The 144,179-nt window shown below is 39.6% G+C and overlaps 1 protein-coding gene across 1 annotated transcript; it reads right to left on the bottom strand.

The window, feature by feature from the left end:
- Positions 1 to 27,983: 27,983 nt before the first annotated feature.
- LOC126095693 (uncharacterized) lies at positions 27,984 to 125,647 on the bottom strand. The gene is made up of 4 exons (XM_049910446.1): positions 125,566 to 125,647; positions 98,433 to 98,674; positions 78,185 to 78,292; positions 27,984 to 28,653 (listed from the first exon to the last, which is right to left on the bottom strand). Exons 1-4 carry the CDS (start codon positions 125,645 to 125,647, stop codon positions 28,369 to 28,371), a joined length of 717 nt encoding a protein of 238 aa, XP_049766403.1. The 3' UTR covers positions 27,984 to 28,368.
- Positions 125,648 to 144,179: the final 18,532 nt, after the last annotated feature.

Raw genomic sequence — 144,179 nt, 5'->3', positions numbered from 1 at the left:
CCGTAATAAAAATGCAATGTGTCAAATACTGATGTAATCTCAGGTACCATATAATTCACTTGAAAAGCGTATCGCTTACTCCTATATGAACTAGGTGTAGGATATTTTATTTTGTAGCTTTTGCAACATGGCTGTTACTTTTCAAGGTGCATGGGACATAAATGCAATGTGGGTATCTGTGATGGTGAGCTTGCGATGACATGGAGGGGTGTATTTGGAGGGGAGACAGATAAAGGGATGCTGTGAGGAAGAAAGTGTGGGTGCAGGATGAGTGAAGTTAAGGTACTGGGTAAGGATCGAGGCAGGTGTGTGGCAGGGGTCTACTGGAGAGTGAGGCCAAGAGGATTATGAGATCGCAAAATGTGTTGCAAGAACAACTCCCATCTGCATAATTTAGAGAACCTGTTGTGAAGTAGCCATTTAAATCTAGCATGGTGAGATCAGCAAGTGTTCTGCCACTGGGTGGTCAACTTTGCTCTTGGCCACAATTTGGTGGTGGCAATTCAGTTTGGTGCACAGCTGGTTGGAACGATGCCCACATATATTGTTGTGTAGAAATTGCAGGAGACATGAAATATGACTTGACTGCTTTCACAGGTGATGCTGCCTCTGATAGGATAGGATAAGGCTGTAGTGGGATTAGGAAGATGCACTGAATGGGTGTATTGGACAGTTTTTGCTTCTGTACCTTCCCTGGGGTATGATCCATATGGCAAGAGGTTGGGTGTGGATGTGGCATATGGATGGTGTAGGGTACTGCCTAGGTTGGGTGGGCAGCACATACCACTTTGGGACGGATGGGAAGGATTCTTGAAAGGATATCCGTTTTTTACAGGCACAATGATAAACAACTGAAGTCCTGGCAATGTGTGAATATCTGCATAGCTAATTTCTCAATCCCATTTATGTGTCTTTCAAAGACTCGGTGCCTGTACTATTTGATCAGTTGTAACCATTACTCCTTTACTTATTTACATTCTACCAATAGTTTCAGTTGCCGTATTCAGAAGATCATCTTTCTAATTAATGTGCAGCTAGAGCAAGTGAAAGGACTGGGTTGAACTGTGAATGGTATGGTACCCATAAAATTTTTACTCAACAAATTCTCAAAATTAATTCTACAACAGATTTTCAGCAAATTTATGTGGCACAGTTCAAATCTGCTTTACATCATTTAAGGTTTTTAACAGTTCAACACTAAGGAGAGCCACTATGAAATTTCACAAAGAACATCATAATTAAAACAAAACTAATAATACTGCCCTGATATCCCAAAATAATCTTAAAACACAAAAAAATTAGTAAACCTCTTTGAAATACAGATAAAGTGCAATCATGCAAGGAGCATAGTGCAGCACACAACAAGATTTAACAATAATGATCATTACTCTGACATGGATCTTATTTCAAAAATTGTACACATCATCTGACCACTAAAAAAACTTGAATCAACCAACCATGTGATCAAATGCACCAGATATCACAACTGGTCAAGAAATTTTAAAACTGCTTACATAACCCAAAATTTATATTTGAAGCAGGCTCATTGAAATGCATTACAGAAGAAGGAAAAAAAAATCCCGTCTTGCCATACAGTCAAGTGAGAAGGAACTTGATCAAGACAAGCAAACTATGAAACAAGTATATGATTACTATGGGCATATTACAACTACATGTGTGTACATGCGAAGATATGAAGTACAAAAGATCTGTAGTGCACCGAACACTATTGCACTGACTGACCAAAATATCTTGTGTAGAGGCAACATAATTTAATAACCAATTTGTGGAACACACAGTAACTACAATTCAACCTGGTAATGACAAGAAATGTTGCAACAACAAATCACTCTACTGTCTCCGATTGAACACATAGCTGATTACATCACAGAGAGAGCTTATCACCACTTGTCACAGAAAGTTAGAATAGACCTGTCTGATCACACACACACATACACACACACACACACACACACACACACACACACACACACACACACACACACACACACAGCGTAAGTTACTGTCTCCAATGTTGTCATGCAGAAACAGGCCAGACAGGTAGCTCTAAAGCAAACTGCGCCTGATGTGCTGTAGCACAACCGTTCGACCAGCCCATTCTTCTTAATGGCAGCCAATTACACCATGGCTGCCCAGGTGTGCAGTTAATCCACTGTAACTATATCTATTCTGGAGCTGTATCGTTTGGATAAGTTAACCCTGTAAAAGGCCTAAGTGATTTATTGGCCAGGCTGGAGGCATCTGTAAATTATCTGTGCAAGTAGCTCCTTAGCAGAAGCATTCAGATGCAATCCAAGCCATGTACAATGTGACCAATTATTGGGAAATGTAGCAGTCATAACCATGTGTGAATGCCCTTCACCCCTGGGCATGTTTCCAAGCAATGCATTAACACATTCTACAGAACATGTCATCTTTGGCTTATCATATCTCTCAGAGTGACACCAAATTCATGCTATTGTGAGGAGCATTCTCAGCAGTATGCTTGATGACATCCTGAACTGTATAATTAAAGATCTGATCCAAACTGTTGCCTGCTTCTCAGCTATAATTACATGATCTTTTTTGTCAAAAATATTCAGTTATTTTCCTGTGTTTTCAACTACTGTCTGGGAGAATTCATAGAATTGAGTGGCCAGTTATCTGATTTTAACACTATATGTCTCAGAATTACTTCATTAGTGAGCTGAAAATGTGCCTTGCCAATTTTATTTGTGTCATACCTATTAATGCACCAAATTGCCTCTGCTCTCATTCACGATATCCTCCTGATCTGGAGTCAGGGCCAAAACACCCTATCCTCATTCCTCCACATCCTCAACACATTCTCTCCCATCCACTTCACTTGGTCCTCCTAAGCCCACTCAACCCAACATGACACCTTCCTGGATGTAGAACTTCTCCTCTCTGATGGCTCAATCCACATCTCTGTCCACATTAAACCCATCAACCACCAACAGCACCTGCAGTTTGACAGCTGGCATAGCTTTCACACCAAAATATCCCTCCCATACAATCTATCTGCAGTGATGGGAGCTCCATTGCCCAGTATGGTGAAGGTCTCACAGAGGCCTTCACAGACAAGTGCTATCTCGCAGATCTAGTCTGCAAACATATCTCCTGTGCCATATCCCTACACACACCCCAATCCTCCAAACATCCCCAAGAACCAGCTACAAATGAGTGCTCCCTTCATCACCCAATACTACCCTGGACCCGAACAATAGAACCACAGCCTTCACCAGGTCTTTGATTATCTATTATCATGCCATGAAATAAGGGACATCATCCCTGAGATACTTCCTACCCTTCCTAAAGTGGGGTTCCATTGTCCACCCAACCTACACACCATCCTAGTCCACCACTGTGGCAGTCCCAATCCCAAACCTTTGCCACAAGGATCATATCCCAGTGAACTGCATAGCACTTCACATTCCAGTCTTGTCATAGGCTTATCCTACACCATCAGAGACTGTGAAACAGCCATATCATACATTAGCTCTGCTGCAAACATTGCTCAGCTTTATATATTGGTATGAGTACCAGCCAGTTGTCCACCACTAAACTGTGGCCATAATCAAAGTGGACCACCCTGTGGCACAACATGCTGCTGAACACAACATGCTTGATTTCAATGGGTGCTTCACAATCAAGGCGATATGGGTCCTCCCATCTACAATCAGCTTGTCTGATCTGCACAGATGGTAATTATCCTTACAACTCATTCTTATCTCTCAAAATAATCCAGGCCTCAACCTATGGCAACCTACTATCACCAAATCTTCCACTCTGCTCTGTTACCTCCTCATAATTTGCCTCTCCTCACCCTCTTTGTGGGCTGCTCTCTGCCAGTGCAACCACTAGTCTCTTCCTCTTCTCTGCTCTTTTCCTTTCCACTCCATCATTCCCCCTCCCCCCTAACCCAAATCTCCTTCCCCAACTGCCTCCTGATGCTGCAACTGCAAGTCTGTCCAGCCACCTCTAGTTCTTGCATGCTCCACCAGACATTGCTGATTCCTATTGCTCCACCTGTACACAATTATCCCTCCCCCTTTATTGTCCCATTCCGTATTGTTGCTCCTATTTGACACATTTGAGTTTCATTCCAGCTGGAGCAGCCATAGATGTGTGTGTGCATGTGTGTGTGTGTGTGTGTGTGTGTGTGTGTGTGTATGAGGTGTGCTTGCTCATGTGAATATGTGTGTGTGTGTGTGTGTGTGTGTGTGTGTGTGTGTGTGTGTGAGGTGTGCCTTCTCATGTGAATGTTGTTTGTGTGTTTCTCTTTTCTGAAGCCATATCATACAAACACAGGCGAAACAAAGACTGTGCTTTGTTGGCAGAACACTTAGACGATGCGACAAACCCACTAAAGAGACAGCCTACATTACACTTGTCCATCCACTGATGGAATACTGCTGTGTGGTGTGGGATCCTTACCAGATAGGATTGATGGATGACATTGAAAAAGTGCAAAGAAGGGCAGCTCCTTTTGTGTTATCGTGCAATAGGGGTGAGAGTATCACTGATATGATACGTGAGTTGGGGTGACAGTCACTGAAACAAAGGCAGTTTTCTTTGCGGCGAGATCTATTTACAAAATTTCAATCACCAACTTTTTCTTCCAAATGGGAAAATATTTTGTTGACACCCACCTACCTAGGGAGAAATGATCATCATTATAAAATAAGAGAAATCAGAGCTCGAACGGAAAGATTTAGGTGTTCCTTTAAACCACATGCCATTCAAGAGTGTAATGGTGGAGAATAGTATGAAAAGGGTTTGATGAACCCTCTGCCAGGCACTTAAGTGTGAATTGCAGAGTAACCATGTAGATGTAGATGTAGAAGAAGGCTTTGGCAGAAAACTTATAACTAACAGTTTTTTCATCATGCCTGTGTGCAACTCACCATGTCATCTTTATGCTGAGTAGTAATCACATCTTTTCATAATACTGGATATAACTACATTACATAGTTTAAGAAGTGAAACACATGAAACACTACTTATCAAGTGTGAATACATCGTGAGTCAGCATCATAACTTCAAATGTTCCATGTTGCGTGCCAGTGAACTATGCAAAGAATTTTTCAGTTGTCATTGTTTATTAGTTTTTATGTGCCTTTATATGTGCAGGAATCCACTGTCAAAATAGCTGTGAAGCTGTTTTGTATCTGCAAACTCTGTCACTGGTGCTCTTTTTCTGTGCTAGCTGAAATGTCATCTACAAAAAACTAATATCCATGAAATAACAACATTTCCTCTTTTTAAAAATGGGTATATTGTATCTCCTATTTATAACCTGGAATACTTTGCCGTGTTTACTATAATTATGTGTAGCATTGATATCTTCTGTTGAATGATGTCAAGCAAGTATAAATATGTGTTGTAGTATGTACTATATATTTTATGAACTGTTGTCTCAAAAATACTATTTTGTTATTTGTGTCATGTTCCACATTGAAGTTCAAACAAGTTGTTCTAGTGCAAGCTGACGATGTGGCAGTGAGTATACAGGGCACTATTGGAGTCCAACGAATGGCCACAGATGGCCATTGACCTGGACGACATTGCCGTGACCCATATATATATAAAATATTAAAATGGCGTAATTTTTACCACTCTTGTATCTCATTCCAAGTAGTTAACATTGAACTTTGTGTCTGTCATATCTGTGTATAATGGTGATTCTTTGTAGTAAAGGAATAGTGTGAAGAATTAGTAAGGTAGCTCAGAGGTGACTGATAGTTTAATGGAGAGTTAGATAAATTTTTGGGACTTGTATACAAATGATAATTAATTACCAACTTCAATGAGATTCTTAGAGGGCAGATGAGGTCTGTGAAAGTCTTAATTGAATTTTAATGATGATAAATATTCTTACATATCGAGTATGATCAGAAATGATAGTAGTGTCTATGTGAATATTGAATGGACTTGGATGATTGATTGGCACATTAGGGTTAAATCATTTAATGAACTTTAACTGAAGTATACCGAACTGTCTAAACTCAATTAAATGCTATTAATAGTCTTATGATAGTCAAAGGGTACCAATAAGAATTAATACAAAAAAATTAAATTCATTTCTCATGAATTTGGTACAAGCAATCTGTAACTGATGTATTAACAGCATTTAATGCAGGTAAGGAGTTTATATGGTTTATATGGTTTATATTGAAGTGAAATTTGAGTAAGCATAATTATGATTCTTGGTGGGCATATTATCTCTAATAGTGTTTCATATTTAGTTTGCTGATTGACCCACATTAATGACGTTTGCAGTGTGAAAATTCAATGGAAACAGTTGCTTAAAAGCCTCTGTACTGTTAAACGGCCCATTTGAAGAAAGTGCCATTATAAATGTGGATAAAAAGAGACATTGCAACAGCAGTTAACAAACTGTTTGAACAATGATTTACTGAGACTTCATTTGTACCACAAAATTGTGAACTTTTACTCAGGACTGGACTTAGGCATTATGCATCCAAAATATTTTTGGTACTTTTTTTTGCTATCAGAAAGGATCTTAACAGAAAAAGAATCAGTTACATGAAGATTAATAAGGATTCACGTTGTTCCAGGTTAGATGATATCACCGATACAAGAAATAAAACATCGTTATCCAATAAAGAATTTCATCACAGGAAGCCTGTAGTTGACACCTGGAGTGAGTCATTGTGTCAACGAAGATGCCAGGACTTGCTCAGAAAGCAGACTGGGAAGATTTGAACTATTCTTTGGTCAACACAAGAAGACTGAGAACTAAAGATGTTAGTGGATGGCGAAAAGCAGCTCAAATCCACAAAGATTTAGCTTACTACAGGTGCAGATTGGTAGTAGTTGCAGCTGGGTTTTCAGTATCTGGGTGCAGACTGCAAACTTCTGGGGGCACAGATGATGGAGATGCTCCCATGGGTGCGGCTGACGAAGATCTGCTCGAGATCATCACACCACTGCTATCTGACAGCAGCCTATGAGCAGGTGCTAGCTGTGCTGTCAACTGAGTGCAGCTGCCATGAGTGCAGGTTTTACAATATTTCCTTTCTACAGTTATGAGACTACAAGAAAATTAGTTTATTAACAGTGAGTCATTTTCATAATGGCAGCAACTCTGAGTGTTTTAAGTGTTTATGTGTCATGATAGGATTGGCAGTGGAATGTAGAAGATACTTAACTGTTTAGCTGAGCTGTTCGGAGTTGTGTGCAGTAAGTAGTTCCTTATCACTGTATAGGATTTAACACAATCAGTTAAAAATGGATGGTGAATGATCCAAATGTTAAAAGATTTAAAGGAGCACCAGAACAAGACTAGCAGAGAATTAGAGAAAGATAATAGGGAACTTAAAACTGATAATAAGTTGTTAAGGCAAGATGTAAATGAAATCAAGAATGATAACCAGGTACTTAAAGGATAATCAGGTGTTAAGGTGGAAGTTAACATCACATTCTTGAATCTCAGGTTGAAATGGACTAGTTACATCTGGCAGAAGAAGAAGAAGGAGAAGACTGAGGATGTATGAAATCTAAAGGTCACATTCAAAGTCTAAAGTAAATGTAAGGAATCTAGGAGGATATATATATGACAACATACTTACCCACTTGATATTATTTTTATTTCATCATGAAGGCAACCAAACTTCTAATAAAACTGTGGTTTGTAGGCCATACCTCTTACTCACCCTACATTGCATTTGAGTCAAAGTGGTAAGAAGTTAGATTTACTACTCCACCTAAGTCAAGCCAAACGCCCCAATGAAACTCCTATAAACTTGATCAAGCAGCTTAATATGTTCCAGAAAGAGTACAAAGCCCATGGTCCAAAAACTTAACAAACAAGCCTTCTACTTCTTATTTGAAAAGCATACAAAACTACGTGAAGGCATATTCACATACTTTGCCTCCACGAGCCACTCGAGAAAACTGGGTTACATATCGTTATTAAACTCTATTTTTCTCAGATCATCTGTGGGATACAATACAGTATGGAAAGATGGGAATGTAGTACCTTTTTTGTTACGGCCTGTCATCATGCCAAAGGAGTCATAGTTCGAAGAATTATTAACGTTTTACTGCCTTGCATACTATAATTCTTTACTTATTTCTCAGCCTCAACCTGCAGTAACCTACTGTTCCACACCCACCACCCAACAGTTTCCAACCCCCCTGTCCTGTCACTTCCTCCCTATTCTTGTCTCACGCCCTCTGTATGTGCTGCCCTCTGTCAACCACCTACCCATCTCTCCCCTTTCCCACTCCGCTCATTTTTCACTCCCTGTTCATTCCCCCTCCCCCCTTCCTCATTTTTCTGCCCCGCAGCCTCTGACACGGTGCCTGTTGGCAGCCTAGTACCTGCACACTCTGCCAGACAGTGCTCTTCTCTCTCCGCATCTGTACCCTGCTAGCCCTTCCCTGTCCCCTCCAGATTGCTGCTTCCATTCTGTGCGACAGCTGCATTCTGGTCTGAGCTGCCAGGGATGACTGTCTTGTGTGTGCTTGTGTGAATGAATGTGTGTGTGTGTTTCCTTTTCTGCTGAAGGCTTTGGCCAAATGCTAATGGGTAAGTGTCTCTTCACTGCATCTGTGTGCAACTTAACATCTCATATTCATGGCAAATATAGTTTTAAAGAAGACAGTAAAAGAGCAACAAACTGTTAAACAAAATCTAAATAACTAGCAATCGCTCTGTTTAGTCCATACAGAACATAGACTCCCCTGATACTCTAACTTCGGGCGAGGCATCTCGACATTATGTAATCCTTTTTCCTGACTGTTGGGTGGGTCCGCAAGAAATACTGCCTTTGGATGAGTAATGTCTACTATTTTATATGGACCATCATAGTGATTAAAGAATGTACTAAGCTCCTTCTTTAAGTTTGAACTCAGGTGGTAGGCCTATACTAATACAGGGTGTATACGTGGACAAGGAAAAAAAATTCCCAGACATTTATGTCTGCTTGTGTCTATATATGTGCGGATGGATATTTGTGTGTGTGCGAGTGTATACCTGTCCTTTTTCCCCCTAAGGTAAGTCTTTCCGCTCTCAGGATTGGAATGACTCCTTACTCTCTCCCTTCAAACCCACATCCTTTCTCCCTTAAAACCCACATCCTTTCGTCTTTCCCTCACCTTCCCTCTTTCCTGATGAAGCAACCGTGGGTTGCGAAAGCTTGAATTTTATGTGTGTGTTTGTGTGTCTATCAACATACCAATGCTTTCATTTGTTTTTAGATATATTTTTCCCATGTGGAATGTTTCCCTCTATTATATTCATAAAATTAAGTATATGATACATAAAGCCAGTAAAGAGAAGAGACAAGAAAGACAGTAAACATTTCTTCAATCCTTAGCGCCTAGAATTTTTTTCTCTCTAATCTTGCTACAGCTTTGCATGACGTGCTTTCCTTTCTGCGAAAGGATCTGTTACCTCATCAAACTTCGTCACACGTTTTGCTACATGAAAATTCGAAATGTCGTTGTCTAATACTGAAAAAGCTGTAATTACAAATAGGCCCAAGACTGGTGTGGTTTCTCGACCTGATTACCTATATTTTGTCAATGTCTGTGAGATAAAATTAAATAGGCCTTTATAATACTGCAGCAATGGTAACACACATGAAATAAACGAAACTGTTTTGGCAGAAATGGTCATTTTTATAACACGACAGAATAAATATAATTCACAAAGTACCAATATCAAATACCTAATAGGCCTGCCACAAGCAAAAAGCTTTATGTTAGGAAATAGTTTTACACTTCATTCATATGCTCCAGTTTCTCAAGTATGAGATTGAAAAGTAGTAGTGTGAAATTTTTATATAAATTTGGAGTAGTCTTATTCTTCCATAATTTATGTGATGTCCCCATTTCTTCTCCTTCCTCGTTATAACAAACAATTTTGTCATCACTAATTCTGTATCTATTCCTGTCAATGTCAAAGCTTATTCATCAGTTAACTTCACTAACTCTGCCAGAATCACCAGTTTAGTTATCCTGTGATTTTTCTCCAGTTAGGCATTGTTACGTGTTCGTACAACACGTTTTCCACCCTACTTCCAGAACAGACCTTAAAGAGGCTACTAGCCAGAGACTGTACATCTGGCCCTTGCTAGTATAGCGATCTGGCCAAAAATTTTCTGTCAAAATTTCATTTTCTTGGATACACTGAGAAGATAATACGTAATCTTTCTTACCTGTTATTCCTGTTAGTCGTTTATTCGCACTCTGGTAGTCTGAATCTATGGATTTTGTTGGTAATTGTAACAACGCTCACCATTCGCAAACCCAATCAACCACATAATCAGACAGTGGTTGGCTTTCTTTCGTTCGGCTATACTCTGCTCAGTTCGTATAGCCCCTTTTGTCTGCACGAAGGTTTATTTCTAGATGTGACGAGGATTCACCTGACAGAGACATCATGTACACTATGCACGCATTCACAAATCAACTTATGATTAATTCAGAAATCAACTTAGAATGAGTTCAACAATGTTCAAAAACCGACAGGGACACATTTCAAAGTCATATGAATAATCGATAGACCAACGTGCGCTGGATGCTAGATGCTTTGTGAAACAAGTTTTATATGAATTTGCCCCCCCCCCCCCCCTCCTACTCCTAGACCCAGGGCTGCTGCACAATCTGACAGCTTGGGCGCGCCAGTAAAATTTTTCCTGGTAGCACCTAGCTGCCTTTTTTTTTTTTTTTTTTTTTCTTTTTTCTTTTGCTGTGACTGCTTACACAGCCAACAGCCACGTTTCTGTAGCCAGAAGCAGAAGAAGATACTACTCAACTGCACATGTGCATGATCCCACTCGTAACTGCTAAAACAAATCTAATGTTAATAGTTGTGACGTCATAGTCATCGGAGGCAATTTGTTGTTAAGAAGCGTTGCATAGTCTTCCTAAAGCCTTTGACACATTTTGCTGTTGGAAGATGCTTGTATGAGCACTATGTTTTATTGCATTATATGACGCATTTCCTTTGCAATTTAAGTTTTATTTTAGTTTTTTCTCTCGTTCATGTTTTATTGCTGCAGTATTATTCTGCAGTTGCAGGATACAGTAATATCCTTTGTTAGAGTATTGGTTCTTACCAGTCAAAATTACAAAAATTTAAATGAGAACAAAAACAATGAAAAATTCCCGGAATTCAAAAAAATTCCCGTGTTTTTCCCGGTTTTCTCCAGAACGAAATAATTCACGGGTTTTTCCCGGATCTCCCAGTTGTCCTGGGTCATAGACACCCTGTAATACCAGCTCATATAGATCGAAAAGAGGTGACTCTGCTTTTTGATTGGATTCCCACAACCTGTATTTGACTTGATTCTTCAGTTATTATCCCACATACTTGTGTATGCCATCAGTGTTTACCTTTTCCCTGCCTGGCCAAATAAAATATTTCAGTAAGGCGTCCCCAATGGATTTTTTGTTCATTACCTCTACAGGCGAAAGTCACATAGATGAATGTGGTAACTCATTGAGAATAATTTCAAATTCTGGAATCATTTGGGTCCAGGCAGTACATATAGAAGAGCAATATGTTCAACACAATCGGTGAATTTCTTTCAGTATACACTCGGATCAGTTAGATTGTGGATGATATTTAGAAACCATGTCATGTTACGCCCTTTCCACGATAAAAACCCTTTAAAGCTGTTATTCGTAAATTACAATGCATTATCACTGATTAAGCAGTTGGGATTTCCCACATCTTCAAAGCACTCTCTTAAACAGTTAATCGCCATAGTTGAATCAATTAATTTTACTGGGTATACTTTCATATATTTGGACCAGCATTTGACTAATACAAAAAAGTGGACATTACCTTACCTATTCCTTGGTAAAGCTCTGTCTGAATCTGCAGCATTTAAATCATGCAGTGCTTTTGGTGCTGAAGCATAAATCTTATAACTTTCATGACTATTGTCGTCCTTCACTTTTTGACACAGCTTGCAAGTTCTTAATATACTCTTTAATTCCCTATGTAGATTTTTAAAATAACTGAACTTAACAAAATGTTTCATGCATTTTCTTATTCCAAAATGTCCATAATAGTTATATAGGAACTAAATTAGATTCTCTGCCAGTATTTGAGGAACACATGATTTCCAGTGCTTCAAGTTGTCCAAATAACACACTCTTGTGTATGAGTCAACAATTCTTTTCTTTCTTATGTAACTTTCTTTGTGGTCATGATAACACCTTGTTATTGAAATACTCATCCAGCCTCAATTCTTCTCTTATCTTCCTTGCCAAAACTCTTATTTCTTTACTGGTATAACTTATGGGCATAAAGTTAATTGTAAAATCAATACCCAGCCCCTCTGTCCTACTCATCAAGTTCACATCTACGGGTAATCAATACAGTGTGTCTGGATTGTATTAGGTGATACTTGACGCAATTTATTCCAGTTTGAAATTCTTGCAGAAATAGTGTCCACCTCATTAACTGTCTATACAGTAATCTGCTTTCCATTTTTAAAAAAGAAAAAATAGTGTATGGTGCTATATATGATTACTGTAGATTCCCAAATTAGAGCCGGCCGGAGTGGCTGAGCGGTTCTAGGCACTACAGTCTGGAACCACGCGACCGCTACAGTCGCAGGTTTGAATCCTGCCTCGGGCATGGATGTGTGCAATGTCCTTAGGTTAGTTAGGTTTAAGTAGTTCCAAGTTCTAGGGGACTGATGATCTCAGAAGTTAAGTCCCATAGTGCTCACAGCCATTATGAACCAAATTAGAGTTGAAACTTCTGTAAACTCCAAATGATTGATAACAGTTCTTTATTGGTTGCTGTGTAATTTAACTCATATTTGAAGACTCATGCTGACAGAAGCTGTTGTACTGCATGCCCCTTGCTGAAGATCCATCCCACTCTCCTTTAAACATTCCACATCCCACTCCATGCTCCAAAGCATCGATGGCTAATTTAAATGGTTGATGCATCTTTGTGTGACAAAAAATTTTAGCACCAAACAGACACAGTGTAATATTATTAAATGTACCAGCAACACTATCACACCTTATCCACCTCAGTCATTGTTTAAGCAAGGACAGAAGTTATGGACCATTCACTGATTGTCTCCTTATAAACCTTTGGTAAAATCAGCCAATCCTAAAAATGAACATAATTGTTCCACACTGTATGGTTCAGGGCACTCTTTTATCAACCAAATCCTTTCTGGCTCAGGTTGTATTCCTTTTACACCCACTGTATGTCCTAAAATTTTTAGCTAATCCACACCAAAATGAGACTCAGCCAGTTTTATTGTGAGTCCCTTTTCAGCAGTCTGCTTAATAATACACAATGTTCCCCCATGTCTTTCATACTAGTTGTAATTTATCTATTTACATATTTAGGTCTTTCACCAAATCATTACCAAAGGCCTTATCTGATGCTCATATAAAAATTATTACATGTATATTTAATCCAAATGAAAGAATCTAAAATTGGGAAGATTTGCCCTCAAATAGAAATGCCATATAAGGTCTGGAATCTTCATGCAAAGGCACCTGCCAGAGCCCCCAGTTAACTGTGTGAAACTAGAGAACAGAGACTGCTCAAACTTGACAATAATTCTTCTATGTCTACTGGTCTTTCCTTTTCAGTTGCTATATGCTTATTTAATGTTCAGATGTGTAACACAAAGAGTACACCCCTAGCAGGTTTTCTCACATCCAGCAGTGGATTCTTATACACATTTTAACTGTGCTCAATAATGCCATTTTCAACCCCCTTTTATGTGTCTTCATGTATGGAAGTATGTAGACCCATTGGAATGGAATAAGGTTTGCTGAAGAACTTCCTGTCATCTTTCATCTTAAACTTAATACACACCCACTAATCTTGTCTGGTTTGCAGAAAAAAAAGTTTTTGTACTTACGTTAGATATCATACAATTTCCTTTTCTGCTCTTCAGTTAATATACTTGATTCTTGAGACTGGAGCTGTGTGTGTTTTATTAGTTCTTCTGTTTCTCTAATAGTATTTTCTGTTGTTGTTGTGGTTTTCAGTCTGAAGATTGGTTTGATACAGCTCTCCATGCTACTCTGTCTTGTGCGAGCCTCTTCATCTCCAAATAACTACTGCAACCTACAATTTTCTGCAACTGTAGACACACTTGGGCTACTACTTTGGAGTCTTGCTCAAATAAAATTGCATTATTAAGTGGTATGGTGCAATACCACCTCCATGAACCATGGACCTTGCCGTTGGTGGGGAGGCTTGCGTGCCTCAGCGATACAGGTGGCCGTACCGTAGGTGCAACCACAACGGAGGGGTATCTGTTGAAAGGGCAGACAAACGTATGGTTCCTGAAGAGGGGCAGCAGCCTTTTCAGTAGTTGCAGGGGCAACAGTCTGGATGATTGACTGATCTGGCCTTGTAACAATAACCAAAACGGCCTTGCTGTGCTGGTACTGCGAATGGCTGAAAGCAAGGGGAAACTACAGCCGTAATTTTTCCCGAGGGCATGCAGCTTTACTGTATGGTTAAACGATGATGGCGTCCTCTTGGGTAAAATATTCCAAAGGTAAAATAGTCCCCCATTCAGATCTCAGGGCGGGGACTACTCAAGAGGACGTTGTTATCAGGAGAAAGAAAACTGGCGTTCTACGGATCGGAGCGTGGAATGTCAGATCCCTTAATCGAGCAGGTAGGTTAGAAAATTTAAAAAGGGAAATGGATAGGTTAAAGATAGATATAGTGGGAATTAGCGAAGCTCGTTGGCAGGAGGAGCAAGACTTTTGGTCAGGTGAATACAGGGTTATAAATACAAAATCAAATAGAGGTAATGCAGGAGTAGGTATAATATCGAATAAAAAAATAGGCGTGCGGGTAAGCTACTACAAACAACATAGTGAACGCATTATTGTGGCCAAGACAGACACGAAGCCTACTACAGTAGTACAAGTTTATATGCCAACTAGCTCTGCAGATGATGAAGAAATTGATGAAATGTATGATGAGATAAAAGAAATTATTCAGATAGTGAAGGGAGACGAAAATTTAATAGTCATGGGTGACTGGAATTCGAGTGTAGAAAAAGGGAGAGAAGGAAACATAGTAGGTGAATATGGATTGGGGCTAAGAAATGAAAGAAAAAGCCGTCTGGTAGAATTTTGCACAGAGCGTAACTTAATCATAGCTAACACTTGGTTCAAGAATCATAAAAGAAGGTTGTATACATGGAAGAATCCCGGAGATACTAAAAGGCATCAGATAGATTATATAATGGTAAGACAGAGATTTAGGAACCAGGTTTTAAATTGTAAGACATTTCCAGGGGCAGATGTGGAGTCTGACCACAATCTATTGGTTATGAACTGCAGATTAAAATTGAAGAACCTGCAAATAGGTGAGAATTTAAGGAGATGGGACCTGGATAAGCTGACGAAACCAGAGGTTGTACAGAGTTTCAGGGAGAGCATAAGGGAACAATTGACAGCAGCAGGGGAGAGAAGTACAGTAGAAGAAGAATGGTTAGCTCTGAGGGATGAAGTAGTGAAGGTAGCAGAGGATCAAGTAGGTAAAAAGACGAGGTCTAGTAGAAATCCCTGTGTAACAGAAGAAATATTGAATTTAATTGATGAAAGGAGAAAATATAAAAATGCAGTAAATGAAGCAGGCAAAAAGGAATACAAACGTCTCAAAAATGAGATCGACAGGAAGTGCAAAATGGCTAAGCAGGGATGGCTAGAGGACAAATGTAAGGATGTAGAGGCTTATCTCACTAGGGGTAAGATAGATACTGCCTACAGGAAAATTAAAGAGACCTTTGGAGAAAAGAGAACCACTTGTATGAATATCAAGAGCTCAGATGGAAACCCAGTTCTAACCAAAGAAGGGAAAGCAGAAAGATGGAAGGAGTATATAGAGGGTCTATACAAGGGTGATGTACTTGAGGACAATATTATAGAAATGGAAGATAATGTAGATGAAGATGAAATGGGAGATGTGATACTGCATGAAGAGTTTGACAGAGCACTGAAAGACATGAGTCGCAAAAATTTGGAGTAGGTATTAAAATCCATGGAGAAGAAATAAAAACTTTGAGGTTCGCCGATGACATTGTAATTCTGTCAGAGACAGCAAAGGACTTGGAAGAGCAGTTGAACGAAATGGACATTGTCTTGAAAGGAGGATATATGATGAACATCAACAAAAGCAAAACGAGGATAATGGAATGTAGTCGAATTAAGTCGGGTGATGCTGAGGGAATTAGGTTAGGAAATGAGACACTTAAAGTAGTAAAGGAGATTTGCTATTTGGGGAGCAAAATAACTGATGATTGTCAAAGTAGAGAGGATATAAAATGTAGACTGGCAATGGCAAGGAAAGCGTTTCTGAAGAAGAAAAATGTGTTAACATCGAGTATAGATTTAAGTGTCAGGAAGTCGTCTCTGAAAGTATTTGTATGGAGTGTAGCCATGTATGGAAGTGAAACATGGACGATAAATAGTATGGACAGGAAGAGAATAGAAGCTTTCGAAATGTGGTGCTACAGAAGAATGCTGGAGATTAGATGGGTAGATCACATAACTAATGAGGAGGTATTAAATAGAAATGGGGAGAAGAGGAGTTTGTGGCACAACTTGATGAGAAGAAGGGACCGGTTGGTAGGACATGTTCTGCAGCCTCAAGGGATCACAAATTTAGCATTGGAGGGCAGCGTGGATGGTCAAAATCGTAGAGGGAGACCAAGAGATGAATACACTAAGCAGATTCAGAAGGATGTAGGTTGCAGTAGGTACTGGGAGATGATGAAACTTGCACAGGATAGGGTAGCATGGAGAGCTGCATCAAACCAGTCTCAGGACTGAAGACCACAACATGGTGCAATAGCCAATCTAATCCTAGTAATATAACCAAATTTAAATTCACTATAACCAATAGATCATGATGAAAAGTAAAATTATTAATTACTGGGGATACTCTTCTCTGTTCTTTTATGGGCTTCCACCTACTGCCGGTAATGCCTACCACATAAACACCAGCTCTGGTAGTAACTGGTGTATTGGTTATACACATCTATTTCAAATTGTGGACATTAGATCCTGTGTTGTCTGTTCACAATATCAAATTTCTTTCCTTACATGGTAAGGTAATCTTTGCACTATCACTTTAACTAAATGGCTCTCTTCTATGGGATTGCCTAAATATTATGACTTTGTGAGATGCCACTCAGCATATTTCTTGTAACTACCCCATTTACTATTATAATATCTAGGATCAAGTAGTTCTAGTGTTATCTTTTCTTGAGTATCCAGTGATCAATATTTCCTATTAAATTTTTCCTAAAAATCATTTCAGGAAGAGAAATCTTCTGTTTGAGCTATCCCCCACTCAGCTGCATCCCTTTCCATATCAACTGCATTCCTTTCCATATCAACAAGAGTGAAATCTTTTCTTTTGGAATCAAAGGAAAGACTTGGAAAAAATCCTTAAAAATATGTACGATGAACATCCCCATCTGGCATGAATTTTGGAAATTATTTGTATAAATTTATCCCTGTTCCCAGATGCAATTCCTTAGTCAGCTCCACTGACGACCTGCTTTAACCCCTCCTTGATTTTTGCAGGTTCCTTCCACATATTCTGAAATTCGCTCTCAGTTCTATACCTACCAGTCAGGGAAAAAGGTGTTCTGACAGATGATTCAATCTTTTCCTGCACCTTTGATTAATCAAGTCACTTACATGCTCCTCCAAATTAGCAAAAGTAATCACTGGAATCTTGAGTTACCTCAGAATCTTAGTCTTGCTTTAACTCATTTAACTTTACTTGTATGTCTCAGATTTGCTCATGTACTGTCTTAAACTTCAGTTCTGTTAAGTCTCTAATCTGCTTTAAGTCATTATACTGTTCTAAACTGCTCACTAACTTTATTTATTAATGGGTCATATTACTTCAGAATGTAACTCCTCCATTAATGTAGACTATGTAGTTTTCAATCTCAAAATCTTATTATTTATCTCTATTTCTTTCTGAGATAAGTCACTGATGTGTTTCTCAAGGTTGAAATTAGTAGTTTGCATTTCAGTAAGAATTTGCTCGACTTTAGTTCCCTGGGCTTTAATACTAGAAGTTCACTCTGTCATCCATCAGCAACATTTGTATCAAGCTTAGTACTTAAATCAGCATCTGAGGTACCTGTTTTAGCACATAGCTCAGCACCACGAACTTTAATACTCCCATTAGCACCCTTTAGTTCATCACTTTGACCTTTAATGTTTGCACTAATAGTAAGTAAAAAATCTCCTCATCAAGCAGTGGCAGGAGAACACATGCACAGAAAGTTTAACTTTTAGGAGCTTTCGGAGCCAGTGCCTCCTTCTTCTGGCAGAAGTGTTAAAGGGGGAGGAAAAGGGATAAAGGAAAAGAACTGGAGAGGTTAAGGAAAAGATGTACAAAAAAAAAAAAAAAAAAAAAAATGGCTCTGAGCACTATGGGACTTAACAGCTATGGTTATCAGTCCCCTAGAACTTAGAACTACTTAAACCTAACTAACCTAAGGACATCACACAACACCCAGGCAGCACGAGGCAGAGAAAATCCATGACCCCACCGGGAATCGAACCCGGGAACCCAGGCGTGGGAAGCGAGAACGCTACCGCACGACCACGAGCTGCGGCCGAAAAGATGTACAGATAAGTCACCCAAAACCCCACATCAGGGGAGACTTAACAGACAAGATAAGAATCAATGACTGATTTTTGGGGATTGTAGTGGATGAGATTTGGAAACCTGAGAGCTTAAAAGTGGAAGACAGGGTAATATGCAAGACAGAGATTACTACTAAAACATTTTACACAAGTTAATAAGAATGAAACGCTAAGTGCATTGTATGTAACAGAGATGGAAAGCGGACAGTGAAAAATAGATGGTCAAAAAGTGGAAGATGTAGAAAACTAAACGTTAGTGAAGAAAGGGATAGTTACTGTGATGAAATGGTGAGACAGAAGAAATTAACATAAATGGAGGCCAGGTGGGTGGCAAGAACCAAGGATATCTTGTAGAACTAGTTCCCACCTGCAGAGCTCTGAGGAACTGGTGTTTATTTATTTATTTATATACTTGTTCCATAGATCTGTACATGTGAGCAAGTCACTCAGATGTGGAACGTGTCAATGTACATAATAAAATACATAGAATAAAGACATTGTTATAGTATTAATAACAGTGCACAAAAGTCATACTTATTAGCTTAAAAACTAGTCAACATAAATGTGAAGATAGCAGTTTCATATTTAGGGCATTATTGCATCTATTTTAACCTTGAACAGTAATCAAAACTTCCCACTTTGGGTTTAAAAGTGACCCAAAAATGGAAATGAGAAAAACAGGAATTTTTACATTATGGCATTGTTACATTAGTTTAACAGTAAACAGTGTCAAAAAATTTAAAAACATCTTTCCAATCTGGGTTTTACTTATTTCTCTGAAAGAATTCCTCTAGTGAATAAAGTGGGGTCTCAAGTAAATAATTTTTCAAGCTACGTTTAAATACTGATGTCCTACTCCTTATACTTTTGATGCTGTTGGGTAGGGAATTGAAAATTTTCGTTCCAGCGTACTTTACCCCTTTCTGAATAAGTGTCAAGTTCTTTAACTCACAGTGGAAATCCTCTTTTCTTCTGGTGTTATGTTCATGATGTAGGCAATTTGTTTCATACAGAGTGGGGTTATTTATTATGAAGCACATCAGTGAATATATGTACTGAGATGTTGCTGTCAGTATTTCAAGTCGTTTAAAAAGATTTCGACATGAGGTTCGTGGGGGTACACCACAAATGATTCTTATTGCTGTTTTTTGTGCTGTGAGGATTTTCTTTGCAGCAGGTGTATTGCCCCAGAAGATGATGCCATAACACATGACTGAATGAAAATAGCCAAAGTAAGCTGACTTTGAGATGGTAATGTCATTGAAGCGTGACAAAATTCGTAAAGCAAATGTTGCCGACGTCAGCCGTTTTAGTGTTTGTAGAACGCGATGTTCCCAGTTCAGCCTACTGTCCACGTATACGCCTAGGAATTTTGATAAGTACACTTGCTTTATCATCTGATCATTCTGTGTGATAACTATTTCTTTTGAGTTTTTGTGGGTTGTCTGGAACTGGATAAAATTGGTTTTTTTCAGGTTTATTGAAAGGGAGTTAATGCTAAACCAACCCAGAACTTCTTTAAGGATATCATTGACCTCGGATTCTAAGTCAGTAGTTGACGCATTATCCACCACAATGCTCGTATCATCAGCGAACATTGTAAATTTACACTGCTTATTGATGGATAAAGGCAGGTCATTAACATATATGAGGAACAGCAAGGGCCCAAGCACTGATCCCTGTGGCACTCCCTGCTGCACAATTTCCCACTCAGAGTCCACTATATATTGTGATACACTATCTGAAACATCTAGAATAATTTTCTGCTTCCTATTTTCGAGGTACGATTTTAACCAGTTCCCTACAGGTCCTGTAATTCCATAATGACAGTCCTTCTTGAGGAGTATCTGGTGATCTACACAGTTGAACGTCTTTGATAGGTCGCATAAGACACCAATTGGCAGCCTCTTTCTGTTTATAGACTCTAGAACATCATTTGTGAATGAGAAAATTGCGTTATCTATTGAAACTCCCTTTTGAAAACCAAACTGCTGACTGTTAATGATGTTCAGGTCACCAAGGTGTGCCACAATCCTGTTGTACAGAGCTTTTTCTAGGACTTTTGAAAATGTTGTTAATAGAGAGATAGGGCGATAGTTTGACACATTTGTAGCATCCCCTGCCTTGTACAGGGGCCTGACAACAGCGTATTTCATTCTGTCTGGAAACACTCCTTGTTGCATGGATGTGTTGCAGATGTGAGCCAAAACTTCGGTCACTTCACTACAGCAAGCCTTCAACAGCTTGCTTGAAATATCGTCGATACCAGCAGAATGTTTATTTTTCAAAGACTGTATGATTTTTTTGATTTCATTGGCAGTAATGGGAGGCACACTTATTTGACTGAAAGGTCTGGAAAATTATTTTTCATTGTACAGGCAGCTTTATCTACAGAACCATGGCAACCTATCTGTGTTGGGACAGTTAAAAAATGGTGGTTAAGGATATGTTAGTTCTTGATATTGCTGTATGTTTATGCAATTTGACTGATATTTGATATTTGTGTAATTTTAGCTTGTGTAACTTTCTCACACCGCGCTTGTTGAGACATCATTTAAAATGCAAGCCACTAACCAGCACTAAATCTGTCTTGCAACAATTAACAGTTTGTTTTAATTTTTTTAATCTTTATTTATTTATTTATGTGTCTGGGGGAAGAATTCCAGGTGCTGGGTGTGGTGAAGCAGGCACCGACGTCATGACTGTCATGTTGTAGAGCATGCTCAGCAATGGGATATTGTGTGTGTTGCTGGTATACACCCTCTGTTTCTGCCCATTCATCTGATAGATAGTTGAATGGTGATCATGCTGATGTAAAAGGCCGAACACTGTTCAAATAATGACATGTGTCATTTCACAGGTGGCTCTCCCTCTGATACTATATGATTAGTACTTAGATCGACACTTAATTGTGTATTAATAATATCTGGCTGAGTATTTGTATGGGCACTTAACTGTGCACTCAGACTTTTTAAACAACTCCTGCTCACCTCCTTGTCTCTTGTGACTACTAGCGTACAACAACAACAACAACAACAACAAGAATATAGTTAGTCTATACTTAACCACAGTCAACCACTAACTGTACTAATAGGCATGCATCTTTGTCAAACAAAACCAGTATTTTGAGTTTTGAAACCACTCATTGTCGCCCCAAAAGACACCAACACAACCATCTACTAAGAATACCCAGTTTGAACTAACTACCTCTCACCAAATCACCTGCATATATCTCGGCATCGTGGTGGTGACGCTTAGCTGAAGCAGTGTAAAGTGTGAACTGTGGTGTGTAAAAAGTGAACTGCGGCACTGGGGGTGGGTGCAAGGCTCCAGCTGCAGATGCTGTAGACTGAGGACTCTGAGACAGAATTGCTGTCAGCCCCAAGTAGCCAAAGTACAGCTGATATAATTGAAGCCCTTGATCACTGGAGTCAATGATCTTCTGACTTGTGGACTTTTAAAACTCTTATTTGACATAATAATTGTTTAGGAATTTAATAATGGGTCTTTAACAGATTAATTTTTCATAAGTTCTTAGCTGCCATATGTGTAATGGCTTGTGCAATGCCGTAATTGTGACTGTTGACCTAGTTACTAAGAACAAACACAATGTTCTCATGACTTTCTTCTTAATCCCAATTAATTGCAGTTATATCATTCAAATATCATTGTTTTATATTCAAAAAGAAAGATGATGAGACTTACCAAACAAAAGCGCTGGCAGGTCGACAGACACACAAACAAACACAAACACACACACAAAATTCCAGCTCTCGCAACCAACGGCTGCCCCGTCAGGAAAGAGGGAAGGAGAAGGAAAGACAAAAGGATATGGGTTTCAAGGGAGAGGGCAAGGAGCCACTCCAATCCCGGGAGCGGAAAGACCCACCTTAGGGGGAAAAAAGGACAGGTATACACTCGCACACACACACATATCCATCCACATATACACAGACACAAGCAGACATTTCCCTCTATTATATAAATATCATTGTTTTGTTAGAATAGGCTTATCATGGGTCCTGTTACAAACAGCACCAGAATGAAATGTTCTGTGTTGTGTGCCAATGAGCTAAGCAAAGACCGTAGATATTGTATCTCGTATTTAAATTAGAAACATTTCAGTTGCAGATCATTTACTGATTTATATGGAAAACGCTTATCTGTACAAATTTATCAATCCTCTTTCAATTTTAGTTAATGAATGCTTACTTCAATTATTGTGACATCATCAGTATTGTCACGATCTTCTAGATTCCATGGCCCTCAGCATATTTCTGAGTCAGTACAGTGCTGACAAGGAGTAATTGCTCAACTAGCAGGCTTCACAAAGCACAGAAAGACTGTCTATCTAAACTCAGGCAAATGCACAAAAGAAAGAAAGTCCTGCACACAATATGCAGTTCGAAATTAACTACTTAACTAACACAAAATCACTGGTCAGAGTCATGGCCATCATTCATCAATTAGAGAGACATCACTTTCCAAAAAATGATATGTTACACAACAAACTTTTTCCAACTATTTCCAAAAAATTGTTTACCATATAACAGCTTTGCTCTAAAAGAGATCTTTTTGATTTGTATTGCACTTTTTTAAAAATTTAATTTGGTAAGTTATTATTACTGCTATTATTATTATTATTATTATTATTATTCATTTATAGTACCTGCCCAGATTTCCATGCCTGTCACAGTGCCACCTCCAGGATGGTGAAGTGTGCCAACCCTATATTAAACCTGCCAGGTGGATTGATGACGGGCATAGGTGTGCCAACCAGTGTGGATGTCGTTTTTAGGTGGTTTCCCACATCATACTTGGTGGATACTAGGATGGTAACCAAGTTCTGCCTCAATTACACAATTCACAAACATTTAGAAAACCTTTCAGTCATCTTCACATACATAACACTACATTCAGACAGTTGGGTACACATATTCCATCCGTGGGGTAATGGGTAGTGACAGGAAGGGCATCCGGCCACCCATTAGGTTAACCATGACAAATTTGTCAATAATCATGCTGACCATATGCAGGACAAAGGCACAAGAAAAGGAAAAAGATTTTTATTATATATCTATATTCCAACATCATAAATGTTCGATACATTGTGTGAATACTGAGATATACCCAGTGTATAGAGGAAAAGTAACTTTGCAACCTGGCCCAGAGAACCATACGATGCAGACTGGCTGCCATGACATAATCTGTCAAATGGTCTAATTTGGATGTGGTATGGAGGGGCATGGAGTCAGTACATGGCTCTCCATGATGTTTTCAGCTTTTCAGGCTTTAGAGTGGCTATTTCTCATTGATATAGTTCCTCAATTGGCCTCACAAGACTTCTAGTTCAATTAAAATACTTTATGATTGACAGAGTGCGGTGGCAGGAAGCAGTGTTGCCAGCAAGCAGCCAGCCAGTCACACTTCAGAAGGTGTGCACATAACCTGCAATGCAGGCAATACAGTGAGCATGTGGTGCTTGAGAATGAATTACAGTTGGCTGATGACTGACCCCTACCACTCATCTCATGGAAACGTCTTCACAAAGTAATTTTAACTGGTATATAGTGCTCCCCATTCCAGTCCTCTCATAAAAAAGAAGTCCTTGGGAGTTATGGGGATTGAATCTAGGACCTTTACATGCTGACCCCTCAGCTGTGGAGGCGGACTTCTCCTTATGTATACACTGTTTAGTTTACCAGATTGCAGCCAGGTAGAAATGTCCAAATCAGCTGATATTTTGATGGGTAACTTTCCACAGTTCTCAAGGCACTAAACGCAATGCCCAACTTCTGCTTTGTATAACAACCACTTGTAACACACTACACAAATCCTCAACAGTTATCCATCCTATCAACTTCTGAAAATCTGTTTATATTTGTTCCCAGCAGGCACCTTCAGCATCACCATTAATACCATGTTTTTTACACCACTGTCCCTCATTTGAAGGTATGTTCTTTATTGAGCTCTTTTAATCAATTATATTGTGATTAATCATAATTCTGCCTTTAAGGATTAGTCTTATGTGTAGGTTATGAGTGCAGTCATGAGAATTAGAATGTTTTCTTCTTACTTTTGATAAAAGAATTACAATGCTCTCTTCTTATTTTTGATAAAATAACGTTTTTGCATTCTAAGAATGCTGAGTGTGAAAATATTATGTTTTATGGAGAAGTTTTTCTGATAAGGTCATTACATCTGACTCAGTGAATGAGCATATCTTTTTCCAAGTCCCAATTAATTTTTCTCTGTGTTCATGTATGCATCTATAAAGGTCGTCCTGATGCTTGTGCTCATGTAATACCTACCAATAAGCAGCAATACTGTCATGTCACAGGTATTTTGATTTGTTTCTTCCAACCATCTTCTAACTGATCATTTATGGAATCATGTTCATTGTTAATAATAGAAAGAGTAAAGGTTACAAGTCACCATATACTTGTCCACCCTGATAGCTGAGTGGTCAACGTGACAGATTGCCATCCTATGAGCCCAGGTTTGATTCCCGGCTGGGTCAGGGATTTTCTCCACTCAGGGACTGGGTGTTGTGTCGTTCTCCTCTCAGGGACTGGGTGTTGTGTTGTCTTCATCATCATTTCATCCCCATCAAGCGCCAGGTCGCCCAATGTGGCGTCAAATGTAATAAGACCTGCACCAAGATGGCCGGACCTGCCCCGTAAGGAGCCTCCCAACCCTCATTTCCATACCATATAGTTGAGGTGTTGGAACAGTTGAAGAGTTGAAGAGCATGTAAAGAAGACTGAAAACACTATTAGGGATGAGATACATCAAACAATCAACTATTCCCACATCTCCTAAACTGTTATTCAGCCACATACTGTAATGGAACTCATTAGTGGCTCATCTTTCACTGCATACAGAACTTCTCAATTCACAGAAAGAATCAGATTATTTGACATACATATAATCAGGGCATCTGATACACAAACATTTTTCTGATATTACATAAATTTTGACTTTTGAGTAAACAAGTAGTAAAGTGATACTTTATTAACATTCAGATATAAAAAATATACTTTCAAATGAAAGGTCTAATACAAGTAATGATAGTTTAATTATTTTTCAAATAACATAATTATTTTTCATATTTTCGGTTTATTTCAAAATTGTAATTACATTTGAAGTTACTGATGTTGTAACTATTAATTACAAACTCTCAAAATAACACTGGATAAGAATGGCAATATGCAAGCTCTTTGTTAAGTTAAAAAGTTACTTTGATGTGTAATGTATTTACTCTTCTTGGCAAGTCAGCTGCAAGTTTAAGTTGTAAGTTGACAGAAAATGATTGTACTGTACTATGTGTGTCACATATTTTGTAAAGTCCAGATATGTATCAATACTGAGATTGTGCAGTGTAAAAAGGATGAATATTAAATATTGTGTATGGAAGATAATGTATGTGCAACTAATTGTTTCAACGTATATATTTTAAACCAAAATCTAACCTCCTGCAACTAAAAGAATACTCTTAGATACTGACCAACAATAAAGACATTGAAATACAATGGATAGAGCCAGTTCTTTAAGTAATGAAAATTATTAAGTTAGTTTTTATAACAATCATCATTTTATGAATAATTCAACCTCTGATCAAAATGTGTTTTCTGTTGGAGAACTAATTACACAAACATATGCTAAATATCTACTTGCAAGGGTTGTAATAAAAACTATGTGTTGTAGATTTAAATAGAAAAGTTTGACTATCCAAACTATGAAATACACTGGTCCACCCTTATGCTGAACCTACTCTCAACCCCTTCCCACATATCTGCAAGTTCTGTCCAATGTACTTATCCAACAAATCGTTCTTTCATACAGAACCTGTTTAACTAGGCTCCCAAACATTTCAAACCTCATGAACTACCTGAATACACCACACTTAATAGGAAAACATCATTAAGATTTTTCTCTATGGCATTCTCATCATCAACAGTCTTAGTGGAGCCAAAGAATTTACCTAGTTAATTGATCTCATAGAAAACAAACAAACAAAGCAGATAGGATATTTTCATCAGAACCAACAGTTCCTCTCACAGTCACTTAACTTGTAAATTTGGTAATGGAAAGTCCTTGGTGTAATATAAATGATGGAAGCAAGAAACATCACAACTCACTATATAACTGAGGCATTGAGTGATCAATATGCACTTATACAAGACTGTAACTTGCAAAGCTTTCAAACAATGTCCTTCTTCAGGGCTAACTGTTAAATAATAAATATGCACATGCATACACCTGTGCAGCTACTTTGTCCCAGCTGACTATACTGCTCCAGTCTGCAGCTGACCTAGGATGACAGCTGTATCAGGTGCCGTGAACTTTGGGAGAAAGGAAACAGGGAGGGGTCAGGGGCCATTAGAGAAAAAGATCTTGGTCCATTCTTATACCATTCATATTCTCAAACTCTTGTCACATGGGTGAAACCTCTGTGGATGACCCCAGTGTAAGACCTGTCTTACGCACCCACCCAGTTCACCATGTTTCAGACCATCATAGTCATATTCTAACCCAATGGGGCAGAGACACCTAGGAAAACAGTATAGGCCTGTAACTTTTACACAGTATTTAATGTGTGCATGGCGACCAATCAACTGTCCAAACAAATGTATGAGCAAATCCAAATACATAACAGAAATCTATCAGGTTGTTTTTATGTTGGAAGAGTACAATAGTCCACGCTTAACTCTCTATTTATACAAAGACAAATTATGAACACAAAACGTTATGTGCATTTCTAGGTTCAGCAAAAAATATTTGGTAGAATGACACAGCTGTATATGCTGTGAAAATTTGGTTTTGAAATGAGCATATTTCTTACATTTCTTAACATGAATACAACAAAATAAAGTTTTCAAACATGTTTAGTTTTGAATATGATCAGCAGTTCAAAACTTGAGCCATTTGGGTTGTTATTTATGAGTTCGTTATTCAAATTCTGCTCATTGATTTTTATTTTTTTCTTTACATGAATTTCACTTTTGCCAATGCTGATGGGACAAAAAGTCGATCCTGATTGTATTTCATGTTCAGAAATAAAACATTAATTGTCCACTTCCACCATAACAATACTTAATAAGAAAAAAATATATGTTTTAGTATATAGTCACAATTTTTATTACTACTGTGCATAGTGGCTACTGGTTTTGGTCCACAATACCATCCTCAGGCCACACAGTCTTCATGCTCATTTTCCAAGAAGGTGTGTTATTTGTCAGTATTTGACACACCTACTAGGGAAGCGAGTGAAATGACTTTGTGCCACGTGAGGTACTGTGTACCTAGTAGGCAAATTAAAAATAAAACTCGGTGACTATAGAATAAAACATATATTTTTTTCTCATTGTGTTGGTTGCTGTTCCAGGCAACAGTATGTTAGGAATATGTAAGACTTAGTAAATTACTGAGTTGTTCAACATAATACAACAGTAACTTTAATGACTGCTTTGTTGCACTCCAACAAGTTTAAACAATGCAAATCCAGGATGGAATGATGACAATATTACAAAAAGGATAGATTGCTACTCACCACTTGTTGTGCCTATCTGCGACTCAACAGCTCCATTGTGGTGAGTAGCAATCTATCCATTTCATAATATTGTCATTACTCCATCAAGTTTAGTTTATAAAATGTGTTTTCTTTCCAGTATCTATTAAATATTAATACACACATCCTGGGTACTGCAAAACACATTTATCTGCGATGTCTTCCATTTCTTTTTCCTCAGGGAGACTGCTGAAGAAAATATTTATCCCTGTCATGGAGTAAAAGTCTGCTTCTGATAGAAGGGGAATCACAGACCTCTGCATGCCACGAATGAATGGCATGAGTCTACAAATAAGCAGCTGAGGGCATGTCAGATTGGCGTACTGTGAAATGTGACCATTTACAGCATCCATAACACGATCAGCCAGGGACTGATCCTTTACAGATGGCACAAACTTCTGAAAATAATGGAAATACAAGTGTCTCAGTAGTGTTAGTCTAATTCCATCAACAAGAATAATCATATAATATTTACTATTTACAATCTGGAATTTATTTTATTTTTTTATTTATAAAATTTTCTCAGCGAAAGTCAAATACGAGGGCTATGCACAAAGTACATTATGTTTTGGAATTGAAAATAAATAAAGTATTGGAATTTTTTTAATTATATACAGATGAAAGCCACACTTCAATACTACTTTACTACATAGTTGCCATTTAAATTAAGGCACTTATCGTAGCGAAGGACAAGCTTGGAAATTCCTTTGCCGTAAAATTCGGCTGCCTGCGCCTTCAACCACGTGGTTACCTCTTCTTGAAGCTGTGCGTCGTCATTAAAATGCTGCATAGCCAACCACTTCTTCATTGCTGGGAATAAGTGGAAGTTGCTTGGTGCCAGGTCGGGACTGTACGGCGGATGAGGAAACAACTCCCACTTAAAAGATTGAGAACTTCACGAGTGGCATTTGCCGTGTGGGCCTGGGCGTTGTCGTGAATCAGCAAGATCTTTGAGCCCAACTTTCCACTGTGCTTGTTTCGTATTGCTTTTCTGAGGTTGTGCAGAGTTTGGTAATACCTTTGAGAGTTTATTGTAGTGCCTCTTTCCAGGAAATCCACAAAAACCGCATTTCTACCGGGTTACTGATTAACCACGTGGTTGAAGGTGCAGGCGGCCGAATTTTACAACGAAGGAATTTCCAAGCTCATCCATCGCTACGATAAGTGCCTTAATTTAAATGGCAACTATGTAGAAAAGTAGTATTTAAGTGTGGCTTTCATCTGTATATAATAAAAAGTTTTTCCAATACTTTATTTATTTTTAATTCCAAAACGTAATGTACTTTGTGGATAGCCCTCGTATAAGAATGTAAAATTATTGCAAAGAATAAAGATCTCAGCACTCACCTCCACGACAGACAGCTGTGAGTACAGCATAGAGGGGAGTGTGGCTTAGGTTTCAAAAACACAATTTTTATGTAACACACAAATAGAAGAAGAAGTCAGAAAATGAATGAAATGGAAATAAATTGCTCACAGTCCAAGATAAGTTGAAACTGTGATGCACATGGAGTAAGGTATTTCAGAAACATTAAAATTGTCTCTGTAACATCCTAAATGAGTAACAAGAGGTGGCTTAAGTAATATGGAAAGACCTACTGCTGTTTTCTGACACTGAAACATACCAAGTTGGAATTACTACATCTGTTGTGATTTCAACAAATGATAACAACCAAATTTGTTGTCCTTTCTGATCTCTACCATATAGTTTACAAGCAGAAGTGGAGTAGAGTCAGTCAGGCTCTGAGAAATTCAAAATTCAGGCATGCCCTTACATTGACCTACAACAGAAATAGACAAGCTGTCCTATGGAAAAACCTGTGTGTTCTTGGCATAGGCAAAGTAAAAGCTGCAGCTGATCCCATTGTCCCAGCTGAAGAACTGAACTGTTACTTCATATACCTACAACTGCAATTGAACCACAAACAAAACAGAGACTTATTGATAACTTCATGGGGATAAATGACTGTAACCATGAAAATTTATATCTAAAGCATGTTACTTGCAATACCATCAGAGAGGCCATCACACACATCAGATCGGCATCTATTGGACAAGATGCTATCACAGTCCAAATGATGAAGCTTGTTGTGAGCCACTACTACTCACTGTAGCAGGCACCTTCGACCACTCTTTACCTACAAGAGCTTTTTCTGCAGTCTGTAAACTGGGACAGGTTAAGTCCCTACCTAAAAAGATGTCACAGCACTGTCTGATTAACAACCTATTTGCATTCTTCCTGCACTGTCCAAGGCTTTAGAGTATATAGTTCTTGGCCAATTGACGATCTACCAAACTACAAACAACTACTACATGAATATCAATCATGTTTCCATAAATGCTGCACAATAACGTCCACCTTAATAAAGGTAACAGATGACCTGAAGCTTGCCATAGATGCACAAGTGGCAACTATCATGTGCTTCTTTGACTTCAGCAAAGCCTTTGACACTGTTGAATTAGACATATTACTTGCAAAACTTAGCAGCCTAAATTTCTTGCAAAGTGAAGTGCAATGGTTTCGCTCATACCTAACTTCTCACAGCAATGCATCCTGTCCAGCATTATGAGGCCACAGAGGAGGCAGGTAGTATCAGGTGTCCCTCAGGGTTTGGTATTAGGTCTTGTACTCTCTTTATTGTATTGTGTCATCAGTTTTGTCCTACTGCAAGTACCACTTGTACACTGATGACTTCCAGCTGTAAATATTTTATGGATGTGGTGTTGTAGAGCTTTAATGAATGTTAAGAACTTCATTATGCAATACACAACTGTATCAGTATATTTTATTAGACACTATCACTTTTAGTCTAGGATCAGACTATCATCAGGTCCATAAACCATCTCAGCTATGCATTTGTGTAATTGATAACAGTTATCATATGTACATTGTTCCATCATTGATATGTATATGTATAACATATCCATTTAACCTCACAAACATTTTGTGGGACAAAATGACTGTTAAGAACTGTCTTATGCAATACACAGCAATGATCAATTTCAGTCTAGGGTCAGACCAATGTTAGGTCCAAAAGACATCTCAGCTGTGCATTTACATAACTGAAATAACAGTTATGGCTCTGAGCACTGTGGGACTTAAAATCTGAGGTCATTGGTCCTCTAGAACTTAGAACTACTTAAACCTAACTAACCTAAGGACATAACACACATCCATGCCCGAGGCAGGATTCGAACCTACGACTGTAGCGGTCGCGCGGTTCCAGACTGAAGTGCCTAGAACCGCTCGGCCACAACGGCCGGCAAATAACAGTTATCAGGTGTATGTTGTTGCATCACTGATGGTAGCATTATGTCCATTTAACCTCACAGGCATTTTTGTAAGGCACAAAAATGTCTATGGGGTTAAATGTACATAATTTTATATATAGTTAATCTAAATGATAAATGGAAAATCTCATATAAAGATGTGATACAAATATTAACAAAGAGATAGAGGGGCTGGCTAGTACTTACCTCAGCTCAGTACAGCTGACAGATACACAAAACAGAACAGAAATTTACGTATCCTAGCTTTCGGAACTTTGTTCCTTCGTCAGGGAGGAGAGAGGGGAAAAAAGGGGAAGACGGGAAAGCGGATTCAGTTACTCACAACCCAGGTTATGAAGCAACAGGGGAAAGGTAAACAGGGAGGGTAGCAAAGATGGAGGCATGGGTGTCAGAGGGAAGTCAAAGATATTCTACTGTAAGTACTGTGCCAGCTTCAAACCAAAGAGGATGCATACAGAAGTAAAGAGGTATATAGTATAAAGATAAACACAACTATGTAGGGTGAAAAGATGTGTCAATGGCTAAAGAGGAAAGGGAAAGAGGAGAAGACTCAAGAGTAAATGGGAGTGGGGTTGGGTAATGTAGGCTCAGTCCAGGGGGATGGCAGGATGAAAGGATGTGTTGGAGTGCAAGTTCCCATCTCCGCAGTTCTGAGGGACTGGTGTTGGGTGGGATAAGCCAAATGGCATGTATGGTGTAGCAGGTTCCTAGAATTATGCTGGAGGCTGAATCCACTTTCCCTTCTTCCCCTTTTTTCCCCTCTCTCCTCCCTGACGAAGGAACAAAGTTCCAAAAGCTAGGATATGTAATCTTTCTGTTCTGTTTTGTGTATCTATCGGCTGTACTGAGCTGAGGTAAGTATTTATATATAGTTAGTTAGTTAATTAAATGTTCCTTAGATCATTTTGCATGATAGATCATACTGATGTGGAACTAATCATTTTAGATTCGCATTTACAAAACGAAAAAAAAGATATACAGATGTGAGTTAGTAATTCCTACCCACCACCTTTTACACTTTACAGTAACAGATATTCTTCTACAGAATAGAAGGAGTCGTCAAGGTGAAACTTTCTCAGTTCATGATAAAATTTTACTTTGTTGTCAGTCAGACATTTTATATCACTGGTTAAGTGATCAAAAATTTTGATTGCAGTATTGTGAACCCCTTTTTGTCCTAAAGACAGCCCTGATGTTGATTAACGAATGCCATTTTTCCTTCTGGTATTATGTACACATTGTTACTTTTGAACTGTAGTGGATTACTTACAACAGACTTCACGAGGGAATAAATATACTGTGAAGCAGTAGTCAGAATGCCCAACTCATTAAACAACAAAGTAGGAAAAAATAGATTGCTACTTACCATAGAGAAGACATGTTAACTTGCAGACAGACACAATTAAAAGACACTTACATAAAGCTTTCGGTCAAAGCGAAAGAGAAACACACACCACTCATACACACAAGCAAGCACACCTCATGTACACATGATTGCCAACTCTGGCAGCTCATTTGTGGCTGGATCTTGGGGGTGTTAGGACATCGGGGGTGTGAGGGGAAATGGCACAGGAGATCTGTTGGCGGACTAGGTCTGGCAGATAGTGGTTGTCTGTGAAGGCCTTGGTGAGACCATCAGCATACTGAGCAAGGAAGTTCTTGCCACTGCAGATCTGCCATCCCCAGGTGGCCAGGCTGTATGGGACAGATTTTTTGGTGTGAAAGGGATGACAGCTGTCAACATGCAGGTACTGTTGGTGGTTGGTGTGTTTAATGCAGACAGAGGAGCCATCAGTGAGGAATAGGTCAACATCTAGGAAGACGACATGCTGGGTTGAGGAGGACCAGGTGAAGTGGATGTGAGAGAAGTTTTTGATGTTGTGAAGGAATGAAGATAGGGTAGCTTGGCTCTGTGTCCAGATCATGAAGATAACATCAATGAACCTGAACCAGACTAATGATTTTGTGTTTTGGAAGATTAGGAAGGTCTCCTCTAGATGTTCCATAAACAGATTGGCAAAGGAGGGTGCCATGCAGATGCCTCACAGCTGAGCTGTGGCTTTGTTTGTATACTTTCCCATTAAAGGAGAAGTAGTTGTGGGTTAGGATAAAGTTAGTGAGGTATGTGAGGAATGAGGTAGTGTGTCTGGAGTCTGAAGGGCAGTAGGGAAGGTAGTGTTCAATAGCAGTAAGACCATGGGCATGAGGGATGTTAGTGTATAGGGAGATGGTTTCAACAGTGACAAGTAGGGATCCAGAAGGTAAAGGGGTGGGGATGGTGGAGAGTTGGTGAAGGAAATGGTTGGTGTCTCTGATGTGGGGGGCTAAACAACAGAGGGGGCACAATAAGCAGCCACAAAGGGGCATCCACGATTGTTGGGTTTGTGGATTTTGGGGAGCATGTAGAATGTGGATTTTGGGGGTGTCACATGGGTAATGAAGGAGATGGGTTCAGGGGGGAGGTTCTGGGAAGGGCCTAAGGTTTTAGGAATGGACTGGAGGTTGTGTTGGACTCCTGGGATGGGATCACTCAGGCAGAGTTTATAGGTGGAGGAGTCAGATAACTGGTGGAGGCCTTCTGCCAGAGAGTCACTGCCATTCATAACAACAGGTCAGAATTTGTTTTTAAGTCATGTATGGCTACAGTTTCTTCTACTGAAAGACTGCTGTTTTGAGGAAGGATAGCGAGGCTAAGTTGGAGTTAAGGAATTCCTGGAAGGTGACAAGCAGGTGGTTAGGTGGAAGGGAGTGAGGATCACTGTTGGATGGTAGTATGAACTGGAAGAGGCTGGTTTTGGTTGGAGGGATTGGCGTGAGGAAGTGCCCTCATTGCAGGGATCAGGAAAAGGAGAGTGGGCCTTTGAAGAGTCCAACATGTTTAAATTTGGGTGTAGGGCTAAAGGTGAGGTCTTGAGATAGGACTGAAACTTCTTTGGAGCTGAGGGTTTTGCTGGAGAGATTAACAACTCTGTTGGCTCTGCATTTGGTGGAAAGTTGGTAGGGAGTCTTGGGGGATGTGCAAGTTGATAAGGGCAACTAGGCAGAGTTTAGTTGCTGTGAGGGAAGGTCAAGGAGGATTGCTGTGGGATTGGGTTTTAGCCAAGGAAAGGGATACTGGTGCAAAAATCAGGGGTGAATTGTGGTGGGAATAGTGTAAAGGAAATGGGAATGACACAGAAACAGGCAAAATAGGTGTATATATGGTTCTTGGGCGAGACGTCGGATGTCATAGTGAAAACTCCACAATATTTTATCAGTGCAACTGGTCAACATCTGCTAAGGCAGTGTGCTCATCGCACCTGAAGATGTCGGCCAGTTGCGCTGATGAAATATTGTGGAGTTTTCACTATGACATCCGACGTCTCGCCCGAGAACCATATATACAACATGTCCATCGGGAAAGCCTCAAGCAACACAGGCAAAATAGATGTTTAGGGTTGTGGGAGGAGCTAGATAAGAGAAACGGCGTGTGACAGATACGAAAAAAACCATGCAAATATGTAAAGATACACAAAAATGCATGAAGATACATAAAAATATGCACAAATACATTAAAAACATACAGGAACATGAGACAAAAAGAATGATGAGAAATGTGTGTGTGTGCTGTCATGAAGCCTGTGTTGTGTGTGGACGATCTTTTGCACAGTGTGGCTCAGAAATAGATGTAGTTTGGAAGGTGATGAACACACAGCAAAGAAGAGAAAGAATGGGCACTGAGAAGAGTAATGCTATAGAGAAGAGTAACAAAGGAAAACATCACAGGATTGTAGGTTGGAAGAAAAGCCATCCAGCAAAATCAAACAGTGAGCAGTCTGATAGGAATATCAATGATGTACAAAAAGAATCGTTGCTACTTACTGTACAAAAGACATGTTAAGTTGCAGACAAGCACAATTAAAAGACCCTTACATAAAGCTTTTGGCCACAGTCTTCATCAGAAAAAGAGAAACACACACCATTCATACACACATGCAAGCACATCTCATGCACACATGACTGCCAACTCTGGCAGTTCGGACCAGATTGCAACTATCATTTGGGATGCAAGCAGCAGTCTGGATTGGGCAGGGAGAGGGAAGGTATAGAAGTGCATGGGCAGGGGGAGAGACAAATGCCATCTGGTGGAGTGCGCAGAGACTAGAATGTCAACATGCACAGTGTCAGGAGGTTGTGGGGCAGGGAAGTGGAAAAAGGAGCAAAAAGGGAGAGGAGCGGGAAAAGGTGGGTGGGTGCATTGGCAGAGGGTGGCAAATAAAGAGGGTGGGAGACAAAAATGGGGAGGAGATAATAGGACAGAGGCAGTGGAAATTGTTGGGTGGATGGTGTGGGGACTGTATGTTACCATGGACTGAAGCCAGGATAATTACAGGAGTGGAGAATTTGTTGTAAGGATAACTTCCATCTGCTCAGTTCAGAAAGACTGGTGGCAGAGGGGAGGATCCAGATGGCCAGGGTAGTGAAGCAGTCATCGAAATCAAGCATGTTACGTTCAGTTATATGCTGTGCCACAGGGTGGTCTACTTTGCTTTTGGCAATGGTTTGGTTAAACAGTTGTCTACAAGATGATAATGGGTGAGCACCACACATTGTTCTTACAGCATGTTTTTGTGCAATGAAGACTTCTTTCCTATGACATTACTGAACGAAAATATGGAAAATATGTCAATTCCTGATTTGTCTCTCCCCAAGGTTTGCAATGAATCTAAGAACAATTGTGGCGGAACTATATTATTTTAGGAGTTCCAAAATATGTTTTTCCAATTTAAATTCTCACCAATATGGACCCCTAAGAAAACTGAGGGTGAGACAACTCACAGAAAATCAGTCAATGATACTTTTAAGAACTTTGTTTACCATTTTTTCTGTTTCTGCACATAAGCTTGGATTGATTACAATATTAGTGCCATATGCAAAAAGAATCAATTCTGCTTGTTGTATACCAGATGGAAGATCATTTATAAATATGAGGAAAAATACAGGGCCTAAAATTGACCTTAAGGACCCCACATGTGCTTTCTCCTCAGTCAGATTTGTGTCTCTGGACTATGTTGCTTGAATTACTAAGTACAACTTTTTGTATTCTTTTGGTTCGATATGACATTCACCATTGGTTGGCTATACCATTGATATCATAAAACATCAGTTTATCTTGGGGAATACTGTGATTCACACAGTTCACTGCCTTAGGGAGGTTGAAGAAAATACCAGCCAGCGCTACTTTATTATTTAAAGCTTGTAAAGTGTAAATGGCATTCCTGGTAGAACAACCATTTTGGTTATTGCTAACGCGAGACAGTATTCTAGAATACATCATCTTCTCAAACATTTTGGGGAATGATGTCAGCATTGAAACAGGTCAATAGTTATTGACACCTCCTTATCACCTTTCTTAGAGAGGTGTTTAACAATGGCATACTTCAGTCTCACTGAAAAAATGTCTTGAGTTAGCAATGCATTAAGTATGAGCTTAATACCGTACATGGGAACAAATCTTTACTATTCTATTGGAAATGCTATCAAAACGAGATGAGCATCAATTTTAGAGAGAATGTTTAATTTTCTTAATTTCAGATGGAGGAGTTGGTGATCACTCATAAGACTGAATTTTATGGAAGTTACTGCTATGAATTTGCTCTTGAACTGTTTGTCCCTATGCTTTCTACTATATTTAAGAAATGATTATTAAATGCATTTGCTACCTGTGACTCATCATTTACAGCCCTTCCATTCAGTTCAGTAGTGATGCTGTCTCTTTCTGTGGCTGGTTGTCCTGTTTTATATACCATATAGTCATAAGTCTGTTGTATGACACACTTATTTCTATTATGTACAGGTACCTTCATCTTTTAATAACCTTTCTATGAAATTTTGAGTAGTTTTTGTAGTGTGCAATCACTGCAGGGTTCCTACCTGTTCTTGCCAAAAGATATGTTTTCCTTTTCCTTTCTTAAGAGAATTTAGTCCCTGTAATAATCTGTAGTTTTCTATGTGGCTGTGTAGTGTCCTTTCTGATTAGCTTATGTGGAAAGCTACTTTCAAATAATGATGTGAATTTGCTATGAAATAGATTAAATTTTGTGTTAGCATTTGGCTCATTGCAAATTACATCCCATTTCATCTCCTGCAAACTATTCTTAAAAACATTTGTCCTGGAGTCATTAATTATTAAACTGATTTCTACTGAGGAGTATCCACACAGTAAGGTGATATGTTATTTATCCAACTAACTGTGAACCATGATCAGAGAGAGCATTTGTTACTGGGAAAATAGTTATTTTCTTGCTTTGAGCTTTTTCACATAAAACATTATCAATCAGGGTTCTACTTTCTTTGTCCACCCATGTTAGAGAGTTAATTACTGATATGAAACTGTAGGATCCAGTCACCACAGACTATTAACTGCTTGCTGCTGTCTGACAGATAGCACAGCAAGGAATCCAGATTCCTCATAAATAGTTCAAAATTTCCAATTCAAAGTGAGCTATTTTTCAGAATTAATTCACAAACACAGACTTCTTTGCGATGAACACTACAAAACCTACTTCTCTCAGTGTTTTTCAACTTGTCTTTTGTTTTAATGTGTATAATAATTCCTCTTTTTCCCATGCTATTTCTGCTTGAGTAAACTGCAATAGTGTAATCTTTTATATGTAACTTATCTAACCTTGTTGTTATGTGGTGCTCAGAGAGCCTTCTAAATACAAGGGCTATCCACAAAGTACACTACGTTTTGGAATTAAAAATAAATAAAGTATTGGAAATTTTTTTATTATATACAGATGAAAGCCACACTTAAATACTAGTTTTCTACATAGCTGCCATTTAAATTAAGGCACTTATCGTAGCGATAGACAAGCTTGGAAATTCCTTCGTCGTAAAATTCGGCCGCCTGCGCCTTCAACCACGTGGTTACCTCTTCTTGAAGCTGTGCATCGTCATCAGAACGCTGCATAGCCAACCACTTCTTCATTACTGGGAATAAGTGGAAGTCGCTTGTTGCCAGGTCGGGACTGTACGGTGGATGAGGAAACAACTCCCACTTAAAAGATTCGACAACTTCATGAGTGGCATTTGCTGTGTGGGCCCGGGCGTTGTCGTGAATCGGCAAGATCTTTGAGCCCAACTTTCCCCTGCGCTTGTTTTGTATTGCTCTTCTGAGGTTGTGCAGAGTTTGGCAATACCTTTGAGAGTTTATTGTAGTGCCTCTTTCCAGGAAATCCACAAAAATCACACCTTTTCTGTCCCAAAAGACAGTCGCCATCACCTTCCTTGCCGACATTGTCAGCATGCATTTCTTGGGTTTTTGGGGGGAATTTGTGTGCCCCCACTGCATTGACTGCAATTTTGTCTCGCAGTTCACATGCTTAACTCATGTTTCATCACCAGTAAGAATGCGATCAAGTAATAAGTCGCCATCTTTCTTGTAAGCATCCAAAAACGTTAACGCTGCAGCCATTCGCTGATTTTTGTGAATCTCTGTCAAGATTTTTGGTATCCATCTTGCACAAAAGGCTCAGACATGGTAATTGGATGTCTCTATAGGCCCCCTGGCTCAGCAGCTGTTGTGGCTGAGCACCTGAAGGATAATTTGGAAAATATTTTGAGTAGATTTCCCCACCATGTTATAGTTCTGGGTGGAGATTTTAATTTGCTGGATATAGACTGGGAGACTCAGACGTTCATAACGGGTGGCAGGGACAAAGAATCCAGTGAAATTTTTTTAAGTGCTTTATCTGAAAACTACCTTGAGCAGTTAAACAGAGAACCGACTCGTGGCGATAACATATTAGACCTTCTGGTGACAAACAGACCTGAACTATTTGAAAAAGTTAACGCAGAACAGGGAATCAGCGATCATAAAGCGGTTACGGCATCGATGATTTCAGCCGTAAATAGGAATATTAAAAAGGGTAGGAAGATTTTTCTGTTTAGAAAAAGTGACAAAAAGCAGATTTCAGAGTACCTGTTGGCTCAACACAAAAGTTTTGTCTCAAGTACTGATAGTGTTGAGGATCAGTGGACAAAGTTCAAAACCATCGTACAATATGCGTTAGATGAGTATGTGCCAAGCAAGATCGTAAGAGATGGAAAAGAGCCACCGTGGTTCAACAACCGAGTTAGAAAACTGCTGCGGAAGCAAAGGGAACTTCACAGCAAACATAAACATAGCCAAAGCCTTGCAGACAAACAAAAATTACGCGAAGCGAAATGTAGTGTGAAGAGAGCTATGCGAGAGGCGTTCAATGAATTCGAAAGTAAAGTTCTATGTACTGACTTGGCAGAAAATCCTAAGAAATTTTGGTCTTATGTCAAAGCGGTAGGTGGATCAAAACAAAATGTCCAGACACTCTGTGACCAAAATGGTACTGAAACAGAGGATGACAGACTAAAGGCCGAAATACTAAATGTCTTTTTCCAAAGTTGTTTCACAGAGGATGATTGCACTGTAGTTCCTTCTCTAGATTGTCGCACATATGACAAAATGGTAGATATCGAAATAGACGACAGAGGGATAGAGAAACAATTAAAATCGCTCAAAAGAGGAAAGGCCTCTGGACCTGATGGGATACCAGTTCAATTTTACACAGAGTACGCGAAGGAACTTGCCCCCCTTCTTGCAGCGGTGTACCGTAGGTCTCTAGAAGAGCGTAGCGTTCCAAAGGATTGGAAAAGGGCACAGGTCATCCCCGTTTTCAAGAAGGGACGTCGAACAGATGTGCAGAACTATAGACCTATATCTCTAACGTCGATCAGTTGTAGAATTTTGGAACACGTATTGTGTTCGAGTATAATGACTTTTCTGGAGACTAGAAATCTACTCTGTAGGAATCAGCATGGGTTTCGAAAAAGACGGTCATGTGAAACCCAGCTTGCGCTATTCGTCCACGAGACTCAGAGGGCCATAGACACGGGTTCACAGGTAGATGCCGTGTTTTTTGACTTCCGCAAGGCGTTCGATACAGTTCCCCACAGTCGTTTATTGAACAAAGTAAGAGGATATGGACTATCAGACCAATTGTGTGATTGGATTGAGAAGTTCCTAGATAACAGGACGCAGCATGTTATTCTCAATGGAGAGAAGTCTTCCGAAGTAAGAGTAATTTCAGGTGTGCCGCAGGGGAGTGTCATAGGACCGTTGCTATTCACAATATACATAAATGACCTGGTGGATGACATCGGAAGTTCACTGAGGCTTTTTGCAGATGATGCTGTGGTGTATCGAGAGGTTGTAACAATGGAAAATTGTACTGAAATGCAGGAGGATCTGCAGCGAATTGACGCATGGTGCAGGGAATGGCAACTGAATCTCAATGTAGACAAGTGTAATGTTCTGCGAATACACAGAAAGATAGATCCTTTATCATTTAGCTACAAAATAGCAGGTCAGCAACTGGAAGCAGTTAATACCATAAATTATCTGGGAGTACGCATTAGGAGTGATTTAAAATGGAATGATCATACAATGTTGATTGTCGGTAAAGCAGATGCCAGACTGAGATTCATTGGAAGAATCCTAAGGAAATGCAATCCGAAAACAAAAGAAGTAGGTTACAGTACGCTTGTTCGCCCACTGCTTGAATACTGCTCAGCAGTGTGGGATCCGTACCAGATAGGGTTGATACAAGACATAGAGAAGATCCAACGGAGAGCAGCGCGCTTCGTTACAGGATCATTTAGTAATCGCGAAAGCGTTACGGAGATGATAGATAAACTCCAGTGGAAGACTCTGCAGGAGAGACGCTCAGTAGCTCGGTACGGGCTTTTGTCAAAGTTTCGAGAACGTACCTTCACCGAAGAGTCAAGCAGTATATTGCTCCTTCCTACGTATATCTCGCGAAGAGACCATGAGGATAAAATCAGAGAGATTAGAGCCCACACAGAGGCATACCGACAATCCTTCTTTCCACGAACAATACGAGACTGGAATAGAAGGGAGAACCGATAGAGGTACTGAAGGTACCCTCCGCCACACACCGTCAGGTGGCTTGCGGAGTATGGATGTAGATGTAGATGTAGATGTAGAAAACTTGTGGTAACCAAGCTTTTCGGTAATGATTTCGTGCATCAAACTTCGTGAAATTTGTGGAAAACTCATAGAGAGTTCCGTTATTGTGAAATTACGGTTTATACTGACCACGGCATCGACTTTTTCGACAAGTTCGGCAGTCACTATGCTGGGTCTTTCACTTCGCTTTTCATCGTGAACGTTAGTTTGGCCATTTTTAAATTTTGTGACCCATTGACGCACTCCACCTTCAGTGATTATGTTGTCCCCATACACTTCACAAAGCTGCCGATAGATTTCTATCGGTGTACAGTTTTTTGCAGTCAGAAACCTTATTACAGCACGCACTTCACACTTCGCAGCATTTTCAATTAACGCTGACATTTCAAACTGTCACAGTAACTCAACGGAGTACAGCACGAACCTCTCACTAGCACGGCAGGATGCCGACTGAGCGGCGGAATGCCATGACACCGAGATGGCCGCGCTAGCCCTGCCCCTAACGGACACAAACGAAAACATAATGTACTTTGTGGATAGCCCTCGTATTTCAGCAAAGAAGCTCTTCTACCTTATTACTCAATCATCTAATAGTTTTAACAAAAAACTTAACCTTATTTTTCTTTGCAGTATTAAACGATGGGGCTCTTTGTTATTTTCACTTCTTACAAAACAGACAGCCTGAATCCTGATTCTAACCTAAAAAAGGTGCCCCTCTGACATCAGTAACCATAGGGATCTTGCTTTGTGTGTAGATGCTGCCCCCCCCTCCCCCCCCCCCCCCCCAATATATTATCTGCAAGGAGCTCAGTCGACCTATCTTTCTCTCTTCTTTTCAGGTGTAGGCCATGACTTGCACATTCCAATCTCCAATTGTAGCAATTAGCATTGCACTCATATGACATTTCATTTCGGTCAGCAGTAGCCTCAGTGCTAACATAGCTAACAGCAGTGTTTACCCAGGACTGGTCATGGCTCTGCAAGACCTCCACAAAACTCACATTTGTGCATGTAGTTACAGCTACTATCAATGACGTAACATTGCACATCTGATAACTGTTGCTCTAATTATGCAAATGTGTAGTTGAGATGGTTTTTGGACCCTGTGATGGACTGATCCTATACCAAAACTGATTGTCTCTAGTAAAATACACCATTACAACTGTGTATTGCAAAATGCAGTTCTTAACCACCAGTTGTATGTACAGATATCTGTATGCATAGGAACTGTTGTTTGAGCATTTTTGACACAGCTTTTGCATTTTTGGAAAATGTATGTGCTGTAACTGTCATTTGCGCATTTTGTCATGGTTTTTGCATTTTCAGAAATATTATTTTGACTATATTATGATGATCTGAAAGTGGGTCCAGGCCTGAAACTAGTCATCAAGTGAATAAAAAAGTGAAATTTGAAACTTTCGACTGTTTTTTTTGTTGAATTTATTAACAGAATTTGCTGACCCACAGCTATTCCAGCATGCTTGAAATACATACAAGGTAAAGGGTTAAAGGTCAAACCATCCAAAGCCAAAGTGGTACTGGCTGGTAATTCTAGACTCATTAGCTCAAAATATTGGGAATCCCCACCATCTTTAACCACAAATTGGACAAATATCAATTTATCTCCTTTATCAAAGTCTATGAGTAATAACAAACAAAATGTAAATTGGTCTGAGCACATAACTGCAATGTGCAACAAGGTGACATCATCTCTCCATGCCCTTCAAAAATAAAAAAAACTTCTTTCTTCTTGATCTAAAAAAGAAACTTGTACAAACACTTACACCTCCAATTTTTTATTATAATGATAGTTCTATCTCAGGGAAGCTCACGACACCTGCAACTGGATATGAATGCATGTGTATTTTATATCTGTGATGTTTCATTCTTTGATTACTTTTCATAATCATTATATGCACTGGCTGTGTGCACACCTTTGCAGGTATTTCCATTCTCTCTGTCTTCTCTGCTGTCTTATCAATGTACACTGTCCCTCACATCTTTCCTCAACCTTAATGTTCTTGTCTGAACAACATGCCAGGAACACCCACTCCCATCAGAGAGGAACTCCCACTCCCATCAGAGCAAAATCCATTCTGCCCATTCCATTGTTCACCCACCTTCTTGATGTCCTTCTCAGGAACAGGAACCCAACTCCTAAATAACCTCCAGCATTATGTTAAGAACTAGTTAACATCTCCAGCTATAGAAAACAGTTAATGATGTATCTACTAAAGCAACACTAATAATTACCACTGTCCCTGTACATGCTCGTCACCCTTGTACATCCTTCTTTCCAACCAGATCTTCCTCATTTCCCAGCATTCTTAGCTGGTGCAGTCTCCTTAAATTTCCTTTCCCTGAACTTTCTATTCCAGAAAACATCTACTTTGTACACCCAAAAATTCTTTTTATGCCTGGCATTATCATTATTGTTATTATTCTCATTATTATTATTATCATTATTAGTGGCAGCAGCCGCAGTAGTAGTTGGGAGCTCCAATGTTAGGTGTGTTGTGGGGCCCCTTAGGGACGCGGCTTCTAAGGAGGGGAATAAAGTCAGTGTACACACTGTGTGTTTAGTGGGTGGAGTGATTCCAGACTTGGAAAGGGTCCTTCTGGATGCCATGAAGAGCACAGAGTGCAGTCAACTGCAGGTGGTGGCTCACATTGGTACCAATGATCTGTGCTGTTTTGGATCAGACAAGATTCTCTCTGGTTTCAAGTGGCTATTGCAAGTGTCAACGGCTACCAGTCTTGCTTGTGAATTGATTGGCAACAGCTGCCAGTCTTGCTTGTGAGTTGATACAGACCTCATTATTTGCAACATAGTTAACAGGATCTACTGTGGACCTCTGGTACAAAGTCAATTGGAGGGTTAGAACCAGAGGCTCGGATGCTTCTGCTAACATGTGGGCTGAAGATTCCTCAATTTGTGCCATAGCGTGGCGGTGTTTTGGGTTCTGATAAACACATCAGGAGACAATTACATCCAAGAGGTGGCTACACAGGTAGCTGACACTGTGTGGCATGGACTAGCCAGTTTTTTTAAGGTTAGAGAGTCTTGGGGAAACACAAAAAGGGCTTCAGTCTCAAAGGGTGCAGATTGAACACTGGAAGAATGTAGATCTAGTTACCATCAGTATAACAGTTGTAAATTGTCACAGCTGTGTTGGGAGTGTAGCAGAGCCCCAACCACTAATAGAAAGCACAGACGCTCAAACTGTTATAGGCACTGAAAGTTGGCTATAGTCCAAGATAAGTTCAGCCAAAATTTTTTGAAGGACCTAACAGAGTTTAAAAAGGATAGACTAATAGCAGTTGGTGGCGGTGTGCTTCTGCTGTTAGAAGTAGTTTATCTCAAAGTGAAATTGAAGTAGATAGTCCCTGTGATGTAGTATGGATGCAGGTCATTCTTGGCAATTGGGATAACATAATAATCGAATCCTTTTACTGACCTCCCAACTCAGATGATACAATTGCAGTAAGGTTCAAAGAAAACTTGATCTAATTTCAAACACATACCCAACTCATACAATTTACTCTCGATATGTTGGCAAAAATACATGTTTAAAATCCAGAGGAACATGAAAACATCATCCGAAATTGTGTTAAAAGCATTCTCGGAAAATTATATCAAGTAGTTAATTCATGAGGCCAGTCGAATAGTAAATGGTTCTGCTAACAGACTTGACCTCTTGGCAACAAATAATCCTGAGCTAATAACAAGGATCAAAATGGATACAGGGATTAGTAAATGCAGGATTGGGTAGGGAGACTGAATACCATAACTCCCAAATCTTCCAAAAATAAATGAAAAATATACCTATTTGAAAAAGCAGATAAAAATCTGCTTGATGCATTTCTGAGAGACAATCTCCATTCCTTCCAAATTAACAATGTAAATTAGACCACATGAAGCTTCAATTCAAAGAAATAGTATTGATAGCAATTGAGATATTTATATCAAATAAATCAGCAGAAGATGGAGCTGATCCCACATGGTGCACAAAACAGGTCAGAACATTCTTGTAGAAAAAATGAAAAAAGCATGCCAAATATAAATGAATCCAAAATCCTCAAGATTGGTGATCTTTTACAGAGGCTTGAAATTTAGCAAGAAGTTGAATGTGATATGCTTATAATAGTTTCCACAATGAAGCCTTGACTCAAAACCTGACAGAAAAATCTAAAGAGGTTCTGATCATATGTAAAGCATGCTAAAGGCAAGACACAATCAGCACCATGTCTTTATGATAACAAGGGAAATACTATCAGTGATGGTGCTGCTAAAACGGAGTTGTTAAACACAGCCTTCCAAAATTCCTTCGCCAAAGAACATGAAGTAAATACTCCAGAATTCGAATCAAGAATAGCTGCCAAGGTGAGTAACTTAGAAGTAGATATCCTCAGAGTATTGAAGCAATGTAAATCAGTTAATAGAAGTAAGTATTCCAGTCCAGAATGTACATCAATTACATTCCTTTCAGAGTATGCTGATGCAATGTCTCCATACTTAACAATCATATACAACTGCTTGCTCAATGAAAGACCTGTACCCAAAGACTGGAAAGTTGCACAGTTCACACCAATATTCAAGAAAGGCAACAGGAGTAATCCACTAAATTACAGGTCCAAATCATTAACGTCGATATGCAGTAGTAATTTGGAACATTTATTGGGTTTGAACATTATGAATCACTTTGAGGAGAATAGTCTATTGAGACACAGTCACCACAGATTTAGAAAACATTGTTCTTGTGAAACACAACAAGCTCTTTACTCACATTAAGGGCTGAGTGCTATTGACAAGGGATTTCAAATGTATCTAGATTGTCTTTCAAAACTGTACCTCACAAGCAGCTTGTAATCAGACTGCATGCTTACGGAATATTGTTTCAGTTATGTGACCGGATTCGTTATTTCCTATTAGACAGTTCACAGTTCATAGTAACTGATGGAAAGTCATTGAGTAAAACACAAGTGATTTCTGGCATTCCCCAAGGTAGTATTATAGGCCTTCTGCTGTTCCTTATCTATATAAATGATTTAGGAGACAATTTGAACAGCATTCTTATGCTGTTTGCAGATGATGCAGTCATTTATTACCTAGTAGAGTCATCATCAGAAGATCGAAACAAATTGCAAAATGATTTACAAAAGATCTCTGTATGGAGTGAAAATTGGCAATTGACCCTGAGTAATGTAAAATGGGAGGTCATCCACATGACTGCTAAAAGGAATCCGTTAAACTTCTGTTACAGTGCATGCAGAACACTGTGGTCGGTAGATGCGCAGATGGCAGGGCATATGTGGGGAGAGCAGTAGTGGTGGGAGCTGTGGGCAAGCACTTGTAATGGGATATCCTCCTCTAACATTACCTTTTTTTTATAGAAATAACTGATACCATTTATACTAACAATTGTTGTACAGGTGAACATTATTTCAGTTGTTTAACTAAATGAATTTCATATGATTTTGTATTCGATGTGTTATATTTCAGACTAAAATGCATAAAAGGACATTAATTTATTACAATTAATACAGCTAAAATTACTCTCCTTTTGGAAATAATTGTAACTATGAAATGTCTGGCATACTTAAAATTCACATTGTTAATAGCACAATCTGATGCAAATTATGAAATTTATTTCTGGATTCATTTATAAAAATAATGTTATTTCTTGGTGATGATTCTTCTTTCATCAAGAAAGTTTGTAAACTCTTTTGGTTTAAAACTCTTTGGAATATTTGAGTACCGCAGAATGTGAGTAGTAGTGGGAATGCCTCTGATGGAGACAGACTTATTTATATGATTGACACTGATAATGTAATTTGGAATATTATGAGGAAATTGTAAAAACAATGTGATATTGAAAAATGTTGACAAAGAATCAAATTCAATTTTAGTACAGGCAAGTCTTCATCAGTTATTGAGTCATCAGGAACCCAGAACGTTAAATCAATATTTCAGTCATGAGAATGTACCCCTAGATGCAAAAACTGGAGTGAACAACAACAGAAAATGAAGATAAGTAAAAAGTTTTTCTTTTTTATATCTTACTCATCTTGAAGCTTTCAAAGTATGTGCAAAGACAGAGAATTTTAATAGTGATGTGTGGAAGGGCGAGATTACAAGTGTGGGCATTGGCCGTGATCTGTTGACTGATGACAAAGTTTTATATGTTGCAGAAGAAGAATGGATTTTGGATTTGTGTCAGTTACAGTTTATATAAAAATGAAATTACAATGACTCGACAAAGGCAGACCTGAGAACTGCCCAACTAAGTCGTATCAACAGTGACGAAATTATATTAACAATGATGGACCAGTTCAATTGAAAGAGGACATCACAACTATGATGAAGGACATCAAAAAAGAAAGTACAAACAATTTGTGAAATTAATTTTTTTTTACTTGTGTGATTGCTAGGAAAATGAATAGAGTTTAGGGTAGTGGTGATGCAGTGAAAACTGTAGAATCCAGCTAGACATGTTTGAACCAAGTGAAAATGTACTTGGCAAAGAAAGAGTTAAAACTGATGTTATGCAGTTGATTTTGGCAAAACTGAATGCAGTTAATGAACAGTTAACAGAAATAAAAGCAGATAACAATAGCAAATTTAGTGCAGTCAATGATCAGTTAATGGAAATACGAACTGAAAACAATAAAATAGACAGGGTACAATACCAAAAATAGACCAACTTAGTAATCAGGTTTCGGAACTGAAAAATGGGTTGTCAGAGCGATTAAAAATTGTGAATGAAAAGTTGATGCCTTAGAAAATAAATTTATTGTTTTGGAAAATGAGTTAGTTGCACAATCTGCAAATCAGGAGAAGACTGTTAATTATGTCAGAGTTCAACAGAAGGCCATACAGGAAAAAATGGAACACAACTTTAGTAATTTAGATGAAAAAATTTTAAATGTTGAAAACAGTATTCTAGCTAATTTAAATATCTTAGATCAAAAAATTTCAGTAGTTCAGGAAAATTGCATTCACAACAATCTGTATTCAAATAATGGTATTTTGTGTCAGGCATGAGTGATGACCAAAAGATTAAATGGCTCAAAGGAGAAGCTCTGTCTTGGGTAAATCTAAATTTAAGTCAGTGGGAAACATAACAAAACTTCGAATTTCTGAATGGTCCAAACTATTGGAATAAGGGCGATACCCTGAAAGAGTTTTGTAAGAATCAACTTAGGAAATTAACACACCTTGACAAACCATTTGACGAAATGCCATTGGTTGATGCACTAAAAAGGAGATTACCAGAGAGATTGCAGTGGGATTTAGTACATGGACCTGATGATTGCCTTGAACAATTTTTATGGTATGTTGACATCCTGGATAGGGCAGTAGAAAGAAGCATGTACCACAGTAATTGTAATGACAGAGATCTCAATGGTAATAACTACAGAAACAAAGATAATGGTAAATTTTATCCGGGTCAAAATTGTAATAGAGACATAAATTTTGAATATCAGCAGAATACGAATGAACAATGGGGATAACTGTGGGCAATTTAACAGGAAAAACAATCATAGTGGTAACTATTCGGGAAACGGTGGTCCGCCTCAATGACGGTCCGCAGTTTTGGGGCAAGGAAATGCAATAAGTACAGGGCACCCAATTTACACTTACAATTAGACAATAATAACAGTATTAATAATGTGACACAGGTGTCTCAAGTTGAACAGAAGGAATATCAGATTTCTCTTTTATGTTTTGATCAAAAGTTATGGAATACTATGTTTAATTATAATGATGTAGGTACTAATCACAAACCAGAATGTGAGAGCGATGAAAATTTTGATGTAGTGTATACTAATGATTTCTTCTCTTGGTCAGAAAACAGTGTTATTGATGCATGCAAAAAAGGTGATGACTGTAATGGATCTGAATTAGGTGGTATTTTTGGTGTAGATGTGAATGAGAGCCCTGAAATGACACAGGCTGGTAAGTCTGAGACTGGTAGCTTATTGCAAATGAATGCACATGAGGTGAGTGACTTTGATGGTGATGAGACTTGTGCTGTTAACGATGTTATTGATGAAGTAATTTTGGAAGAATGTGATGATAATGATGAGTATCAGGTATTTGCAAAGTTAAAGAATGATGAAGTTTCAGAGTTATTTGGAAATACAGATAAGGTAAGTGATCTTTGTGATGATGTAAGTGAAAGTCATGGAATACCAGTTGTGAGATAATGGGCGAATTGTGGTGCCCTGAAAATATTCTAAGTTGGCATGGCTGCACGGGCTGCTCGGCCAGCTGGGGCCCGGCAGCAAACACGTGGTTGGGGCGAACGTTAGCCGGACGAGAGGGGTAGCCCCAGCGCATGGTCCAGCCACGTGGCTGGGAATTCCGCTGTGACAAGGACGGTGCTTTGTGTCGATGAAGGAGATGTCTATGCTGAGAGTGCCAAAGATGGCGGACTTTGTGAAACCATCATGGCAGACATTTCATAGTTCGTATAGAAATTTATAGTAGCCAGATGAATCATGATACCTCAAAAAGAAACATGTAGATTACCATTATTTGCATGATGATTCTGATGGTGTAATCAGGTTTTCAATATCTTTATTAGTTTAAAATTTAGTATCTGACTGTAAATTATACAAGTAACACTCAGCAGAGAATTTCCAAAATATAAACGCTTTATCCAATTTTGTTGATCGCTGTGTCTTTAGAAAGCTATTAGTGTAAACCTAAATTGGTATGAATTACAGGCATGTAACTTGAATAGTACATGAGTTATTGGAGCTCAAAGTGGCCGATGCTATGGATTGTGTCAGGCCATAAGTACTCCACAGTTACACAAAAAAATGGTAGCAGCATGCTTATAAATATATTTATTCATCTATGCCTTTGTTTATATCTGATATATACTATTCATGAAGAAATTGGTTAAATATTTACTGTGTTTTAGAAAGTGCACAGACAATAGGCTACTGGCCAACCTTTTGTTCTGTTCCTTTGATATATGTTTATTTAATTTGTTTATGTATCTAATATGTGTGTTAGAGCATGTTTATGGTCCAGCCATAGGAATATTTATTTAATTTAAAGTTATTTAAATGTAACTCCAGTATTTCGAATATGTTTCATTACGTTTGTGAGTGTACGTCGGCATGGAGACATGGAGGGAAGTGAATATCTCATGAGTGATGTTGTTGTTCATAACTAATTATGTGCAGTAGGAATCTATTGTTTCCGTGTTATTCAATCACAGCATTTGTTACTAAGAGAGACGTATGGAAGTTGGGGAAGAGCATCATTTCTGGAGAGGACACAGGGGAGTGCAGCAGTGCTGGAGAGTACAGCACAGGACAGAAGGTGCTGGACGTGATGGTGAGGCAGAAGCACGCTCATGGGGGAGAGACTTGGAGTGTGGAGCGGTTTACGTGTGGTCATGGCAGATAGAAAAACTTTGGAGTGCCGACTTGTGCACTTGTGAGATTTCCGTGGCTTCTACAGTGAAGACATAGTGTGCCTTTAGAAGTGAATATCTTGCGAGCTATGTTGTTGTTCATAACTAATTACGTGCAGTAGGGATCTATTTTTTCCCTGTTATTCAACTTATATTTTTATTTAATTGCTGGACCATCAACACCAATAAGTATTTTGCAGAAATATAACGCATTTTCAAAAGTACTTCAACTATTGTACTCATCATTTAAAGTCGTTAAGATAGTACCTGCAGATTTTACTTAATTGCAATCTTTCATTTATAAATTTATATGTTACTTTCATAATTCGCAATTGCCAAGTGATCGACACCTTCAACCATTTGATTCATATGTCTGTTCCTATCATATACTGTAGACTCAGCATCCCAGACCCTAGACAATGAAACCAGCCAAAACTTTTAATATTTCAGCATTGAGTCGGAGGGTGCATAGTCGTTTTGAAAGCCTGCAATTGGGGACTCGTCTGGGATTTGTGCCCTGCTAAGTGGTAATTCCTTTGCTCTCTATTATTCAGCACACTATGTGATGTGTAAAACCTTTTCAAAACCAGCAGAGATTTCTGTAGACTGAACCTCTCACAAAATACAGTGTGAGATCGGGTTTTTTTTCTCAAGTTGGTTTCTGAAAATAGTGAAATCACATAGTAATTTTCACAACTAACACATGCTATCGATAGAGGTCCTAATCCATCACATTAAAGGCAATTTGCATGGTGGCTTGGAGTTTAAATAAGTTGAGTGCAGGGAACACTAGCGGTCAGCGCGTTTAACTGACAGCAGTATCGGAGATGGGTAGAACACGCGGTCATCGTCAGCAGCTACAGTTACATCAGGCGATTTTCTCCGAGGGGGATGCAGCTCAACAGCAGTGCCACGGCAGCTTCTTTGAGTACTCCAGGGCAGTCTTCAATGTCGACTTCCACTACAACCGACGGCATCACCATGGCAGAGGGAGCCATTTCAGATCAGATAAGTGCCTGTGCAAGTAATGAAACAGTGTTTAACTCTGAATTTCAAGGTACACGTATAGATCTCGTGAATATAAAACAGTCACCTAGTATGTGTAATTCTGAAAACGGAAGTTAGCCAGTTAGTTTGAAATCAGAGCATGAAAGTGTAACTTGTAGGAATTCAGGCAAGGGGAATGAATGTGGGGGAAATATGATGTCACAGCTAATGCAAATGATCCAGGGAATGGCAAATAATATCAGTGCAGTTTGAACAGATATGGATACATCGGGGACAGGTATGGGCACACTGCAAACAGTTACGGATACAATTCAAACTAATATGGGTACAATGCGAACTGAAATAGGTTCCGCAGTGAAAGAGGAATTTGAAACAAATTATGGGTAACCTTGAAAAAGCAATTGATGATAAATTAAAATGTGTTCGAGTGGATATGGGGAAAACTACAGATGAAGTTGTAATAGTAAAATCTAAAATTGAATCAGTGGAAATCGATCTTGGGGAAAAAATGGATAAGATACAGACAGAACTTGGGGCAAGGTAAGCGGCTGTATAAAAGCGCAAGATGCTCATAAAAGTGATGTAAATTTAGCAATTAGTGACATTGCCAATTGTGTAGGTGAAGGGAAGAAATAAGTGAGCAAAATTAAACATAAAATAGAATCGTGTATCACTAGTGAAAAGTGATTTAAATTTGTTAACCTCCCAACAAGCCACGGCAGTTATAAATATCCCTTGGGCAAATACCAGATTTGTGAAATGTTATGCACATGATGGAAGATATCACCCAGTAAATTTCTTGACTGTGTGTAGGCACGCTTTTGTTCACAGCATGTCAGACAAAGTGAAAATAAAATACTTTAAACAGCATTTGGAGGGAGACCCACAGTCTCGGGCAAATGTTAAATGTAGTTTGTGTGAATTGTACAAAGAGTTTGAAAAGTGTTTTTTGAATAAATTTTGGAGTGAGGCAAAGCAGACACGGATCCAAAATGAATTCTTAAACAGGCCAAATTACAGGTACAGCAATGGGATGATGAGAGATTTTTGCAAGCACAAACTTGGCAAACTTATGCATGTGAAAAATCCTTTGGGGGTTTTAATGGAAATCACCATGTTAAAAAGGCGATTACCCAAAGATTTGCAGTGGGATCTTGTCCATAGTCCATATGATTCCGTGGATCAATTTCTAGAATTTGTAGAAAAATTAGAGAGGGTTTTGAAGTTCAAACCTCAGAGCAAACCGGGTGGTAGTTATCAAAATGGGAATTCAAATAATCATGAGAGAAATCAAAGTAATTCTCAGGGAGATAGTAGCTGGAATGAGCAGAATGGTCAGAGAACGGACAGGGGTGATAACTTCTGTGAACGGGACCGAAGTAAAGAACGCAGATTTGACGGGGAAAATTCGCATGAAGTGCAATCACATAACAACCAATCAGGAAACTGATGTTCGCCACATCTCAGGCCCAGGGATGGCAATCTAAACAGGTGATGAAAAGGACTGGACATAATGGTAATGGTAGAAATATTGATAGGTTTGGAGAAAGGCAACAAATGTATAATATGGAGTATGCTAAAGAGGAAGGCCACATAGGTGGCTCTTTCAATAAAAGCAGGCGCGAACAGTGGAAGCATAGATTTGTGAGAGATATCAGTAAAAGTAATGGGAATAAATTTGCGAGGAATGATGTAAATTATGGATGTGTAATGAATGAGTGTGTGGATGGTGATGAATGGAAAGATTCATTGGTTCAAAAAGAAGTTAAAGAGGAGATGAATTTTGTGAAAGCAAATTGTGTGGAGAGTTCTGAAGAGGTATTAGCAAACACTAGCAATCACAGTAAGGAAGGTGTTGTAGTAACAAGTATTTGTGCATCGGCAAAATGCGTCGATGTTAGTGAAGGTCTCGCCAACTGCAAGTGAGGGTGATGGTGTTTCAGCGGAAAGCATCAATGTTACTAAGGGAGGCCTAGCATAGGTCTCGCCAGCAGCTGAAGTTGAAAGTGTATCAGTGGAGATAGATGATTTCTGTTTAAAGGAACAGAGCAATGGTAATTTTTGTAATGATGTAAAAGCTACTGCTATTGATACTTTGAAGGAAGAAATTTACGTGCTTCTCGTCACAAATGAAGGCGAATGCAGAAATATACCGCATTATCAAAAGTACTTCTACTATTGCACTCATCATTTAAAGTCGTTAAGATAGTAAGTGCAAATTTTATTTAATTGCAATCTTTCATTTATAAATTTATATGTTACTTTCATAATTCGCAATTGCCAAGTGATAGACACCTTCGACCATTCGATTCATACGTGTATTCTTATCGTATACTGTAGACTCGGAATACAAACATCTCAAAAATGAGATCGACAGGAACTGCAAAATGACTAAGCAGGGATGGCTAGAGGACAAATGTAAGGATGTAGAGGCAAATATCACTAGGGGTAAGATAGATACTGGCTACAGGAAAATTAACGAGACCTTTGGAGAAAAGAGAACCACTTGCACGATTATCAAGAGTTCAGATGGAAACCCAGTTCTAAGCAAAGAAGGAAAAGCAGAAAGGTGGAAGTAGTATATAGAGGATCTACACAAGGGCGATGTTCTTGAGGACAATATTATAGAAATTGAAGAGAATGTAGATGAAGATGAAATAAGAGATATGATACTGCGTGAAGAGTTTGACAGAGCACTGAAAGACCTAAGTCGAAACAAGGCCCCAGGAGTAGACAACATTCCATTAGAACTACTGACAGCCTTGGGAGAGCCAGGCCTAACAAAACTCTACCATATGGTGAGCAAGATGTATGAGACAGGCGAAATACCCTCAGACTTCAAGAAGAATATAATAATTCCAATCCCAAAGAAAGCAGGTGTTGACAGATGCGAAAATTATCAAATTATCGGTTTAATAAGCCATGGCTGCAAAATACTAACACAAATTCTTTACAGACGAATGGAAAAACTGGTAGAAGCTGACCTCGGGGGAGATTATAGTGGCTTCCTTAGAAATGTTGGAACACATGAGGCAACACTGACCCTATGACTTATCTTAGAAAATAGATTAAGGAAAGGCAAACCTACGTTTTTAGCATTTGTAGACTTCGAGAAAGCTTTTGACAATGTTGACTGGAATACTCTCTTTCAAATTCTGAAGGCGGCTGGGGTAAAATACAAGGAGCAAAACGCTATTTACAAATTGTACAGAAACCAGATTTCAGTTATAAGAGTCAAGGGGCATGTAAGGGAAGCAGTCGTTGTGAAGGGAGTGGGACAGGGTTGTAGCCTATCCCTGATGTTATTCAATCTGTATATTGAGCAAGCAGTAGAATTAAAATCCGTGGAGAAGAAATAAAAACTTTGAGGTTCACTGATGATTCTGTCAGAGACAGCAAAGGACCAGAAAGAGCAGCTGAACAGAATGGACAGTGTCTTGGAAGGAAGATATAAGATGAACATCGTTGTTGTTGTTGTTGTGGTCTTCAGTCCTGAGACTGGTTTGATGCAGCTCTCCATGCTACCCTATCCTGTGCTAGTTTCTTCATCTCCCAGTACGTACTGCAACCTACATCCTTCTGAATCTGCTTAGGCCGGCCACGGTGGTCTAGTGGTTCTAGGCGCTCAGTCCGGCACCGCGCGACTGCTACGGTCGCAGGTTCGAATCCTGCCTCGGGCATGGATGTGTGTGATGTCCTTAGGTTAGTTAGGTTTAAGTAGTTCTAAGTTCTAGGGGACTGATGACCACAGATGTTAAGTCCCATAGTGCCCAGAGCCATTTGAACCATTTTTTTGAATCTGCTTAGCGTATTCATCTCTTGGTCTCCCTCTACGATTTTTACCCTCCACGCTGCCCTCCAATGCTAAATTTGTGATCCCTTGATGCCTCAGAACATGTCCTACCAACCGGTCCCTTCTTCTCGTCAAGTTGTGCCACAAACTCCTCTTCTCCCCAATTCTATTTAATACCTCCTCATTAGTTACGTGATATACCCATCTAATCTTCAGCATTCTTCTGTAGCACCACATTTCGAAAGCTTCTATTCTCTTCCTGTCCAAACTATTTATCGTCCATGTTTCACTTCCATACAAATACTTTCAGATACGACTTCCTGACACTTAAAGATGAACATCAACAAAAGCAAAATGAGGATAATGGAATGTAGTTGAATTAAATCGGGTGATGCTGTGGGAATTAGATTAGGAAATGAGATACTTAAAGTAGTAAACGAGTTTTGCTATTTGGGAAGCAAAATAACTGAAGATGGTGGAAGTAGAGAGGATGTAAAATGTAGACTGGCAATGGACGGGAAAGCGTTTCTGAAGAAGAGAAATTTGTTAACATCGAGTGTAGATTTAAGTGTCAGGAAGTTGTTTCTGAAAGTATTTGTATGGAGTGAAGCCATGTATGGAAGTGAAATGTGGATGATAAATAGTTTAGACAAGAAGAGAATAGAAGCTTTTGAAATGTGGTGCTACAGAAGAATGCTGAAGATTAGATGGGTAGATCACATAACTAATGAGGAGGTATTGAATAGAATGGGACAGAAGAGAAATTTGTGGCACAACTTGACTAGAGGAAGGGATTGGTTGGTAGGGCATATTCTGAGGCATCAAGGGATCACCAATTTAGTATTGGAGGGCAGCATGGAGGGTAAAAATCGTAGAGGGAGACAAGGGATGAATATTCTAAACTGATTCAGAAGGATGCAGGTTGCAGTAGGTACTGGGAGATGAAGAATCTTGCGCAGGATAGAGTAGCATGGAGAGCTGCATCAAACCAGTCTCTGGACTGAAGACCACAACAACAACAATTGTAGACTCAGCACTATTTGGCCTGTAATGAGGCAACTATGTATCCCAGCCCCTAGACAATGAAACCAGCCAAAACTTTTAGCATTGCAGCTCTGAGTTGGAGGGTGCATAGATAATTTAAAAGCCTGCACAGTCCAGTCAAAGTAGTTTTTCATTAATGTCATGATGAGTAATGATCCACACAGTAAAGGTGACTTATCTGTAAGCCTAGAGAATAAATGTGAAAACTTTTTGAAATCTGTTTGGAACCAGATTGATTATAACATAGATAAATGTGCATTCTGGAATAAGTTAGCTGTGGTTAGTCAAAATTTGTACCCAAATTACTAGTATCAAGTGGAAGAAGATCTAAGTATTTTGTGTTCCTTCTGTAATAAGTAATGTTAGTTATGCTATGGAACTCATTCCGTGTGCTCAATCTTTACCTGACATCATGAATAATCTAAGTAATGCTATGATACCAGTAAAGTTGATGAAACCTGGAAAAATCAGTGTGGATGTAGCATTTGATGAAATTGAAAGTGATCTCTTACATGAAGTGTCTAATAACAGAGATGATGATTCAGATTTTGGATGTCCTTAATTAATATTAAGACTGATCAGTGGGAAGGGAACTGTTTGATTGATACAGGTAGCCTGATTTGTGGTGTATCTGAACAATTTAGATGAGAGACGAGATCCAGTATAGTAAGAATTTTGTGGAAATGTCCATTGCACATGTAAAGATAAGACGAGTCTCTGGTAATCAAAGCAAGTATGTGAAATGTCAAGTACTGTTAACATTTAGTATACAAGAAAAGACCTGTGAACATGAAGTGTCTAATAACAGAGATGATGATTCAGTTTTTGGATGTCCTTAATTAAGATTAAGACTGATCAGTGGGAAGGGAACTGTTTGATTGATACAGGTAGCCTGATTTGTGGTGTATCTGAACAATTTAGATGAGAGACGAGATCCAGTGTAGTAAGAATTTTGTGGAAATGTCCGTTGCACGTGTAAAGATAAGACGAGTCACAGGTAATCAAAGCAAGTATGTGAAATGTCAAGTACTGTTAACATTTAGTATAGAAGAAAATACCTGTGGACATGAATACATAATGATTCTTAGTCTAGAAGAAAATATTCACTATGTCTGTAGATTTATAATACTATGTAATTGTGTTTTGTTTGTCATGAATGTAGTATGTAAGATGATGTAATTTTTGAAGTTCTATCTTATCCAGTGACTGCGTTTAAATCTATCTGTGGATTCAGAAGACCATAACACTGTGTTTCATTTGTTTACAATTTAGTATATAAGGTGATGCGATTTTTGAAGTTCTATCTTATCAATTGTCTGAGTTAAAATCTATGATACCTTATATAGTTGTGGTCTGTGCTTTAGAATTTGATACATATATGCCATGAGACTAAATGAGTAGATCCTTTTACAATTTTGAAATGGGACAACATTCATAATTTGTACTGCAAAAATTAGGAATCGTGTTTTAGCATATCTGTGTGTATCACCATGTTAGTGCATTTCTTTTTTATTGTATTTCACTCTGATTGTTAATGTTTCATATGTGAACACTTTTTAATTTCACCTGATATAAATCCCCTTCGAGAAATCACTAAGGAGAGCATATCTTATGTGATGTGAAGAAGGTATTGAACAGCAAACTTAATATACAAAACAATGGTTCAGGATTTGATGTCAATGTTAGACAGGAAGTTACCTATCCGTTGGAGAGTGTGATGAGAACTCTTAAGTAGGAAACTGAAAGATGTGGGAGGATCCACTTCCCACTCTGCTGTATGGCTGTACCCTGCTGGACCAGTCATCTTACAAGAGACCGTAGGTGCTGGGTAACAAAGTCTGTCAACTGGATCTGTGTTGTGACTGATATTTGTGAATTGTTAGTCAAGACTGCTAAAGACAGTGTTATTCAGCATAAATGCACATTTTTTGAAGTAGGGGGATTGAGTTTCCAATACATTATGTGATTATAAATCAGTATGTATTTTTTATCAATTGTAAATGTCCGCCCCTGTAGCTGAGTGGTCAGCCCGAAGGAATGTCATACCTACTGGCCTGGGCTCAATTCCCGACTGGGTTGGAGATTTTCTCCACTCAGGGACTGGGTGTTGTGTTGTCCTTATCATCATCATTTCATTCCCATCAACACGAAAGTCGTCGAAGTGGCATCAACTCAAAAGACTTGCACCTGGCGAATGGTCTACCCAACGGGAGGCCCTAGCCACATGGCACAGCATCAATTGTAAATGAATGCTCTAGGGCTTTGTGTATGTTTGTTAGTTTGTATGGACAGTTAGCAAATAGTGTGGAAGACATCTACTAGTATAAACAATATAACAAGATGTATACATGTCTGATTTCATACTCTGATTTTGGTTCTCAAGCTACTGGATTGTGTCATTATTCAAAGCTATTTATGACCATGTTTACCTGAATTTATCATGAGTGTTGTAATATTGTATATGATTGGAACTTGAGTTTTGGACAGACTCATGTTTAGTTATATTTTGGGTACCCCTGGTCATCGTGACTGTGGGTGTGTGTACTTGAGGAGAACATACAACCACTGACTGATGCTAGATGATTCTCATAAATACTCTTTGCATTTGATTGAATTTACTGGTATAATTATGAACCTTATTCATGTTGATGTGTCAAAACTTTTTTGCTGGTTTGTACCCGGTGTGATTTGGATTCTTGAGTCAATCCCCACATTGTAAACTCATGCCCTAAAATTTTTCCATTATTTTGTTCTTTCATGAGTCAACATACCCTTAAATACTCTGGTTTATGTGGCTGATTGATTCCTGCTCATGACTGAGTATATTCTTCTAGTCTGTATCCATTGTTGTGATGTTTACAAGCTGGCTCACTCGTCATACACTTAGGCTGTGAAATAGTCCCTCTTCTCTTTTGAAGATTGTGAATGTTTAATTGTATGGATGTTACCTTAAAATTTATAATTCTAGTAATTTACCTTGCATCTGTATTTATTTCTACAGTTAAGTGATGCAATGTTATAATTTTGACCTGGTATTATTTGTCTTGTGATAGTATGTTCCACAGATCTGAAAGCCTGAATACCTATCCTGATATATGTATAGCTTATGACATGTGTAGTAGACTTTTTATTTATGTTTTCTGTAATATGTTATGAGATACTTCTATACATCTATATTCTATCTTTTGGGTATCATTATGTACTCTGTTTGGCAAATCTTATAGTCTGTCACAAAATACTGTAAACACCCATTACCAAATTTTGTGAGGGGGGCTATTGTAATGGGACACCCTCCTCTAACATTACTTTTTTTATAGAAATAACCAATACCATTTACACTATCAATTCTTGTACAGGTGAACATTATCTCAGTTGTTCAACTAAATGAACTTCATATGATTTTGTAAATGATGTATTATATTTCAGACTAAAATGTATAAAAAGAAATTAATTTATTATGATCAATACAGCTAAAATTCTTCTTCTTTTGGAAATATCTGAAACTATAAAATGTCTGCCATACTTAAAATTCATGTTATTAATTTCACAATCTCGTGCAAATTATTAAATTTATGTCTTTGACAGAGGTTCACAGTTTGAACCATTAGTTTTGTAATGAGGTTATATACACTCCTGGAAATGGAAAAAAGAACACATTGACACCGGTGTGTCAGACCCACCATACTTGCTCCGGACACTGCGAGAGGGCTGTACAAGCAATGATCACACGCACGACACAGCGGACACACCAGGAACTGCGGTGTTGGCCGTCGAATGGCGCTAGCTGCGCAGCATTTGTGCACCGCTGCCGTCAGTGTCAGCCAGTTTGCCGTGGCATACGGAGCTCCATCGCAGTCTTTAACACTGGTAGCATGCCGCGACAGCGTGGACGTGAACCGTATGTGCAGTTGACGGACTTTGAGTGAGGACGTATAGTGGGCATGTGGGAGGCCGGGTGGACATACCGCCGAATTGCTCAACACATGGGGCGTGAGGTCTCCACAGTACATCGATGTTGTCGCCAGTGGTCGGCGGAAGGTGCACGTGCCCGTCGACCTGGGACCGGACCGCAGCGACGAACGGATGCACGCCAAGACCGTAGGATCCTACGCAGTGCCGTAGGGGACCGCACTGCCACTTCCCAGCAAATTAGGGACACTGTTGCTCCTGGGTATCGGCGAGGATCATTCGCAACCGTCTCCATGAAGCTGGGCTACGGTCCCGCACACCGTTAGGCCATCTTCCGCTCACGCCCCAACATTGTGCAGCCCGCCTCCAGTGGTGTCGCGACAGGCGTGAATGGAGGGACGAATGGAGACGTGTCGTCTTCAGCGATGAGAGTCCCTTCTGCCTTGGTGCCAATGATGGTCGTATGCGTGTTTGGCGCCGTGCAGGTGAGCGCCACAATCAGGACTGCATACGACTGAGGCACACCGGGCCAACACCTGGCATCATGGTGCGGGGAGCGATCTCCTACACTGGCCGTACACCACTGGTGATCGTCGAGGCGACACTGAATAGTGCACGGTACATCCAAACCGTCATGGAACCCATCGTTCTACCATTCCTAGACCGGCAAGGGAACTTGCTGTTCCAACAGGACAATGCACGTACGCATGTATCCCGTGCCACCCAACGTGCTCTAGAAGTTGTAAGTCAACTACCCTCGCCAGCAAGATCTCCGGATCTGTCCCCCATTGAGCATGTTTGGGACTGGATGAAGCGTCGTCTCACACGGTCTGCACGTCCAGCACGAACGCTTGTCCAACTGAGGCGCCAGGTGGAAATGGCATGGCAAGCCGTTCCACAGGACTACATCCAGCATCTCTACGATCGTCTCCATGGGAGAATAGCAGCCTGCATTGCTGCGAAAGGTAGATATACACTGTACTAGTGCCGACATTTTGCATGCTCTGTTGCCTGTGTCTATGTGCCTGTGGTTCTGTCAGTGTGATCATGTGATGTATCTGACCCCAGGAATGTGTCAATAAAGTTTCCCCTTCCTGGGACAATGAATTCACGGTGTTCTTATTTCAATTTCCAGGAGTGTATGTCACAGATAACATCTGTAAAATGACAATGAGAAGATTGTATTAAAATATGTACAAATGAAAGTTACAAGACTATACAAGCATGTACGGCAAAGAGGAAATATAGGAGTAGGACAATGAAACTGGACTTGAGCAAGAAGAGGGAAAGGAAAGATCCAAAACAGACACAAGTAGTTGGCAAAATAGTGCTTAAGGGACAAACAGTCAGAGCAATGATTGAAGAAGCTAATGAAGTCAAAGATCTCTTTTAGAGTGTCCTTTATTATTTTTGAAGGCAAAGCTTCTATATTTGTTTCTGCAAGGAAATACTTCCCACAGGTAAGAGTATTAAAATCCTAATGACAGAAGGCCAAAGCATTTGCAACAAAGTGCCAGAGTTTGAAGTGCTCATGAAAATCAGTGAAGCTCACATAATATTAGGTACAGAAAGATGGTTGAAACCTTAAATCGATAGCAGCAAGATTTTTTGGAAAAAATTAAAGTGTGTATCAAAAGGACAGGCAAATGGGAAATAGAGGTGGTGTATTTGTTGCAGTAGACAAGAAACTCAAATCCAGTGAGGTAGAAATTGAAGCTGCATGTGAGATTGTTTTGGCAAGACTCAGTACCAGGGATGGTCATAAAATGATAATTGGATTCTTCTATCACCCACCAGACTCATCTCCTGATGTAACCAAAAACTTTAGAGAAAACCTCAGTTCACTCATGCGTCAGTTCCCCAATCTTACTGTAATCATCGGTGGAGACTTTAATCATCCAACAATTAAGTGGAAAAATTACTGTTTTGTTAGCAGTGGGTGTGATAAGACATTTCACGAAACTTTACTAAAGCCTTCCCTGAAAACTATATAGAACAACTAGTTAGGAACCCTACTCATTATTGAAATATATTCGATCAAATGGCAACAAACAGATGTGACCTCTTTCAGGATGTCTATATTGAGATTGGTATCAGCAACCATGACACGGTTGTGGTAACAATGATTACCAAAGTACAAAGGTCAACTAAAAGAAGCAGAAAGATATATATGCTCAGTAAACAGGATAAAAAAATCAGTAATGTCATATCTCAATTAGAAACTTGAAACTTTCAGCACAGGTCAGGGGCATGTAGAGGAACTCTGGCTCAAGCTTAAAAGAATAGTTGACCACACACTGGATACATGTGTACCCGTTAAGCAGTTCATAAAGGGTGGGAACCTCCATGGTATATGTTCACTGTCAAGAAAATTCTAAAGAAACAAAGATTACTGCATAACAGGTGTAAAACAAAGTGTAGGTCTATAGATAGAGAGATGCTGAATGAAAAACATTCAGCTGTCAAGAGAGCAACGCGTGATGCCTTCAGCAACTACCATAGCAGAATATTGTCAAATGACATTTTACAAAATCCAAAGAAATCTTGTCACATGTAAAGGCTGTCAGTGTCCAGTCCCTGGCAAATGAGACAGGAACTGAAATTGAGGGTAGAAAGCAAATGGTGAAATGCTTAACTCCATTTTCAAATGTTCCTTTACAAAGGAAAACCCAGAAGAATTGCCCCACTGAAAAGATGAAACAATTAAGTGTTAGTGTCAGGGGCATTGAGAAACAGCTGAAATCGTTAAAACTGATAAAGCTCGAGATCCAAGGAATCCCTGTCAGTTTCTATACTGAATTTGAAGCTGAGTTAGCCACTCTTTTTGGTATAATCTGCCGTAGATACCTCAAATAAAACATCTTGCCAATTTTTGGAAAAAGGCACAAGTCACACCCATCTACCAGAAGGGCAGTAGAAATGTTCCACAAAACTACCATCCAGTATCCTTGACAGCAACTTGTTGTAGAGTCTTAGAACATGTTATGAGCTCAAACATAATGAAGTATCTTGAACAGAATGACCTCCTCAGTGCCAAGCAGCAAGGATTTTGAAAACATCAGTCATGTGAAACCCAACTCACACTTTTCTCACATGACATAGTGAAAGCTTTGGGTCAAGGCTACCGGGTAGATGTATTATTTCTTGATTTCTGAAAAGCATTTGACTCATTACTGTGTCTATGCTTATTTTCAAAAGTATGATCATATGGCATATCAAGTGAAAATGGTGACTTTTCGGTTGGGAGGACACAGTATGTTATCTTGGATGAGGAGACATTGTCAGATGTAGAAGTCAATATATTTGGTATAAATGGCAACATCAGTCTTAAAGAATTTATTTTACAAACCGATTTGTCTCTGTATGCCCATCTTCAGTGCAAACTATAGGCCCATATCATAATAACACAACATTTTCTATGAAGTGTAACATGTATTGTGATGATTACTTCCAACAGATATCTTCACTTTTACTGCATACAATAATTTTAAAATTATAGAAGAACCTCTCTCATGACAGCAGCTGTTGTTCCAACATACATTCTGACTGTATGTTGGTTCAGCAACTGGTAAGGTCACAAGAGAGATTGTTCTGTAATTTCAAAATTATTGTACGCAGTAAAAGTGAATATTTAAATAGTTTGCACTGAAGCTCGTCACATAAAGACCAAAATCAATCAGTAAACTAAAGGATTTAATTCTTTACAGCCGATGCCACTGTTTATCCAAAATACACTGACAATAATATGGTTGTGGTGCACATGGTTTCCAAAACAAAAAAATCATAGTATCCTATAATGTCAATGAGCCACTGCTGGAATCAGCCAACTCAAACATATAACAGGATGTGACACCTTGTAGGGATATGAAATGGAATGATCACATAGGGTCTGTTGTAGGTAAGGCAGATTGTAGTCTTCAGTTTATTAGGAAAATTCTGGAGAAGTGTAGTCAGTCTACAAAGGAGATTGCTTACAAATCATTCATGTGGCTGCTTCTAGAATATTGCTGAAGTGTGTGAAACCCATACCAGATAGGACTAACACAGGATATTGAACATATACAGAGAAAGGCAGCACAAATAGTCACAGGTTTATTTAACACATAAGAGAGGAGCACAGAGTACTGAAGGAACTGAACTGAAAGACTCTTGAAGGTAGAGGTAAATTATCCTGAGTAAGTCTGTTAAGAAAGTTTAAGAACCAGCTTGAAATGATTGCTCTAGAAACGTACAAAAATCCCATATGTATTGCTCACATAGGGATCATGAGACTAAGATTAGAATAATCACTGCACACACAGGCATTCAAACAATCATTCTTCTGGCACTCCATACGTGAATGGAACAGGAAGAAACCTTAATAATTGGTACAATTGGACATACCCTCTGCCAGGCACCTCACGGTGTTTTGCAGAGTATAGGCCTATATATAGATGTAGATGTAGATATTTAAGTCTAGTGACAATGAGCCATTATTTATTATTATTATTATTATTGTTATTTATATTAACATGATCCATTACAAAGAGTAATATTGCATGTGTTGATTAATTTAATCACAACTTTTGTCATACCTACAAAAAAGATATTTTAAATATTGCATAGTTTCTCTTACAATGTTTACTTCAAATTAGTACAGAGTTTGTTTTGGGACTGGTGCCTGAAATTTTTACATTTGTAAATTGTATTGAATTACAGAATTTGTAGAAGTACCTTAAAAAGAGTTATACCTGTTCATCTTTGCTAATTGGCCAATTTCCATGTTTCAAGATTACCGTTTTTGGTAGTATGTTTCTCCTCCTCTTCAAGCTGCTACATTTCAATAACATGGAGTCTACAGTTTGATTACCTCCAGCAGATGGGCATACGACACTGTTGGTTATTCTGAATTGATGGTAGTGAGCCTTCAGTTTTCAGAAATAAGATTAGAATGCTGCAGATGAAAATCTGCATTACAGACTTTACATTGATTAAAGCTCACACAGACGTACACAGAAATGAAATTACAGACCAGTTGGCAAAGAGGCAACCAGATCACATGAGGAAGTTAGCTATATCAAACATTCCAAAACCTTCCTGAAACAAACATCACAAAAAGCAGTTGTGGAAGAGAGGGAGGAAGAATGGCAATAGCCTACAAAAGGAATTATTAGAAATGAATATTTTTCCAATGAGGCACCAAAGACTAGCATTGAGACTAGCAGTCTCTCCTAATTTCACAGTGATGGTAATGGGACACAGAAAACTCAGTCTACAGCATCTGCCACCAAATGGCACCCGAGGCTCCTTGTACATCCAGGCTTATCATTAACACATATTGGCACTGCACCAGACTATCTTAAACCTTTTTTTTACTGCTTCTAAAGTGTCTACTGCGTTTTTTCTCTAATGAGTAAACCATACTGGTTGTTCTTTAATAAGTCCTTTGAAGAATCAAAGTACATGATTCTATTTATTAGCAGTTTTCCCAGCACTTTTGCCTCTATACAGGAGGCTAACTGGCTGCTATTTAGTAACTTGTGTACTGTTCTGCTTTCTCAGTTTTACTACTGATTTTATTTTGGGTTTCTTCCATTTCTTCAGAAAACAGCCATGTTTTGAGCAAGTGTTGTACATCACTGTGACATACTTTGGAAAAAGGCTGAACATGTGAAGGAGTATTGTATTGTTGATTCCACTTTCCCCAGGGCTATTATTTTGATTCGATCTTTTTATAACACTATCCAGTGACCATCTGCCGAAAGCCGGAATAACCACCTTCTGCAGCATGCTCCACTGTGAGATATGGAGGAAGAGAGCTACTGGGGTTCTGGAAGGTACCAACAGGGATGTGGAGCCAAGCTCACTCCAGTGCTGTGGTCAGCTATGCTATGTTTCTCAGTTGAGGGAATTATGGCATGAAGAGCCCTGTTGAGGTGGTCCCACAAATTCCCAATTTGGTTTAAATCCAGGGAGTCTGGTGGCGAGGTGGGTATAGTGAACTCATCCTGCTGCTCTTCAAACCATGCACGTACACTGCAAGCTGTATGATACATTGCATTGTCCCCCTGGTAGATGCCATCATGCTGAGGAAAAACGAACTGCATGTAGGAGTGAACATAATAATTATATTGATACATTACACCCTCCAGAATGATGCAATCACCCAGGGAAAGCCATAAAAACATGCCCCAGATCATAGCAACCCCTCCTTTGGCCTAGATCTTTCAGATGGTCCAATGGCCATCTGTCCAATTGATTTGAAAACTCCACCTGTTTCCACTAAGTGGACATCCAGTTCTGGTACTGGCTTGTAAGTTTCAGCCTTCGTTGCTGAAGAACAGCAGTCACCATGTGCGTATGACCTGGGTGCCTGCTGTGGAGACCCACAAGCTGCAATATTCACTGAACAGTCACTGAGGAGACACTGTTGGTAGCCCCTGTGTTCATCTGGGTGATCAGTTGCTCAACAGTTGCATGTCTATTCACATGTACACATCTCTACAGCCTCCATTTACTCTTGTCATCCATGACCCATGGTGCACCATAGTTGCCTCAGTGTCAGTTTGGATAATGCCATTTTTCCATATGTGGTATACTTAAAACCATGGCAGCACATGAACAGTTTACAGACATTGCCATTTGAAAAGTGCTTCCACCCTTGCACCAAAAGCCAATGATCATGCACTCTTTGATGTCAGATAAATCACTCCATTTTTGCATTACAACAATGACTTTACTGTTTTCTGCATTCCCCTAAAACACTTTATATACCCTTTAACACTAGAGCTGCCACCTGCAGTACGTGAGTGGTATGTAAGTTGATGTTGAACATAGGCATTGGTCACATTAATATGACTGTACCGTATATTTCACGGATTTATTGTTCTGTAAATATTCTGTCATCAGTCATTTCTACAGCTTTATGTGTCTGAAATTGTATTTACTTGTGATGCTCATTATCTGCTGTTTCTTCCTATGTTGGTGCAAAATAATCAAGCTTATACTTGTTTGTGTCTTCTACATTAGTATTATTTGATTTCTTCAAAGTTATCATCATCAATCTGTTTACTACTTCTCTTTGGTGAAGTGTGGTCTCTTTCTATGTACCGTAAACTCCTCATCACTTTTCATCCTTTGATAAAGTTGCCTAATTGCATTTGCATTTTTCATCTTTTTTGTTAATTCATGTGCAGACCAGGAATTGGTTGTTACTGCATGTGTCACTTTACTGCAATCCATTTTTTAAATTGTTTTATATTCATCTTCAATTTTTTCCCCTTCTGTTTCTCTTTCATCTAAATGGTCCACCCTATCGTCTATTTCCCTTGTGTTCACTGTGGCACTGTTTAAAATATTCATAGAGAAGCTCTTCAACGACATACTCATCAAATTTGTCAGTGATGAATTTGTCTGAAATCAAGTTTTCATTGAGTTTAGCCACATGTTTTCCTATACTGAAGTGAATGATTTTATAATCTGAATACCATACTTCTTTGCTACATTCCACTAATGCACACACATCAAAAAAAGTTTTGCATCACCTCGATTTTGAGAGTTCCAGAACCTGTACAGAAAATTGGAATAGAGATCAACATAAAGATCATTTCTGCCCTTTTTATTGCTCATGAAAACCACACATTGCATGTTGTACCACCATACAGCAAGACCTTCAGAGGTGGTGGTACACATTGCTGTACACACTGGTACCTTGTCACATACTATCCACAAGTTCATCAAGGCACTGTTGGTCCAGATTGTCCCACTCCTAAACAGTGATTCAGCATAGCTCCCTCACAGTGGTTGGTGGGTAACATCGTCCATAAACAGCCCCTTTCAATCTATCCCAGGCTCGTTTCATAGGGTTCATGTCTGGAGAACATGCTGGCCACTCTAGTCGAGTTATGTTGTTATCCTGAAGGAATTCATTCACAAGATGTGCACGATGGGGGCGCGAATTGTCATTCATGAAGATGAATGCCTTGCCTATATGCTGCCGATATGGTTGCACTATCAGTCGGAGAATGGCATTCACATATCGTTAGGCCGTTACGGCACCTTCCATGACCACCAGCGGCATATGTCAGCCCCACATAATGCCACCCCAAAACATCAGGGAACCTCCAACTTGCTGCACTCACTGGACACTGTGTCTAAGGCACAGTTGCCTCCAAACACATCTTTGACGATTGTCTGGTTGAAGGCATATGTGACTCTCATCTGTGAAAAGAACATGATGACAATCCTGAGTGATCCATTCGGCATGTTGTTGGGCCCACCAGTACCACACTGCATTGTGGTTGCAAAGATGGGCCTCGCCATGGACATCAGGAGTGAAGCTGTGCATCATGTAGCCTATTGCGCATAGTTTGAGTCATAACACAACGTCCTGTGGCTGCAGGAAAAGCATTATTCAACATGGTGGTGCTGTCAGGCTTCCTCCGAGCCATAATTTGTAGGTAGCAGTCATCCACTGCAATAGTGGCCTGAGCGAGGCACATCATCGACAGTTCCTGTTTCTCTGTATCTCCTCCATGTCTGAACAACATTGCTTTGGTTCATTCCAAGATGCCTGGACACTTCCCTTGTTGAGAGCCCTTCCTGGCACAAAGTAACAAAGTCGATGCAATCAAACCACTATTGACAGTCTAAGCATGGCTGAACTACAGACAACACAAGCCGTGTACCTCCTTCCTGGTGGAATGACTGGAACTGATTGGCTGTCAGACCCCCCCCCCCCCCCCCCCTGTCTAATAGGTGCAGCTCATGCATGTTTGCTTACACCTTTGGGAGGGTTTAGTAATGTCTGTGAACAGTCAAAGGGACTATGCCCGTGATACAATATTCACAATTAATGTCTATCTTCAGGAGTTCCGGGAACTGTGGTGTGTTTTAGGTAGCATGTGAGTGTACTGTATTGTGTGTCAATACTACTTTAGCCTCCGTTACTTGTGAAAGTTGTTGTGTCACTGGCTTCAGTCGTAATGGATATGTCTATCATATTCAAGTATTCTTTCAAGTTATTGGTTACTGAACCATGCCACATTTCTATCAGTGGCAGTTAGAATTCCAGCCCTTTTCTAATAGACAAAATTTTATCAACTTTTCCTAAATCAGATTGTATGTCCCCTCCAATTTTTATTTCTGTTACCACAATGTCCGTGTCTGCATAACAGTTCAAAATTTGCTGGTGTCTATTATTGTGGCAGTTTCCTTTCTATTCATGCACTGAAACTTCCATACTTTGGCATTATTCCATAGATTTTATTTTGTATACAGTATGGTTCCTCGGTGAACACTATATCTATGATGTTTCCTTGTACAAATTCCTAAAGACTGTGTATTGCACCACCAGAACACTGCAAGTTTATGTGAATGTACTTGATGCCTGCCATGCTGGAATTTCTGTTTCCAAGGTGAGGCAGATGTTGAAAATTTTGTCTTGTTCTAAAATTTTTCATTCTGGAAATTCTCTTTTCTGTCTGAATTTTTAGGGAGTTGGTGTCTTTTGCGAATTGTTTTGCTACTGAGAGGACCTTTTTAGTATGCCTAGTGGCTTTCAAGAACCTTGTAAATTCGATAGGAGAGAAGAGTTGACCTTTGAAATAACATGCTTTCACACTGTATGATGTTAGTGCTGATGGCACTAATTCAAATTCTGACACTGCATTATCTAGTTCATCCGTGGATTGGCCATAACTGGAAATATATTAATTTCTGAAAGGCGAGTCTGTATTAGTTGGACTTCCTCATTTGATTCTGTGTAAGTGGGAAGTCGTATCTATGATTGTCCACTAACAAGTGAACATGCATTATCAATGACTTATGAACCTATCTGTTGGTGTCAAACAATGGAAACTCCAAGCTGAAATATTAACAACATTAGGAAAAGGATAGTGGCTACTCACCAAACGATGACCCTCTGAGTTTCAGACAACCACAACAAAAAGTCTTTTACCCATTATAGCTTTTGGCCAAAGCCTTCTTCGGCAAAGAAAACTCATATAAACTCACACAAGCAAGCACACCTCATGCGCACATGACTGCTACCACTGGCAGCTCTGGCCAGAAAGCAACTGTCACATGAATAGCAATCTGGAGTGGGGGGAGGGGAGAGGGAGGAGAGTGAGGGATAGCTAGGTACATGTGGGGGGGGGGGGGGGGGGGAGAGAACAGCACTGTCTGACAGGGCAAGTAGGTACAAAAGTCCACCAAGTGCAGCATCGAGAGGTAGGACATTGGGGAAAAAATGGGGAATGAAAAAGGAGAGGAGTGAAAAAGGGGACAGGATGGATGAGTACAATGACAAAAAGATGAAAGACTGTGGAAAGTGAGGTGGTGACAGGATGAGAGGATGGAAGCTGGTGAGTAGTGGGTGTGTGGACAGTAGGTTACAGTAGGTTGAAGCTGGGATACTTTCGAGAGCAGAGAATACGTTGTAAGGATAACTCCCATCTGTGTAGTTCAGAAAAGCTGATAGTGCAGGAGAGGATCCAGATGGCATGGGTTGTGAAGCAGCCACTGAAATCAAGAATGTTGTGTTCAGCTGGACATTGTATCACAGGATGGTCTACTTTTCTCTTGGCCACAGTTTGGTGGTGGTCGTTCTTCCTGGTGGACAGCTGGTTGGTAGTCATACCAATACAAAAAGCTGGTGTGCAACATTGCTTTCACAGTGGCCTGACCCATGATGGGGTAAGATAAACCTGTGTCAGGACTGGAATAGGAAGTGCTGGGTGGGTGGATTGACCAAGTATGTACCTGGATCTTCCACAGGGATATAGTACTTGTGGCAAGGGATTGGGATTGGGAGTTGCATGTGGATGGACTAGGATGTTGTGGTAATGGGGAGTGGGGGTGGAGAAAATGACGGGACACCATTAAGGAGGAGTGGGAAAGATTTTCGGTAGGATGTCCCTCATTCCAGGGCAGGATGACAGGTAATCAAAGCCCTGGCGAAGGATGTGGTTCAGTTGTTCCAGTCCAGAGTGGTGTTGGGTAATGAAGAAGGAATTTGTCTATGGGTGGCTTTTGGGAGTGGTGAAAGGGTTGGGGGTGTATGTGGAAATGGCACAGGAAATCAATCTGTGGACTATGCTCAGGGCATACTGTCTGTCTGTGGAGGCCTTGGTGAGACCCTCAGTATACTGGAAGGGGAGTTCTTATCACTGCAGATACACTGGCCACAGGTGGCAAGGATGTACAGGAGGGATTTTTTGATGTGGAAGGGATGGTTTCCATCAAAATGTAGGTACTGTTGGTGGTTAGTGGGTTTGAATTGGACAGAAATGTGGATGGAGCCATCAGAGAAGAGGTGGTCAACATCTAGAAAGGTGTCATGCTAGGTTGGAGAGGACCATGTGGGCTTTGAGTCCAGATCATGAAGATATCATCAATGAACCTGAACCAGACCAGTCATTTGGGGTTTTGGGAAGCAAGGAAGGCTTCCTCTAGAAAGGCCCATAAACAGGTGGGCACAGGAGGGTGCCATGCGGGTGCCCAAGGCTGTGCCATGGATTTGTTTGTATATCTTCCCTTCAGAGGAATAGTAGTTATGTGTTAGAGTAAAGTTGGATAGGAGAATGAGGAATGAGACAGTGGGTTTGGAGTCAAAAGGACATTAGGAAAGGTAGTATTCAATTGCGGCAAGACCATGGGCATGAGGGATGTTGATGCACAGAAATGGATATCAACAGTGATCATTAAGAAACAAAGGGAGGTAAAGGCGGGGGGTTGTTGGAGAGTCGGAGGAGGAAGTGTTTGATATCTTTGATGTGGGAGGCTAGATTATGGGCAGTTGGTTGGTGGTGTTGGTCAATGAGGGCCTAAATCCTTTCAGTGGGGCCACAGTAACCAGCTACAATGGGGTACCCATGATAGTTAAGATTGTGAATTTTGGGGAGCATATGGAAAGTGGATGTAGTGGGTGTCACAGGTATAGAAGGTAAATTGATTCAGGGGAGACGTTCTGGGAAGGACCTAAGACCTTAAGCAGGGATTTGAGGTTATGTTGGACCCTTTGGATGGGATCATTCTGTCAGTGTTTATAGGTAGATGGGTCAGACAATTGGCAGAGGCTTTCTGACCAGTAATCACTATGACTCTTCATGACAGTGGTGGAGCCTTTCTTTCCAGGGAGGATGGTTAGGTCAGGATCTGTTTTAAGATTGTGTATGGCTGTCCTTTCTTCTGCTGAAAGGTCGATGTTCTTAGGAAGGGACCTGGCAAAGGATGGTGAAGCCAAGATGGAGGCAAGGAATTCCTGGAAGATAATCAGAACGTGGTTAGGTGGGAGGGGATGAGGTTGGATGGTGGTATGAACTGCAAGAGGCAGAGTTCAATGTTGGAAATAGGTTGGTTTTGGTTGGAGGGATTTGAGGCAAAGAAGTGCTTCCATTGCAGGTATCAGGAGAAGGAGAATAGGTCTTTGACTAGTCCAATATGGTTAAATTTGGGTGTTAGCCTAAAGGTGAGGCCTTTGAATAGGACTGAAACTTCAGTGCGGCTGAGGATTTTGGTGGAATGGTTAACAACAGTGTTCTATGATTGTTAGGCTCTGGATTTGAAGAGTTGGTAGGGAGTTTTAGGGGATGTGGCAAGTTGAAAAGGTCCACTCGGCGGGGTCTGGGTGCTATGATGTATTGAAGAGGAGGAACACTGTGGATGGGATAGGGTAAGAATAATGGTGCCTATGGCATTAGTAGGATGATGGCAGCTTGGATAACTTCATTTGTCCATTTACTATGACACTTCCCACTTCCCAATACCATCATTGCCACAACAAATCTGGATACCCTATTTTAGCTGGTTATTGTGCTCCCACTGAAAGAATATCAGGCCTCACTGACACATCCAATCAATTGCCTGTAATCTAGCCTATCACATCAAAGATAGCAACCACTTCCTTCACCAACTATCCACCATTGCCACTCTTTTACCTGCTGGTTCCCTAATGGTCACTTTTGACACCACTTTCCTATACACCAACATCCCTCTTGCCCATGATCTTGCCACAGCTGAACACTACCTTTCCCAACATCCTTCAGACTCCTAACCCACCATCTCATTCTTATAACCAACTTTATCCTTAACACATAACTACTTCTCCTTTAAAGGGAAGGTATACAAACGAATCTGCAGCACAGTCATGGGCACATGCATGGCACCCTCATATGCCAACCTGTTTATTGGCCATCTAGAGGAAACATTCCTAGCCTTCCAATACCCCAAAGTCCTGATATGGTTCAGGTTAATTAATTATATCTTCATGATCTGGACTCAGGGCAAGACAATGTATCCTCATTTCTTCACAACCTTCTCTTCTCTCCCATCTGCTTCACCTGGTCCTCCTCAACCAGCATGCCATCCTCCTAGACAATGACGCTCTCTTCTCTGAAGACTCCATCCAGACCTCTATGTAGATCAAATACACTAACCACCAACAGTACCCACGTTTTGGCAGATGCCATTCTTTTCACATCAATAAAATCACTCTATACAACATTGCCACCTGGGGACAGAGTATCTGCAGTGATAAGAACTCCCTTTCCCAGTATGCCGAGGGTCCCACCAGGGCCTTCATAGACAGACACTTTCCCCAGGGCATAGTCAACAAATAGATTTCCATTGCTATTTCCTGATACACCCCCAATCCTCCCACCACTCCCAAAAGCATCTACAAGAAAATGCCCCCTTCATTACCCAACACCACTCTGGACTGAAACACCTGAACTACGTCCTTTGCCAGGGCTTTGATTACCTATCTTCCTGTCCTAAAGTAAGTGACTTCCTACCCAATATCTTTCCACCACTCCTGAAGTGGTGTTATGTTGCTCACCCAATCTTGACAATATCCTAGTCCATTCACATGCCAATCACACCCCCTCGCCACTTCCTATTCCAGTCCCAACACATGCTTATCTTACCAAATCAATGGCCAGGTCACCTATAAAACCAGCCATGTTGTATACCACTTCCAATGCAACTGTTGTACAGCTTTTCATATTGGTATGACTACCAACCATCTGTCCACCAGAATGAACGGACACTCCCAAACTGTGGCCAGGAGAAAATTAGACCACCCTGTGGTGCAAGGTGCAGCTAAACACAACATGCTTGATTTCAATGGCTGCTTCACAACCCAGGCCATCTGGGTCCTCCCCTCTGAAACCAGATTTTCTGAACTGTGCAGATGGGAGTTATCCTTACAACGCATTCTCTGTTCCCAAAATTATCCTGGCCTTTACCTACAGTAACCTACTGTCCACACATCCTCCACCCACCAGTTTCCGTTCTCTCGTCCTATTACCAACCCCCTTTTCACATTCCCTAATCCTCTGTGCCACTCTGACAGTATACTCATCCATCCTTTCCTGTTCCTTGCTCATCTTCTTTATTGCTCCTCTCCTTTTCCATTCTCCATTTTGCTCCTTGTGTGACCTACTTCTCGATGCTGCACCTGGAAGTCTCTAGTATGTGCCTGCCTGCCAGACAGTGCTCTTCCCCCCACCTGTACCCTGCTATCCCTCCCCGTTTCCCCACCCTGCTACAGATTGCTATTCATGTGACACTCGCATTCTGGTGATAGCTGCTGGTGATAGTGACCATGTGTCTGTGATGTTTGCTTGCTTGTGTGAATATGTGTGTATTTTCTTTGCTGAAGGAAGCTTTGGCCAAAAGCTGTGATGTGTAACAGTATTTTCACTGTGCCTGTCTGCAGCTGATGTGCTGAAGTATTATTGGCTGTCATTAATAGTGTTTTTCCACAATAATGTTGAAATTTTCATTATCCTGTGATTTATATTGCTGATCAATAATTGCTGCTTGAGCATTTATTTTGAGCTTCTGGATTCTTTCACTTATATTCTGGTGGTTCTGTATCAGATGAAGAGGAACGTCTCTTTCTATGTTCAGGGTAGCTTTTCTTAACGTGGACTGTAGATTTATAGTTAGAGCAAATTATATCGTCCAATGATATATAGTCTGTGAAAATAGTTACCTTTAATGAAATCTGCATTTTGGATAACTCTATACTAAAATCTTAAATGATACATTGTGCACTACATTGAAAACATTTTATGTGAGCACAGCTCTGTATCTTGGACTCTTCTTTAGAGAGTGCCATGTGCCCCTGCCTCCCACACACATGCACACACACATTCCAGACACTTGTCATTTAAATATTTCAACCCATGCAATCTCTAAGATAGATATGCAAGTCCAAGCATGTCAGATTGCAAGTGTACAAATGTGTAAATTACTTAATGACATGTTTATTTACTTAGCACCCATATTATCACATTCATGATGTTGGACTTGTCAATGTACAGACAGTATAAAATATTACATATTTACATCATGTACAAAATCTTATCATTGGTATCAACACATCTTTATAACAAAAACATTATTCTGCTTATGTAGGCTACATACAGATAGAAGAAAAGCTTGCGAAACCCCTTGGCTGATTTTACTAAAACTATTAAATACCAGTACTTTAGTTAACTAGGCATAGTAACATTCAGCACAAAAGCTAGGTGCATAATTACATACATACATGGATGAAAGAAGTTTGGTTTTATCTAGGTATGGTTGATAATTATGAATTTTTGTTTAGAGAGTTCTGAAATAGATCTACAGATTTGAGCAAAATTCCAGCTATTCATTAATGCTGTAGAAGCTGCTGTTTATTAGTAGATTTTTTAGTTATTTTCTAATGTATTACTGTTTGATATTTTTTGATGCTATCTGGCAATGCACTGTACAGAATTTTTGGTTTGTAAACAGCACTGTCCTGATATTTTGATTTTATGTGCACATCCCTATGATAGTCATCCCTGTTCCTTGTTTGATAATGGTGGATCTCACTATTCAAAGGTGAAACTTGATGGTTTTAACTAAGCATGTGCTTTCAAATATAAATATAGATGGTAAAGTCATGATTTATAATTTCTTAAACATACCTCTACATGGTACTCTGTAAGCAACATCACTTATTAATCTTAAAGCTTTCTTTTGGAGCTTAAAAGACTGCTTTGCAAAAGAGGTATTTCCCCAGAACACTATTCCATACTTCAGTAGACAATGCACATGTGCATAATAAGCACTTAACACTGTTTCGGTATTGCAGCAATCTTTAAGCACTCTTAATATGTAACAGTACTTGCGTAATTTTTTGTTAAGCATTTCTACATGGTTTTCCCATCTTAGATGCTCATCCACCCATAATCCTAAAAATTTTATGTGATTCTTTTGCTGAATTTGGCTATTCGATAATGTGAATTTTACATTTGTCCTATTTTTGTTCCTTATATGGTTGAAGTTCATACATACAGTTTTCTTGTCATTGACAACTAGACAGTTACCTTTAAACCATTTTTCTGCCACTTTTACTGTTTTGTTGATTTTTTGCTGCATCTCATAGTCATTCTTCCCTTTCATAATTAAGCTGGTATCATCAGCAAATAATATTGTCTCAGCTGTTGAAAACTGTTGAGGTAGGTCATTAATAAATATCAAGAATAACAATAGTCCCAATACTGAGCCCTGGGGCACACCATAATTAACTTTTTTTACCGAGCGAGGTGGCGCAGTGGTTAAACACTGGACTCGCATTCAGAAGGATGACGGTTCAATCCCGCGTCCGGCCAACCTGATTTAGGTTTTCCGTGATTTCCCTAAATCGCTCCAGGCAAATGCCGGGATGGCTCCTTTCAAAGGGCACGGCTGACTTCCTTCCCTGTCCTTCCCCAATCTGATGGACCGATGACCTTGCTGTCTGGTCTCCTTCCCCAAAAACAACCCAACAACCCTTATTAACTTTTTTATATTCAGATTGGTGCGAATATCCATCCTGAGAAATTTGTACCCTTTGTTTCCTTTCAGTTAAATATGACTTGAACCACTTGTGGGAAATACCATGGACACCATAATTATCCAGTTTTAACAGCAGCAGATTATGATTTATAAGATCGAACGCTTTGGAGAGGTCCATAAACAACACACAGATCAGTTCCTTGTTGTCAATAGCTTTGTAAACAAGTTTTAGGAAACTGAAGAGAGTTGTTTGTGTAGATTTGCCTTTTCTGAAACCATTCTGTGCATTTACAAGAATGTAACATGTTTCATTAATTTGTAATTTCATGGTATTTAATGTTACAAGAATGTAACATGTTTCATTAATTTGTAATTTCATGGTATTTAATGTTCACAAAGTCAGCCAATACAGATACAGAATTTTGCCACTCAAATTGCTGCAGCCTGGTACTGTGTTATATTGAAAGTTAATATCTGTGTGAACAGTACTATTATATGGAGCCTGTATAAAATTTTTTTGACTTTTTCTATCAAAATAAATAACACTAAAAAACTAGTGAATAAACATTATATAATATGCTATCTTTTCACATGTTAATCAATATGTATTCCAGGTTGAGCAAATGGTTTTATGTTTTTAAACTTACTTGAACTGTAGGATTCTGCAGGATCCATGGCACCAGAGAATCTTGGTGTTTTTTTCCTTGCTTCCCAGTATTTTCGGGTGCTCCTTGTTGGATGAAGAAATTGCTGATCTGTTAATGAATGTTGCTTAAAGTGATTTACTTTCATTTGTGGTAGCATCGTTTGCAGATTATGATATGAAGGTAAATAATCACTGTGCTTATTGAGGGCTGATAAAAGAACAATCTGAATTTGAGAAGATTTTAAAATCTGCTCTGAATTTGTGAACAACATTTTCTTTGTTTCTTCCATATTACTTAACAATCAGATTTTTGATGAAGTATTAACCATTACACATCTGTCATTTATCTGATTCTTATGGCCTTTCTATATCTGATCAGTTGCATACACAGTCTTTAATATCCCCCCATAAATCATGACATAGATTGACACTTTCTGTTTAAATCACTTATATCATTAATAAATTGTTGATGGTGTACAGCAACCAGCCACACATTGGTTTTAGGTTATTTTATTAAAAAAGCATTTTGAATAAAGTAGCCTAAAACCAATGTGTGGCTGCTTGCTATATACCATTGTAACACTTTATTTCATATAACAGCCATGGTCTCCAAGCATGTCTTTATCTGACAAAATAGCATTAACTTATATCTTTATTTAATACTAGAAATTACAGGATGAAAACAACAAACAAAATAAGGAAAGGCAGCCACTCATCAAAAGTTGAGTGATGTGTGGCACATGGGCACAAATAATGGCATAAAGACAACACTAGATTTCACTTATAATCATATGCAGAAAGTGACACTAGTAAATTCACTAAGTGTGAAAAAGGTGAGATAAAGACAGAAACATTTTATAAAAATAACTGTGTTTCTCTAAATATATTAAGGTACTCATTAGTATCATTTAAAAATACAGAAAAGCAGACATGTTATTGCTATCTCATAAGCAAAATTGTCAGTTGCTGTTTCTGCCTTAAACTTCTCCTCCTTTACAGCACTAACAAACAGAAAAAAAAGAGACACTGACTTATTTGTAAACTATTACAAATTATTATGTGTATGCCATGATGAATCACTAGATACTGTACCAATGAACCTGATATAAACTACTGGCCATTAAAATTGCTACACCACGAAGATGACGTGTTACAGACACAAAATTTAACCGACAGGAAGAAGATGCTGTGATATGCAAATGATTAGCTTTTCAGAGCATTCACACAAGGTTGGCACCAGTGACGACACCTACAACATGCTGACATGAGGAAAGTTTCCAACACATTTCTCATACACAAACAGCAGTTGACCAGCGTTGCCTGGTGAAACATTGTTGTGATGCCTTGTGTAAGGAGGAGAAATGCATACCATCACATTTCCGATTTTGATAAAGGTTGGATTGTAGCCTATCGCGATTGCAGTTTATTGTATCGTGACATTGCTGCTTGCGTTGGTTGAGATCCAATGACTGTTAGCAGAATATGGAATCGGTGGGCTCAGGAGGGTAATACGGAATACTGTGCTGGATCCCAACGGCCTCATATCACCAGCAGTCGAGATGACAGGCATCTTATCTGCATGGCTGTAACGGATCGTGCAGCCACGTCTTGATCCCTGAGTCAACAGATGGGGACGTTTGCAAGACAACAACCATCTGCACGAACAGTTCGATGGCATTTGCAGCAGCATGGACTATCAGCTCGGAGACCATGGCTGGGATTACCCTCGATGCTGCATCACAGACAGAAGCACCTGCGATGGTGAGCTCAATCACGAACCTGGGTGCATGAATGGCAAAACATCATTTTTTCAGATGAATCCAGGTTCTGTTTACAGCATCATGATGGTCGCATCCGTGTCTGGCGACATCGCGGTGAATGCACATTGGAAGCATGTATTCGTCATCGTCTTTCTGGCATATCACCCGGCATGATGGTATGGGGTGCCATTGGTTACATGTCTCAGTCACCTCTTGTTCACACTGACGTCACTTTGAATAGCGGACATTACTTTTCAGATGTGTTACGATCCGTGGCTCTACACTTCATTCAATCCCTGCGAAACCCTACATTTCAGTAGGATAATGCATGACTGCATGTTGCAGGTGCTGTACAGGCCTTTCTGGATACAGAAAATGTTCGAATGCTGCCCTGGCCAGCACATTCTCCAGATCTCTCACCAATTGAAAACGTCTGGTCAATGGTGGTCGAGCAACTGGCTCGTCACAATACACCAGTCACTACTCTTGATGAACTGTGGTATCCTGTTAAAGCTTCATGGGCAGCTGTATCTGTACATGCCATCCAAGCTCTGTTTGACTCAATGCCCAGATGTATCAAGGCCGTTATTACGGCCAGAGGTGGTTGTTCTGGGTACTGATTTGTCAGGATCTACGCACCCAAATTGCATGAAAATATAATCACGTGTCAGTTGTAGTATAATATATTTGTCAAATGAATACCCGTTTATCATCTGAATTTCTTCTTGGTGTAGCAATTTTAATGGCCAGTAGTGTATGTTTTTTCAAACAATGGAAAATCCAGGATGGAATGTAACAATACCAGAAAAGGAAAGTTGCTACTCACCATATAGCGGAGATGCTGAGTCGTGATAGGCACAATAAAAAGATTCACACAATTAAAGCTTTTGGCCAGTAAGGCCTTTGTCAGCAGTAGACACACATACACACACGCACACACACACACTCACATAAATGCAACTTGCACACACATCTGCATTCTCAGAGAGCTGAGTGTTGCGTTTATGTGTGTGTGTGTGTGTGTGTGTGTGTGTGTGTGTGTGTGTGTGTGTGTCTGACAAAGGCCTTAATGGCCAAAAGCTTTAATTGTGTGAATCTTTTTATTGTGCCTATCCTGACTCAGCATCTCTGCTATATGGTGAGTAGCAACTTTCCTTTTCTGGTATTGATATATGTTTTTTGTTTGCTCCATCCATATCTGTATTTGACACTAAGCACACTGAGTATAAAGAAGCTTCATTTTACTATCAGAAGATAGCCTGAGAATACAGCTCCATGTTTTGATTGGATGTACAGATTTTTCAAGCTCTCACTCATATGGCAGGGGCGTATCCCATAAAGTCTTTGCCAGAGAGGGAGAGAAAAAGGCAGAGAGAGAGAGAGAGAGAGAGAGAGAGAGAGAGAGAGAGAGAGAGAGAAAGAGAGAGAGAGAGAGAGAGAGAGAGAGAGAGAGAGAGAGAGGGAGGGAGGGAGGGAGGGAGGGAGAGAATTAATCTCACCAAACAAACAAATAGAAAACTTCTGTGACTAACCTGCCTTTTACTTGACTAAGGTTTATATTTGGAGTACACACACTTCCTCTAAATTAAAATAAGGAATGGTTGTGCTCCAAAGAGTACAAGAAACATATAGTAATGTAATGCTGCCAGCTGTGGTGAATTTTATAGATGTTTTCATTTACATTCTGGGCAGCTGGAGACTACATGACAACTCTGATTCCTGCTCATTTGCTCTTACTCTTTCTTCGAGTATCCTTTCATTTTTTTCCTGTTGCCTCTCTTTTTCTTACAGACAACTTCATACTTGTTATCTTACTGTTTCTGCCTTGAAATCTTTCTAAATTTAACACTTTCATTCTGAAAATAACTGTTTCTGCTGCTTCTTCTGCTTTCATGTTGTGCATTTCTAAATCTTTTTTAACTTCTTCGATCCAACCTATTTCCCCAGAGATACCTGAAGACCTGTTTTGCCAGCTTATTGCCATTACTTCTATATAAATGTCCAAAAGATATAAGTCTGCATTTGTTAAAAGACTTCTCGCTGTACACCACAAGCTCAATGCTGTAATGCATTATTTTTGCATTTTTATTTTAAACATTTTTATTCCATATGCTCTTCCACTTTTCTGTTTCATTTTATTTATGGAAGATCTTTCTAATCTACTTTCTTGAATTATCTCTCCTAGTTACTTGAATTTTTGACCTCTATTTGACCAATGTCAATTTATAAAAATTGTGGTGCAGTTTTTATAGTAATGATAAACTTGGTTTTCTCTGTAGAGATTCTTAAACCTGCTCTACTGGCTATCTGCTTCGAGACATTGGCTTATATTTCTTCATCTTCTAGATTTTCAGATAGGCCAGCAAAATTGTCTGTAAATGCGAGGCAGTTTATGTCACTATACTATTTCTTTCTTACCACATTTATTGGTGATATTTGATTTTCTTTTGAGTTTTCATTCCAAATTCTTACCATTTTTTCTAATACACTGTTGAAGAGGACAGGAGGTTAGCTGTGACCATGTCCTACACCTGTATTTATTTTAAAGGGATTAATTCTAGAATTGAATAACAATATAAATTATGATAAATTGCAACTCACCACGTAGAGGAGGTGTTAAATGACATATAGGCACTTTTAAAAGTAGAGTGTTGGAAAATATTAGATTTTGGACAAAGTCCTTCATCAGATGAGAAATAAACATACACACTCATACATGCACAACTCACACATGCAGCGCCACTGTCATCTCTGGGTGCCACTGCACCACATACATGTACAACACACAAACGCATAGACACTGTCATCTCCGGGTGCTGCAGCATCACTGCAATGAATAGTGATCTCACCTGGAGTGGGTAGTGGTGGTACAGAAGAGACGTGGGGTGAGCTGGAGGAGGGACAGTAGGGTAGGGAGAAGGGGAGACACTGTAGTGCTGCCTGTGAGAGTGTGCAGAAATGTAGCAGGGACAGGAGGGGTGTACTGACAGGTGCACTATCGGGAGAGCTGTGCTGAGGAGTAAGAGAGATGCAGAAGAGAGAGAGAGAGAAAAGGTTATGTATATGAGTTGAGGGGACAGAAGGCATTTGTGATACTGAAATGTGAGCAAAGCTGATAGTGTTGGGAGGACTCCAGATGCCATATACTGTGAAGCAGTCACTTAAGTCAACCACATTGTGTTGCATGGCATGATCAGCAACTGGCTCATCCAGCTGTCTCTTGGGCAGTTTTTCGCAGTGACCATACATGAAGAAATCTTGTTAGTAGGCATGTGTGCACAAAGTACTGCACAGTGGTTACAACTAAGTTAATAGACTGCATGGCTGCTAACCGAGCGAGGTGGCGCAGTGGTCAGCACACTGGACTCGCATTCGGGAGGACGATGGTTCAATCCCGTCTCCAGCCATCCTGATTTAGGTTTTCCGTGATTTCCCTAAATCATTTCAGGCAAATGCCGGGATGGTTCATTTGAAAGGGCACGGCCAATTTCCTTCCCCATCCTTCCCTAACCCGAGCTTGCGCTCCGTCTCTAATGACCTCGTTGTCGAAGGGACGTTAAACAACACTAACCTAAACTGCATGGCTGCTAAGTCACCCTGCCTTTGATGGGGTAGGTGTAAGCAACCATTAGTATACCAACTTTGCTGCAATCAGTCTGAGGCATTGTATGTGGCCATGACCACTAACAAGCTGTCTGTCCCTATGGACAGCCCCCACCAAACTATGGCCAACAGACAACTATTTGTCCAGTTGCTGAGCATGCCATGCAACACAATGTGCTTGACTTAAATGACTGCTTCACAGCCCATGCCATCTGGTTTCCATCCACTGCCATCACCATCACCACCACCATGTTTCGGAGTTTGCAGGTGGGAATTCTTCCTGCAACACATACTTTATTCCCATAGTCTCCCCACCATCAACCTTCACTGGTCCCTGTTGCCCATCTGTTTCTATCCCATTCCCTGCTCCTTCTCCGTGTTTCTCTCCCCCCTCCCCCACCAAGCACAGTTTATCTTATGCTGTCCCTGTGCTGTCTCTGCACACTTCCACAGGCAGCCCTGAAGCATCTTCACCTATCCATACCCTGCCATCTCTCTTCTACCCACCCTACGCCTCTGCTATAAACTGCTACCAGCCACAGTCACTGGAAATGAAATTGGCAATACATATGTGAGTTGTGATTGTATGAATGTTCCAACAGTCTACTTTGAAAAGTACCTGTCTGCTGCTCAATGGCTTCTCTGTGTGGTGACAAGCAAACTATACTAACTCATATTGTTATTCTTACAGTAGAAAGAACATTATGGTTTAACATCCCTTTGACGTCAAGGTCATTAGGAGCAGAGAACAAGCTCAGAATTTTGCAAGAATGGGGAACCAGCCAGGAACCATTCTGGCATTTCTTTGGAGTGATTTAGAGAAATAATGGAAAACCTAAATCTGGATGGCCAGACACAGATTTGAGCTGTCATCCTCCCGAATGCAACTCCAGTGTGCCAATTACAGCAGTTTTTAGAGGAATTGGACATTTTTGAGAATGCCCCTGCAAGTATTACTTGGATTTGACCTGTTAATTCAGTTTTATTTTATTTATTTGTTCATCCACATAACTTTTGAGTCAACCACTAAAACAATTTGTCTCCTTGTCCACTACCAGACAATGCCACATTCTGTCTGGAAAACTGTGTGTCCGAATAGTTAATTTCTCTTCAAAGGAAAACCAATGGTCTCAGGTTCGAGTCCTTGTCCAGCAATTTTAATCTGCCAGGCAGTTTCATTTTATTTAAACATATCCACCTAAGAGATGGAGATCTAGTCCTTCAAACACATTGTTGTAAGATCATTAAAAGGATTGGATCTGGTTATTTGTGTATTTCAGTTGATATTCACAACATTCACAGTTAGGCCTAAACAAGAATGTTGAACATTTAAAAACAATACTAGAAATAAAAATGATTTGTGTACAGTATATGCATACTGACCTACAGTTCAGAGTAACAGCTAACCAATAACAATCAGACAAGAAATATATAAAATATAGTAAAAAAATATAGTAAAAAACATAGAAAAAGAGTTCATTACTGGCCACTCTTTCTATAATTTATCAGAATATTTGAGCTTGGTGATGCAGATTCTGGTTAATACTAATGATCATATTACAAAGTTTTTAACTCCACCAGAATATACCAGTTTTTCCAAATCAGTTGTTAGAGAGAGATACCAGAAGATCTTAGGTCACTGAAGGTTTTGGTGTTTACAGATGGGGATCCAGAGGGGGTGGAGATAGGGGAAGTTGTCATGGACTTAATGAATCCCACCCACAAAAACATATTTGAGTAGAAGAGTTTATATTTGTACATACAATACACTCTCCATTACCCACAGTAATTGGGGACTTGAAAACCATGGATAATTGAATTCCATGGATTACCTGCAATTGAAATACACAGTAATGTATTAAGGTTATTCAAAAACAAAAATTGATTACAATGTCATAATTAAAATCATGCAGCTAATGTTTATAATACATTTTACTTTAATCATCATTGTTTATGTGAAAATTCGATAGTTATAAAGGTTACAGGTGCAAGTCAGTTTCACATTACCTTACACTACTTTGAAACAAAATACAGTCCAGCACTTGAAATGGTCATGTAGTACACTGTTTAGTAAACTTGTGTTGTAATGTGAAATTATCACTCAACCACAACCACTCCTGGTTTAAGGAGTTTCATTGCATTGAAACAAGCGTTCAGTTCATAGTGCTGTGGAATGTGGGAAAAAACCGCAAATTGGCATTACTAAGAAGAAGAACAACACCAAAAATGCAACAGGAGCGTAATACACTCCTGGAAATGGAAAAAAGAACACATTGACACCGGTGTGTCAGACCCACCATACTTGCTCCGGACACTGCGAGAGGGCTGTACAAGCAATGATCACATGCACGGCACAGTGGACACACCAGGAACTGCGGTGTTGGCCGTCGAATGGCGCTAGCTGCACAGCATTTGTGCACCGCCGCCGTCAGTGTCAGCCAGTTTGCCGTGGCATACGGAGCTCCATCGCAGTCTTTAACACTGGTAGCATGCCGCGACAGTGTGGACGTGAACCGTATGTGCAGTTGACGGACTTTGAGCGAGGGCGTATAGTGGGCATGCGGGAGGCCGGGTGGACGTACCGCCGAATTGCTCAACACGTGGGGCGTGAGGTCTCCACAGTACATCGATGTTGTCACCAGTGGTCGGCGGAAGTTGCACGTGCCCGTCGACCTGGGACCGGACCGCAGCGACGCACGGATGCACGCCAAGACCGTAGGATCCTACACAGTGCCGTAGGGGACCGCACCGCCACTTCCCAGCAAATTAGGGACACTGTTGCTCCTGGGGTATCGGCGAGGACCATTCGCAACCGTCTCCATGAAGCTGGGCTACGGTCCCGCACACCGTTAGGCCATCTTCCGCTCACGCCCCAACATCGTGCAGCCCGCCTCCAGTCGTGTCACGACAGGCGTGAATGGAGGGACGAATGGAGACGTGTCGTCTTCAGCGATGAGAGTCACTTCTGCCTTGGTGCCAATGATGGTCGTATGCGTGTTTGGCGCCGTGCAGGTGAGCGCCACAATCAGGACTGCATACGACCGAGGCACACAGGGCCAACACCTGGCATCATGGTGTGGGGAGCGATCTCCTACACTGGCCGTACACCACTGGTGATCGTCGAGGGGACACTGAATAGTGCACGGTACATCCAAACCGTCATCGAACTCATCGTTCTACCATTCCTAGACCGACAAGGGAACTTGCTGTTCCAACAGGACAATGCACGTATCCCGTGCCACCCAACGTGCTCTAGAAGGTGTAAGTCAACCATCCTGGCCAGCAAGATCTCCATGGTAAACCACAGTAAGGGCTCAAATCTCTCTTATTTTATCTTCGTGGTCTTTTCACAATATATTCATAGGAGGAATATTTGACGAGGTTTTTGGACTGCAGCTGGATCATATTGACTTCCTGTTACAATATTTTGGCTGCTAACCGTCCAACCATCTTCAGGTGAGTGTACGCCACTGGAGACTGCAAGTTCCCGGCATTGGCTTTATAGCAAAAACTGGTGCAGAAATGCATGCACTTAGGTGGCCATCACAGGAGTGTCCTCTATTCCAATTTGCACTCTCTGCAAATACTGTTCTATCTGTGGTGCACAAGCGCATGCGTAAAGGTGAAATTACATGTCCACCCTCTGTTGGAGTGTGCACTCGTGTCACTAAAACCAGATGTCAGATGTCACCAGACATGTCATTATGAATAAACTGTTTTCTCTCGAAGAAACTAGAGGGATCACCAGGTCCCAAGCCTTGTCCAGTTGAAAGCCACCATCATGATTTATAAGATTTTGTGCTAGTTATATTTCCACAAATTCTTTAATTACTGAATCCCAAAAAGTTCTTGCTGGGGCCAAGATTTTTGTGGCAGAAATATTCATAGAGTCTCCTGTGGTAATAAAAGCTACGGCTGATTTACAGGATTGTGAAAGGCGAGTGTGGCACTCAAGTTCAATGCACCTTTCATGTACTGTGCGTGTCGTCTGACCTATGTAAGCTTTGTCACACTGTCAAGGAATTATGTAGAACCAGCCTTCTGCAGAACCAGATTGTCTTTTACCACAATGAGAAGGGTGGCCAGAAGATTACTTTAACTTGATGTTTCCTTAGGATCCTGCCTACTTTAGATGAAAGGTTGTTGACGTATGAAAGGAAGACCCTGGTCTTGAACAGCTGCTTATCTTCTTGATGTTGTGGGTGCTCATGTTTCTTCCTCTTTAGAGCTGTGCTAATCTGGTGTGGAGGGTAACCATTATCTTTGAACACCAACTGTAGATGTTGTAGCCCCTTTGTAAGGCTGTCTTCGTAGAACCAACATGAGCCTGGTGCACTAACATTCTAAGGATGCGGTAGTTTGTGAAGGGTGATGGCAAATCCATGATTGCTGGTAGAGGTCTGTATGTGTGGGCTTATGGAACACAGAATGTCCTAATGAGCCATCCACTCTCCCAGTAACCAAGCTGTCCAAAAATGGTAAACAACCATCCTTCTCTATTCCCATCATAAACTGAATGTTCTTGTTGATTGCATTCAGATGTTGCAAGAAACATGACAGTTCTTCTTCAGCATTGGGCCACACTAAGAAGCGTCATCCACATATTGTCAGAAGACTGTCTGTTTAAGTTCTGGCAAATCAAGTGCCCTTTCCTCAAAGTCTTCCATAAAAAAGTTTGATACCAAAACGGGGAGAGGACTGCCCATGGCAACAAGGTTGTCTGCTCATTGTTAAATAAAAAGTAGTTTGAGGAAAGGACATGATGAAAAAGTGTTGTTTTGTCAGCTGTGAACTTACTGCTGTTGAGTGACAATGAGTCCATAAGAGACGCCTTAGTGAAAAGTGAGATGACATTGGAGCTCACTAGTAGGTCAGTTTCACTGAGTTGAAGTGACTTCAGTCTATTGATAAAGTCAGCCAAGTTATGAAAATGACCTGCACTCTTCCCCACAAAATGTCTGAGTAGAGAGGTGAGATGTATACCAAATTACGCATGATCATATTACTGACAATTGGCCATATCCTAACTTCTTTTTTATGAATCTTCAGAAGACCATATAACCTGGGTAGCACAGAACTATGATGTCTTAGTCTTTTGGCCATTGTCCAACCATCTTCGGTCTCCAATGGTGGACACTCACCTGAAGATGGCTGGATGGTTAGCAGCTGAAATATTATGGCAAGAAGTCAACACGATCTGACTGCAATCCCGAAACCTCATTGAATATTCAGTACACCAGGAAAACTTCAAGAATCGTATCAGATAGCTCTTTGGGGTGGTGATGGCATTAAAAATTCAGAAGTTGGACAAGCTACACAATAAGCAAGCGAGATTGTTAAGTTCTGTGTTTTTTACTGAAGTGTCAGGACAATGGCCTTATTCCGAAGTTTGCCAGAGTGAGAAATTTTATCCAGACCACCACTGCAAATATTCATTACAGAAAATGTGAGCCTAGCACTAGTGAAAGAGAGCATCTGGTTTACTTGGTGTGAACTGATGCCATTTCGAAACAGTTGTTTCATCTGCATATGAAATTTGCATCCAGCCTGCCATCACTTTCCTAGGCATGGGTAGATGGGGTGACCTGGGCAGAATCAGACTGGGTTCATAAGGAGTCTACATCAGGACAATTTTCATAGATCAGTCACCTGTTAGCAATGTTACTGCAAGAAGACATTTTTTGATGCTCCATGGTCAATTCAACAGAAAAGGTTTTGGGCAACATAACACTGTCTGTGCTTGGCAAAGGCTTGAACTTCACCCCTACACTGAGAAACCTGCCGCTGACTGATTTTATTAGTGCTATTGAGGAAGCTGTTAGACCTCTTCCTAGCGATTCTGCAGAAGTAATAAGACATGAAACAAGTCATGCACTCACGAAAGCTCGACCTCAGAAGAGCAACATTTCTGCCATAGAAAGGGCCACACCAAGAAAGCTATGAGAAGATCCTCACACAGTGGTCTCACCAGTGGATAAGGGAAATGCCAACATGCTTTGCCACTTGAGGTTTATCAACAGAAGATTTATAACTTGCTGAATTAACCAATATATCAGAAGATTGACAAAAACTCCACAGCGAAAGTGGAAAGGAAAACATCAGCACTGTTGAATTCTTCTTCTATTCTGCAAAAAGTGGCCAAAAGACTAAGACCTCATTGTTCTGTGCCACCCATGTTATATGGTCTTCAGAAGATTCATAAAAAAGAAGTTCCGTTATGGCCGATTGTCAGTAATATGATCCCAGATACTTTACAGAAGTAACTGCTTCCAGTGATTGTTCTGCAATTGTGTAATCATACAATAAAGGATCTTTCTATTCACAATATGTTACATTTATTTATGTTGAGGGTTGACTGCCACTCCTTGCAGCAAGCATTGTTCCTCTGCAGGTCTTCCTGCATTTTGTGATAATTTTCTTAGCATTGTGACTTCTCTGTATATAACAGCATCAACTGCAAAAAGCCCCATGAAGCTTCTCACAATATCAAATATCAAGTCTGTGTATTTGGTGATAGTCATGCGAAGGGTGTGGCACAAATAATAAATGATCGGCAGTCCCAATTTAAAGTAACAGGCATTGTCAAACCTGGTGCTCCCCTTAATGAAACAGTAAATAACTGTGAAAACTTAGTTAAGACTGGAAAATGCTGTGTGCTAATAGCTGGAGCAAATGGCATATACAAAAATGAAAGCCACCTAGCGACAAGGGCACTTCAAACAATTCTAAAAAAGCTGTCAGATCTAAATTTAAAGGTTCTTGTTGTAAGTGTGCCACATAGACATGATCTAGTCAAGGAATCATGTGTAAACATAGAAATAAAGTCAACAAATAATAAATCTTGGAAGATCTGCTGTGCTTTTAAGTGTGCAGCTTTTGTGGATGCAAACAGCTCAGAGAGAAATCATTTCACGAGGCATGGACAGCACAGGAACTATTATCGAAAAAAAGATGATGGGTGGAAAGATACAAGAAGAAATAAGCTGTATATCAATAGAAAAGTTCCCTCAAATCCCACTCCAAATGAAGGCTGAAGCAGAAGTGAAAACCGTAACAAGAGCAACATTTGCTGAAGCACTAAAAACATCAACATCTGCTATAGTTAATATTAAAATGTCATCAGCTGCCACAGCTAGTGTGCACAATTAATCAGCATCATCCATTTCAAGTAGGAAAAGCAACAGAAACAAGAAACAGGATTTTTGGTATCCAGCCTTAATGAAAACTCCAAGTTAACAGTGTTAAACGAAAGGAGAAATACCATCGGTGCTCATTCCCCTGTTCTAAAGATTATAACTCTAAATGTGCAGTGCCTCAAGAACTAATATTGTGAACTCACAATAGCAGTAACACCCAACCTGATGTCTTGTGTATTACTGAACATTGGTGTAAGGACCATGAAATTAGTAGTGTTCATATTAATCCATTTAAACTGGCAAATCATTATAGTAGGAAAACTGGAAAAGATGGTGGAGTTGGTATTTACCTTAGACAAGAGTTAGAATTTAAAAAGAGATGTGAAGCAGAGAACTTAAGTATTGAAAAGTTCTTTGAAGCAGGTGCTGTCCAGCTATATGGCCTGATGAAAAAAGTCATAGTCATAACAGTGTATAGATCACCATGTGGAAACATAGAAGTATTTTTTGATAAATTAGAATTGTTGCTAAATACTTTTTACAAAAAAGAAACTGTGATTATTCTTTGCGGTGATTTCAATATTAATCATCTAGTTGTAAGTCAACAAAAAAGGCAATTTTTGGACATATTAAAGAGTTTCAACATGTCACCACACATAAACAATTCAACTAGAATAACAAACACCTCCAATAGCCTCATAGATAACATTTTCTCAAATATGTCAACAACTGACATAGAGGTAACAAACATAGATTTAGGATTGTCTGACCACACTGCTCTCACCATTGAAATCCCTTTAAGGTCCAAGGAAGATAAAGGTGTAAATAATGTTTACAAAAGAAACTTCTCTGTGGACAGCTGTCATCAGTTCATAAGTATCTTAGAAAATGAAAATTGGTAAGTTGTTAAGAAACAAACAAGTACAGATGAGGCATATAGTGTATTTGCATCGATTTATATGATGAACCTTGAGATGTGTTTCCCAAAGAAACTGACCAGAATCAAGTCTACTGGACACATAAAGTCAAGTTCTTGGATGACTTTTGGCATTAATAAATCATGTTGTTGTTGTTGTGGTCTTCAGCCCTGAGACTGGTTTGATGCAGCTCTCCATGCTACTCTATCCTGTGCAAGCTTCTTCATCTCCCAGTACCTACTGCAGCCTACATCCTTCTGAATCTGCTAAGTGTATTCATCTCTTGGTCTCCCTCTTCGATTTTTACCTTCCACGCTGCCCTCCAATACTAAATTGGTGATTACTCGATGTCTCAGAACATGTCCTACCAACCGATCCCTTCTTCTAGTCAAGTTGTGCCACAAACTCCTCTTCTCCAAAATTTTATTCAATACCTCCTCATTAGTTATGTGATCTACCCATCTAATCTTCAGCATTCTTCTGTAGCACCACATTTTGAAAACATCTATTCTCTTCTTGTCTAAACTATTTATCGTCCATGTTTCACTTCCATACATGGCTACACTCCATACAAATACTTTCAGAAATGACTTCCTGACACTTAAATCTATACTCGATGTTAACAAATTTTTCTTCTTCAGAAACGCTTTCCTTGCCATTGCCAGTCTACATTTTATGTCTTCTCTACTTCGACCATCATCAGTTATTTTGCTCCCCAAATAGCAAAACTCCTTTACTACTTTAAGTGTCTCATTTCCTAATCTAATTCCCTCAGCATCACCCGTTTTAATTCGACTACATTCCATTATCCTCATTTTTCTTTTGTTGATGTTCATCTTATACCCTCCTTTCAAGACACTGTCCTTTCCGTTCAACTGCTCTTCCAAGTCCTTTCCAGTCTCTGACAGAATTACAATGTCATCGACGAACCTCAGAGTTTTTATTTCTTCTCCATGGATTTTAATACCTACTCCGAACTTTTCTTTCGTTTCCTTTACCGCTTGCTCAATATACAGATTGAATAACATCGGAGATAGGCTACAACCCTGTCTCGCTCCCTTACCAACCACTGCTTCCCTTTCATAAACTTCGACTCTTATAACTGCCATTTGGTTTCTGTACAAATTGTAAATAGCCTTTCGCTCCCTGTATTTTACCCCTACCACCTTCAGAATTTGAAAGAGAGTATTCCAATCAACATGGTCAAAAGCTTTCTCTAAGTCTACAAACGTTAGAAACGTAGGTTTGCCTTTTCTTAATTTAGCTTCTAAAATAAGTCGTAGAGTCAGTATTGCCTCACGTGTTCCCATATTTCTATGGAATCCAAACTGATCTTCCCCGAGGTTGGCTTCTACCAGTTTTTCCATTCGTCTGTAAAGAATTCGCGTTAGTATTTTGCAGCTGTGACTTATTAAACTGATAGTTCGGTAATTTTCACATCTGTCAACACCTGCTTTCTTTGGGATTGGAATTATTATATTCTTCTTGAAGTCTGAGAGTATTTCGCCTGTCTCATACATCTTGCTCACCAGATGGTAGAGTTTTGTCAGAACTGGCTCTCCCAAGGCTGTCAGTAGTTCTAATGGAATGTTGTCTACTCCCGGAGCTTTGTTGCGACTCAGGTCTTTCAGTGTTCTGTCAAACTCTTCATGCAGTATCATATCTCCCATTTCATCTTCCTCTATATCCTCTTCCATTTCCATAATATTATCCTCAAGTACATCGCCCTTGTATAGAACCTCTATATACTCCTTCCACCTTTCTGCTTTCCCTTCTTTGCTTAGAACTGGGTTTCCATTTGAGCTCTTGATATTCATACAAGTGGTTCTCTTTTCTCCAAAGTACTCTTTAATTTTCCTGTAGGCAGTATCTATCTTACCCCTAGTGAGATAAGCCTCTACATCCTTACATTTGTCCTCTAGCCATGCCTGCTTAGCCATTTGGCACTTCCTGTTGATCTCATATATGAGACGTTTGTATTCCTTTTTGCCTGCTTCATTTACTGCATTTTTATATTTTCTTCTTTCGTCAAATAAATTCAATATTTATTCTGTCAATCAAAGATTTCTGCTAGCCCTCGTCTTTTTACCTACTTGATCCTCTGCTGTCATCACTACTTCATCCCTCAAAGCTACCCATTCTTCTTCTACTGTATTTCTTTCCCCCATTCTTGTCAATTGTTCCCTTATGCTCTCCATGAAACTCTGTACAACCTCTGGTTTAGTCAGTTTATCCAGGTCCCATCTCCTTAAATTCCCACCTTTTTTCAGTTTCTTCAGTTTCAATCTACAGTTCATAACCAATAGATTGTGGTCAGAGTCCACATCTGCCCCTGGAAATGTCTTACATGTTAAAACCTGGTTCCTAAATCTCTGTCTTAGCATTATATAATCTATCTGATGCCTTTTAGTATCTCCGGGATTCTTCCATGTATACAACCTTCTTTTATGATTCTTAAACCAAGTGTTAGCTATGATTAAGTTATGCTCTGTGCAAAATTCTAACAGACAGCTTCCTCTTTCATTTCTTAGCCCCAATCCATATTCACCTACTGTGTTTCCTTCTCTCCCTTTCCCTACTCTCGAATTCCAGTCACCCATGACTATTAAATTTTCGTGTCCCTTCACTACCTGAATAATTTCTTTTATCTCATCATACACTTCATCAATTTCTTCATCATCTGCAGAGCTAGTTGGCATATAAACTTGTGCTATTGTAGTAGGTGTGGGCTTCGTGTCTATCTTGGCCACAATAATGCGTTCACTATGCTGTTTATAGTAGCTTACCCGTACTCCTATTTTTTTTATTCATCATTAAACCTACTCCTGCATTACCCCTATTTGATTTTGTATTTATAACCCTGTATTCACCTGACCAAAAGTCCTGCCACCAAACTTCACTAATTCCCACTATACGTAACTTTAAGCTATCCATTTCCCTTTATAAATTTTCTAACCTACCTGCCGATTAAGGGATCTGACATTCCTCGCTCCGATCCACAGAATGCCAATTTTCTTTCTCCTGATAACAACGTCCTCCTGAGTAGTCCCCACCCATAGATCCGAATGGGGGCTATTTTACCTCCGGAATATTTTACCCAAGAGGACGCCATCATCATTTAATCATACAGTAAAGCTGCATGCCCTCGGGAAAAATTACGGCTGTAGTTTCGCCTTGCTTTCAGCCGTTCGCAGTACCAGCACAGCAAGGCCATTTTGGTTAGTGTTACAAGGCCAGATCAGTCAATCATCCAGACTGTTGCCCCTGCAACTACTGAAAAGGCTGCTGCTCCTCTTCAGGTACCACACGTTTGTCTGGCCTCTCAACAGATACCCCTCCGTTGTGGTTGCACCTACGGTACAGCTATCTGTATCATTGAGGCACGCAAGCCTCCCCACCAACGACAAGGTCCATGGTTCATGGGGGGAGAAATCATGTGAAAACATGAAAAAGCTCAATTTAGAGGTGAGGGAGTGTGCAGATACTGATTTTATAGAATATGTAAAAAGGTTTAGGAAAATATACTGAGTAATTGCAAATGCAAAGTTACTAAGTAATGACATAGAAATAAAACAGTCCAGAAATAAAACTAAAATAGCATGGGAAATTGTGAGAAAAGAAACCGGGGTACCTATCAAAGATAAGGAAATTATTCTAAAAGATGAGGAGAATAGAATGGTAGATAAATATGCCATGCCTAATTATATAAATAATTACTTTTTAAATATACTCCAGACATTAAGCAGGAATTTTGGGGAGCAGATTAAGATAGCAGCACCCAAGGCAGCCAGCCGTATGATGGCAGTCCCAACAAATGAAAAGGGAATTTTAAAAGTGATTAAAAGTCTGAAGTCCAAGATGTCAGCTGGAGTAGATGAGGTACCAATAATACCAGTAAAGAAAACAGCTAATCAAATAGCAAAACCATTGGTGTACATAGGAAACTTGTCAATGGCTGAGGGCATGTTTCCACAGAAACTGAATATTTCTAAAGTCATTCCTCTGTTGAAAAAGGGTGATAAGCTTAAAATAGAAAACTACAGACCTGATGTGAATCTTCAGGTTTTGGCGGCGCAAAGACTGTTCCATTAAGTTTCTTGTGGCTGCACACTCGAAACTTAATGGAACAACTACAGACCCGTCTCACTTCTCCCAACTTTCTCTAAGGTTTTAGAGATACTAATATATAGAGTCACACATTATCTTAATATCCACAATCTAATAAACAGTAATCAGCATGGATTTCAAGCTGGGAGAAGTACCGAAACAGCTGTACTGGAATACACAAAAGAAATAATCAGTAAATTGGAAGAGGGAAAAAGTGTAGTTGGGATAAATCTAGATTTGTCAAAAGCCTTTGACACTGTTGACCACAGCATACTTTTGGAAAAGCTTGAAGCTATAGGTATCAGAGGACCAGTAAAAAAGTGGGTGAGTCATATCTGGAAAAGAGGATGCAGGTGGTTGAAATTACAGCACCAAATATTAACCAAAAAAATTAAACTAAGATCAGATTCAAGGGAGGTCACAGTAGGAGTACCCCAAGGAAGTGTATTAGGCCCCTTGCTGTTCCTCATTTACATTAATGATATTCACGTGTCCGAGAGAAAAGCTAGAATCATGTTATTTGCTGAGGATACTAGTTTAATAGTTAGTGATATGAAGTAGTCATTGCACAGTACTGTGGACAATGTCCTACAGGATATACGAAAATGGTTTAGTGCAAACAAGCTAACACTGAATGAAAAAAAAAAAAAAAAAAAAAAAAAAACCTTAGAAATCAGGACAAAATGAAAACCAATACAGACTACCATAATTACGATACACAGCAATGTAAAGATCTCCACTTACAAGCTGTAACAAGGACCCGAAGTCAGAAACATGTATGTAATCAAGGCATCAAACTTTTTAATGCACCACCAAAACATATCAAAGAATTGGAAAATGAGGATGAATTTAAAATTGTTATAAAGAATCACATACTTGACAAATGTTATTACAGTGTAAGTGAATTTCTATGCTCAACTGTATTAGAATATAAAGAACCACATGCTTGACAAATGTTATTACAGCATAAGTGAATATCTCTGTGCAACTGTATAAGAATATATGTTTAAGTTAATGTGACAAATGATATTACATCATTGAATATGTCTGTCAAGCACATAAGAAGATTAAGAACTGCATGCTTAACAAATGTCACTACAGTATAAGTGAATAGCTCTGCTCAACTGCATAAGAATATATGATATCATAAATGTCACAAATGAAATCACAACATCAAGGAATAGGTCTGTCAAGCGCATAAGAAGTTATGTTATAAAAAACACTTATCAGTTGTATATTATATTAAACAAAAGATAGATTCATATGAATTCAGCATAGAAATTTTTTTTGTAAAGATATTATGTAGTTGTTAAAATGTATCCTGACAAATCCTATATCACACATGTGATCATTGGGATGATAATAAATACATAAATTTAATGTCCTGTAACACTTCTCTGTGTCATGTCCAAAGTTACTTTTATGTCTGAAGACTTCTCTCCATTCAGAATGACATGCTGTGTTCTCTTTGCTAAACTCTTCAATCCAGTCACACAATTGGTCTGATATTTCAACGCTCATATTTTGTTCATTAGGCAGCAGTGTGGAACTTATTAAATGCGTTCCAGAAGTCGAGATAACACAACATCTACCTGCGTGCCTATATCTATTGCTTTCTGAGTGTCGTTGATGAACAGAGCAGGCTGGGTTTCACTTGCTCATTGTTTTCAGAACCCATATTGGTTCCTATCAAGGAGATTTTTGGCCTCCATAAGTGTCATAATATGCAAAGATAAAATATTCAAAAAATCTACAACTGACCAATGTTAGAGATATAGGCCTACAGTTTTGTGCATCTACTTGATGGCCCTTCTTCTAACCAGAAATAGCCTGAGCTTTTTTCCAATCATCTAGAACACTTTGTTCCTCCAAGTACCTGTGGCGCACTGTTGTTGGGACAGGGGGAATTCCTTTGCATACTCTCTACAGAATCTTATTAGTATTCCATCAGGTCCAGTGGCTTTCCATCTGATGAGCAATTTCAGTTGCTTTTCTACCCCATGGTCACTTAATTTGATATCAGCCATTCTGTCATTTGTATGATGATTGCCACTGCGGAACTATTTTGAACAGGACGTTTAGTATTTTGGGCTTTTTTTGTGTTGTCCTCCATTTCAGCACCACTATGGTCACAGAGTTTCTGGATGGGTGGCTTTGATCTGTTCACCAAAACTTCTTTGGATTTTCTGTCAAGTTTCAAATTTGTTGAACACTTCATGCACAGCTATTTTGGCAATGATTAATTTTTATTTGTCTGTGAGTCTTTGGCTACATTTAAATTTATAGTGAAATAGTATAAATTAAAATGTAAAACTGACAAAAAATGCTTTTGGAAATACAACAGGATGTGTCAACAAAAAAAGCAACCACAGAAAGTAAGTTTCTGATTTAGTTTCAACATTCAGCATTGGTATTGGTATAACAGGCTAAGTTGTTATGCTCTGCTGAGTAATATATAACACTGTGGAGAAAATTTTGTTAGTTGTATATACTTAGTGTGATCATTTTATTATAGAAAATATCTTTATGTGATCAATACTATGCATTACACTGCTTAAAATAGAAAAAAGTAAGACAGAACTCTCTGACAGTAGAAAAATTTAAGTTGTTCTTCCTATGCTGGTGCACAGTACATAAAAAATTAGATATTCCTAAGAATACAACTTTATTTCAGTGTTTCATAAGTGCAAGGAATGCTAATCCAATCTGCAGTAATATTTACTTACAAGCTGTGCAATAAAAAGAAGAGAATTGAGAGTGACTGCTCGAAGACGTGAAGGCTCCAAACCAAGTAATCGAAATACAGCTGTCACTGTGTTGCCACCACTTCCACCCCTGTTCCTGCTGCTTGGGGTCTGTGGTTGCTTCAAGGCCAACAGGCCTGAACTAACTAGCTGTGCTACATTACAGCTGGTATTAAGACCAGTTATTTCAACACCATGCTGCTGCTCTGCTTCTCGAAATGTCACTGTTGAACAAATTATCTTCCATTATACATAGTTCCAAACATGATAAAGATAACTAAAATTCTATGATAACGCAGTTCAATTTAAAATCAATAACAAGATGTAAATTCATCAAGTTTTTTAGAAAAATTGTCTCTTGCTTTTTGAGATAATGAGAGAAAATAGGCATGCAAAACTAAGGCGAAGTGATAACTGAAGCAAAGATATACCTGTTCAAATAGGAACAAATCAAGTGTTTTTATGACTAAAAGCTACAAGCAAGACAAATCATAAATAACAATAAATATATCAATTAAAAACATAAAGTTGTCCTGTTTAGGAAAAGACAGACAGACAGGAGCAGGAAGTTACCAAACATTGTTAGCCATGACAAGCAGAAGATGTTCTTTGATTGATACTCCACTACTTTCAAAATGTTAACAGAGATAAACTGATGCTGCACTGTAGAGGGTCACAAATTCAGCTAAGTAAAAAATCTGTGCAATTTGCACATTTATTTACATATATAAGCCAACTTCAGAATTTTTCTTTGCGTGAGAGACCCTTGTGTTGGATAGGTCTACTTTGAAATTCTAGATTATGATATTCTTCTGTTCATGTCATGTTCACATAATCTTTCATTAATTGTGTCACTTATCATGTACATCATAATGTATTATGCTTTTTTTAAAAAAAATTGTAAGTACTGCAAAAACTCGTACTATATGGTCAAATGTAAATTTAATTTGTGATTTTTAGAAATTATTGGCCACATTATCCTTATTTTAAAAAATCATTCTTTATTTATCTGAAAAAAGGTACATTCCTGAGAATTTTTTGACACTGCAAATGCGTATGTTCATGAATTTTTTTAAATTACAAGTGTTGTGTGTAACCTATTTCATAGTAAATCAGCAATAACTAACAATGTGTCACATTAATTTCTCTTTTAACAGGAGTGTATATTGTCAACATTTATAATTAATTAATGCTCTTACTGAATTTGTTGCTGATCACAACATAAAACATGTTTCAAAGAAACAGGAAATTTTGTACGAAGTTTTGTTGTTGTCATAATAGATATCTCATTTTGCTGTTAGTCACTTCAGTTCTAAAATACTACTGGCAATACTTGCAGCATGACAGACCCATAAATTAAAAGAGAATCAAAAAGCTTAGTTGAAAGTTATTTATTTACTGTTCTGTAAAATACCGCACCAGGCACAATGCGGATCCATGGTGTATGCTGTTCTCAGCTATTGGATGAGACAGTTGATGTTAAGCAGCTGGTGCCCTGAGTACTGTCAGGCAATTGGAAGCTGCTGCAAATGGGCATGTTGGGAGGATTACCAAGAGTCATTTACCAGAAATACCAAAGGTATTTCTCCTGTGGATACCGTCCCTTCTGCAGGAAATTTAGGATCTATCACTACTTGTTGAGACGTAACAGTCCATTAAAACTGATTTAAAAATATTTTTTGACCATAAACAGAAAATTTCTGACGTAAATACTCTAGGGGTGTAGGTAAACATGTACTTGTGGAATAGATAGAACTAGGGCAGTTACTACATCGTAATTGTATTGAAGGGTGTAGGTCCTGTAATTGGTAGGGATATTGCCCTAAACATGAATATTCTGTAATTAATAAAAATTACTTACGTATTGTTAACGAACAGTACTTAAGAGTGTGTACACTTTTAAATTAATAAATGTGCTAAGATTCACTCATATGTTTAATATATAAGAGTCAATGTAATTTATGAAATACTGTACTAAAAACTAATTTTGTTTGTTATTTATTTAAAAAAGCATGTACAACAATACAGTAGATTGTTAACGATTATATAAGTAGTGGGAGACATGTTGGCATGGGGGCAGTACTTTGTGTGACATTGGACAGAACATGTAGCTTGTTAAGCAACATTCATTTCATTATTGTAAGTATGTTAAAATTTATTTGAATTTTTGTAAAGGAAGGTTGGATTTTTCGAAATTACAATTATCAATATTCTGAAACTTAATACTTGATTAAATATTCATTGGACTTTTCAGTCTATTTTACAGTTATTGTTTAAGAATTCAGGACCATGGCAGTGACAGATACGGATGAGTAAAAAACCCCGAAATTATTTATAACTGCTAGCTAGTAACGTTTCACTGTCCACTTGACTGAGTGCCATGACAATGGTAGGTCTGGGTGTCCTGTACTGTGAGACAGGTACAAAGGAGAACTTAGGTTGTTACACCCAGTCTGAGATGCTGTCATCTGCTGAAACCAAAATAAAGCAGTGATTCACTTCACCTGTTAGGGATTGTGAAGGTGAGGCAAATACAAAAGGGTAGGGTCTATTAATCATTGGCAGTTCCGACATATGGCAAATAATGGTACCACTTAGGGAAATGGCAGCAAGGAATGGGAAGGATCATCTTGTGCACTCTGTGTATATGCCTGGAGGCCTCATTCAGCATGTTGAAGATTCTGTTCCAGCAGTCACTGATAAAATAGGCTGTAAACAACTCCAGATTGTGGCACACTATGGGATAAATTATGCCTGTAATCTCAGCTCCAAGGTGGATAATTTCAGCAGCTGGTAGGTAAGGTTGAGGAAATCGACCTTGCTCATAGAGTTTCAATGAAGCTCACAGTCTGCAACATTGTCCCTGTAACAGCTCATGGCCCTGCTTCTGAGTCAAGTGGGAGGCTTAACCCAGACACTGTGAAGGTTCTATGACAAACTAGGCTGTGAATTCCTAGACTTGCACCATAGGGTTGAGAACTGTGGGGCTTCTCTAAATGGTTCAGGTGTGCACAACGTATCAGTGGCTACTACACAGGTAGCAAACAAACTAGCTGCAGAAAACCTGGAAGTATCAGTGTAAGATCCAAAGAAATGCCCCCTACAGGAAAGTATATTAAAATCCTAGTCCTTAACTGCCAATGGAATTGCAACAAAATGCCAACATCTGATGTGCTCCTAAAATGCAGTGAAGCTCACATAGTGCTAGGTACTGAAAGCTGTTTAAAACATGAAGTTACAGCAGTGAGATTTTTGGGAAAATTTCAGCATATCCTGAAAGAACAGGCAAATGGGAAATGGAGGTGGTTTATTCAGCACAGCAGACAAGAATCTCAAATCTACCAAGATAAAAATTAAAGCTGCATGAGAATTACAACTTGGGTTGTCAGGTGTTCTGCTGGATATCAGCATCGTTCTTGCATGATATTTTGGTAACGTAACTCGTAACCTTCATCAGGTACGACCTGAGACTGCACCTGATGAAGGTTACAAGCTACGTTACCGAAATATTGTGCAAGAATGATGCTGATATCTGGCAGAACACCCGACAACCCAAGATGTCATTAGATCACTGGGAAAGCCTGAAGAGTTGCATGAGAGTTGTTTGGGCAAGACTATATCAGGGATGGGCATGAAATTATATTTGGATCCTATTACTGACCACCAGACCCTCCTCCTGATGCAACCAAAAACTTTAGAGGCAACCTCAGTTCACATATGTTCCCAAATCATACTGTAGTCATTGAAGGAGACTTTAACCATCTAACAATCATCTGGGATAATTACAGTTTTGTTAGTGGTGTGTATGACATCTTCTGAAACATTACTAAATGCCTTTTCCAAAAACTTCCCAGAACAAATTATTAAAACCCCACTTGTGATGGAAAAATAGTAGACCTAATGGCAACAAACAGACCGACCTCTTTCAGGACGTCCACACTGAAACTGGTATCAGTGATCATGTGGCTGTTGTAGCAAAAATGATTACCAAAGTACAAAGGGCAACTAAAACAAGTAGAAAGATATGTACATTCAGTAAACTAAATAAAGAAGCACTAGTGTCATACATCAATGAGCAACTTGAAACTTTTAGCTCAGGAGCATGCCGAGGAACTATGACACAAGCTTAAAAGAATAGATGACTATGCACTGGGTATATGTAAACCAAGTAGAATATTTCATGGTAGGAGTGATCCTCCAGGGTATTCAGTCACTGTAAAGCAACATCTAAAGAAACAGATACTACTGCAGAGTAGTTGTAAAACAAAGCATAGGCTAGATTAAATGTCTTTGGCTGTCACAAGAGCAATGCATGAAGCCTTCAATAACTACCATAACACAATATTGTCAAAAGATATTTCACAAAACCCAAAGAAATGCTAGTCATAAGTAAAGGCTGTTAATGGCATTGAAGTTAGAGTCCAGTCACTCACAAGTGATGCAACTGAAATTGAGAGTAGCATAGCAACATCAGAAATGCTTAACTCTATTTTCAGATGTCCCTTTACTACAGAAAGCCAAGTTCTCGTATCACTAAGAAATGAGTGACATAGATACTAGTGTCAGTGATATTGAGAAAAAGCTGAAATCATTAAAATAGAAGAAAGTTCCAGGGTCAGATGGAATCCCTATCAGATTCCATACTGAATTTGTTGCTGAGTAAGCCCATCTCTTTAGCATAATCTACCATAGATCCCTCAAACAAAAACCTTTGCCCATTAGTTGGAAGAAAGCATAGGCCACATCCGCTTACAAGAAAGGTAACAGCAGTAACTCACGAAACTACTGTCCAATATCCTTGACATCCATTTGTTGTATGTATGACATCCTCCATGTCAACCAGCATGGATTCTGAAAACAGAGACCATGTGAAATCCAACTCACACTTTTCTCGCATGACATACTGAAAGCTATGGATCAAGGCAGTCATGTAGATGCAGTATTTCTCAATTTCCAAAAAGTATTTGACTCAGTACCACATCAATGCTTACTGTCGAATGTATGGCTGTAAGGGCTATCAACTGAACTTTGTGACTGACTGAGAATTTTTTGGTAGGAAGCATATCATAAGTTATCTTGTATGGAGAGTCATTTAAAAACATGAAATAACTTCTTGTGTGCCCCAGGAAAGTGTGTTGGGGCCATTGCCATTCATGTTATATATTAACGACCTTGTGGTCAATATTAATAGCAAATTCAGACTTTTTGCAGATGATGCAATTATGTATAATGAAGTACTGTCTGAAAGAAGCTGCAGAAATATTCAGTCAGATCTTGGTAAGTTTCAAACTGGTGAAAGCTTGGCAACTTGTTTTAAGTGTTAGAAACATAAAAAACAAACAAACAAAAAACCTAGTATAATATGACTGTGGTATCAATTAGTCACAGGTGGAATGGGTCAACTCATACAAATAACTGGGTGTAACAGTTTGTTGGGATATGGAATCTAATGATCACACAGGGTTCAATGGCAGAGTGCTAGGGAAATATGATCAGTCCTCAAAGGAGACTGCATACAAAACACTTGTGCAACCTGTCCTAGAAAGTTACTCAGAAGTGTAAGACCCTTGCCAGATAATAATAACAGGAGATATTGAACATATTCAAAGAAGGGAAGCATGATTGGTCACAGGTTTTTTCAACTTTTGAGAGAATGACACAAAGATGCTGAAAGAACTGGACTGGCTGACACTTGAAGACAAACACAGACTATCCCTGAAAACCGACTTAGAAAATTTCTAGAACCAACTGCATGTGATGAATCTACGATTATATTGCAATCCTCTTAAGTATTGCTCCCATAGGGATTGCAAAGAAAAGATTGGACTAATTATAGCATGCACACAGACATTTAATCACTCATTCATCCCATGCTCCACAGGTGAATGGAACTGGAGAATGCCTTAATAACTGGTATAATAGGACGTACCCTCTGCCATGCACTTTGCAGTGGTTTGGAGAGTACAGATGTAGATTCAGATGTAAAATCAATTTAGAGTAGTGGTGCATAGGAATGTAATACAGAAGTATGGCACAATCTGTGATTAATAAACTCTCTGTGCACTGATGCAGCAAAATAAATGTACTTGGGTTTCTCAGTTGATTCCATATTTGGTAACAACTGCATTAAAATCATTTATGATAACTATGTGATAGGTTTCACATGGTGACTTTACTGCTACCAGAACCTATCCAATAGCACCGAGGCAGTAACCAATGGTTAGAGTTCGTGACACTTCTGGTCCTGTCTGGGGCTTTAAAATAAAATAAAGTTTACTTTATTAATGTTTATGACCAAACACTGTCAATGGAAAACATTGCATGGATAATTATTTAATGTTTATGATTCATGTGCACCAAATATTGTTCCTCAAAAACATATTCCTAAATAATTATGATGTTGGGCTAATTTTAAATCATTGTATTCAACACACACAAGAATTAAAGTTCAGTTAATTGTTTATTATCCTCAGACATGTGAAGAGTGTGGTGAATCACAAGACTAGTTGGGCTTAAATAACTCACTAAAGTTAAATTTTACAAAGTCCCATTGAAAACTAATTATTCTCCAGCAACAACTGTTAGGCTGTTGAGTCCAGCATCATGCCCAGCAATAAGTCCTTTCAAAAGTTGCATAAAAGTTTTGTAAGCAATCTTCTTTGTGGACTGATTGCATTTTTCCCAGTATCCTGCCAATGAATTGAAGTCTTCCATACGATTTACCTACGACTGAGCTATGTTATCATTCCATTTTGTATCCCTACAAATTGTTATCACCAATTATTTGTATGCAATAACTGGTATCAACTGTGACTAGTATTGCAGTCATAGGTTACTACATTTTTTCGTTTTGTAAAATGCACAGTTTTAAAAGCAAGTTACCAATCCTTCCACCACTTTGAAATCTTATCAAAATCTGACTGCATATTTGTGCAGCATTTTCATACTGATTTCATTGTAGATAATTGTATCATCTGCAAAAAGTCTGAGGTTACTATTAATATTGTGTGCAAGGTCACTAATATACTATATGAACATTAAGAGACACATTTCTTCTAATACCTAAGGGTGAGCTGCAGGTATGAATTTCTGGACTGGATGGAGAGTCAACACCTGACCCATTTATGGGGGCCCTACAGTTATCAAAGCTATGGTGAAAATCTACACAGCTAAGTTTGCCACAGTATCTCAGAAGTCTCTGATTCAACCCATCCAGTCCACTCAGAACCAGAGACTGTGATCGCCTTAAGGGAAAATACTGTGAATTGTGAAATTCATTGAAATTCCTGAGCAAGGCTGGTCTGCTGAATATTATCTGCTAGTCACTAGAATGATGCAAATGTGACCTCATATCCTAGACAATGGGTATCATTTTTTCCAATATGCTCCACAATCTGCAGTTGGTTGTACGCTGTTCACTTGATGGCTACTGGAACATCCTCTTCATCATGCTGAATGAGTCTTCCTGGCATATACACTGAGTGCACAAGATGATCCTACCCATCCCTTGCTGCCATTCTCATAAGGGATACCATTATTCACCGTACATTTGACCTGCCAATGATTGGAAGGCAGCACGTCATATTTGTTGATTGGGAGGGATGGGATGGGGATGGAGGGGTGGGAGGAGGGAAGGGGTGAGGGGGAGCAAGGGGGGCATATGAGTGCAATACCCAGAGTTCTCCTTGGCCCTGGCTCCACTGTACAAGTGTGGTAAATCTACTACTCACATACCACTCACAGACAAGTGAATGATTGGTGATAAATATCACAATTTTAAACATGGCTGGCACAGCATCTGTAAATAAATTTTCAGTGTATAATGCATAAGTTTACTGTAAAATCTGTGAGCAGGTTTTGGTACCAGTAAGAGTATCTTCTTCAGAAGGGAACTCACCTATAATCACAAATTAAACAACTAAAATACTTACACTTTACAACACTGAAATGAAGTACATGCCGTAAAACTGGTACTTACATAAATTTCATGGTGTTAAAATTGTAAACATGCATGTTGAGCTAATGAGCTCCAGTCAAGCAGTAGAAAATATCCAATAAAGTCCTCCACAGAAAATAAAGTCCTCCACAGAAACAGTAAAAATTGTTACACTGGTACAGCCTGTTAGAAGAGCAGACATGGGACTGAGTGAGTGGCAACTACCTGCACTGCCAAGTAAACATGGCGTAGAGTGCACCACTTACTGGGTGCTAGTAGCATGACAAATACTTAACTATATGAAATCCACAACTGACACAGTAATACATCAGTATGATATGTATCTAGATGATTAAACAAAGTAAATTGTGAAATTGTCTGTAGTATAAGAGAAAGAATGTATCCAAGATAAAAAAGGAATAAAATATTTTTTTGTAAAAATGACGATGACTACATGTTGCACAAAATGAAAATGTACTATGGCAGGATTTTATCAAGCAGTTACAGTAAGCAAAAAAGAGGGGAGGGGATAATATGCATTACATAATATCTGCAAACAGTATGTGTATACAGTGCCATACGGTGTGCTATCAGTAAGGAAGTACAGAGCCCATAAAGGAAAGGGAGAAACAATGTTTCTGAAATAGAAGTGAATGGAAGCATGAACCAAAGTATTATATATTTGTGAGCAATGATTTAAAGGCATTAAAGAAGCTCGTATCTCATACAGCTGAGTGTTTATCATGCTGCTAGCTCCCAGCAAGTGGCACACTCTATATCACATTTACCTGGCATTATAACTAGTTGTCACACACTCAGTCCAATGTCTGCTCTTTTATCATACTGTAAAAATTTTTACTGTTTCCATGGAAGACTTTATTCCATATTTTCTATTGTTTGACAGAAGCTCCTTAGCTCATCATGTATGTTTACAATTTTAAAGTCATGTAATTTTATCCTATGTACTTCATTTCAGTGCTGTAAAGTATTAAGTATTTTAGAAGTTTATTTTATGGCGTGTTTAAAACATTATAGGTGACTTTCCCTCTGAAGAAGGCACACTTAGTGGTATTGAAATCTGGTCAAGAGTTGTACACTAAACTTATGCAACTGGTTGGCTGTAAAGTTTATATATTGAAAGAAAAATAAATAAATAAATAAAAAGTGATAGATATCTACTTTCTCTAGAGGAAAGAGTATTCAAAGGAGAGGACAGTACCTGTGGTACCTTTGGTATCTCCAGTATGTATTATCGATCTCCCTCTCACCACATCCATTGACAACAGCTTTCAATCGTTAGACAGCATTCAGGGCAATTGCTAGCAGCATATGAACAGCAACAACTCATCTCTTGTTAGAGAATAGCATTCACAGTGGGTCCAAATTGTGACTGCTGCAATGTTTTACAGAACAGCAGAAAAAAACTTGAAACTAAGTCTAATTCTGAGTTTGGGAAAAGATGTCAAAATGTAAATCTCAATCTGGTGTGGGGTGACAAAGCCTTAGACAGAGTGACATTCACAAAATTGCTGGGGATTCATGTGGATGAAAACTTAAATTTTAATGACCACATAATAAAACTTGCACAGAAACATAATTCAGCCTGTTTTGCCCTCAGAATTATTGCAAATGTTTGTACCTTAGAGGGTGCCAGAATGGCATATTTTGGCTATTTTCAATCTCTTGCCACATGTTGTTGTTGTTGTGGTCTTCAGTCCTGAGACTGGTTTGATACAGCTCTCCATGCTACCCTATCATGTGCAAGTTTCTTCATCTCCCAGTACCTACTGCAACCTACATCCTTCTGAATCTGCTTAGTGTATTCATCTCTTGGTCTCCCTCTATGATTTTTACCCCCCTCGCTGCCCTCCAATGCTAAATTCGTGATCCCTTGATGCCTCAGAACATGTCCTACCAACCGGTCCCTTCTTCTCGTCAAGTTGTGCCACAAACTTCTCTTCTCCCCAATTCTATTCAATATCTCCTCATTAGTTATGTGATCTACCCACCTAATCTTCAGCATTCTTTTGTAGCACCACATTTCGAAAGATTCTATTCTCTTCTTGTCCAAACTATTTATTGCCCACGTTTCACTTCCATACATGGCTACACTCCATACAAATACTTTCAGAAACGACTTCCTGACATTTAAATCTATACTCGATGTTAACAAATTTCTCTTCTTCAGAAACGCTTTCCTTGCTATTGCCAGTCTACATTTTATATCCTCTCTACTTCGACCATCATCAGTTATTTTGCTCCCCAAATATCAAAACTCTACTACTTTAAGTGTCTCATTTCCTAATCTAATTCCCTCAGCATCACCCGACTTAATTCGACTACATTCCATTATCCTTGTTTTGCTTTTGTTGATGTTCATCTTATATCCTCCTTTCAAGACACTATCCATTCCGTTCAACTGCTCTTCCAAGTCCTTTGCTGTCTCTGACAGAATTACAATGTCATCGGCAAATCTCAAAGTTTTTATTTCTTCTCCATGGATTTTAATACCTACTCTGAATTTTTCTTTTGTTTCCTTCACTGCTTGCTCAATATACCGATTGAAAAACATCGGGGAGAGACTACAACCCTGTCTTACTCCCTTCCCAACCACTGCTTCCCTTTCATGTCCCTCGACTCTTATAACTGCCATCTGGTTTCTGTACAAATTGTAAATAGCCTTTTGCTCTCTGTATTTTACCCCTGTCACCTTCAGAATTTGAAAGAGAGTACTCCAGTCAACATTGTCAAAAGCTTTCTCTAAGTCCACAAATGCTAGAAACGTAGGTTTGCCCTTCCTTAATCTAGCTTCTAAGATAAGTCTTAGGGCCAGTATTGCCTCACGTGTTCCAACATTTCTACGGAATCCAAACTGATCATACCCGAGGTCGGCTTCTACTAGTTTTTCCATTCACCTGTAAAGAATTCGCATTAGTACCTTGCAGCTGTGACTTATTAAACTGATAGTTCGGTAATTTTCACATCTGTCAACACCAGCTTTCTTTTGGATTGGAATTATTATATTCTTCTTGAAGTCTGATGGTATTTCAACTGTCTGATACATCTTGCTCACCAGATGCTAGAGTTTTGTCAGAACTGGCTCTCCCAAGGCCATCAGTAGTTCTAATGGAATGTTGTCTACTCCCGGGACCTGGTTTCGACTCAGGTCTTTCAGTGCTCTGTCAAACTCTTCACGCAGTATCGTATCTTCCATTTCATCTTCATCTACATACTCTTCCATTTCCATAATATTGTCCTCAAGTACATCGCCCTTCTATAGACCCTCTATATACTCCTTCCACTTTTCTGCTTTCCCTTCTTTGCTTAGAATTGGGTTTCCATCTGAGCTCTTGATGTTCATGCAAGTGGTTCTCTTTTCTCCAAAGGTCTCTTTAATTTTCCTGTAGGCAGTATCTATCTTACCCCTAGTGATACTCGCTTCTACATCCTTACATTTGCCCACTAACCATCCCTGCTTAGCAATTTTGCACTTCCTTTCGATCTCATATTTGAGACATTTGTATTCCTTTTTGCCTGCTTCATTTACTGCATTTTTATATTTTCTCCTTTCGTCAAATAAATTCAATATTTCTTCTGTCACCCAAAGATTTCTGCTAGCCCTCGTCTTTTTACCTACTTGATCCTCTGCTGCCTTCACTACTTCATCCCTCAGAGCTACCCATTCTTCTTCTACTGTATTTCTTTCCCCCATTCCTGTCAATTGTTCTCTTACGCTCTCCCTGAAACTCTGTACAACCTCTGGTTCTTTCAGTTTATACAGGTCCCATCTCCTTAAATTCCCACCTTCTTGCAGTTTCTTCAGTTTTAATCTACAGATCATAACCAATAGATTGTGGTCAGAGTCCACATCTGCTCCTGGAAATGTTTTACAGTTTAAAACCTGTTTCCTAAATCTCTGTCTTACCATTATATAATCTATCTTATACCTTTTAGTATCTCCATGATTCTTCCATGTATACAACTTCTTTTTATGATTCTTGAACCAAGTGTTAGCTATGATTAAGTTATGCTCTGTGCAAAACCCTACCAGGTGGCTTCCTCTTTCATTTCTTAGCCCCAATCCATATTCACCTACTGTGTTTCCTTCTCTCCCTTTTCCTACTACCGAATTCCAGTCACCCATGACTATTAAATTTTCGTCACCCTTCACTATCTGAATAGTTTCTTTTATTTCATCATACATTTGTTCACCCCCCCATGAACCATGGACCTTGCCGTTGGTGGGGAGGCTTGCGTGCCTCAGCGATACAGATAGCCGTACCGTAGGTGCAACCACAACGGAGGGGTATCTGTTGAGAGGCCAGACAAACGTGTGGTTCCTGAAGAGGGGCAGCAGCCTTTTCAGTAGTTGCAAGGGCAACAGTCTGGATGATTGACTGATCTGGCCTTGTAATAATAACCAAAACGGCCTTGCTGTGCTGGTACTGTGAACGGCTGAAAGCAAGGGGAAACTACGGCCGTAATTTTTCCCGAGGGCATGCAGCTTTACTGTATGATTAAACGATGATGGCGTCCTCTTGGGTAAAATATTCCGGAGGTAAAATAGTCCCCCATTCGGATCTCCGGGCGGGGACTACTCAAGAGGATGTTGTTATCAGGAGAAAGAAAACTGGCGTTCTACGGATCGGAGAGTGGAATGTCAGATCCCTTAATCGGGCAGGTAGGTTAGAAAATTTAAAAAGGGAAATGGATAGGTTAAAGTTAGATATAGTGGGAATTAGTGAAGTTCGGTGGCAGGAGGAACAAGACTTCTGGTCAGGTGACTACAGGGTTATAAACACAAAGTCAAATAGGGGTAATGCAGGAGTAGGTTTAATAATGAATAGGAAAATAATAATGCGGGTAAGCTACTACAAACAGCATAGTGAACGCATTATTGTGGCCAAGATAGATACGAAGCTCACACCTGCTACAGTAGTACAAGTTTATATGCCAACTAGCTCTGCAGATGATGGAGAAATTGATGAAATGTATCATGAGATAAAAGAAATTATTCAGATAGTGAAGGGAGACGAAAATTTAATAGTCATGGGTGACTGGAATTCGAGTGTAGGAAAAGGGAGAGAAGGAAATGTAGTAGGTGAATATGGATTGGGGCTACGAAATGAAAGAGGAAGCCACCTGGTAGAATTTTGCACAGAGCACAACTTAATCATAGCTAACACTTGGTTTAAGAATCATGATAGAAGGTTGTATACATGGAAGAACCCTGGAGATACTAAAAGGTATCAGATAGATTATATAATGGTAAGACAGAGATTTAGGAACCAGGTTTTAAATTGTAAGACATTTCCAGGGGCAGATGTGGACTCTGACCACAATCTATTGGTTATGACCTGTAGATTAAACTGAAGAAACTGAAAAAAGGTGGGAATTTAAGGAGGTGGGACCTGGATAAACTGAAAGAACCAGAGGTTTTACAGAGTTTCAGGGAGAGCATAAGGGAACAATTGACAGGAATGGGGGAAATAAATACAGTAGAAGAGGAATGGGTAGTCTTGAGGGATGAAGTAGTGAAGGCAGCAGAGGATCAAGTAGGTAAAAAGACGAGGGCTAGTAGAAATCTTTGGGTAACAGAAGAAATATTGAATTTAATTGATGAAAGGAGAAAATAGAAAAATGCAGTAAATGAAACAGGCAAAAAGGAACACAAACGTCTCAAAAATGAAATCGACAGGAAGTGCAAAATGGCTAAGCAGGCATGGCTAGAGGACAAATGCAAGGATGTAGAGGCTTATCTCACTAGGGGTAAGATAGATACTGCCTACAGGAAAATTAAAGAGACCTTTGGAGATAAGAGAACCACTTGTATGAACATCAAGAGCTCAGATGGAAACCCAGTTCTAAGCAAAGAAGGGAAAGCAGAAAGGTGGAAGGAGTATATAGAGGGTCTATACAAGGGCGATGTACTTGAGGACAATATTATGGAAATGGATGAGGATGTAGATGAAGATGAAATGGGAGATATGATACTGCGTGAAGAGTTTGACAGAGCACTGAAAGACCTGAGTCGAAACAAGGCCCCCGGAGTAGACAACATTCCATTGGAACTTCTGACGGCCTTGGGAGAGCCAGTCCTGACAAAACTCTACCATCTGGTGAGCAAGATGTATGAGACAGGTGAAATACCCTCAGACTTCAAGAAGAATATAATAATTCCAATCCCAAAGAAAGCAGGTGTTGACAGATGTGAAACTTACCGAACAATCAGTTTAATAAGCCACAGCTGCAAAATACTAACACGAATTCTTTACAGACGAATGGAAAAACTAGTAGAAGCCGACCTCGGGGAAGATCAGTTTGTATGTGAGGCAATACTGACCTTACGACTTATCTTAGAAGAAAGATTAAGGAAAGGCAAACCTACGTTTCTAGCATTTGTAGACTTAGAGAAAGCTTTTGACAATGTTGACTGGAATACTCTCTTTCAAATTCTAAAGGTGGCAGGGGTAAAATACAGGGAGCAAAAGGCTTTTTACAATTTGTACAGAAACCAGATGGCAGTTATAAGAGTCGAGGGACATGAAAGGGAAGCAGCGGTGGGGAAGGGAGTAAGACAGGGTTGTAGCCTCTCCCCGATGTTATTCAATCTGTATATTGAGCAAGCAGTAAAGGAAACAAAAGAAAAATTCGGAGTAGGTATTAAAATCCATGGAGAAGAAATAAAAACTTTGAGGTTCGCCGATGACATTGTAATTCTGTCAGAGACAGCAAAGGACTTAGAAGAGCAGTTGAACGGAATGGATGGTATCTTGAAGGGAGGATATAAGATGAACATCAACAGAAGCAAAACGAGGATAATGGAATGTAGTCTAATTAAGTCGGGTGATGTTGAGGGTATTAGATTAGGAAATGAGACACTTAAAGTAGTAAAGGAGTTTTGCTATTTGGGGAGCAAAATAACTGATGATGGTCGAAGTAGAGAGGATATAAAATGTAGACTGGCAATGGCAAGGAAAGCGTTTCTGAAGAAGAAAAATTTGTTAACATCGATAGTTTGGACACGAAGAGAATAGAAGCTTTTGAAATGTGGTGCTACAGAAGACTGCTGAAGATTAGATGGGTAGATCACATAACTAATGAGGAAGTATTGAATAGGATTGGGGAGAAGAGAAGTTTGTGGCACAACTTGACCAGAAGAAGGGATCGGTTGGTAGGACATGTTCTGAGGCATCAAGGGATCACCAATTTAGTATTGGAGTGCAGCGTGGAGGGTAAAAATCGTAGGGGGAGACCACGAGATGAATACACTAAGCAGATTCTGAAGGATGTAGGTTGCAGTAGGTACTGGGAGATGAAGAAGCTTGCACAGGATAGAGTAGCATGGAGAGCTGCATCAAACCAGTCTCAGGACTGAAGACCACAACAACAACAACATTTGTTCAATTTCTTCGTCATCTACAGAGCTAGTTGGCATATAAACTTGTACTACTGTAGTAGGCGTGGGCTTTGTATCTATCTTTGCCACAATAATGCGTTCACTATGCTGTTTGTAGTAGCTTACCTGCATTCCTATTTTCCTATTCATTATTAAACCTACTCCTGCATTACCCCTATTTGATTTTGTGTTTATAACCCTGTAGTCACCTGACCAGAAGTCTTGTTCCTCCTGCCACCGAACTTCACTAATTCCCACTATATCTAACTTTAACCTATCCATTTCCCTTTTTAAATTTCCTAACCTACCTGCCCGATTAAGGGATCTGACATTCCACGCTCCGATCCGTAGAACGCCAGTTTTCTTTCTCCTGATAATGACATCCTCTTGAGTAGTCCCCGCCCGGAGATCCGAATGGGGGGCTATTTTACCTCCGGAATATTTTACCCAAGAGGACGCCATCATCATTTAACCATACAGTAAAGCTGCATGCCCTCAGGAAAAATTATGGCCGTAGATTCCCCTTGCTTTCAGCCGTTCGCAGTACCAGCACAGCAAGGCCATTTTGGTTAGTGTTACAAGGCCAGATCAGTCAATCATCCAGACTGTTGCCCTTGCGACTACTGAAAAGGCTGCTGCCCCTCTTCAGGAACCACACGTTTGTCTGGTCTCTCAACAGATACCCCTCCGTTGTGGTTGCACCTACAGTACGGCTATCTGTATTGCTGAGGCACGCAAGCCTCCCCACCAACGGCAAGGTCCATGCTTCATGGTTCATGGTTCATTGCCACATACGGAATAATATTTTGGGGTTCCACAACAGGGCGCCTAAAACAAATTTTTTTGTTGCAGAAGATGGCCATCTGAATAATAACTCACAGTCATCCACAGACACACTGCAAACCCATATTCAAAAAGCTTAGAATACTTACTATACCATCATTATACATATACAAATGTGTATTGTATGTCAGGACCCACATTGCAGATTTTCAGACAAATGCCGACTTCCATAACTACAATACCCGTAATAGCGCAGCACTCCATACTCAGCGAACAAAAAGAACGAATACACAAAGGCATGTGAGCCATATCGGTGCAAAACTGTACAACGCACTGCCAGTCAACATCAGGCAGTTAGAAGATGATAACAAATTTAAAACAGAATTTAAAAAATTTCTAGTAGAACAATGTTTTTATTCTGTAAATGACTATGTAGGTCAATAATTTTTTTCTGATGATATTTATAAAGGCAAAGTGGAAAATACTCTATCTGTACCTAATCATTCATTACATTTACATACTTAAAGGACAGCTGTTGTGTGATGTAAATATATACTTAAGCAGTGTTGTGTATATAAGGACTTGCTGTTTAGGGAGGACAAAACTAAAGCCTTACGAAAAACAGACTATGCATTTAAAATAACAAGCAGGGATGTATATAGGCTATATTAATTTTATTGTATTATTATTAACTTCATTGTATTATTTTGTTTTGTACTTTTTTATGTTTATATTGTTTGTGTCCCATTTCTTTGAAATGGCTTACATGTACCCTTGACAACATCCATACAATATTTATTGTCAACGGTTGGATAAATAAAATAATAATAATAATAAAGAATACAAAGTTCTGCAGACTCAGAATACAAGAAATTTTTATTATTTAAATTTTACAATAAGGCTGCCTCTTTCATCCTCTACCTTACTGCTACTGTGACAACAATTGTCCAGTTCAAACCAGAATAGGCTGAATCGTATTCAGCAAAGTCACCTTTTCAGTAAAATCATACAGCAGGGTCTCAGAGCAATAGCCATAGAACTGAGTTCCCTTTTCTTCCGAATCACCATAAGAGCAGTCACTAATTGTCTTAGTCGCAGTCACTAATTGTCTTAGTCTTCCTTATCTTTAAACTTCCTGCTGGACAGGTCTGAGACTAAAGGGTTAACATTCTATCGCCCTCCCTCCCCCTGGTAATCATAACATGCAATCCTCATAAGAAAACAGATTGATACAATTTCTTTTTTCAAATATGAGTATGTTGTTTGCAGGTCAACATTCCTTTTAAAATCAGCCTACAGCCCTACTCACCATGTGAGACTACAAACTGGCATTATAAAAGGTGTCATTTTAGTAACCTGTTTTTGGCATTGTGGTGCTGTCTTCAATTTACTAAGCCATGGACGGGTGTATTAAACAGCCATGTGGAGCCATCCAACTCTGTGCTCAGGTGAACTAGGTGAGAGCTTAGCACAGTCAATCTGGGCTACACATCACAGTCTACCCAGTGTAGCCACTGCTGCTGCTGCTGCATCTGCATGAAGCTGCTCAAGCACCACCACAATGCTGGGTGATGCCACAATGTCAGTGCATGAGACTGCTACATTGACTGATGATCAGCAGACATAAGTCATGAGCTTTACTTTCAGTGAGAAGATACTGCCAAGGTGAAGTCACCAGAGACGTGTAGCGGGAACTACCATGAAGACTTTTTGTTTGTTTTGAGGTGTATTTGTTTAAAAGGATGCCCATGATCAGGTCAAGGGAGAGCTGGAGATGGATGCACAATTGCAACCAAGGGTGTAGCAGCTCCAGGTGGAGAATGAAGATCTGCAAAAGGCTCTCCAATGAGTTATTATTGAATGTGACACTATAACCCCCTCTGTATTGCTCACACAGGGATTGTGAGGATAAGATTAGAATAATTACTGCTTGCACGGAGGCATTCAGACATTCATTTTTTCCACACTCCATATGTGAATGGAACAGAAAGAAACCCTAATAACTGGTACGATGGGATATACCCTCTGCCATGTACCTCACACTGGTTTGCTGAGTATAGATGTAGATAAATTAGATATGATACAATTAGCATGAAAATCACATTTAAATTTTAGGTAAAGTTTTAAGATTTACGTTTTCAAAGTGAATTCATGTGACACAGGACTTTAATTAGGCAGCAAAGAAGTACTGCAAGTTTCCTTATATTTGTATAGGCCTATGTTAATAACTGTGCACAATGCATGGATTTTGCTTGTAGCTTGTGTCATGACACCTTCTACACTGGCATGCCAGAGATGAACATCAACAGTTTATCGCATTAAAAACAACTAAAATTGTGGAGCCCCATTAAGCACATCTTTCGTATGAGGCAGCTAACAATGCCACACAGCCACAGTATCTACATCTACATCCATACTCCGCAAGCCACCTGACGGTGTGTGGCGGAGGGTACCTTCAGTACCTCTATCGGTTCTCCCTTCTATTCCAGTCTCGTATTGTTCGTGGAAAGAAGGATTGTCGGTATGCCTCTGTGTGGGCTCTAATCTCTCTGATTTTATCCTCATGGTCTCTTCGCGAGATATACGTAGGAGGGAGCAATATACTGCTTGACTCTTCGGTGAAGGTATGTTCTCGAAACTTTGACAAAAGCCCGTACCGAGCTACTGAGCGTCTCTCCTGCAGAGTCTTCCACTGGAGTTTATCTATCATCTCCGTAACACTTTCGCGATTACTAAATGATCCTGTAACGAAGCGCGCTGCTCTCCGTTGGATCTTCTCTATGTCTTGTATCAACCCTATCTGGTACGGATCCCACACTGCTGAGCAGTATTCAAGCAGTGGGCGAACAAGCGTACTGTAACCTACTTCCTTTGTTTTCGGATTGCATTTCCTTAGGATTCTTCCAATGAATCTCAGTCTGGCATCTGCTTTACCGACAATCAACATTATATGATCATTCCATTTTAAATCACTCCTAATGCGTACTCCCAGATAATTTATGGTATTAACTGCTTCCAGTTGCTGACCTGCTATTTTGTAGCTAAATGATAAAGGATCTATCTTTCTGTGTATTCGCAGCACATTACACTTGTCTACATTGAGATTCAGTTGCCATTCCCTGCACCATGCGTCAATTCGCTGCAGATCCTCCTGCATTTCAGTACAATTTTCCATTGTTACAACCTCTCGATACACCACAGCATCATCTGCAAAAAGCCTCAGTGAACTTCCGATGTCATCCACCAGGTCATTTATGTATATTGTGAATAGCAACGGTCCTATGACACTCCCCTGCGGCACACCTGAAATTACTCTTACTTCGGAAGACTTCTCTCCATTGAGAATAACATGCTGCGTCCTGTTATCTAGGAACTCCTCAATCCAATCACACAATTGGTCTGATAGTCGATATGCTCTTACTTTGTTCAATAACCGACTGTGGGGAACTGTATCGAACGCCTTGCGGAAGTCAAGAAACACGGCATCTACCTGTGAACCCGTGTCTATGGCCCTCTGAGTCTCGTGGACGAATAGCGCGAGCTGGGTTTCACATGACCGTCTTTTTCGAAACCCATGCTGATTCCTACAGAGTAGATTTCTAGTCTCCAGAAAAGTCATTATACTCGAACACAATACGTGTTCCAAAATTCTACAACTGATCGACGTTAGAGATATAGGTCTATAGTTCTGCACATCTGTTCGACGTCCCTTCTTGAAAACGGGGATGACCTGTGCCCTTTTCCAATCCTTTGGAACGCTACGCTCTTCTAGAGACCTACGGTACACCGCTGCAAGAAGGGGGGCAAGTTCCTTCGCGTACTCTGTGTAAAATTGAACTGGTATCCCATCAGGTCCAGAGGCCTTTCCTCTTTTGAGCGATTTTAATTGTTTCTCTATCCCTCTGTCGTCTATTTCGATATCTACCATTTTGTCATCTGTGCGACAATCTAGAGAAGGAACTACAGTGCAATCTTCCTCTGTGAAACAACTTTGGAAAAAGACATTTAGTATTTCGGCCTTTAGTCTGTCATCCTCTGTTTCAGTACCATTTTGGTCACAGAGTGTCTAGACATTTTGTTTTGATCCACCTACCGCTTTGACATAAGACCAAAATTTCTTAGGATTTTCTGCCAAGTCAGTACATAGAACTTTACTTTCGAATTCATTGAACGCCTCTCGCATAGCTCTCTTCACACTACATTTCGCTTCGCGTAATTTTTGTTTGTCTGCAAGGCTTTGGCTATGTTTATGTTTGCTGTGAAGTTCCCTTTGCTTCCGCAGCAGTTTTCTAACTCGGTTGTTGAACCACGGTGGCTCTTTTCCATCTCTTACGATCTTGCTTGGCACATACTCATCTAACGCATATTGTACGATGGTTTTGAACTTTGTCCACTGATCCTCAACACTATCAGTACTTGAGACAAAACTTTTGTGTTGAGCCAACAGGTACTCTGAAATCTGCTTTTTGTCACTTTTTCTAAACAGAAAAATCTTCCTACCCTTTTTAATATTCCTATTTACGGCTGAAATCATCGATGCCGTAACCGCTTTATGGTCACTGATTCCCTGTTCTGCGTTAACTTTTTCAAATAGTTCGGGTCTGTTTGTCACCAGAAGGTCTAATATGTTATCGCCACGAGTCGGTTCTCTGTTTAACTGCTCAAGGTAGTTTTCAGATAAAGCACTTAAAAAAATTTCACTGGATTCTTTGTCCCTGCCACCCGTTATGAACGTTTGAGTCTCCCAGTCTATATCCGGCAAATTAAAATCTCCACCCAGAACTATAACATGGTGGGGAAATCTACTCGAAATATTTTCCAAATTATCCTTCAGGTGCTCAGCCACAACAGCTGCTGAGCCAGGGGGCCTATAGAGACATCCAATTACCATGTCTGAGCCTGCTTTAACCGCGACCTTCACCCAAATCATTTCACATTTCGGATCTCCGTCAATTTCCTTCGATACTATTGCACTTCTTACTGCTATAAACACGCCTCCCCCTTCACTGTTCAGCCTGTCTCTGCGGTATACATTCCAATCTGAGTTTAGGATTTCGTTACTGTTTACGTCTGGTTTCAGCCAACTTTCTGTCCCTAATACTATATGGGCGTTGTGATCGTTTATTAATGAGAGCAGTTCTGGGACCTTTCTATAGACGCTCCTGCAGTTTACTATTAGCACATTAATATAGTTACTCCCTGTTGCATTTTGCCTACTCCTATCTTGCCGCGTCTCAGGAGGCGTCTTGTCGGGCCTAGGGAGGGGATTCTCTAACCTAAAAAACCCCCATGTGCACTCCACACGTACTCCGCTACCCTTGTAGCCGCTTCCAGCATGTAGTGCACGCCTGACCTATTCAGGGGGACCCTACATTTCTCCACCCGATAGCGGAGGTCGAGAAATTTGCACCCCAGATCTCCGCAGAATCATCTGAGCCTCTGGTTTAAGCCTTCCACTCGGCTCCAAACCAGAGGACCGCGATCGGTTCTGGGAACGATACTACAAATAGTTAGCTCTGATTCCACCCCGCGAGCGAGGCTTTCCGCCTTCACCAATTCCGCCAACCGCCTGTACGAACTGAGGATGACCTCTGAACCCAGACGGCAGGAGTCATTGGTGCCGACATGAGCAACAATTTGCAGTCGGGTGCACCCAGTGCTCTCTATCGCCGCCGGTAGGGCCTCCTCCACATCTCGGATGAGACCCCCCGGCAAGCAGACAGAGTGAACACTGGCCTTCTTCCCCGACCTTCTCGCTATTTCCCTAAGGGGCTCCATCACCCGCCTAACGTTGGAGCTCCCAATAACTAATAAACCCCTCCCCCCGTGTTCCTGCTCGGACCTTGCTGAAGGAGCAGCCACATGTCCCCTCACAGGCAGAGCGGGCGATGCCACACGGCCAGCCTCCACATTGACCTTCCGCCTCGTGCGCCGCGAACGCCGCTGAACCCGCCACTCCCCTTGGGGAGAGGGTGGCCCAACCGCGCCCGGTACCCACGAAGATGTCTCGACAGCAGGGACAGTGGGTGAAGCATGTAACACCTGGGGTGTACCTTGCGACGCACCAGACTCCCCACTGCCGCTACACTCCGAGGCAGCAGCCTGAAGACGGCTGACCGCGGCCATCAACACGCTCAGCTGTTCGCGAACATTGGCCAGCTCCTCCTGCGTCCGTACACAGCAGTCACACATCCTATCCATCCTAAGGAAACAATTTACTGAAGAGAGTTAATCAACCTTTAACTAGACTGCTAATTCACTAAAGGCGGCTGCTTATTCACTAAACTGTGGTTGCTAGCCACTTCTTGTAGAAAACAATGAAAATAGCACTACCTGTCTCTGGACTGTATTGAAAACAAACTCTAGCACTACTGGCACTATGGTTGACTACAGGGACTCTCTTACTGTATTCAAAACAAACACGAAATCTATGGAACCCTATTAAGAGCACTCGAAAAATAAAGCTTCCTAAAAGCAAATACACACGGAAGAAGAAGTGACAAGTAAGAAAAATACAGTTAATACTTAAATTAAGGTAGCTCGCTGCACAGCAGACGTGAAGCAGGCGGCAGTTACGACGACACTGACACTACTGGCACTATGGCTGACTAAAGGGACTCTCTCTGACTGTATTCAAAACAAACACGAAATCTATGGAACACTATTAAGAGTACTCGAAAATTAAAGCTTCCTAAAAGCAAATACACACGGAAGAAGAAGTGACAAGTAAGAAAAATACAGTTAATACTTAAATTAAGGTAGCTCGCTGCACAGCAGACGTGAACCAGTTCAGGATATTTACAAAAACACAATAGAATACTTTTTGGCACTGTTTTGCTTTTCCTTCAATCATGGCTTCTCATGCCAATCACCTCTTGATAATAGGTTTTCACAAATTCTTGCTATTGTTTGTCCTTACACAAGCCATTCTGTCCAGAGCTAAATGTTTAAAATCCTTCTTGAGATATGACAGTACTATAATTTTATTTGGTTTACAGATAATTTTTTCTGCCTATTTTAACTGTCCTTTGTCCTTTAGTAATCATGGTTACTACAACATCATAGTCACTGATGCCATTTCTAATGTGAATATATAAAAAGAGGTCATGTCTATTTGTTGCCAGTAGATCTAATATATTTCCATCATGAGGTGACTTCCATACTATTCTAAGTAGTTATTATTCTGCAGACAGGTAATTTTACAGTTTGAACAGAATAATTTCACATTTTATTGGAGAGTTAGATGTAGAGGGAGAGTTATTAAACAGAGCTGTATTTGATTTATTTTGATTTATTGCAATGAAGCCCATTAAATAATACACACACACACACACACACACACACACACACAGTGCAACTGGGTACAAGTCTGTGTGTGTATTCATACCCTAGCTCATCATGCAATTTCTTCCAAAAGCTATCAATGTTTTCATTCTCTTTTGGGTGTGTCTGACAACTACATAATGCTTCTGAAATCTGGTAAGTAGTCTAATTTTCTCCCAAATTATCTACATTCCACCAGAACTTTCCTTACTATGCATAAAAAACAACATACTATGAGACAAAACTATCACACTGCACATATTGGTAACTTCCACAGTTAAATATGGTACCTTCCATCAATGTCTAATGCTAAGCATCACATCCTTCCGTTTGGGGTTCTCCATTAAACTTAAACCCTTTGGAAATATAGCTATTGTTATCTACATCAGAAACAGATCCAGAAATCCTTTCATCTAGTGTCATCCATCTTATTATGGAGCATAATAATCTCACATTTGTTAAGTGTGTTCTTTGATAATGTGTAAAAAAAACTTGCTTACCTTCAAAATGTCTGAATTCTGTGAGTTTCATATTTAGATGTATGTAAGTTTTACATATTATAAATCTACACACACACACACACACAAACACACACACACACACACACACACACACACACACACACAAAATAGTGATCTCCTCTTCTCATATTGTTGTTAGAGATAATGTTTATCATTTCCCTGCACCACTTCTGAGCATGATCACACACACACTGCTGTAGAGGTAGCAGTGTAAAAAGAAAAAGAAGAAGAAGAAGAGATGAAGACAGTGAAAAATTGTCACTAGTGTAGTGTAACCTCATACATTAAATCATCATCTTCTGTAGATTCAGTGAGGAAGGAGAACCTTTAGGGACATGGATACAGTAACAAAAGACAGGAAAATCTCAAATAATACAGCTAGAAATAATAATGAAATAGAGTCTAATGCTGTGATGCACATTACTAATATATGATTGCTTGTTTTTTATTGTTTGATGAAGAGTGCTCTGCATATATTGGACATTTTTTAGGCTAGAGAAATCCCCCCATAGGCCTGACAAGGTGTCTTCTGAGCTCAGACAGAGTAGCATCTGTCACAGCAGATTGGAGAAAGAAAATGATAAAATATTATTGGTTAACTGCAGAAGTGTCAATGTAAAGGTCCTGGAACTAATTTCACTTATAAAAGGTAACAAAGCCTGCACAGTGTTGCAGACAGAGAGCTGGCTGGAACCAGAGTCTAATAGCAATGAAATTTTAAACTCTGATTGGAATGTTTATAGCAAAGATAGGTTGAATGCTGGGAGTGCAGGTATGTTTGCAGCAATAAAAAAATATAATAACATCTAGTGAGACTAGTATAGGTTCAGAACGCAAAATAATTTGTGTGAAGATAAAAGTTAAAAGTGAATCAAACAGGGTCATTGGATGCTTGTATAGACCCCCACCTCACAACAGTAGTGTCTTAACAGTTGAGGGAAAACTTAGGGAACACTACATGTAAATTTTGTGGTCATATTACAGTTTTAAGTGGAGATTTCTATTTAGCAGCTGTAGACTGGAAGACTCCAGTGATTAGGTTGGCTAGTAGGGGCAGATAATCATGTTTAATTGTTCTAAATGCCTTCCCCAAAAATTACATTGAGCAGGTTAATCAGAGAACTGACTTCTGAAGATAATACCTCAGACCTGCCATTGACAAACAGACTAAACTTTTTGACTCAGTTGTCGTAGAAGAGGAAATCAGTGACCATAATGCCATAACAGAACCACTGAACATGGCTGTAAATTGGAACACAAAGAAAGCAGGAATAGCTTTCCATTTAGCAAGAATGACAGGAAAGATATTTCAGATTACTTTACAGGTCATCATAAAAATTTAATCTCCAGCACTGATATTGCTGAGCATTAATGGACAATGTTCAAGAGCATCATTCAATGTGGCCCAACCATAATTGTGAGGGATGGAGAAGTCCTAGTGTGGTTTGAAAACCATGTTTGGAAGCTGCTATGAGAGCAAAATGAACCTTACTACAAACTTCAATGTAGCCAAAGCCTCAAAGACAAACAAAAGCTCAACGAAGTGAAAATTAGTCTAAGGAGGACTAGGCATGAAGAGTTCAATGAATAAAAAAGTAAAACTCTATCTAACTACTGCACAGAAAATCCAATGAAGTTCCGGTCTTAGGTTTAATCAGTAAGTGGATTTTTCATTTGTTTTGAATATTTAGTTTATTGTCGATAGTTGAAAAGATTATATGTATTTTCAAGTGTTCAGTGAATTCTTACTTTTGAAAAAGATGTATCAAAGAATTTGCATTAAATTTTGCTTGAAAAATGGAATAAAGTGCATTACCCATACATGTGCTTGACTGTGGCTTTTGGTGAATCGACTGTCAGTAAGAAAAGAGCTTATGAGTAGTATAAATGTTTCAAAGAGCGGTGAGAATATGTTGAAGATGATGACTATCCTGGCTGCCCTAGCACATAGATTACCGATGACAATGTGGAAGAAGTAAAGAAAATAGTTCTGGAAAATTGCCAAATCACAATCAGAGAAGTTGCTGACAATGTTGGCATATCCTTCTGCTCATGGCAAGCATTTTGCAGATGTTTTGGGCTTGAAACACTTAGCAGAAAAGTTTGTTCTGAAATTGTTGAATTTCAACCAAAAACTACATCATGTAAAAATTGCTCGGGAATTGCTGAATGAAATCAACAATGATCTAGAACTTTCAAAGAGTGTTATAACAGCTGGGAAAACATGGATATATGGCTATGATGTTGAAGCCAAGGCCCAATAATCCCAATGGAAACAGCCTGAAGAGCCAAGTCTGAAAAACATTTATCAAGTTTGTTCACATGTAAAGGTTCTTCTCACTGTTTTGATTACTGTTTTCTTTGATTACAGTGGCATGGTGCATCATGAGTTCCTGCCTTATGTTCATATGGCCAATAATGAATACTAATTGAAAGTTATGCTTTGTGTGTGTGAAGCATCCGAAGACAATGACCAGAATTATGGCAAAACCAGTTGTGAAAATTGGGTCCCGATAATGCTCCCGCTCTCACCTAAATGCTTGATTATGATTGATTTGGCAAAAGCAAAACTCTTATGTTGCATCGGCTACCATGTGCACTGGACATGGCCCCCTACAACTTCTTTCTATTCCCAAGGCCGAAGAGAACCGTGAAAGGATGTTGTTTTGCCACCACCGATGATATAAAAACAGAATCGCTGAAGGAGACAAACAACCAGTGAGTTCCAGAAGAGCTTCCAATACTGCAAAAAGCACTAGCACAAGTTTATTATATTTGAGGGCGATTACTTTGAAGTGGTCAAAGTTGATGTTGTTGAAGATTCTTTAAGAAAAACAAAAATACACAGTACTTTTTGATCACATCTCATATATTACTTCCACTTACATATCTCTCATGAAAAGACCATCAAGATATAATTAGAGAGATTCGAGCCCACATGGAGGCTTACCAGCAATTGTTCTTCCTAAAAATCGTATGTGACTGGAACAGGAAAAAGGAAAAGGGACACTGGTACACAAAGTGCTCTCAATTATAAACTGTAAAGTGGCTTGATGAGTATAGACATAGATGTAGACGTAAACTAATATTAAATAAATAAGTTACATTTTAATTTTTACAACAGCATTATATTTAAATTTCATCACTACTTACTGTCACTGCACATCAAGCCTTGAGCATTCTGAGCAACCCAAGAGTTCATTATAGTGAGAAGCAACAGTGGCTGCACAAACATTGTTATATGCATTCACAACCTGAAAGCAGTCCAAAAAGTTACAGTATTGGTAACTGCATTATATCTGAAAAAACTGATTGACTACATCCATACAAAGTGAACTAAAAACTACATGGAAAATATTAACAGCATTTATATTCCAAGGGGTTAAAAGCATAACATTATCATTCTCTGTTACTAATTCATGCAATGAAATTATCTTAAAGAATTAATACAACAATGAGACAACTTTTGAATTCTAATTTTGTGCACAAGTTAACAGAAAATTCAGATTTCAATAGTGGATGTCAGAAAAGTTGTGCACTGTATCAAGTTTCTTCAACCACTGCCATATTGAGTTCTACTGATTGCATGATGAGGAAATATCAGGAATGAGTAAAAACATAAAGGAAGGTGAGGGTACAGGTTTGATTCCTGGCTCATTACACAGAAAGTTTCATATACGCAGAGAAAGGTTCATTTTGGAGTCAAAACATATGGTTACCATAATTGTGAGTATGTGCTTTTATGGGCTACATCGAAAGACCTGCACCAGGCGAACGGTCTACCCGACGGGAGGCCCTAGCCACACGACATTGCCATTTTCCATGGGCTACATTATTAATTAAATAATAACTGTTATTTATTATTACTATTATTATTAAATAAGTGTTATTAAACTACAATAACAGTAATTCCAGGATGGAAACATTCAATAAAAAGGACAAAAGACAACCACTCACCTATAGCTTAGAAATTTGTAACAACAAACAAACTTCAATAATTTTGAAGTTACTGCTCTTTTTCTAGTGGAAACATGATGTCTCTCTATCCCTCTCCCCTCTCCACTCCTCAGCTGCCTCCCACCCCCCCACCCCCTACCACCACCACCACCACCACACATACACAGTCACAGGTACACAAGTACACTGCTGCTGTGATACAGATTGAGTGGTTGCTCAGGTTCACATACGTGAGAGGTAGGGGTAACTGAGAACGGGCACATCACGGGATACTGGGGGTGGGGGGAGCAGGTGGTTCTTTATTAAAGTAATGACATAAGGACCTAGAAAGAAATATGGGAGAGGAAAGGTTCAGGAGTGGGAAGGAGTCTAGCAGAGGTTTGGACCAGAGTACTGTGAGAACAAAAGATTTACTGGAGGGCAGTTCCCACCTACACAGGCATTTGCAACAACAGAAACCACAAATATAAATATATGCACCTTGATAGCAATTAAAGATCTTTCAGTACAGATGCACTCTTCATCCAGCCTCTTGAGAGAATCAGCATGTGGCTGTGAGCAAAGAGGACAATGGACAGGGGACACTAAGTATGAAGTGAGTGACAAGTTGGGAATTTGGCTTGGGCATGCTCGGATAGCTGAAACAGTTAAGGCGACCACTTACATAAAGAAGGAAATCCACATTAGGGTCCTGGTCTGGCACAAATTTACACTTGTTGCCACTGAATTTATTTCAATGCCAGATTGCAGCTAGGTCAGAGTTTCAACTTCATCATGCATACCTACAGCTGTGGGATCAAAACAAATAGTATCCACTCTTTCAGACATGTGTAGCAGCAAGATGATGAGTTAATTGTTAACACATCTCCTTTGTCAGAAGTTATATCTAATAAGTCTATTTGAGAAAGATTATCTGCCTTTGATGCACAATTACAATTACATTATTGACAGATTCTTGTCAATAATTTAAACGTGATTGTTTGGATTTTTGTAGTCCTATGGTATTTGGTATTTTTAAAAAGGGAAATGGATAGGTTAAAGTTAAATATAGTGGGAATTAGTGAAGTTTGGTGGCAGGAGGAACAAGACTTTTGGTCAGGTGAATACACGGTTATAAATACAAAATCAAATAGGGGTAATGCAGGAGTAGGTTTAATAATGAATAAAAAATAGGAGTGCGGTTAAGCTACTACAAACAGCATAGTGAACGCATTAATGTGGCCAAGATAGACACGAAGCCCACACCTACTACAATAGTACAAGTTTATATACCAACTAGCTCTGCAGATGATGAAGAAATTGATGATATGTATGATGAGATAAAAGAAATTATTCAGATAGTGAAGGGAGACGAAAATTTAATAGTCATGGGTGACTGGAATTCGAGTGTAGGAAAAGGGAGAGAAGGAAACACAGTAGGTGAATATGGATTGGGGGTAAGAAATGAAAGAGGAACCCGTCTGTTAGAACTTTGCACAGAGCATAACTTAATCATAGCTAACACTTGGTTCAAGAATCATAAAAGAAGGTTGTATACATGGAAGAATCCTGGAGATACTGAAAGGCATCAGATAGATTATATAATGGTAAGACAGAGATTTAGGAACCAGGTTTTAAATTGTAAGACATTTCCAGGGGCAGATGTGGACTCTGACCACAATCTATTGGTTATGAACTGTAGATTAAAACTGAAGAAACTGAAAAAAGGTGGGAATTTAAGGAGATGGGACCTGGATAAACTGACTAAACCAGAGGTTGTACAGAGTTTCAGGGAGAGCATAAGGGAACAATTGACAGCAGTGGGGGAAAGAAGTACAGTAGAAGAAGAATGGGTCTCTGAGGGATGAAGTAGTGAAGGCAGCAGAGGATCAAGTAGCTAAAAAGACGAGGGCTAGTAGAAATCTTTGGGTGACAGAAGAAATATTGAATTTATTTGACAAAAGGAGAAAATATAAAAATGCAGTAAATGAAGCAGGCAAAAAGGAATACAAACGTCTCAAATATGAGATCAACAGGAAGTGCAAAATGGCTAAGCAGGGTTGGCTAGAGGACAAATCTAAGGATGTAGAGGCTTATCTCACTAGGAGTAAGATAGATACTGCCTACAGGAAAATTAAAGAGACCTTTGGAGAAAAGAGAACCACTTGTATGAATATCAAGAGCTAAGATGGAAACCCAGTCCTATCCAAAGAAGGGAAAGCAGAAAGGTGGAAGGAGTATATAGAGGGTCTATACAAGGGCGATGTACTTGAGGATAATATTATGGAAATGGAAGAGGATATAGAGGAAGATGAAATGGGAGATATGATACTGTGTGAAGAGTTTGACAGAGCACTGAAAGACCTGAGTCGAAACAAGGTCCCGGGAGTAGACAACATTCCATTAGAACTACTGACGGCCTTGGGAGAGCCAGTCCTGACAAAACTCTACCATCTGGTGAGCAAGATGTATGAGACAGGCGAAGTACCCTCAGACTTCAAGGAGAATATAATAATTCCAATCCCAAAGAAAGCAGGTGTTGACAGATGTGAAAATTACCGAACTATCAGTTTAATAAGCCACAGCTGCAATATACTAACACAAATTCTTTACAGACGAATGGAAAAACTAGTAGAAGCCGACCTCGGGTAAGATCAGTTTGTATTCCGTAGAAATACTGGAACACGTGAGGCAATACTGGCCTTACGACTTATCTTAGAAGAAAGATTAAGGAAAGGCAAACCTACGTTTCTAGCATTTGTAGACTTAGAGAAAGCTTTTGACAATGTTGACTGGAATACTCTCTTTCAAATTCTGAAGGTGGCAGGGGTAAGATACAGGGAGCGAAAGGCTATTTACAATTTGTACAGAAACCAGATGGCAGTTATAAGAGTCGAGGGGCATGAAAGGGAAGCAGTGGTTGGGAAGCGAGTGAGACAGGGTTGTAGTCTCTCCCCAATATTATTCAATCTGTATATTGAGCAAGCAGTGAAGGAAACAAAAGAAAAATTCGGAGTAGGTATTAAAATCCATGGAGAAGAAATAAAAACTTTGTGGTTCGCCGATGATATTGTAATTCTGTCAGAGACCGGAAAGCACTTGGAAGAGCAGTTGAACGGAATGGACAGTGTCTTGAAAGGAGGATATAAGACGAACATCAACAAAAGCAAAACGAGGATAATGGAATGTAGTTGAATTTTGTCGGGTGATGCTGAGGGAATTAGATTAGGAAATGTGACACTTAAAGTAGTAGAGTTTTGCTATTTGGGGAGCAAAATAACTGATGATGGTCGAAGTAGAGAAGATATAAAATGTAGACTGGCAATGGCAAGGAAAGCGTTTCTGAAGAAGAGAGATTTGCTAACATCGAGTATAGATTTAAGTGTCAGGAAGTCGTTTCTGAAAGTATTTGTATGGAGTGTAGCCATGTATGGAAGTGAAACGTGGACAATAAATAGTTTGGACAGGAAGAGAATAGAAGCTTTCGAAATGTGGTGCTACAGAAGAATGCTGAAGATTAGGTGGGTAGATCACATAACTAATGAGGAGATATTGAATAGAATTGGGGAGAAGAGGAGTTTGTGGCACAACTTGACGAGAAGAAGGGATCGGTTGGTAGGACATGTTCTGAGGCATCAAGGGATCACAAATTTAGCATTGGAGGGCAGCGTGGGGGGTAAAAATCTTAGAGGGAGACCAAGAAATGAATACACTAAGCAGATTCAGAAGGATGTAGGTTGCAGTGGGTACTGGGAGATGAAGAAATTTGCACATGATAGGGTAGCATGGAGAGCTGCATCAAACCAGTCTCAGGACTGAAGACCACAACAACAACAACAACAACAACAACAACATGGTTTTTGGTATTTGTTTTCTGGCGTCTCTGATGTTTACACAACATTATATACTGATATGCTGCAAGACTAAGTACAAATGAATTGGTGTTAATGTTTAGTAAATTGATTACTTACGAAAAGGATGGAGTCAAGCACAGCTAAGCATTCACATTTAAACTTTATGTTATGCAAAGACAAATTTTAAATGTTTATGGAGAGTTAAAAGAAGACAAAAAAGTGTATTTTTTAATAAAGGCAGACGCCTTCATGCACATACTAAGCAAACTGGGGTGTGTAGGTCGACTGATGTATCAAGGGTAACTTCTCGTGTGGCCTTTTCAATGTCACAGACACACAGGAATGATGCTAAGTTCCATTAACACCAGTGGGTTCATGTCCTGTATGAACAATGCAAAGTGATGCCCACACAAGGTTGTCCGTTATACTTCTTCTTATTTAGATTTCCATATGACAGTATTCTCCTTATACTATACTATAATCCTTAAAGTTAATTTTTCTTTTGCTATCCTATCTGTATTAGTTTGATGAAGAATGCTGGCTACTATTTCACTGATTGCACTTATGTGGTCTGGCTCACAGGTGTTTCCTATCACTGTGCGTACAAGTAGGATAAAATACAGAGCAATGATGGCGCAACCATATTTATTGTTGGTTATCTTCCTCCGTATTTCCATTGTCAGCAGAAATAACTAATGCATAATACACAATTAAAGACAACTCGAGACTCAGAGTAGTGGGTAATAGTGAAAGGGGTTGACTACAACATCCTGTCACATTCCCATTAATGATCATGATTTACAGCTTTTGCAAGAAAGTCCTGTGTCAGGATAAAGTGCATGGTAGTAATATCTCATTGATGCATTTTATTTTCCAGGTAAGTCATCAGCGGGTGTCCTTAATGTATGGCGCAATAAAGAGCAAAACTATGTTTTTATATTATTAGCTGTCAGAAGATATTTGTGTGTAAATCAAAGAATGTTATATAACAGGGACCAACCGAATGAGGTGGTGTAACTGTTAAGGCACTAACTTCATATTCAGGAGGACATGGTCCACTCTCTCTGGCTGTCCTGATTTGGGTTTTGCTACATCACTTCAGACAAATGCAAGACTGGTTCCTTCATCAAGGCCATGGCCAACCACCTGTCCTATCCTTATAGAGCACACTTAGCCATCCTGAGTATATCTATATTTTGAGCTACTGATTTTTATTGTATTATAATGACAACTCCCATATCATTATTAGATGGCCCTGGGATGAAATCCCCCCCCATGAACCATGGACCTTGCTGTTGGTGGGGAGGCTTGCGTGCCTCAGCAATACAGATAGCCGTACCGTAGGTACAACCACAACGGAGGGGTATCTGTTGAGAGGCCAGACAAACGTGTGGTTCCTGAAGAGGGGCAGGTGACTACAGGTTTATAAACACAAAGTCAAATAGGGGTAATGCAGGAGTAGGTTTAATAATGAATAGGAAAATAATAATGCGGGTAAGCTACTACAAACAGCATAGTGAACGCATTATTGTGGCCAAGATAGATACGAAGCCCACACCTACTACAGTAGTACAAGTTTATATGCCAACTAGCTCTGCAGATGATGAAGAAATTGAAGAAATGTATGATGAAATAAAAGAAATTATTCAGATAGTGAAGGGAGACGAAAATTTAATAGTCATGGGTGACTGGAATTCGAGTGTAGGAAAAGGGAGAGAAGGAAACACAGTAGGTGAATATGGATTGGGGGTAAGAAATGAAAGAGGAACCCGTCTGTTAGAATTTTGCACAGAGCATAACTTAATCATAGCTAACACTTGGTTCAAGAATCATAAAAGAAGGTTGTATACAAGGAAGAATACTGGAGATACTAAAAGGTATCAGATAGATTATATAATGGTAAGACAGAGATTTAGGAACCAGGTTTTAAATTGTAAGACATTTCCAGGGGCAGATGTGGACTCTGACCACAATCTGTTAGTTATGACCTGTAGATTAAAACTGAAGAAACTGCAAGAAGGTGGGAATTTAAGGAGATGGGACCTGGATAAACTGAAAGAACCAGAGGTTGTACAGAGTTTCAGGGATAGCATAAGGGAACAATTGACAGGAATGGGGGAAAGAATTACAGTAGAAGAAGAATGGGTAGCTTTGAGGGATGAAGTAGTGAAGGCAGCAGAGGATCAAGTAGCTAAAAAGACGAGGGCTAGTAGAAATCCTTGGGTAACAGAAGAAATATTGAATTTAATTGATGAAAGGAGAAAATATAAAAATGCAGTAAATGAAGCAGGCAAAAAGGAATACAAACGTCTCAAAAATGAGATCGACAGGAAGTGCAAAATGGCTAAGCAGGCATGGCTAGAGGACAAATGTAAGGATGTAGAGGCTTATCTCACTAGGGGTAAGATAGATACTGCCTACAGGAAAATTAAAGAGACCTTTGGAGAAAAGAGAACCACTTGTATGAATATCAAGAGCTAAGATGGAAACCCAGTTCTAAGCAAAGAAGGGAAAGCAGAAAGGTGGAAGGAGTATATAGAGGGTCTATACAAGGGTGATGTACTTGAGGATAATATTATGGAAATGGAAGAGGATATAGAGGAAGATGAAATGGGAGATATGATACTGCATGAAGAGTTTGACAGAGCACTGAAAGACCTGAGTCACAACACAGCTCCGGGAGTAGACAACATTCCATTAGAACTACTGACAGCCTTGGGAGAGCCAGTTCTGACAAAACTCTACCATCTGGTGAGCAAGATGTATGAAACAGGCGAAATACCCTCAGACTTCAAGAAGATTATAATAATTCCAATCCCAAAGAAAGCAGGTGTTGACAGATGTGAAAATTACCGAACTATCAGTTTAATAAGCCACAGCTGCAAAATACTAACACAAATTCTTTACAGACGAATGGAAAAACTAGTAGAAGCCGACCTCGGGGAAGATCAGTTTGTATTCCGTAGAAATACTGGAACACGTGAGGCAATACTGGCCTTACGACTTATCTTAGAAGAAAGATTAAGGAAAGGCAAACCTACGTTTCTAGCATTTGTGGACTTAGAGAAAGCTTTTGACAATGTTGACTGGAATACTCTCTTTCAAATTCTGAAGGTGGCAGGGGTAAAATACAGGGAGCGAAAGGCTATTTACAATTTGTACAGAAACCAGATGGCAGTTATAAGAGTCGATGGACATGAAAGGGAAGCAGTGGTTGGGAAGGGAGTAAGACAGGGTTGTAGCCTCTCCCCGATGTTATTCAATCTGTATATTGAACAAGCAGTAAAGGAAACAAAAGAAAAATTCGGAGTAGGTATTAAAATCCATGGAGAAGAAATAAAAACGTTGAGGTTCGCCGATGACATTGTAATTCTGTCAGAGACAGCAAAGGACTTGGAAGAGCAGTTGAACGGGATGGATGGTGTCTTGAAGGGAGGATATAAGATGAACATCAACAAAAGCAAAATGAGGATAATGGAATGTAGTCGAATTAAGTCGGGTGATGTTGAGGGTATTAGATTAGGAAATGAGACACTTAAAGTAGTAAAGGAGTTTTGCTATTTGGGGAGCAAAATAACTGATGATGGTCGAAGTAGAGAGGATATAAAATGTAGACTGGCAATGGCAAGGAAAGCGTTTCTGAAGAAGAAAAATTTGTTAACATCGATAGTTTGGACAAGAAGAGAATAGAAGCTTTTGAAATGTGGTGCTACAGAAGACTGCTGAAGATTAGATGGGTAGATCACATAACTAATGAGGAAGTATTGAATAGGATTGGGGAGAAGAGAAGTTTGTGGCACAACTTGACCAGAAGAAGGGATCGGTTGGTAGGACATGTTCTGAGGCATCAAGGGATCACCAATTTAGTATTGGAGGGCAGCGTGGAGGGTAAAAATCGTATGGGGAGACCAAGAGATGAATACACTAAGCAGATTCTGAAGGATGTAGGTTGCAGTAGGTACTGGGAGATGAAGAAGCTTGCACAGGATAGAGTAGCATGGAGAGCTGCATCAAACCAGTCTCAGGACTGAAGACCACAACAACAACAACAACGGGATGAAATAAATAAATAATAACCCCCCCCCCCCGAAACTGCATTATTTCTGCAGAGGGCAAACAACAAGCATTTAAAATAATGTAACAAACATAATCCATATGTTAAAACTGTGAACTCTCTGATCCTACCTTTTTGGAGTGTGAATGTCCTGGAAAAAAAGCACCCACATGTGACATTGACATAATTACCTGAGAGCATTAACCAATGTGAAGCACCAAAGCCACTTGTGTCTAATTTGCAGAAATTACGTAAAAATGGCACAAGTTATAAATAATAAAAGGTGAAGATGTTTTATGCGTATTTGATGCAGTAGCTAATAGGCGACTATGCTTAAGAGCATGTGCGTTCTAAATATTAAATATTAATCTAAATATTGTTTAGAATGTTACACAGATCTGTATCACATGGCATGAGATTGCGCTATAATGTATCCTATCTATACTGATTAGAGGATCAGGGCTACAAATGATGTATTAACTGTCTACCATATCTCTGTAGCAGGCGCTTCCTGCAAACTACACCTACAGATAAGAAGTAGTGAGCAGTAACTAATCATGGGTAATTTCAATATACTTAGCACCTTCACACTCATGCCACATATATATTGTGCTTATTGAAGTGACATTAATGTTGAATGGTTACACAACATGCTTAAAATGTCATATATATTAATGAAACAATGGAAAATCCAGGATGAATTCAGCTGCCAGAGACTGTATTCATGTGCGTGTGAGTTGCATTTAGTGTGTGAGCATATGTGTGTGTGTGTGTGTGTGTGTGTGTGTGTGTGTGTGTGTGTGTGTGATCTAATTTTGATGAAACCCTTTTTGGTTGAGAGCTCACTTTCTGACAGTCTTTTGGTTGTGCCTATCTGCAACTCAGCATCTCTGATAGATATTAATGGTATATTACCTAAGTGCAAATGTTATTTCCGTAATACAGGGTGTTTATAAATGAATGTTGTGGTTTTAACACTTTATAATATTTATTGTATTAAACTTACAGTTATTAATTATATATCAAATGAAAGAGCAATTCAAACAGTTTTACCAAGAATGTGAGCACCATTTGTCACACGGCACACATCAAGTCTATAGCCGAATTCTTCCTAAATGTTGACAAGTGTGTCTTCAGTGATTGTAGCAAAAGCAGCTTCAATCTGGTTTCTTAATTCAAGAAGGTCTGCTGGAAGCAGAGGCACGTACACACGATCCTTGCTGAAGCCCCAAAGGAGAAAATCCATGGAGTTAGGTCAGGTAAACGTGGAGGCCATGCAAAGCAAGCTCTGTCATTGGGTCCCTTGCAGCCTATCCAACACTTGGGTACAGTGAAGTTCAACCAATCGCGTACTTCGCTATGCCAGTGCTCACATTGAACATTTATAAGGTTCTTGGTAAAAATGTTTGAGTTGCTCTTTCATTTGACATATCATTTATACCTGTAAGTTTAATGTAATAAATATTAAAAAGAGTTAAAATCCCTATATTCATTTATAAACACCCTGTATAACCATAATATGATCTATGTAATGTTATGATAACAATATGGCAATTACCTTCTTTCTCTCTCGCAGGCATTGTAAGAACATAATGATCATAAATACAGAATAAAACCACACAAGGCGTTTGTATTTATCTGCAAGATTATCTAGCCAGATACAATACTAACAGCCCCTTTTTGGAGTGTCTCATAAGTACATTATGTCATATGCCATTCCATCAGTGTTGTTACTATAAAACTATAACAAGATTACATTGATGAAATTATTAATTTTTTTAAAGTTAAATAGATTAATATTGACTGTTAGTGGTGTTACAACCATTGGGGGAAAAAGGGAGGGTACACTTCCAGGCAAGATACAACTGGAATCCAGATGGAAGCTGCATAGAGGCATTAAAAGCCACATCAGCCAAATACATTTGTATGAACAAAAATAAGTTTTGGGTACATTAAGACAAATGCAGGAGTACACACTTGGGAAACAGCAGATAAAGAAGCTAAGTAATCAGGTATGGGTTCTAGGTACAATAGCAGTAAGTTGCCTTAAAATAAAGGAGAAAAAGAAAAGAGAAGGCAATCTGCAGTATTAAACGGGTTACTGTACTGTTACATATGTGAATGATGTAATAAATAGGGTAGGAGAACCCGATAAAGGATGACCTATGCATCAATGAAGTATAACTGATATACAGAACACCATCACTGTGAAATTGGGATTTTTATTTTAGGGAAAGAGGTGTGTTTGATGATTTCTATAGAAGTAGCGTACTATTAGTTTTGGGGCTTTTCTGAGGTGACAAAGTAACAGAACCCACCTGTGTTGTGTGACCTATTCATACACTGATTTGGTAAGGAAATAAGGATGCTAATGTCTGATATTTGTGAGCTTTTCATAACACAGAAAATAAAGAGTAAAGGAGTATAGTACGTAAGCAACAAAAGGTTTGGAAAATGTAATTACTCTTGCTTGCTAGTAGTAACATACATACTGTTTAAAATCTAACAATGTCTATGGTAACCTACATGGTTTGATTATATACATTTTTTGAGGTGTGTGTGTGGGGGGGGGGGGGGGGGGGTTAATTTAGTGTAAATAATTTAGCTGATTTTCCTGCTTTGTCTTATTAACTGTAAGTAAAAACCAAGCAAGAGGTATGGCTATCAAGCCTAAGTTTTTGCTAGAATTTTAGTTTATTAGCCAGAAGAAGTTACAGAAATGATCAATCAATAACAGGAAATGACATTTGCTTGATGTCTGATGAGCATGATTCAACAAAGAATATATTCATTCTGCTTCACCAAAGTACTGATAATTACACTTGAGGTGCAAAGGTGCAACGAGTTTCCAGCACCCTCAGTGGCTAGTCCTCAGCTTTCTTTCTTTTTTAATTAAAGAAATGTAACAGTAATTTATGATCAAAACATTTATTAAGAGCATAACTTACTTCAAGAATTTAAATTTATATTGAAGGAATGATTACTTTACAGCAAAGTTTGTGTGACCTTGATCATACTTGAATTGTGTTGAATATTATTTTATCCTGTAGGATTAAAAGGTGTACAGTGAATGTACATGTAATATAGGGCACATCAAAAATAGAAAACATTCATTATCACATACTTCCTAACCTTTTTTCTTACATTCTACCATCATTACATTCTACCATCATTGATTCAAAAAACAAAGATGATGAGACTTACCAAACGAAAGCGCTAGCAGGTTGATAGACACACAAACAAACACACAAAATTCAAGCTTTCGCAACCAATGGTTGCTTCATCAGGAAAGAGGGAAGGAGAGGGAAAGACGAAAGGATGTGGGTTTTAAGGGAGAGGGTAAGGAGTCATTCCAATCCCGGGAGCGGAAAGACTTACCTTAGGGGGAAAAAAGGACAGGTATACACTCGCACACACATACGTATCCATCCACACATATACAGACACAAGCAGACATTTGTAAAGGCAAAGAGTTTGGGCAGAGATGTCAGTCGAGGCGGAAGTACAGAGGCAAAGATGTTGTTGAAAGACAGGTGAGGTATGAGTGGCGGCAACTTGTAATTAGCGGAGGTTGAGGCCGGGCGGATAACGAGAAGAGTGGATATACTGAAGGGCAAGTTCCCATCTCCGGAGTTCTGACAGATTGGTGTGCCAAGATATGCTGGCCGTGCACCAAGGCATGTTTAGCCACAGGGTGATCCTCATTACCAACAAACACTGTCTGCCTGTGTCCATTCATGTGAATGGACAGTTTGTTGCTGGTCATTCCCACATAGAAAGCTTCACAGTGTAGGCAGGTCAGTTGGTAAATCACATGGGTGCTTTCATACTTCTTTGAAGGCCAGACATATCAGCAATTAAAGGGAACAGCCATGGGTACCAGGAAGGCCCCCACATATGCCAACCTATTCATGGGTCACTTAGAGGAAGCCTTCTTGGTTACCCAGGCCTGCCAACCCAAAGTTTGGTACAGATTTATTGATGACAACTTCATGATCTGGACTCAGTGAAGAAGAACTCCAGAGTTTCCTCTCCAACCTCAACTCCTTTGGTTCCATCAGATTCACCTGGTCCTACTCCAAATCCCATGCCACTTTCCTCGACATTGACCTCCATCTGTCCAATGGCCAGCTTCACACGTCCGTCCACATCAAATCCACCAACAAGCAACAGTACCTCCATTATGACAGCTGCCACCCATTCCACATCAAACGGTCCCTTCCCTACAGCCTAGGTCTTCGTGGCAAACGAATCTGCTCCAGTCCGGAATCCCTGAACCATTACACCAACAACCTGAAAACAGCTTTCGCATCCTGCAACTACCCTCCCGACCTGGTACAGAAGCAAAAAACCAGAGCCACTTCCTCATCCCCTCAAACCCAGAACCTCCCACAGAAGAACCCCAAAAGTGCCCCACTTGTGACAGGATACTTTCCGGGACTGGATCAGACTAATCCTCCCCACTCCACCAAGAGTGTCTTTCCACCGTCCACCTAACCTTCGTAACCTCTTAGTTCATCCCTATGAAATCCCCAAACCACCTTCCCTACCCTCTGGCTCCAACCCTTGTAACCACCCCCAGTGTAAAACCTGTCCCATGCACCCTCCCACCCCTACCTACTCCACTCCTGTAACCCGGAAGGTGTACACGATCAAAGGCAGAGCCACGTGTGAAAGCACCCACGTGATTTACCAACTGACCTGCCTACACTGTGAAGCTTTCTATGTGGGAATGACCAGCAACAAACTGTCCATTTGCATGAATGAACACAGGCAGACAGTGTTTGTTGGTAATGAGGATCACCCTGAGGCTAAACATGCCTTGGTGCATGGCCAGCACATCTTGGCACAGTGTTACACGGTCCGGGTTATCTGGATACTGCCCACTAACACCAACCTGTCAGAACTCCGGAGATGGGAACTTGCCCGTCAATATATCCTCTCTTCTCGTTATCCGCCAGGCCTCAACCTCCGCTAATTACAAGTTGCCGCCGCTCATACCTCACCTGTCTTTCAACAACATCTTTGCCTCTGTACTTCCGCCTCGACTGACATCTCTGCCCAAACTCTTTGCCTTTACAAATGTCTGCTTGTGTCTGTGTATGTGTGGATGGATACGTGTGTGTGTGCAAGTGTATACCTGTCCTTTTTTCCCCCTAAGGTAAGTCTTTCCGCTCCCGGGATTGGAATGACTCCTTACCCTCTCCCTTAAAACCCACATCCTTTCGTCTTTCCCTCTCCTTCCCTCTTTCCTGATGAAGCAACCGTTGGTTGCGAAAGCTTGAATTTTGTGTGTTTGTTTGTGTGTCTATCAACCTTGTAACGGACAATATTAAAGGCTTTACTGTACCGAAGTATGTGATACCCTCCAAATTCAACCAGTTTAACGAGTATTTATGATTATAGAAAAGTTATTGTGTATGTTAACAATGATTGCATAACATGTCTGCATAAACAGTCAAACCATTAAATTATACTGAGTAACTGACCCACACAAAAGTTTATATCACTTGATCACTGATACAGCAAATGTCATCATGTAAAAACACTAAGTTCATCTTAAATAATTAATAAGAAGTACGAAAAATAGGGGCCAACTTAGGTATTTTGGATCTCCTTAAATAAAAATCACCCAGTGAAACCTATTTGTTCACTAGGAGCGTTTTCACTCAGTATTCACGTAATCAATCCTATTTTAGACGAAAACCAATGTAATTCTTAATAATTCATGTTATTTACTTATTTATGCAAATTAGAGAAGTCAATTGACAAACTTCTAAAAAACGGTCTTTTTGTAACAAAGAATTATTCTGTCAAGTCAACAAATCTGTCTGTCATTTTAATAACATGTTAAATTATGTCACTCGATGCAAATTAATAACTTTTCTGCACAAATTATGATAACAGATGTACATGTGACTTGTAAACTATATCTCTTTTTAGTAGTTCTTTGACATTGTTATAAATACAAGCAGCAAGAACGGTCGGGAGGCAGTCGGAATGTCACTTTGGTAAAGTGTGTTTGTGTGTTATTGTTTGAGGTGGATAAACAATGCAAAGAACATGTAATACTACTTTGTGTTGTGTCATGGTCTTTGGTGGACAGTGGAATTAAGATGGCCACCAGAGTAATAAATATTTGAAGTTTACATATTTGTTGGTTTCGCTCGTTCTTTATCATCAAAAGCATATAAAAAACATGGGACCTCATGTTTTTAACCCTAGACAACCAGATTTAGAGCCAGCATCAGCATCGAGACACAGCAGCGATCCAGCAAGTAGCAGCGATTACCACAACACAATGCATTTTAATGGCGCCAACCTAACATCAAGTGCTAACAAGCTCAGTAAATGGGAGTGAAATAGTGTGATTATAGCAATTAGCTATATATATGACCAGGCGACCATTACAACCTGCCAGTGCTTTCGTTTGGTAACAATATATTCAAATTTAATGTGATAAGTACTCTTCAGCACTGTAAAATTTCTTTTCCACCGGAAAATCTTTGAAGTTCTTTGAAAACTTAGTGTCATATACATTAACATGCAGTTTTTAGGCAACCTTCTTAGTAACTTGATACCTGAGTACTGGAGTCTTTTTTCAAGCATTTTCTATCATTAGGGTATGCTTCACATGTCATTCTTCTTCCATGTGTTGTGGGCGTGTACACTAGCATTTGTAGTCCAGTCTGCAGTATCTTTTGTGCTATGTGTTATAGTTTTATTTATGTACAAGGATGTAAAATTAAGATGCCTAGTCTTTTAAAGCAGTTTCTGCATGTTTCAAAAGTCTTCTTTTTAATATGATCCTCATTCCTAGTGTGTGTGTGTGTGTGTGTGTGTGTGTGTGTGTGTGTGTGTGTGTAATGTGAACACCCTTCTTATTTCTTAAATTTTTGAGTTTCCCCACACTATCGTGCCTCACTGAACGTATGGTTTGAAGAGTCCATGATATACTGTGCACAGAAGCTGTTTACGTACTGTGATAGGTGCCTCATTATGAATATGTTGGAGCTGAAATGCTTACAGACAGAATTAATATATTGCTTCTATTTCAGCTCATTATCCACAGTAATACCTAAGTATCTAGTGGATTCTACTTCTTCCAGTCTCATTTTATCACTTCTAAACCCAAATGCACAGCCTTCTCTTCATTTCTGATAACTGCATACATAGTCTTTTTTAGGTTTACAAAAAATCCATTTTTCAGGACTGTGGTGAAACTTCCTGGCAGATTAAAACTGTGTGCCGGACTGAGACTCGAACTCGGGACCTTTGCCTTTCACGGGCAAGTGCTCTACCAACTGAGCTACCCAAGCATGACTCACACCGCGTCCTCACAGCTTTACTTCTGCCAGTACCTCGTCTCCTACCTTCCAAACTTAACAGAAGCTCTCCTGCGAACCATGCAGAACTAGCACTCCTGAAAGAAAGGATATTGCGGAGACATGGCTTAGCCACAGCCTGGGGGATGTTTCCAGAATGAGATTTTCACTCTGCAGTGGAGTGTGCACTGATATGAAACTTCCTGGCAGATTAAAACTGTGTGCCAGACCGAGACTCGAACTCGGGACATTTGCCTTTCGCGGGCAAGTGCTCTACCAACTGAGCTACCCAAGCACGACTCACGCCCCATCCTCACATTCTGGATCCATCCCCCAGGCTGTGGCTAAGCCATGTCTCCGCAATATCCTTTCTTTCAGGAGTGCTAGTTCTGCATGGTTCGCAAGAGAGCTTCTGTTAAGTTTGGAAGGTAGGGTACGAGGTACTGGCAGAAGTAAAGCTGTGAGGACGGGGCGTGAGTCGTGCTCGCGTAGCTCAGTTGGTAGAGCACTTGCCCGCATAAGGCAAAGGTCCCGAGTTCGAGTCTCAGTTCGGCACACAGTTTTAATCTGCCAGGAAGTTTCATAACAGCGCACACTCCACTGCAGAGTGAAAATCTCATTCAGGACTGTGGTGTTTGGAGATACGTATGTTCTTCTCTCAAACTGTACCCCATTTTGGTCATTGTTCAATATTGTTGTGTCATCTGCACACAATTTCTTCTTCCTTCTCTTCAGTCAGCCAATGGCCTGGCCGCAGTGGTAACACTGGTTATTGTCAGCTCATCGAAGTTAAGCACTGTCAGGCTGAGCTAGCACTTGGTTGGGTGACCATCCAGTCTGCTGAGCACTGTTGTCAAGCGGGGAGCACTCAGCTCTTGTGAAGCAAACTGAGGAGCTTCTTGATTGAGAAGTAGTGGCTCTGCTCTCGGCAACCGACATACGGCTGGAAGAGCGGTGTGCTGGTCACATGCCCCTCCATATCCACATCCAGTGAGGCCTATGGGCTGAGGATGTCAGGGCAGCTGGTCAGTACCATTGGGCCTTCATGGCCTGTTCAGGAGGAGGTTAGTTTAGTTTACTTCTCTTCAGGCAATAGAGAAACAGCAATGGCCCCACTATGGATCTCTGTGGCACTCCATATTTGATGTCTTTGGTTTCTGACTGATATGCACTCCCTGCAGGTACATATTGTTACCTGTTGCATAAGTATGATTCTATCCACTCACCTGCTTGCACTCAAACACCATACTTTTCCAATTTTCTTATCAGTATATCATGGCCAGTAGTGTCAAAAGCTTGAGAGAGACCCAGAAACATTGCAGATACAACTTGTTTTTCATCTAGGTTCAAATGGCTCTGAGCACTATGGGACTTAACTGCTGAGGTCATCAGTCCCCTAGAACTTAGAACTACTTAAACCTAACTAACCTAAGGACATCACAAACATCCATGCCCGAGGCAGGATTCGAACCTGCGACCGTAGCGGTCGCGCGGTTCCAAACTGTAGCACCTAGAACCGCTTGGCCACTCCGGCCGGCTTTCATCTAGGGACTGTATATTAAATATTATAGCCTGTCAGACTGTCAATCACGGGTTCTGTAGATTTACTCTTTCTGAAACCATTCTGTGATGGTATAAGAATGTTGCATTTGTCCAGATAATCAACTAATCTATTATACACACATCAAAACAAGTTTTGCTTCACCCCAGTTCCCACAACTCCTGAAGATAGACATTGATTGTGGATATCTATCATGGACACAGTCCTTTTGACTGTTCAGAGATGTCACTAAACCCACCCAAAGATGTAAATGACCATGCATGAGCAGCACCTATTAGATGGAGGGGGTCTGACAGCCGTTCAGTTCCAGTCATTCCACCAGGCAGGAGGTACACGGCTCGTATTGTCTGCAGTTCAAACATGCCTAGATGGTCAATACCACAGTTCAATTGTGTCTGCATTGTTACTTTGTGCCAGGAAGGGCTCTCAACAAGGGAAGTGTCCAGGCATCTTGGAGTGAACCAAAGCGATGCTGTTCGGACATGGAGGAGAACCAGAGAGACAGGAACTGTCGATGACATGTCTCGCTCAGGCTGCCCCAGGGCTACTACTGTGGTGGACGACTGCTATCTACGGATTATGGCTCAGAGGAACCCTGTCAGCAACACCACCATGTTGAATAATGCTTTTTGTGCAGCCACAGGACGTTGTGTTATGACTAAAACTGTGCGCAATAGGCTGCATGATGCATAACATCACTCCCGACATCCATGGCTAGGTCCATCATTGCAACCATGACACCATGCAATACGGTAAAGATTGGCCCAACAACAAGCCAAATGGATTGCTCATTTTGGCATCATGTTCTCTTCACTGATCAGTATCGCATATGCCTTCAACCAGACAATCGACAGAGATGTGTTTGGAGGCAGACTGGTCAGACTGAATGCCTTCAACACACTGTCCAGTGAAGGTAGCAAGCTGGAGGTTCCCTGATGTTTTGGGGTGGCATTATGCAGGGCCAACGTATGCCGCTGGTGGTCATGGAAGGTGCCATAATGGCTGTACAATATGTGAATGCCATCCTCCAACTGATA

Source organism: Schistocerca cancellata, chromosome 8, assembly GCF_023864275.1.
Source record: "Schistocerca cancellata isolate TAMUIC-IGC-003103 chromosome 8, iqSchCanc2.1, whole genome shotgun sequence".
In the NCBI taxonomy this organism is placed as follows: Eukaryota; Metazoa; Arthropoda; class Insecta; order Orthoptera; family Acrididae; genus Schistocerca; species Schistocerca cancellata.
The sequence above is the reverse complement of the archived record's forward strand: the minus strand, read 5'-3'. Positions and strand labels throughout refer to the sequence as shown.

Coding starts and splice junctions, on each gene's coding strand:
- LOC126095693 (XM_049910446.1), bottom strand. CDS start 125,647: ATGTTTGTGCAGCCACTGTTGCTTCTCACTATAATGAACTCTTGGGTT. Junction 98,675..125,565: donor AGGCTTGATGTGCAGTGACA/GTAAGTAGTGAT, acceptor TTTGTTCAACAG/TGACATTTCGAGAAGCAGAG. Junction 78,293..98,432: donor TTCTTTTTATTGCACAGCTT/GTAAGTAAATAT, acceptor ATTCATTAACAG/ATCAGCAATTTCTTCATCCA.